Below are 142781 nucleotides of genomic sequence, written 5' to 3'. Positions count from 1 at the left end.
AATGCCCCTGCTCGCCACACTTATGGCAATAGAATTCCGGACACTCCCGCAGGACGTGGCCCGGCTGAATGCAAAGTCTACACACCTTAACCTGTCTGTCATGTATTACCCGAAAAAACTCTGTTCCTGAGACAGTCTCAAACTTAGCCGAATATGGCAGTGATTGTACCTGTTTGTTGAATTTTACTCTCATGAAGCGAGTCCCGTCAGCAATTGTAGTCCCTGGCCACATCCTACGCTTTATGGGAGAGGTGGCCGAGACTCCCCAGCCTTTGAGTTTCTCCAAGATGTCCTCATCTGTGACGTAGGCTGGCAGATTTAGAAAAGACACCACCAGCTCGTTGTTGCTCAGCTCCTTTGCAAAGACGTTGACATCCCCGATTTTCAGACCCTCCAGCAGTCGTTTCTTCCCTTCCGGATGGTTCATGGTCATCTCATATTTTCCTTCCCCCGTCGCTCTGCATGCCATCAGCCCACCGCACAGAAGTCTCACCGTTCTCATCAGTTCAGACGTGGAGACCTTGTCGCTGCCCTGTAGCTCCACACAGACGGTCAGTTCCTTCTCGTATTTCTTTCCCACCATTTCATTGCTCACTTGATTAATGTCCTTGCTGTTGACCAGTTTACCATGGCCATTCTTCTGTATGTTTGTCACTTTTACACTTGCTGTATCCGCCATTTTGTCTATCCGCTTTAGCTTTTAAAGTTCACAAAACTCAGGGAGAAAAACGATTTATGTTCCCCCAAACAGTGAAGCACTGCTGGGGGACACACCGCAAACAAAAAAAGGAGAAAAACAAAAGAAAAATCTCCACAGAAACTTACATCAAAGAAAAAGCACACAGTCAAACAAACAAAATCCTCCTCTGCCACGCCCTTCAAAAGAGACCAGTCCACTTTCTCACACACTGTAGGGGTGTTCAGGGTGGTATGGCCGTAAGCGAAGAACCAACCCACAAAAAGGCTCTTTATATGGAGAGGGACAAGAAGCCAACACTAAGAATGTATCTTTTGCTCCTACTCTTTTCTTACTCTTTACTCTGACAAGAAGGATATCTAGACAGTCTTCCCAGTCCACCCATCTTCTGTTGAGCTTCAATTGGCAGACATTTTTCCGTCGATTATAACCATTCCAGGCCCAGAAGCAGCGCCAAACCATGATTCCCCCTCCACCATACTTGACAGTTGGGATGAGGTTTTGATGTTGGTGTGCTGTGACTGTAAGCTTTTCCTCTTCTCTTTATAAAAATCAGAGGGGGCTGCTGCCTCTTCACTGAAGCAGCTTGTCCCTGGACTTTGAATTAAAAATTATTATTGTATAATAATAATTATAATATCATTCAATATAATCAATAAAAAGGGCGGCAGCCCGTGGGGACTTGTTTTGGGATTTGGAGGGTCACCATATCTAGTACAACATGGGCCATTGCCAAAGCTGCCCCTGAGCAACGTAACTGACATGACCTGAACCCGTAACTGCTCCCTATCCGCTAGGATGTTTTAAATGCAGAGAACAAAAACTTTCCCCTTGGGCATCAATAAAGTATATGAAAAAAAATGTAATAATTTATGTGCTTACATAATGAAAATCAGTAATAATGCTCCAATAATAGGCTTAATTGAGAATCAGCATCACAGAGAACCTGACATGGTCACCTCACATCTCCATGCTGGTGAAGAAAGCTCAGAAAAAAAAAAAAAATTCTTGAGGAAGCTTAAGAAGGCCAAATTCCCTTACCTAGTTCTTGTCAGCGTTTACAGAGGAGCAATAGAAAGCATCCTGACTGGGAAAGTCGCAAGCTGGCATGGGATGTGCACGGCCCAGGACCGGAGGGCTCTGCAGCAGGGGATTCAAACTGCTCAGAAGATCATTGGTACCCATCTCCTGAACATCAGTGATATCAGTGAGGTGAGGTGCCTGCAGAGCCCAAAGGATACTAAAGGACAGTACGTCTGTGAAGATTCTCAGTCATCCAGGTCATAGTTATCCAACGAAGGTTAAAGTCAAGGGCAACTGGACTTGGTTGAAGAGACTGGAAGACGTTTCGTCCCTCATCCAAAGGACTTCTTCAGTTCTGACTGACTGGCAGGGAAACTCAGCTATTTAACCTCAGTGGGGTCGTTTGCCAGGATCGTCGATACTGCTGGTTCGTTAGTGTTCCTTGTTGCTGTGACGACAGTCGTTACAGTCGTTAAGACTACCTGTGGCCAAGACTGAACGACCATCGTTGGTATCTTCACCTGAGGCCAATAGGTTACGTTTGTTGAGTTTCCTGGGAAGTGATGAAAGGACAGCATTGTAAGTGGGGGATAAGTGGTGGCGTAGACCCCCTCCCCTGTTCAATGACGGCTTCTCGACTAAAGGACGGTACCCAGCCAGCCACAGCCTGTTCACCCTGCTGCCTTCTGGGAAGATATATAGAAGTTTCAGCTGCCGCACCACCAGACTGCAGAGCAGCTTTTCCCCCCAAGCAATCAGACTCTTAAACTCTAGTTCATCCTCAGCACTGCTCCAGTGATGGCAGTTTATTTCTGTTTACCATTTTTTATAATTGCTTCTATTGTAATATATATTGTCTGCTATGTAGCAGAAGGGAGTTACAAAGTCAATTTTACTCTATAACCTGTTATATTGTGACAAAATAAATCTTCCTACATGAAAAAGCTTACAGCACCTGGTATTCCCAGGCGGTCTCCCATCCAAGTACTAACCAGGCCCGACCCTGCTTAGCTTCCGAGATCGGACGAGATCGGGCGTGTTTTTTTTTTTTATCTTTTATTATGAAAATATCATTTTTCAAAGCATCTTTACATTATTTACAACATATTAGTCAAAAACACTGAAAAAAAAACACTGAAAAAAGGATTGTGTAAGACAAAAAGATTTTCAAACAAATTGGGACTTGACTCTAAAACAACAAAACATACTTAGGGACCAAACACCAAAGAGCGGACAAAAATTTTGTCTGACTTACCCTTACTCTGAGGCAAAATTGTTCACAATAACAGGAACCCGAGTAAGTTAAAGTGCAAAGCTTAGACACACCACGAGAATCTATCTTAATGTAATAGTCACTTAATCTACCAAACATTAAAAATGAGTAAGCACCTCTGTATGCATCATTATTATCAAAACACCCCAAAACCATTGGTGCTCATGATGATAAATTCCCACATCATTCAAATTGCACAAAACACCCTTCTTTCCTCCTTACCCTTAGAAGGCAAAGGCTAATGTCTTCCCATTCACTTCATGCAGCAAGGTTGTATGAAACAGCTCTTGAAGAGTTCATTATCTGCGGCATACAGCAGCCTCAAGTGTGCCTTTAAGATGTTCGCAAAAAGTCTTTCAGTACTTATGTCCTTGTTCTCATAGAGAGCAAAATTCCTCCTCATCCAGGCTGCATTCCTTGCAAAAGCCAGGACCGTGTTAATTAATAGATTGTTTCTCTTTTGAGCCTTCCCCTGAAGTCCAAACAGATAAGTCCAGTCCCATTGGGCCTCTGTGAGTTCATCCAGGCCACAGTGGTCAGTGAGGAGAGTCTTGACCCTTTCCCTGTGTGCAGTGAGGGATGTGCACCTAAGAAGCAGGTGCTCAATATCCTCATCTTCTAATCTACATACCGCACATTGTCTCTGATACACATTCTTGTGGATTTGATGCAGGACAATGCCAGTGAAAATCCTTCTGTGCCTTATTCTGAAATCCAAATGAAAAATGTTTGATGTCATATAGGAAATGTTTATGTTTTTCCAGATGGTGCTGATTTCATAATGGGAAAAATCCCTTTCCAGACTCTTTCTGAGGCTGGTCTCTTCACAATTTTGGAAATAGCGAGCATATACCAGATCTTTGTCTTAACAGTTACAGTGTTCATGGTCCTGTCTCCGAGGCACAGGAGGAAACTCAAGGCATTGTCCTGCTTCTTACAGTTACTCTTTTGGAGCAGGCCCCTCCACTCAGGCAGGAGACTCTGCTCAAACCTGTCACCCAGTGTTGCAATTTGTTGTTTTCTATATTTGACCTTGAGGAATCTCATTCTCTCCAACACTTTCTCAAGGTCAAAGTTCCCTTTACTATCTACAACCTGACCCACCCTTGTCAGACCAGCAGCCACCAAGTGTCTGCTGACCAGACACTTCCCATGATGAGTAAAGCAGGGGTTTGAAAGGAAAGGTAACTGCAACACATGCTCTTTCTCACTGCACTCTGGCTTAAGGTGGGGCAGAAACTTGCCCCATGCCTCTAGCACCTCACGGTAGAATCCCGGCAAGGCACCATGGGTTTTCCCGGGGAAGAAGGTACACAGGTTGTATGCGTCCTTTTCCCCATACTCTGCCAGACAACCAGCCAGTGAGTCTTCCCATGGGTGCTGCCTGGTCGAATCCAAGAACTTGCTAATCAGTTTTACCCTCAGTGCATCTTTTTTGGCACTTATGTCAATTAGTCCTAATCCCCCCTCCCTTTTATTTGCAATTAACACCCTGTGAGCGATCAGATTTCCCTTGCCCCTCCAGAGAAATGAGGAGATGGCCTTGTTTAGCGCATTCAGTGCCCAACTCGGCAGCTCACAGCTTCCCAAAACATGATTAATTTTTGACAGTATCAGAGCATTAGTTACAATAACCTTACCCCTCAGATTAAGCCCCCTCCCTCTCCACAGATTTAACACTCCATTCACTTTTTTTAACACTTTCACCCATGTTCTGTCCCTGGCTTGCCCTTCATTTTTACCAATAAACACACCCAATATTTCTCTAGAATCTTCTGTTTCAGTAAATCCCCATTTATTTACCCCCCCGTGTTCCGCCCACAAAACATTATCTCTGATTTGCTTTTGTTTATTTTGGCTCCAGAGGCAGTTTCATAGGTTTTTAAATGCTGCAGTACTTTATCTATGCTGTCCTCGCTGGTAACCATAATGTTTATGTCATCTGCATATTGCATTATTCTGATCTCTGTACCCATTGATGTAAAAACTCCTTTGATGTTCTTGTCCTGCTGTATCTTTAAAGCCAGGGGCTCTACTACCAAACTGTACAGTAGAGAGGAGAGCGGGCACCCCTGTCTCACCGACCTTCTGAGTTGGAAGTCTTTGGTGAGGAGCCCATTGCACTTTACACAGCTGTATGCATTTTTATACAGAAGTCTGATCCACCGAATAATCTTTGGTCCAAAACCAAATTTCTCAAGCGTCATCCAGAGAAAAGGATGCTCAACTTTGTCAAAAGCTTTCTCTAAGTCAACTCCCAGCAATATGCCCCCCTGTGCTGACATAATTCTGACTGTGTCCCTGATGGTCCCTATAGTATCTGCAATGTCTCTTCCCGGTATACTATAGGCTTGAGTGGGTCCTACGATCGAGCCAATCACTGTTTTAATTCTATTTGCTAGGATTTTGGTTAAAATTTTGTAGTCCGTATTGAGTAAACTGATTGGTCTGTAATTTTCAAGTTTGTCCTTATCACCCTTGTTTTTGAATACCAAAGTTATTATACCTTTTGTGAGTGACTTTGGAGTTAACTGGCTAAGTTCAATGCTATTATACAATTTAAACAACAGGGGGGCAAGTTGATCTTTAAAAGCAAGATAAAATTCAGCTGAGAGGCCATCTTCTCCTGGGCTTTTGTTTTTATTTAAGCTACTGATCGCCATCTCCACTTCTTCTATTGAGATAGGGCCATCGCACCATTCTCTATCTTCAGGTACCAGTTGTTTTTCTACACATCTTAATATATCCTGGGAATGTTGTTCATTACATGTATCATTTGTAAATAATTTTTCATAGAATGTATGCACTATATCTAGGATACCTTCTTGCTCAGTGGTTACCTCACCTGCATTGTTTTTAAGTTGTGCAAAGACTGCTTTATTTTGTTTTTTCTTTTCTAGTCCAAGGAAGAAAGCAGTACACTTCTCCCCCTCCAAAACATTTTTAACTCTGCTTCTGATGGCAGCACCTCTACATCTTTTTTGTTCAATGTCATCGAGTTTTGCTTTATACATCTCATACTTTTCACAATTTCTCTTTGGGTGTTGATCCAATAAAAACAATTCTTTTGAAAGGAGATCTCTTAAAGATCTCTCTTCCGTGTCTTCCACCCACCTCTTTCTTTTACTATAGTTAATGCAGGACCTTTTAACTCGTTTCTTTATGCCATCCCATCTTTCAATATGATTTTCTTCTACATCTAATTCTTCAGTTATATTACATAACAATTTCTTAATCTTCTCCCTAAACGAAGAGTCTTCCAAGAGGCTGGTGTTGAAGCACCAGGTGCCCCCACCTTTAGCTCCTCTGGCATATCCCAATTGCCAGCATAAATATGCATGGTCACTCCACTTGTTGAACACATACCGTAGATTATTCATAGTTTTAACTGCACCAGAGGAGGCCAAACAGAGATCAACTCTGGACTGTCTCATGACTCCCATTACTACCTGCCTTCTGGAGAATGCCCTCTCTGCAGGATTTAACACTCTCCATACTTCCACTAGGTTGTGTTCATCTATTAAATTCCTTAATGCTGTTCTACTACAATCATTTTTAAATGTATTGTTTATAGAAACATCGCATTTTGTCAATGCCACATTGAAATCACCCGTAATCATCACATTTTTACAAACCCATCTCTTTAAGCTGATAAACAATAGTTTTCTATCACCCTCACTGTTTGCTGCATATACATTTATAATTCTGTACTCCTCACTATTTGTAGAGAAGTCTATAATTAGAACTCTACCTTGATCATCTTTATATTTCATTTATATTTGCAACAGTATTCTCTTTAAAAAGGATGGCCACCCCACAAGATTTATCTGAGCCAAAGTTTGAATAAATCGGACCATCCCAGCATTTGGTTGCATAATGAAGACTGTCTTGATCCCACCAAGTTTCCTGTAGACATAAAATATCTACCTTTAAAGTTGTTAAGACGGAATCTATTTTGGCTTTAGTGCGGAGACCATTGACATTAAGAGATGTCACGTGCAGCATGAGCAGAGTAAAGGTTAGTGTGATTTGGACTGTCATTTATTGCTTACTATTTTTTCCTTGTTTCTTTTATTTCTTATTCTACTTTTCCTTTCATTGTGCCTTTTCCTTACATTGGTAAATTGGGTAACCTCCATTTCTGAGCTGGTGCCCGAATCATCATCATCTATTCCAGGGAATATGAAAACTGTGCGCTGCTGATTTGAGGGTTTTAGCTGAGAGGAGTCAGACTGAGAAGGCTCCAGCTGAGAGGAGTCAGACTGAGAAGGCTCCGGCTGAGCGCACGGTAACCCGGAGGATTGTGCCTCATCTGGTGTACTTGCATCTTCTGGGATGACCACAGGACTTACATTGTTTTCCAGAGCAGACTCTTTTACAAACACAGCCTGTCCACTCTCTCTTTCTGGACTCACTGCGTGTCTATCCAGAGTTACACCCTCCCAACTGGACTCCAGCTGTGGGATCACTTTGCCTTTGCCAACCAGAGCTTCCCCTGCAGCGGGCTGACTTTCAGCCTCTGCACCCGGGTCTGCCCACTTGTTCTGATGAGCCACATCTTCCACCTCTGATGCACTCATTTCACCCTCTCCTCTCTCAGCTCTCATCACAGTACAGGGAAGAGATTCGTGCCCCAGCTCAGAAAGAACACCACCCTCCTCATCACTCTGATTACAGATGCACTCTGTCATTAAATTGTGGCATAAAGAGCACTTTTGTGCAGTCCTACCGTGACACTCTCTGGCATAATGCCCCTGCTCGCCACACTTATGGCAATAGAATTCCGGACACTCCCGCAGGACGTGGCCCGGCTGAATGCAAAGTCTACACACCTTAACCTGTCTGTCATGTATTACCCGAAAAAACTCTGTTCCTGAGACAGTCTCAAACTTAGCCGAATATGGCAGTGATTGTACCTGTTTGTTGAATTTTACTCTCATGAAGCGAGTCCCGTCAGCAATTGTAGTCCCTGGCCACATCCTACGCTTTATGGGAGAGGTGGCCGAGACTCCCCAGCCTTTGAGTTTCTCCAAGATGTCCTCATCTGTGACGTAGGCTGGCAGATTTAGAAAAGACACCACCAGCTCGTTGTTGCTCAGCTCCTTTGCAAAGACGTTGACATCCCCGATTTTCAGACCCTCCAGCAGTCGTTTCTTCCCTTCCGGATGGTTCATGGTCATCTCATATTTTCCTTCCCCCGTCGCTCTGCATGCCATCAGCCCACCGCACAGAAGTCTCACCGTTCTCATCAGTTCAGACGTGGAGACCTTGTCGCTGCCCTGTAGCTCCACACAGACGGTCAGTTCCTTCTCGTATTTCTTTCCCACCATTTCATTGCTCACTTGATTAATGTCCTTGCTGTTGACCAGTTTACCATGGCCATTCTTCTGTATGTTTGTCACTTTTACACTTGCTGTATCCGCCATTTTGTCTATCCGCTTTAGCTTTTAAAGTTCACAAAACTCAGGGAGAAAAACGATTTATGTTCCCCCAAACAGTGAAGCACTGCTGGGGGACACACCGCAAACAAAAAAAGGAGAAAAACAAAAGAAAAATCTCCACAGAAACTTACATCAAAGAAAAAGCACACAGTCAAACAAACAAAATCCTCCTCTGCCACGCCCTTCAAAAGAGACCAGTCCACTTTCTCACACACTGTAGGGGTGTTCAGGGTGGTATGGCCGTAAGCGAAGAACCAACCCACAAAAAGGCTCTTTATATGGAGAGGGACAAGAAGCCAACACTAAGAATGTATCTTTTGCTCCTACTCTTTTCTTACTCTTTACTCTGACAAGAAGGATATCTAGACAGTCTTCCCAGTCCACCCATCTTCTGTTGAGCTTCAATTGGCAGACATTTTTCCGTCGATTATAACCATTCCAGGCCCAGAAGCAGCGCCAAACCATGATTCCCCCTCCACCATACTTGACAGTTGGGATGAGGTTTTGATGTTGGTGTGCTGTGACTGTAAGCTTTTCCTCTTCTCTTTATAAAAATCAGAGGGGGCTGCTGCCTCTTCACTGAAGCAGCTTGTCCCTGGACTTTGAATTAAAAATTATTATTGTATAATAATAATTATAATATCATTCAATATAATCAATAAAAAGGGCGGCAGCCCGTGGGGACTTGTTTTGGGATTTGGAGGGTCACCATATCTAGTACAACATGGGCCATTGCCAAAGCTGCCCCTGAGCAACGTAACTGACATGACCTGAACCCGTAACTGCTCCCTATCCGCTAGGATGTTTTAAATGCAGAGAACAAAAACTTTCCCCTTGGGCATCAATAAAGTATATGAAAAAAAATGTAATAATTTATGTGCTTACATAATGAAAATCAGTAATAATGATCCAATAATAGGCTTAATTGAGAATCAGCATCACAGAGAACCTGACATGGTCACCTCACATCTCCATGCTGGTGAAGAAAGCTCAGAAAAAAAAAAAAAAATTCTTGAGGAAGCTTAAGAAGGCCAAATTCCCTTACCTAGTTCTTGTCAGCGTTTACAGAGGAGCAATAGAAAGCATCCTGACTGGGAAAGTCGCAAGCTGGCATGGGATGTGCACGGCCCAGGACCGGAGGGCTCTGCAGCAGGGGATTCAAACTGCTCAGAAGATCATTGGTACCCATCTCCTGAACATCAGTGATATCAGTGAGGTGAGGTGCCTGCAGAGCCCAAAGGATACTAAAGGACAGTACGTCTGTGAAGATTCTCAGTCATCCAGGTCATAGTTATCCAACGAAGGTTAAAGTCAAGGGCAACTGGACTTGGTTGAAGAGACTGGAAGACGTTTCGTCCCTCATCCAAAGGACTTCTTCAGTTCTGACTGACTGGCAGGGAAACTCAGCTATTTAACCTCAGTGGGGTCGTTTGCCAGGATCGTCGATACTGCTGGTTCGTTAGTGTTCCTTGTTGCTGTGACGACAGTCGTTACAGTCGTTAAGACTACCTGTGGCCAAGACTGAACGACCATCGTTGGTATCTTCACCTGAGGCCAATAGGTTACGTTTGTTGAGTTTCCTGGGAAGTGATGAAAGGACAGCATTGTAAGTGGGGGATAAGTGGTGGCGTAGACCCCCTCCCCTGTTCAATGACGGCTTCTCGACTAAAGGACGGTACCCAGCCAGCCACAGCCTGTTCACCCTGCTGCCTTCTGGGAAGATATATAGAAGTTTCAGCTGCCGCACCACCAGACTGCAGAGCAGCTTTTCCCCCCAAGCAATCAGACTCTTAAACTCTAGTTCATCCTCAGCACTGCTCCAGTGATGGCAGTTTATTTCTGTTTACCATTTTTTATAATTGCTTCTATTGTAATATATATGTCTGCTATGTAGCAGAAGGGAGTTACAAAGTCAATTTTACTCTATAACCTGTTATATTGTGACAAAATAAATCTTCCTACATGAAAAAGCTTACAGCACCTGGTATTCCCAGGCGGTCTCCCATCCAAGTACTAACCAGGCCCGACCCTGCTTAGCTTCCGAGATCGGACGAGATCGGGCGTGTTCAGGGTGGTATGGCCGTAAGCGAAGAACCAACCCACAAAAAGGCTCTTTATATGGAGAGGGACAAGAAGCCAACACTAAGAATGTATCTTTTGCTCCTACTCTTTTCTTACTCTTTACTCTGACAAGAAGGATATCTAGACAGTCTTCCCAGTCCACCCATCTTCTGTTGAGCTTCAATTGGCAGACATTTTTCCGTCGATTATAACCATTCCAGGCCCAGAAGCAGCGCCAAACCATGATTCCCCCTCCACCATACTTGACAGTTGGGATGAGGTTTTGATGTTGGTGTGCTGTGACTGTAAGCTTTTCCTCTTCTCTTTATAAAAATCAGAGGGGGCTGCTGCCTCTTCACTGAAGCAGCTTGTCCCTGGACTTTGAATTAAAAATTATTATTGTATAATAATAATTATAATATCATTCAATATAATCAATAAAAAGGGCGGCAGCCCGTGGGGACTTGTTTTGGGATTTGGAGGGTCACCATATCTAGTACAACATGGGCCATTGCCAAAGCTGCCCCTGAGCAACGTAACTGACATGACCTGAACCCGTAACTGCTCCCTATCCGCTAGGATGTTTTAAATGCAGAGAACAAAAACTTTCCCCTTGGGCATCAATAAAGTATATGAAAAAAAATGTAATAATTTATGTGCTTACATAATGAAAATCAGTAATAATGATCCAATAATAGGCTTAATTGAGAATCAGCATCACAGAGAACCTGACATGGTCACCTCACATCTCCATGCTGGTGAAGAAAGCTCAGAAAAAAAAAAAAAATTCTTGAGGAAGCTTAAGAAGGCCAAATTCCCTTACCTAGTTCTTGTCAGCGTTTACAGAGGAGCAATAGAAAGCATCCTGACTGGGAAAGTCGCAAGCTGGCATGGGATGTGCACGGCCCAGGACCGGAGGGCTCTGCAGCAGGGGATTCAAACTGCTCAGAAGATCATTGGTACCCATCTCCTGAACATCAGTGATATCAGTGAGGTGAGGTGCCTGCAGAGCCCAAAGGATACTAAAGGACAGTACGTCTGTGAAGATTCTCAGTCATCCAGGTCATAGTTATCCAACGAAGGTTAAAGTCAAGGGCAACTGGACTTGGTTGAAGAGACTGGAAGACGTTTCGTCCCTCATCCAAAGGACTTCTTCAGTTCTGACTGACTGGCAGGGAAACTCAGCTATTTAACCTCAGTGGGGTCGTTTGCCAGGATCGTCGATACTGCTGGTTCGTTAGTGTTCCTTGTTGCTGTGACGACAGTCGTTACAGTCGTTAAGACTACCTGTGGCCAAGACTGAACGACCATCGTTGGTATCTTCACCTGAGGCCAATAGGTTACGTTTGTTGAGTTTCCTGGGAAGTGATGAAAGGACAGCATTGTAAGTGGGGGATAAGTGGTGGCGTAGACCCCCTCCCCTGTTCAATGACGGCTTCTCGACTAAAGGACGGTACCCAGCCAGCCACAGCCTGTTCACCCTGCTGCCTTCTGGGAAGATATATAGAAGTTTCAGCTGCCGCACCACCAGACTGCAGAGCAGCTTTTCCCCCCAAGCAATCAGACTCTTAAACTCTAGTTCATCCTCAGCACTGCTCCAGTGATGGCAGTTTATTTCTGTTTACCATTTTTTATAATTGCTTCTATTGTAATATATATTGTCTGCTATGTAGCAGAAGGGAGTTACAAAGTCAATTTTACTCTATAACCTGTTATATTGTGACAAAATAAATCTTCCTACATGAAAAAGCTTACAGCACCTGGTATTCCCAGGCGGTCTCCCATCCAAGTACTAACCAGGCCCGACCCTGCTTAGCTTCCGAGATCGGACGAGATCGGGCGTGTTTTTTTTTTTTATCTTTTATTATGAAAATATCATTTTTCAAAGCATCTTTACATTATTTACAACATATTAGTCAAAAACACTGAAAAAAAAACACTGAAAAAAGGATTGTGTAAGACAAAAAGATTTTCAAACAAATTGGGACTTGACTCTAAAACAACAAAACATACTTAGGGACCAAACACCAAAGAGCGGACAAAAATTTTGTCTGACTTACCCTTACTCTGAGGCAAAATTGTTCACAATAACAGGAACCCGAGTAAGTTAAAGTGCAAAGCTTAGACACACCACGAGAATCTATCTTAATGTAATAGTCACTTAATCTACCAAACATTAAAAATGAGTAAGCACCTCTGTATGCATCATTATTATCAAAACACCCCAAAACCATTGGTGCTCATGATGATAAATTCCCACATCATTCAAATTGCACAAAACACCCTTCTTTCCTCCTTACCCTTAGAAGGCAAAGGCTAATGTCTTCCCATTCACTTCATGCAGCAAGGTTGTATGTGTCATGAAACAGCTCTTGAAGAGTTCATTATCTGCGGCATACAGCAGCCTCAAGTGTGCCTTTAAGATGTTCGCAAAAAGTCTTTCAGTACTTATGTCCTTGTTCTCATAGAGAGCAAAATTCCTCCTCATCCAGGCTGCATTCCTTGCAAAAGCCAGGACCGTGTTAATTAATAGATTGTTTCTCTTTTGAGCCTTCCCCTGAAGTCCAGTCCCATTGGGCCTCTGTGAGTTCATCCAGGCCACAGTGGTCAGTGAGGAGAGTCTTGACCCTTTCCCTGTGTGCAGTGAGGGATGTGCACCTAAGAAGCAGGTGCTCAATATCCTCATCTTCTAATCTACATACCGCACATTGTCTCTGATACACATTCTTGTGGATTTGATGCAGGACAATGCCAGTGAAAATCCTTCTGTGCCTTATTCTGAAATCCAAATGAAAAATGTTTGATGTCATATAGGAAATGTTTATGTTTTTCCAGATGGTGCTGATTTCATAAGTGGGAAAAATCCCTTTCCAGACTCTTTCTGAGGCTGGTCTCTTCACAATTTTGGAAATAGCGAGCATATACCAGATCTTTGTCTTAACAGTTACAGTGTTCATGGTCCTGTCTCCGAGGCACAGGAGGAAACTCAAGGCATTGTCCTGCTTCTTACAGTTACTCTTTTGGAGCAGGCCCCTCCACTCAGGCAGGAGACTCTGCTCAAACCTGTCACCCAGTGTTGCAATTTGTTGTTTTCTATATTTGACCTTGAGGAATCTCATTCTCTCCAACACTTTCTCAAGGTCAAAGTTCCCTTTACTATCTACAACCTGACCCACCCTTGTCAGACCAGCAGCCACCAAGTGTCTGCTGACCAGACACTTCCCATGATGAGTAAAGCAGGGGTTTGAAAGGAAAGGTAACTGCAACACATGCTCTTTCTCACTGCACTCTGGCTTAAGGTGGGGCAGAAACTTGCCCCATGCCTCTAGCACCTCACGGTAGAATCCCGGCAAGGCACCATGGGTTTTCCCGGGGAAGAAGGTACACAGGTTGTATGCGTCCTTTTCCCCATACTCTGCCAGACAACCAGCCAGTGAGTCTTCCCATGGGTGCTGCCTGGTCGAATCCAAGAACTTGCTAATCAGTTTTACCCTCAGTGCATCTTTTTTGGCACTTATGTCAATTAGTCCTAATCCCCCCTCCCTTTTATTTGCAATTAACACCCTGTGAGCGATCAGATTTCCCTTGCCCCTCCAGAGAAATGAGGAGATGGCCTTGTTTAGCGCATTCAGTGCCCAACTCGGCAGCTCACAGCTTCCCAAAACATGATTAATTTTTGACAGTATCAGAGCATTAGTTACAATAACCTTACCCCTCAGATTAAGCCCCCTCCCTCTCCACAGATTTAACACTCCATTCACTTTTTTTAACACTTTCACCCATGTTCTGTCCCTGGCTTGCCCTTCATTTTTACCAATAAACACACCCAATATTTCTCTAGAATCTTCTGTTTCAGTAAATCCCCATTTATTTACCCCCCCGTGTTCCGCCCACAAAACATTATCTCTGATTTGCTTTTGTTTATTTTGGCTCCAGAGGCAGTTTCATAGGTTTTTAAATGCTGCAGTACTTTATCTATGCTGTCCTCGCTGGTAACCATAATGTTTATGTCATCTGCATATTGCATTATTCTGATCTCTGTACCCATTGATGTAAAAACTCCTTTGATGTTCTTGTCCTGCTGTATCTTTAAAGCCAGGGGCTCTACTACCAAACTGTACAGTAGAGAGGAGAGCGGGCACCCCTGTCTCACCGACCTTCTGAGTTGGAAGTCTTTGGTGAGGAGCCCATTGCACTTTACACAGCTGTATGCATTTTTATACAGAAGTCTGATCCACCGAATAATCTTTGGTCCAAAACCAAATTTCTCAAGCGTCATCCAGAGAAAAGGATGCTCAACTTTGTCAAAAGCTTTCTCTAAGTCAACTCCCAGCAATATGCCCCCCTGTGCTGACATAATTCTGACTGTGTCCCTGATGGTCCCTATAGTATCTGCAATGTCTCTTCCCGGTATACTATAGGCTTGAGTGGGTCCTACGATCGAGCCAATCACTGTTTTAATTCTATTTGCTAGGATTTTGGTTAAAATTTTGTAGTCCGTATTGAGTAAACTGATTGGTCTGTAATTTTCAAGTTTGTCCTTATCACCCTTGTTTTTGAATACCAAAGTTATTATACCTTTTGTGAGTGACTTTGGAGTTAACTGGCTAAGTTCAATGCTATTATACAATTTAAACAACAGGGGGGCAAGTTGATCTTTAAAAGCAAGATAAAATTCAGCTGAGAGGCCATCTTCTCCTGGGCTTTTGTTTTTATTTAAGCTACTGATCGCCATCTCCACTTCTTCTATTGAGATAGGGCCATCGCACCATTCTCTATCTTCAGGTACCAGTTGTTTTTCTACACATCTTAATATATCCTGGGAATGTTGTTCATTACATGTATCATTTGTAAATAATTTTTCATAGAATGTATGCACTATATCTAGGATACCTTCTTGCTCAGTGGTTACCTCACCTGCATTGTTTTTAAGTTGTGCAAAGACTGCTTTATTTTGTTTTTTCTTTTCTAGTCCAAGGAAGAAAGCAGTACACTTCTCCCCCTCCAAAACATTTTTAACTCTGCTTCTGATGGCAGCACCTCTACATCTTTTTTGTTCAATGTCATCGAGTTTTGCTTTATACATCTCATACTTTTCACAATTTCTCTTTGGGTGTTGATCCAATAAAAACAATTCTTTTGAAAGGAGATCTCTTAAAGATCTCTCTTCCGTGTCTTCCACCCACCTCTTTCTTTTACTATAGTTAATGCAGGACCTTTTAACTCGTTTCTTTATGCCATCCCATCTTTCAATATGATTTTCTTCTACATCTAATTCTTCAGTTATATTACATAACAATTTCTTAATCTTCTCCCTAAACGAAGAGTCTTCCAAGAGGCTGGTGTTGAAGCACCAGGTGCCCCCACCTTTAGCTCCTCTGGCATATCCCAATTGCCAGCATAAATATGCATGGTCACTCCACTTGTTGAACACATACCGTAGATTATTCATAGTTTTAACTGCACCAGAGGAGGCCAAACAGAGATCAACTCTGGACTGTCTCATGACTCCCATTACTACCTGCCTTCTGGAGAATGCCCTCTCTGCAGGATTTAACACTCTCCATACTTCCACTAGGTTGTGTTCATCTATTAAATTCCTTAATGCTGTTCTACTACAATCATTTTTAAATGTATTGTTTATAGAAACATCGCATTTTGTCAATGCCACATTGAAATCACCCGTAATCATCACATTTTTACAAACCCATCTCTTTAAGCTGATAAACAATAGTTTTCTATCACCCTCACTGTTTGCTGCATATACATTTATAATTCTGTACTCCTCACTATTTGTAGAGAAGTCTATAATTAGAACTCTACCTTGATCATCTTTATATATTCATTTATATTTGCAACAGTATTCTCTTTAAAAAGGATGGCCACCCCACAAGATTTATCTGAGCCAAAGTTTGAATAAATCGGACCATCCCAGCATTTGGTTGCATAATGAAGACTGTCTTGATCCCACCAAGTTTCCTGTAGACATAAAATATCTACCTTTAAAGTTGTTAAGACGGAATCTATTTTGGCTTTAGTGCGGAGACCATTGACATTAAGAGATGTCACGTGCAGCATGAGCAGAGTAAAGGTTAGTGTGATTTGGACTGTCATTTATTGCTTACTATTTTTTCCTTGTTTCTTTTATTTCTTATTCTACTTTTCCTTTCATTGTGCCTTTTCCTTACATTGGTAAATTGGGTAACCTCCATTTCTGAGCTGGTGCCCGAATCATCATCATCTATTCCAGGGAATATGAAAACTGTGCGCTGCTGATTTGAGGGTTTTAGCTGAGAGGAGTCAGACTGAGAAGGCTCCAGCTGAGAGGAGTCAGACTGAGAAGGCTCCGGCTGAGCGCACGGTAACCCGGAGGATTGTGCCTCATCTGGTGTACTTGCATCTTCTGGGATGACCACAGGACTTACATTGTTTTCCAGAGCAGACTCTTTTACAAACACAGCCTGTCCACTCTCTCTTTCTGGACTCACTGCGTGTCTATCCAGAGTTACACCCTCCCAACTGGACTCCAGCTGTGGGATCACTTTGCCTTTGCCAACCAGAGCTTCCCCTGCAGCGGGCTGACTTTCAGCCTCTGCACCCGGGTCTGCCCACTTGTTCTGATGAGCCACATCTTCCACCTCTGATGCACTCATTTCACCCTCTCCTCTCTCAGCTCTCATCACAGTACAGGGAAGAGATTCGTGCCCCAGCTCAGAAAGAACACCACCCTCCTCATCACTCTGATTACAGATGCACTCTGTCATTAAATTGTGGCATAAAGAGCACTTTTGTGCAGTCCTACCGTGACACTCTCTGGCATAATGCCCCTGCTCGCCACACTTATGGCAATAGAATTCCGGACACTCCCGCAGGACGTGGCCCGGCTGAATGCAAAGTCTACACACCTTAACCTGTCTGTCATGTATTACCCGAAAAAACTCTGTTCCTGAGACAGTCTCAAACTTAGCCGAATATGGCAGTGATTGTACCTGTTTGTTGAATTTTACTCTCATGAAGCGAGTCCCGTCAGCAATTGTAGTCCCTGGCCACATCCTACGCTTTATGGGAGAGGTGGCCGAGACTCCCCAGCCTTTGAGTTTCTCCAAGATGTCCTCATCTGTGACGTAGGCTGGCAGATTTAGAAAAGACACCACCAGCTCGTTGTTGCTCAGCTCCTTTGCAAAGACGTTGACATCCCCGATTTTCAGACCCTCCAGCAGTCGTTTCTTCCCTTCCGGATGGTTCATGGTCATCTCATATTTTCCTTCCCCCGTCGCTCTGCATGCCATCAGCCCACCGCACAGAAGTCTCACCGTTCTCATCAGTTCAGACGTGGAGACCTTGTCGCTGCCCTGTAGCTCCACACAGACGGTCAGTTCCTTCTCGTATTTCTTTCCCACCATTTCATTGCTCACTTGATTAATGTCCTTGCTGTTGACCAGTTTACCATGGCCATTCTTCTGTATGTTTGTCACTTTTACACTTGCTGTATCCGCCATTTTGTCTATCCGCTTTAGCTTTTAAAGTTCACAAAACTCAGGGAGAAAAAGATTTATGTTCCCCCAAACAGTGAAGCACTGCTGGGGGACACACCGCAAACAAAAAAAGGAGAAAAACAAAAGAAAAATCTCCACAGAAACTTACATCAAAGAAAAACACACAGTCAAACAAACAAAATCCTCCTCTGCCACGCCCTTCAAAAGAGACCAGTCCACTTTCTCACACACTGTAGGGGTGTTCAGGGTGGTATGGCCGTAAGCGAAGAACCAACCCACAAAAAGGCTCTTTATATGGAGAGGGACAAGAAGCCAACACTAAGAATGTATCTTTTGCTCCTACTCTTTTCTTACTCTTTACTCTGACAAGAAGGATATCTAGACAGTCTTCCCAGTCCACCCATCTTCTGTTGAGCTTCAATTGGCAGACATTTTTCCGTCGATTATAACCATTCCAGGCCCAGAAGCAGCGCCAAACCATGATTCCCCCTCCACCATACTTGACAGTTGGGATGAGGTTTTGATGTTGGTGTGCTGTGACTGTAAGCTTTTCCTCTTCTCTTTATAAAAATCAGAGGGGGCTGCTGCCTCTTCACTGAAGCAGCTTGTCCCTGGACTTTGAATTAAAAATTATTATTGTATAATAATAATTATAATATCATTCAATATAATCAATAAAAAGGGCGGCAGCCCGTGGGGACTTGTTTTGGGATTTGGAGGGTCACCATATCTAGTACAACATGGGCCATTGCCAAAGCTGCCCCTGAGCAACTAACTGACATGACCTGAACCCGTAACTGCTCCCTATCCGCTAGGATGTTTTAAATGCAGAGAACAAAAACTTTCCCCTTGGGCATCAATAAAGTATATGAAAAAAAATGTAATAATTTATGTGCTTACATAATGAAAATCAGTAATAATGCTCCAATAATAGGCTTAATTGAGAATCAGCATCACAGAGAACCTGACATGGTCACCTCACATCTCCATGCTGGTGAAGAAAGCTCAGAAAAAAAAAAAAAAATTCTTGAGGAAGCTTAAGAAGGCCAAATTCCCTTACCTAGTTCTTGTCAGCGTTTACAGAGGAGCAATAGAAAGCATCCTGACTGGGAAAGTCGCAAGCTGGCATGGGATGTGCACGGCCCAGGACCGGAGGGCTCTGCAGCAGGGGATTCAAACTGCTCAGAAGATCATTGGTACCCATCTCCTGAACATCAGTGATATCAGTGAGGTGAGGTGCCTGCAGAGCCCAAAGGATACTAAAGGACAGTACGTCTGTGAAGATTCTCAGTCATCCAGGTCATAGTTATCCAACGAAGGTTAAAGTCAAGGGCAACTGGACTTGGTTGAAGAGACTGGAAGACGTTTCGTCCCTCATCCAAAGGACTTCTTCAGTTCTGACTGACTGGCAGGGAAACTCAGCTATTTAACCTCAGTGGGGTCGTTTGCCAGGATCGTCGATACTGCTGGTTCGTTAGTGTTCCTTGTTGCTGTGACGACAGTCGTTACAGTCGTTAAGACTACCTGTGGCCAAGACTGAACGACCATCGTTGGTATCTTCACCTGAGGCCAATAGGTTACGTTTGTTGAGTTTCCTGGGAAGTGATGAAAGGACAGCATTGTAAGTGGGGGATAAGTGGTGGCATAGACCCCCTCCCCTGTTCAATGACGGCTTCTCGACTAAAGGACGGTACCCAGCCAGCCACAGCCTGTTCACCCTGCTGCCTTCTGGGAAGATATATAGAAGTTTCAGCTGCCGCACCACCAGACTGCAGAGCAGCTTTTCCCCCCAAGCAATCAGACTCTTAAACTCTAGTTCATCCTCAGCACTGCTCCAGTGATGGCAGTTTATTTCTGTTTACCATTTTTTATAATTGCTTCTATTGTAATATATATTGTCTGCTATGTAGCAGAAGGGAGTTACAAAGTCAATTTTACTCTATAACCTGTTATATTGTGACAAAATAAATCTTCCTACATGAAAAAGCTTACAGCACCTGGTATTCCCAGGCGGTCTCCCATCCAAGTACTAACCAGGCCCGACCCTGCTTAGCTTCCGAGATCGGACGTGTTCAGGGTGGTATGGCCGTAAGCGAAGAACCAACCCACAAAAAGGCTCTTTATATGGAGAGGGACAAGAAGCCAACACTAAGAATGTATCTTTTGCTCCTACTCTTTTCTTACTCTTTACTCTGACAAGAAGGATATCTAGACAGTCTTCCCAGTCCACCCATCTTCTGTTGAGCTTCAATTGGCAGACATTTTTCCGTCGATTATAACCATTCCAGGCCCAGAAGCAGCGCCAAACCATGATTCCCCCTCCACCATACTTGACAGTTGGGATGAGGTTTTGATGTTGGTGTGCTGTGACTGTAAGCTTTTCCTCTTCTCTTTATAAAAATCAGAGGGGGCTGCTGCCTCTTCACTGAAGCAGCTTGTCCCTGGACTTTGAATTAAAAATTATTATTGTATAATAATAATTATAATATCATTCAATATAATCAATAAAAAGGGCGGCAGCCCGTGGGGACTTGTTTTGGGATTTGGAGGGTCACCATATCTAGTACAACATGGGCCATTGCCAAAGCTGCCCCTGAGCAACGTAACTGACATGACCTGAACCCGTAACTGCTCCTATCCGCTAGGATGTTTTAAATGCAGAGAACAAAAACTTTCCCCTTGGGCATCAATAAAGTATATGAAAAAAATGTAATAATTTATGTGCTTACATAATGAAAATCAGTAATAATGATCCAATAATAGGCTTAATTGAGAATCAGCATCACAGAGAACCTGACATGGTCACCTCACATCTCCATGCTGGTGAAGAAAGCTCAGAAAAAAAAAAAAATTCTTGAGGAAGCTTAAGAAGGCCAAATTCCCTTACCTAGTTCTTGTCAGCGTTTACAGAGGAGCAATAGAAAGCATCCTGACTGGGAAAGTCGCAAGCTGGCATGGGATGTGCACGGCCCAGGACCGGAGGGCTCTGCAGCAGGGGATTCAAACTGCTCAGAAGATCATTGGTACCCATCTCCTGAACATCAGTGATATCAGTGAGGTGAGGTGCCTGCAGAGCCCAAAGGATACTAAAGGACAGTACGTCTGTGAAGATTCTCAGTCATCCAGGTCATAGTTATCCAACGAAGGTTAAAGTCAAGGGCAACTGGACTTGGTTGAAGAGACTGGAAGACGTTTCGTCCCTCATCCAAAGGACTTCTTCAGTTCTGACTGACTGGCAGGGAAACTCAGCTATTTAACCTCAGTGGGGTCGTTTGCCAGGATCGTCGATACTGCTGGTTCGTTAGTGTTCCTTGTTGCTGTGACGACAGTCGTTACAGTCGTTAAGACTACCTGTGGCCAAGACTGAACGACCATCGTTGGTATCTTCACCTGAGGCCAATAGGTTACGTTTGTTGAGTTTCCTGGGAAGTGATGAAAGGACAGCATTGTAAGTGGGGGATAAGTGGTGGCGTAGACCCCCTCCCCTGTTCAATGACGGCTTCTCGACTAAAGGACGTACCCAGCCAGCCACAGCCTGTTCACCCTGCTGCCTTCTGGGAAGATATATAGAAGTTTCAGCTGCCGCACCACCAGACTGCAGAGCAGCTTTTCCCCCCAAGCAATCAGACTCTTAAACTCTAGTTCATCCTCAGCACTGCTCCAGTGATGGCAGTTTATTTCTGTTTACCATTTTTTATAATTGCTTCTATTGTAATATATATTGTCTGCTATGTAGCAGAAGGGAGTTACAAAGTCAATTTTACTCTATAACCTGTTATATTGTGACAAAATAAATCTTCCTACATGAAAAAGCTTACAGCACCTGGTATTCCCAGGCGGTCTCCCATCCAAGTACTAACCAGGCCCGACCCTGCTTAGCTTCCGAGATCGGACGTGTTCAGGGTGGTATGGCCGTAAGCGAAGAACCAACCCACAAAAAGGCTCTTTATATGGAGAGGGACAAGAAGCCAACACTAAGAATGTATCTTTTGCTCCTACTCTTTTCTTACTCTTTACTCTGACAAGAAGGATATCTAGACAGTCTTCCCAGTCCACCCATCTTCTGTTGAGCTTCAATTGGCAGACATTTTTCCGTCGATTATAACCATTCCAGGCCCAGAAGCAGCGCCAAACCATGATTCCCCCTCCACCATACTTGACAGTTGGGATGAGGTTTTGATGTTGGTGTGCTGTGACTGTAAGCTTTTCCTCTTCTCTTTATAAAAATCAGAGGGGGCTGCTGCCTCTTCACTGAAGCAGCTTGTCCCTGGACTTTGAATTAAAAATTATTATTGTATAATAATAATTATAATATCATTCAATATAATCAATAAAAAGGGCGGCAGCCCGTGGGGACTTGTTTTGGGATTTGGAGGGTCACCATATCTAGTACAACATGGGCCATTGCCAAAGCTGCCCCTGAGCAACGTAACTGACATGACCTGAACCCGTAACTGCTCCCTATCCGCTAGGATGTTTTAAATGCAGAGAACAAAAACTTTCCCCTTGGGCATCAATAAAGTATATGAAAAAAAATGTAATAATTTATGTGCTTACATAATGAAAATCAGTAATAATGATCCAATAATAGGCTTAATTGAGAATCAGCATCACAGAGAACCTGACATGGTCACCTCACATCTCCATGCTGGTGAAGAAAGCTCAGAAAAAAAAATAAAATTCTTGAGGAAGCTTAAGAAGGCCAAATTCCCTTACCTAGTTCTTGTCAGCGTTTACAGAGGAGCAATAGAAAGCATCCTGACTGGGAAAGTCGCAAGCTGGCATGGGATGTGCACGGCCCAGGACCGGAGGGCTCTGCAGCAGGGGATTCAAACTGCTCAGAAGATCATTGGTACCCATCTCCTGAACATCAGTGATATCAGTGAGGTGAGGTGCCTGCAGAGCCCAAAGGATACTAAAGGACAGTACGTCTGTGAAGATTCTCAGTCATCCAGGTCATAGTTATCCAACGAAGGTTAAAGTCAAGGGCAACTGGACTTGGTTGAAGAGACTGGAAGACGTTTCGTCCCTCATCCAAAGGACTTCTTCAGTTCTGACTGACTGGCAGGGAAACTCAGCTATTTAACCTCAGTGGGGTCGTTTGCCAGGATCGTCGATACTGCTGGTTCGTTAGTGTTCCTTGTTGCTGTGACGACAGTCGTTACAGTCGTTAAGACTACCTGTGGCCAAGACTGAACGACCATCGTTGGTATCTTCACCTGAGGCCAATAGGTTACGTTTGTTGAGTTTCCTGGGAAGTGATGAAAGGACAGCATTGTAAGTGGGGGATAAGTGGTGGCGTAGACCCCCTCCCCTGTTCAATGACGGCTTCTCGACTAAAGGACGGTACCCAGCCAGCCACAGCCTGTTCACCCTGCTGCCTTCTGGGAAGATATATAGAAGTTTCAGCTGCCGCACCACCAGACTGCAGAGCAGCTTTTCCCCCCAAGCAATCAGACTCTTAAACTCTAGTTCATCCTCAGCACTGCTCCAGTGATGGCAGTTTATTTCTGTTTACCATTTTTTATAATTGCTTCTATTGTAATATATTTGTCTGCTATGTAGCAGAAGGGAGTTACAAAGTCAATTTTACTCTATAACCTGTTATATTGTGACAAAATAAATCTTCCTACATGAAAAAGCTTACAGCACCTGGTATTCCCAGGCGGTCTCCCATCCAAGTACTAACCAGGCCCGACCCTGCTTAGCTTCCGAGATCGGACGAGATCGGGCGTGTTTTTTTTTTTTTTTTATCTTTTATTATCAAAATATCATTTTCAAAGCATCTTTACATTATTTACAACATATTAGTCAAAAACACTGAAAAAAAAACACTGAAAAAAGGATTGTGTAAGACAAAAAGATTTTCAAAAAATTGGGACTTGACTCTAAAACAACAAAACATACTTAGGGACCAAACACCAAAGAGCGGACAAAATTTTGTCTGACTTACCCTTACTCTTAGGCAAAATTGTTCACAATAACAGGAACCCAGTAGTTAAAGTGCAAAGCTTAGACACACCCAGAGAATCTATCTTAATGTAATAGTCACTTAATCTACCAAACATTAAAAATGAGTAAGCACCTCTGTATGCATCATATTATCAAAGCACCCCAAAACCATTGGTGCTCATGATGATAAATTCCACATCATTCAAATTGCACAAAACACCCTTCTTTCCTCCTTACCCTTAGAAGGCAAAGGCTAATGTCTTCCATTCACTTCATGCAGCAAGGTTGTATGTGTCATGAAACAGCTCTTGAAGAGTTCATTATCTGCGGCATACAGCAGCCTCAAGTGTGCCTTTAAGATGTTCGCAAAAAGTCTTTCAGTACTTATGTCCTTGTTCTCATAGAGAGCAAAATTCCTCCTCATCCAGGCTGCATTCCTTGCAAAAGCCAGGACCGTGTTATTAATAAATTGTTTCTCTTTTGAGCCTTCCCCTGAAGTCCAAACAGATAAGTCCAGTCCCATTGGGCCTCTGTAGTTCATCCAGGCCACAGTGGTCAGTGAGGAGAGTCTTGACCCTTTCCCTGTGTGCAGTGAGGGATGTGCACCTAAGAAGCAGGTGCTCAATATCCTCATCTTCTAATCTACACACGCACATTGTCTCTGATACACTTCTTGTGGATTTGATGCAGGACAATGCCAGTGAAAATCCTTCTGTGCCTTATTCTGAAATCCAAATGAAAAATGTTTGATGTCATATAGGAAATGTTTATTTTTTCCAGATGGTGCTGATTTCATAGTGGGAAAAATCCCTTTCCAGACTCTTCTGAGGCTGGTCTCTTCACAATTTTGGAAATAGCGAGCATATACCAGATCTTTGTCTTAACAGTTACAGTGTTCATGGTCCTGTCTCCGAGGCACAGGAGGAAACTCAAGGCATTGTCCTGCTTCTTACAGTTACTCTTTTGGAGCAGGCCCTCCACTCAGGCAGGAGACTCTGCTCAAACCTGTCACCCAGTGTTGCAATTTGTTGTTTTCTATATTTGACCTTGAGGAATCTCATTCTCTCCAACACTTTCTCAAGGTCAAAGTTCCCTTTACTATCTACAACCTGACCCACCCTTGTCAGACCAGCAGCCACCAAGTGTCTGCTGACCAGACACTTCCCATGATGAGTAAAGCAGGGGTTTGAAAGGAAAGGTAACTGCAACACATGCTCTTTCTCACTGCACTCTGGCTTAAGGTGGGGCAGAAACTTGCCCCATGCCTCTAGCACCTCACGGTAGAATCCCGGCAAGGCACCATGGGTTTTCCCGGGGAAGAAGGTACACAGGTTGTATGCGTCCTTTTCCCCATACTCTGCCAGACAACCAGCCAGTGAGTCTTCCCATGGGTGCTGCCTGGTCGAATCCAAGAACTTGCTAATCAGTTTTACCCTCAGTGCATCTTTTTTGGCACTTATGTCAATTAGTCCTAATCCCCCCTCCCTTTTATTTGCAATTAACACCCTGTGAGCGATCAGATTTCCCTTGCCCCTCCAGAGAAATGAGGAGATGGCCTTGTTTAGCGCATTCAGTGCCCAACTCGGCAGCTCACAGCTTCCCAAAACATGATTAATTTTTGACAGTATCAGAGCATTAGTTACAATAACCTTATCTCTCAGATTAAGCCCCCTCCCTCTCCACAGATTTAACACTCCATCCACTTTTTTTAACACTTTCTCCCATGTTCTGTCCCTGGCTTGCCCTTCATTTTTACCAATAAACACACCCAATATTTCTCTAGAATCTTCTGTTTCAGTAAATCCCCATTTATTTACCCCCCGTGTTCCGCCCACAAAACATTATCTCTGATTTGCTTTGTTTATTTTGGCTCCAGAGGCAGTTTCATAGGTTTTTAAATGCTGCAGTACTTTATCTATGCTGTCCTCGCTGGTAACCATAATGTTTATGTCATCTGCATATTGCATTATTTGATCTCTGTACCCATTGATGTAAAAACTCCTTTGATGTTCTTGTCTGCTGTATCTTTAAAGCCAGGGGCTCTACTACCAAACTGTACAGTAAGAGGAGAGCGGGCACCCCTGTCTCACCGACCTTCTGAGTTGGAAGTCTTTGGTGAGGAGCCCATTGCACTTTACACAGCTGTATGCATTTTTATACAGAAGTCTGATCCACCGAATAATCTTTGGTCCAAAACCAAATTTCTCAAGCGTCATCCAGAGAAAAGGATGCTCACTTTGTCAAAAGCTTTCTCTAAGTCAACTCCCAGCAATATGCCCCCCTGTGCTGACATAATTCTGACTGTGTCCCTGATGGTCCCTATAGTATCTGCAATGTCTCTTCCCGGTATACTATAGGCTTGAGTGGGTCCTACGATCGAGCCAATCACTGTTTTAATTCTATTTGCTAGATTTTGGTTAAAATTTTGTAGTCCGTATTGAGTAAACTGATTGGTCTGTAATTTTCAAGTTTGTCCTTATCACCCTTGTTTTTGAATACCAAAGTTATTATACCTTTTGTGAGTGACTTTGGAGTTAACTGGCTAAGTTCAATGCTATTATACAATTTAAACAACAGGGGGGCAAGTTGATCTTTAAAAGCAAGATAAAATTCAGCTGAGAGGCCATCTTCTCCTGGGCTTTTGTTTTTATTTAAGCTACCGATCGCCATCTCCACTTCTCCTATTGAGATAGGGCCATCGCACCATTCTCTATCTTCAGGTACCAGTTGTTTTTCTACACATCTTAATATGTCTCGGGAATGTTGTTCATTACAACATCATTTGTAAATAATTTTTCATAAAATGTATGCACTATATCTAGGATGCCTTCTTGCTCAGTAGTTACCTCACCTGCATTGTTTTTAAGTTGTTCAAAGACTGCTTTATTTTGTTTTTTCTTTTCTAGTCCAAGGAAGAAGGCAGTACACTTCTCCCCCTCCAAAATATTTTTAACTCTGCTTCTGATGGCAGCACCTCTACATCTTTTTTGTTCAATGTCATCGAGTTTTGCTTTATACATCTCATACTTTTCACAATTTCTCTTTGGGTGTTGATCCAATAAAAACAATTCTTTTGAAAGGAGATCTCTTAAAGATCTCTCTTCCGTGTCTTCCACCCACCTCTTCTTTACTATAGTTAATGCAGGACCTTTTAACTCGTTTCTTTATGCCATCCCATCTTTCAATATGATTTCTTCTACATCTAATTCTTCAGTTATATTACATAACAATTCTTAATCTTCTCCCTAAACGAAGAGTCTTCCAAGAGGCTGGTGTTGAAGCACCAGGTGCCCCCACCTTTAGCTCCTCTGGCATATCCCAATTGCCAGCATAAATATGCATGGTCACTCCACTTGTTGAACACATACCGTAGATTATTCATAGTTTTAACTGCACCAGAGGAGGCCAAACAGAGATCAACTCTGGACTGTCTCATGACTCCCATTACTACCTGCCTTCTGGAGAATGCCCTCTCTGCAGGATTTAACACTCTCCATACTTCCACTAGGTTGTGTCATCTATTAAATTCCTTAATGCTGCTCTACTACAATCATTTTTAAATGTGTTGTTTATAGACATCGCATTTTGTCAATGCCACATTGAAATCACCCGTAATCATCACATTTTTACAAACCCATCTCTTTAAGCTGATAAAAATGTTTTCTATCACCCTCACTGTTTGCTGCATATACATTTATAATTCTGTACTCCTCACTATTTGTAGAGAAGTCTATAATTAGAACTCTACCTTGATCATCTTTATATATTTCATTTATATTTGCAACAGTATTTTCTTTAAAAAGGATGGCCACCCCACAAGATTTATCTGAGCCAAAATTTGAATAAATCGGACCATCCCAGCATTTGGTTGCATAATAAAGACTGTCTTGATCCCACCAAGTTTCCAGTAGACAATATCTACCTTTAAAGTTGTTAAGACGGAATCTATTTTGGCTTTAGTGCGGAGACCATTGACATTAAGAGATGTCACGTGCAGCATGAGCAGAGTAAAGATTAGTGTGATTTGGACTGTCATTTATTGCTTACTATTTTTTTCTTTGTTTCTTTTATTTCTTATTCTACTTTTCCTTTCATTGTGCCTTTTCCTTACATTGGTAATTTGGGTAACCTCCATTTCTGAGCTGGTGCCCGAATCATCATCATCTATTCCAGGGAATATGAAAACTGTGCGCTGCTGATTTGAGGGTTTTAGCTGAGAGGAGTCAGACTGAGAAGGCTCCAGCTGAGAGGAGTCAGACTGAGAAGGCTCCGGCTGAGCGCACGGTAACCCGGAGGATTGTGCCTCATCTGGTGTACTTGCATCTTCTGGGATGACCACAGGACTTACATTGTTTTCCAGAGCAGACTCTTTTACAAACACAGCCTGTCCACTCTCTCTTTCTGGGCTCACTGCGTGTCTATCCAGAGTTACACCCTCCCAACTGGACTCCAGCTGTGGGATCACTTTGCCTTTGCCAACCAGAGCTTCCCCTGCAGCGGGCTGACTTTCAGCCTCTGCACCCAGGTCTGCCCACTTATTCTGATGAGCCACCTCTTCCACCTCTGATGCACTCATTTCACCCTCTCCTCTCTCAGCTCCCATCACAGTACAGGGAAGAGATACGTGCCCCAGCTCAGAAAGAACACCACCCTCCTCATCACTCTGATTACAGATGCACTCTGTCATTAAATTGTGGCATAAAGAGCACTTTTGTGCAGTCTTACCGTGACACTCTCTGGCGTAATGCCCCTGCTCGCCGCACTTATGGCAATAGAATTCCGGACACTCCCGCAGGATGTGGCCCGGCTGAATGCAAAGTCTACACACCTTAACCTGTCTGTCATGTATTACCCGAAAAAACTCTGTTCCTGAGACAGTCTCAAACTTAGCCGAATATGGCAGTGATTGTACCTGTTTGTTGAATTTTACTCTCATGAAGCGAGTCCCATCAGCAATCGTAGTCCCTGGCCACATCCTACGCTTTATGGGAGAGGTGGCCGAGACTCCCCAGCCTTTGAGTTTCTCCAAGATGTCCTCATCCGTGACGTAGGCTGGCAGATTTAGAAAAGACACCACCAGCTCGTTGTTGCTCAGCTCCTTTGCAAAGACGTTGACATCCCCGATTTTCAGACCCTCCAGCAGTCGTTTCTTCCCTTCCGGATGGTTCATGGTCATCTCATATTTTCCTTCCCCCGTCGCTCTGCATGCCATCAGCCCACCGCACAGAAGTCTCACCGTTCTCATCAGTTCAGACGTGGAGACCTTGTCGCTGCCCTGTAGCTCCACACAGACGGTCAGTTCCTTCTCATATTTCTTTCCACCATTTCGTTGTTCACTTGATTAATGTCCTTGCTGTTGACCAGTTTACCATGGCCATTCTTCTGTATGTTTGTCACTTTTACACTTGCTGTATCCGCCATTTTGTCTATCCGCCTTAGCTTTTAAAGTTCACAAAACTCAGGAAGAAAAACAATTTATGTTCCCCCAAACAGTGAAGCACTGCTGGGGGACACACCGCAAACCAAAAAAGGAGAAAACAAAAGAAAAATCTCCACAGAAACTTACATCAAAGAAAAAGCACACAGTCAAACAAACAAAGTCCTCCTCTGCCACGCCCTTCAAAAGAGACCAGTCCACTTTCTCACACACTGTAGGGGTGTTCAGGGTGGTATGGCCGTAAGCGAAGAACCAATCCACAAAAAGGCTCTTTATATGGAGAGGGACAAGAAGCCAACACTAAGAATGTATCTTTTGCTCCTACTCTTTTCTTACTCTTTACTCTGACAAGAAGGATATCTAGACAGTCTTCCCAGTCCACCCATCTTCTGTTGAGCTTCAATTGGCAGACATTTTTCCGTCGATTATAACCATTCCAGGCCCAGAAGCAGCGCCAAACCATGATTCCCCCTCCACCATACTTGACAGTTGGGATGAGGTTTTGATGTTGGTGTGCTGTGACTGTAAGCTTTTCCTCTTCTCTTTATAAAAATCAGAGGGGGCTGCTGCCTCTTCACTGAAGCAGCTTGTCCCTGGACTTTGAATTAAAAATTATTATTGTATAATAATAATTATAATATCATTCAATATAATCAATAAAAAGGGCGGCAGCCCGTGGGGACTTGTTTTGGGATTTGGAGGGTCACCATATCTAGTACAACATGGGCCATTGCCAAAGCTGCCCCTGAGCAACTTAACTGACATGACCTGAACCCGTAACTGCTCCCTATCCGCTAGGATGTTTTAAATGCAGAGAACAAAAACTTTCCCCTTGGGCATCAATAAAGTATATGAAAAAAAATGTAATAATTTATGTGCTTACATAATGAAAATCAGTAATAATGCTCCAATAATAGGCTTAATTGAGAATCAGCATCACAGAGAACCTGACATGGTCACCTCACATCTCCATGCTGGTGAAGAAAGCTCAGAAAAAAAAAAAAAAAATTCTTGAGGAAGCTTAAGAAGGCCAAATTCCCTTACCTAGTTCTTGTCAGCGTTTACAGAGGAGCAATAGAAAGCATCCTGACTGGGAAAGTCGCAAGCTGGCATGGGATGTGCACGGCCCAGGACCGGAGGGCTCTGCAGCAGGGGATTCAAACTGCTCAGAAGATCATTGGTACCCATCTCCTGAACATCAGTGATATCAGTGAGGTGAGGTGCCTGCAGAGCCCAAAGGATACTAAAGGACAGTACGTCTGTGAAGATTCTCAGTCATCCAGGTCATAGTTATCCAACGAAGGTTAAAGTCAAGGGCAACTGGACTTGGTTGAAGAGACTGGAAGACGTTTCGTCCCTCATCCAAAGGACTTCTTCAGTTCTGACTGACTGGCAGGGAAACTCAGCTATTTAACCTCAGTGGGGTCGTTTGCCAGGATCGTCGATACTGCTGGTTCGTTAGTGTTCCTTGTTGCTGTGACGACAGTCGTTACAGTCGTTAAGACTACCTGTGGCCAAGACTGAACGACCATCGTTGGTATCTTCACCTGAGGCCAATAGGTTACGTTTGTTGAGTTTCCTGGGAAGTGATGAAAGGACAGCATTGTAAGTGGGGGATAAGTGGTGGCGTAGACCCCCTCCCCTGTTCAATGACGGCTTCTCGACTAAAGGACGGTACCCAGCCAGCCACAGCCTGTTCACCCTGCTGCCTTCTGGGAAGATATATAGAAGTTTCAGCTGCCGCACCACCAGACTGCAGAGCAGCTTTTCCCCCCAAGCAATCAGACTCTTAAACTCTAGTTCATCCTCAGCACTGCTCCAGTGATGGCAGTTTATTTCTGTTTACCATTTTTTATAATTGCTTCTATTGTAATATATATTGTCTGCTATGTAGCAGAAGGGAGTTACAAAGTCAATTTTACTCTATAACCTGTTATATTGTGACAAAATAAATCTTCCTACATGAAAAAGCTTACAGCACCTGGTATTCCCAGGCGGTCTCCCATCCAAGTACTAACCAGGCCCGACCCTGCTTAGCTTCCGAGATCGGACGAGATCGGGCGTGTTCAGGGTGGTATGGCCGTAAGCGAAGAACCAATCCACAAAAAGGCTCTTTATATGGAGAGGGACAAGAAGCCAACACTAAGAATGTATCTTTTGCTCCTACTCTTTTCTTACTCTTTACTCTGACAAGAAGGATATCTAGACAGTCTTCCCAGTCCACCCATCTTCTGTTGAGCTTCAATTGGCAGACATTTTTCCGTCGATTATAACCATTCCAGGCCCAGAAGCAGCGCCAAACCATGATTCCCCCTCCACCATACTTGACAGTTGGGATGAGGTTTTGATGTTGGTGTGCTGTGACTTCCATTCTTGTTCAGTGTTTGACGTCTCGTAGTCATCAACAGACATTAGCATGTTCCAGAGATTTGTCTTCAGCTGACACTAGGTTTTTTCTAACCTCATTGAGCATTCTGCACTTTTGCAGGACAGCTATTCCATTGCAGGGCTGTAACCATGGTTTAGAAATGAGTGAGGTCCAGATTTTTTGTTTAACAGAGCTTATTTACGGTAATTCAAATTATACCTAAACCCAACCAAAGTTATAGGCTACACTACAGTCATACAAACTAATGCAGACTTGCAGACTACATAATGGGCACTATTGTTACTATACAGCAACATAAAATACACCAGGTTAGTGCTGAATTCAGAGGATGCTCTGGTCAATATTACAGCCAGTTATTGCGCACACGTTTTCATATGCTTCATCAAGTATGAACACTGAAGGGGAAACAGTGTTTCAAGTTGAAATGAGGGTTGCGCCGGTATAATCAGCTGCGCCCGCATGGTCCTAAAGCCTTCATTTAAGTTGATTGTATGTTATCAATGTTTTTTTTCGAATTCTTTTATTGATATGCTTTAGCCTACATATAATTAAGGAGGTCCAAATATGCTCCTATTGAGAGTAGCAACAGTGCTGAACATTCTCCATTTATAGACAATTTGTCTTGGGCTGATGAACATCAAGGCTTTTAGAGATACTTTTGTAATCCTTTCCAGCTTCATCCATGTCAACAATTGTTAATCTTAGGTCTTCTGAGAGCTCTTTTGGTTGAGGCATGGTTCACATCAGGCAATGCTTCATGAGAATAGCAAAATTAAAATTTAAAACAGCTCTAACCAACACCTCCAATCTTGTCTCATTGATTGGACTCCAGGTTGGCTGACTCCTGACTCCAATTATCTTTTGTTAAGTCATTAGCCTAGACGTTCACATACTTTTTCCACCCTGCACTGTGAATGTTTACAAAGTGTGTTCAATAAAAACAAAAAAATAAAATTGTTTGTGCAGTATTAACTTAAGCAGACCGTTTGTCTATTGTTGTGACTTAGATGAAGATCAGATCACATTTTATGTCCAATATATGCAGAAATCCAGGTAATTCCAAAGGTTTAACATACTTTTTCCTGCGACTGTGTAATAAACTGGTGGCCAGGTTACATCCACAGTGTATCCAAAAGATATTGCATTGGCACTCTTCAGTATTTTGTGTTAAAGGAGTCTATAAAAGTCAGCCTCAATACATAAAGATTTTCTGAGGCATGAAGTATGGAGGCACCCAGCACTGCACGAAAAAAGCTGCATTGATGGGTTACACTGTTAACAGGGACTGATGATGTGGCAGATTGTTTTTAGCGGGTCAGCAGCACAGAAAGAATCCATTTGAATGGCTTGAAAACAGCTTTAAATAAAGACTCAAAAGTTTATTATAGCAGCAATAACAAATATAAAATCTCAAACTGATCTGTTCTCAGATCAGAACTAGGCTGAACTTTTGCTGCAACTTAACATGTTGTCATCAACAATGCGCTGTGGTGACCAATCATGCGAGTGCAGATTCATGGTGGATTACTTTGTAATGTCAACACTGTATTCCTACAATTTACCTTGTGATTGAGACGACAGAAGATAAAATAGTTGTAAAATCCTGTGTGAGTGTATTATAAACATCTATACAGTGTTTTGATGCTAAATCTTCAAACTCATGGATCTGTTAATCAAACTGGACTTCCTGGATAGATTTCCTGTCTCACTGGTATCACACACCCACACCAACGCAGGGCTGTTTTCAGGCTGGCACCTGCACAGCTCTGTAGTGTACCTGGGACCTACCACATCTCACTCCCTGCAGGCAGGGATAGGCTCTAGCCCCTGTGACCCCACACAGAATAACAGGAAGTAGAATTGAAGAAATTCTATACATGTTAATATATTTCTTAAGCATTTATATGAAATATCTCCACTCCCTGCAGGATGAAACAAGTAAAAATGGCCAAGTAAATTCTTTCTGAGTGAACATTCAGCTTCACTTCTGTTTCATCAGCTTTGCCTCCTCCCTCTAATCGCCTTCATCACCATCATCCAGCAGGAACTCGCCGATCTCCTCTCTCATCTGAGACCTACAAAACACAACACAGGTCCAAATACAGCGATACTGTGATATTTGTTTAAGCTTTGCGCATATACTGCATGTGCAACTACCCTGAAATAATAAATGACTCAATAGTGAAATCCCCACACATTTTTTACAGTCTTACCATTCACTCTTTTTCCCCTCATTGACTTTTCCAATTATTAAAGGGCTGTACTGGTGAAGCTGTATGATTCAGCTCAATTATATTTGCCAGACGATAGCTAGTTCATTTTGGCATTTGAGGACAATCAGAAAAAACTAACGGTATTGATTTGGTTGTTCCAATACAATAGTTGGTTTGGCACAGAGTCTAAGTATTCACACTGGGATGACATGACCAGAAAAGGTCTGAAAATGCATTACAATGCGAACAGCACTACTTTATGCTTTCCAACTGATCAGCAGTTATGATGTTTATAAATGTGCCAAATATTCTCCTCACCTCCTCTGCCGCCTCTGAGCCTCTGAGAGGATGTACTGCGGGAGACGTTCCAATGACGACTGGAAGGATAACAGATGAAGACAAAAGGGACAGGCCATGAGGACAGAGGAGGAAAATCAGTAGTACAGTAGGAGTAAAACAGAGAAGACAGGGGCAGGGAAACACCTTCATGTATGTTCTTACTTTACCAGTTACACACATTTTATGCAATTTTTTAAAATACAAAATCTCCATTTTAAAAGGTCATGATTTATTCAGATTTTGGATTAAGTAGTTAACATCAAGCACGAGGTTTAGATTGTTTTTGGAAATCATGAAACCTGCTCAGTATGTCCCTGTGTGTTCACGCACCATGTCTTTGATGGTCAGCTGACAGCTGTAACACAGCAGGCTCTTCAGATCAGCCGTCTCTGGTCCCCTGCAACATAAAACACAGAACGCTGGACTTGGAAGATGATGACAGCCTGCGGGTCTGAACCTGCTAAATGAATGCTAATGAGCACAACTGAACCCTCAGTGGCCCATGGTGTGAAAAAAACATGGCTGTTTTAATGAAAACACCTGACATAAATATACACTACTTGTTAACCGTTTTCCCATCTAGCTACATCAGTTGGTAAACTGTAAAAGTCAGTAAATGTTGTATATTTCCTAATGTTTTCACATTTTTCTGAATAACTTTTGTGCAGAGATGACTTTCATGAATTATTTACCATAACCAGCTACCTAATAACATTGCTGACATCAATTTGCATAGGGAACAGGTTTTACTATATAATAGTATGTATTATTTTAATTTAATACAGGCAAATATACTTTATGTTGCCTTTCAGCTGATAGTTTACCATTTACAACATGTGCTTCCAAGGATGCTGCTATTGTTGTGTGATGTCAAACAGCTGCTTCTCGTGAAGTTGAAGGAGGTTGGAAATTTAACATGCTAACATGTTATGCATGCAGAGAGGAATACTGTTTCATTCTCCAGAGATGGAAATTGTATTGACAAAGACAGAAAAGTTTGAGTCCTGTTTAGAATGATGTGTTTGGAATCATCACTTTGCATGTTAAGTGTCAGTGTGAGTCCCTGATCAGATGAGAAAAAGAGATTAATCAAATTAAGAGGAATAAAATATGGAACACTTACTTGGCAGAAGAACAGCAGCCTCTACCCCCTGCTGCTGTCCCACAATCCTCTCCTCCACCAGAGGGACAGCACTGCCCAGTGGGAGCAGTGGATTCTGACTCCACTGGAGCTTTAACAGAACCACAAGAAACAGATTTTATTAACACCCCGGAACAATCTGCTCTACTAAACACAGAGAAAAGTGCTGTGGCACATCATGTACCAACTTTTTAACTGTGCCATTATAAACACAGCACAGAAATACAACACAAGTATCTACGTCCAATTCATTACCTAACTGATGAGTTAAGCTTAAAAGCTTTAATGCTCTATATCCTGTTGGAAAAGGACTCCAAATGAACACGCGGAAGTTAAAATGACAATACCATAGAGAAACAACCACTACAAGAAATACTGAAGGCATCAGTGGAGATTGGAGAATGTATTCACTGACTGAGAGTATGCTGTACCTGGGTTTTGTCCTGGGACATCAGCACTGGTAGCTCCTGGAGATTTAGTCTGGGAAAGCTGCTCTGAGATCAGTGTGGCCTTGAAGGCTGATGCATTCTCTGAAAGAAAAAAGAAAAAGCAGGAGATGTGGGGTAAAGAATGCTTCTATCTGTTCCAGCCGCCTAGAAGGTGATCACTGCAAAGAGCGTCCACTAGAAATGTGCAGAGGTTTGAAGGGGAAGAAATCAGATTTGTTTCTCCGTATTACTTTTACTTTTCTGATCTGAAAATATGGCATTCAGTACCATTACTCAGAGATCTTTGGTGTCTGCAGATCTTTGATTCTGTTAAGTGACAAGTGTTAAGGTCTTTTGGGAGGATTTGGGAGGTGAACTGTGCTGGGAGGTGGCGTGAGTACTCAGTAGGTCTGATAACATGAAACATATTTTTTACAATAAAAAAAGAAAGAAGCTACTCAACTCCTAGTTCAGAAGGCTTGCATGTCCACGTGCTTCCTCTAAAGGTAGTTCCAGTCTATGAGCTAGCCGTTCAGACAACACTCACCAACAGCAGTATCCAGGGCGCACATGCAGAGCAGACATCTGTCACAGTGGTCGGCTGTGGTGGAGCTCTTACATGCTGTCTGCAGCTTCTCACTGGTCCTACAGGACACACAGTAAGCTTTTAAATGAGCTTAGTGTCGCGTTTCCAAAACTGTTCTGTGTGTAGAAAACGCTCGAGTGGTTGTGCCTTGCTAATAATTAGAAAAAGCAGGCTGTGGGACGCGTACTTGTTCCAAAATGTCCAGCATTCATTATCCAATGATCGTGCGTCAAACCCCTCACACGCAGTACTTTCTGCACAGTGTACGTTTGTGGTGTGATTCCCACTGACCTGTAGATGGTGCTGACGGTCGAGGGGAAGTCTGCCTGCAGTTTAGTGACAAAGCTCTCCGTCAGACGCTGGATACTGGCCTTGTCTGTTGTCTATGGGACAGACACAAACAAACTGAACGCTCTGGGGAGGTACATGTGGTGACAAGTAGGCTCGTTCATGCAGTAACAGGGACATACTGTGTCTGTAGGATTATGGATAATGCATGTCATATTCTTCTGCACAGAGATATTATAAAAATCTCTGAACACTGGGAAAGAGACAAGTTGTTAAGGAGATTCTTCTCAGATCAGTCTATAAAAACTACTGTCCCCTCACGCTGCGACTCTCTCTCCACTGCTGTCGGTTGATCTCACCTTGGTGTCCAGGCTTGGTATGAAAACAGACGGAACGCTGAACATCCGGTTGTAGAAAGCTATTTCTTTAGCCGAGTAGTCCCTCATTGGCCTCACTAGTATTATGTCACCATACCTGGAGTCTGAGAACCCCTGTTAGCACAAACACACAAAATATGTTTAAGTCAGATTTGCTCCACAGAGAGTCTTCCATCACAACTTTATCATCATCTGATGCCCTATAAAAGAAAAAAGAAAGGGAAACAGAGCGTTCTGGAGGTCTAGGCTGGATGTGGCGTGTCTCTCTTCCCACCCAGCTTTACAGTAAATGCAATGTTGTTCCCTCTCCCTCTGTTCATCATCTCTACGCACCGTGTCCTGAGCCAGCTGTGCGCCTCTGCCCAGTGATATGCTGGTGAGCAGTTTAACAGCCAGTCTGGTGCAGTTGTCTCCCAGCATCAGTTTACTGTAGCCTTCAGTACGAGCAGTGTGCACCAGCAGATGCTGCCTTTGAGGAGAACACACAGTGTGGTCAGGGCGAGCAGGTCTAAAGATACAGACTGTACTTTCTCAACATGATTTTTTTATCATCAGCATAATCCTCAGTGGTAAAGCAAAACGGAGGAGAGAGAGAGGTGCATTATCCCAGAAAAACATCTCTGATTAAACCTGAAACTAAATACTACACCGTGAAAACAGATGGGAGTCAGGTTCTGTCTGACCTTAACGTGTTCAGCAGGTCTTCTCTGGCCGTCAGTGTCTTAGCAGAGCCAATCAGCTGCTGCAGTAAATGTGTGTGGGACTCCTGAACGTCAGGCAGTGGCGTTTCCTCCTTTTCCTGCGGGGTCACACTGCTGCTGCTGTCGATCTGAATGAAGTGATCCACAGCTGCTTTGTAGGCGCTGGCTGGTCGCGCTGAAGGTGATGGGGCCGCCACCACAACTGAACTGGGAAGATCCAGAACCTGAGAGGACATTGGGGGCCACATTCAATAATAAATGTGTGGCAGTCTTTCTGTTAATGTGGCAGCATTCCATTCAGACTGTGAAGTGTGACAAGTTCAGCCTCAGCAGACTGCCAAACCAAACAAGTGCACGTTTGAAAGGGGCTGAGGTTTAGCGGACCCCGCTTGCGTGCGCACTGACCTGTTCCAGAGGCACGATGTGGAAGGGGAAGCCAGTAGCTTTGAGCACAGCCTGCAGCTCAGCCACCACCCTCCGTCTCTCCTCCACAGACTGACCTACAGCACCACCCTCTGGGAACGAAGACACACGCCATCAGTGTAAAATGTTTTGGGCCAGAATCATTTCTGAAATGACAAAATTCCTCGGAGATATACGAAAATGACCAAGTAAAAGAGTCATACTCTTTATTTACCATCAATGTAGACAATGCCAGGTACGAATCTCAACTTCTTGTGAGCATTCTGACTCAAACCCTGTGAGGACGAAAAGCTGTTCAGTTGCAGTGATAATCTTAGAACAAAGGAAATATATTGTATTACATATATAATATTGATTATATTGTATCTACATCATACAAAATCTCCATAGATTAGGAACAGAAAGTGGCATTAAGTAGCATTTCATCGTGTATTAAATCCTTGTGTCTGCACTGGAAATACAGTGGCAGTAACAGAACCTGGTCATCTGTTGACCAGTTATCTGAAAAACCCCACACAGCACCCAACAACAAAATGCATCAGGAAAGAGGCACCAGTGGCTTGTTGCCCATCTTGCTGACAGACAGCAAGCAGGGTCAAACTAACAGCCTTACATTTATGGAGCCTGCTTCTCAGTAAGCATAGCACATACTGTACATGTTAGCATGGACACAGTTTTTATTCAACAAGAAGCATGTGCACTGTGCAGTGAAATAATGCAGCACCAGAGCCAACAATACACCAGAGACAAGCAGGTGATTGTGGTTTCTATGATCCCCTAAGCTTTCATGGTGACTACATAGAGACAGGTGGACTGAGAGACAAACAGGTAAACCTCTTGGACTTGACTGAGCATTGAGCACGAAGAAGGACCTCCAGATACAGCCAGCAGCACCTACAACCAGAGAAGACACCCACAGATATGGAGCTTTTTCTTTTGTACTTTATGCAAATGATTCCTAGTGTATAACAAATCCAGAAAATGAAGTGCAGTAAAGTGAACTGCATCACGTTGTATCAGAGGAGAAGTTATTATTTAGAGAGAAAATGAAGCACACAACTTACCTTCTCTCCAGGGAAAATTATCCTGTTTTTGCCCAGCATGGCTCGGAACTTATGAATGAAGTATTCCTTGAAACAGCCCCTGACACACACACACAGACACACACACACACACACACACACACGTTAGCTGGACAAAGTCAGGAAACTCTCTTCTAGGAACACCTCCAGCTCGATCACCACAGCAAGAGAACCTTGAATTCTAACAAGTTTCAATGAGTTTAAAATATTGCAACCCCCCCCCCACACACACACACACATTTTCACAGCCCCTTCTATTGTGGACACTGGTTGTCAAGTTAAATACAGACAACAGCAAAGTATATTTCAACTGTAAATTCTCAAATACTTTATTTACCTCAACTACAGAGTACCAGGTTTTTAATAGAGACGGGCCAGTATTCCTAATTTATATAATGATATTTTAGTTATTAGCCAGTTTTACTTTGCTGTACTCCATGTAGCTACCGTCAGTGAAACTCAACACTTCCTGCACAGATGCTTCACACTGAAAGCCTTCCAGTAGCTCAAGATGCATACTTCCTCTCTTTAACAGCAGGGCCTTGAATGTGAAACCCCTGCAGGGATACTTCACTTAATTAGCAGTAGCTCACACAATCGAGAAAAGCAGTGGGTGACAGGACTCTGCTGTTGACGGATTATTGCTGTGGAACTGAACATTGTACAGAATGTATGTGGTCCATTATAGCGCAGGTGTAATTTGCCCAGCTTTCATTAGTTCCAGAAGTGAGGTCATTCAGCTGCATTATTCTCTACAGTGTAACTATATATATTTAATAGTAGCCAGTAATGGTTTTAGATCAGTGCTGCTGTCATTTAGGAGAAACGTGTTAACATTTAGAAAAGCTGACCAGGCTGCTGCAGATGTATCTGCAGACACTGCTTATTTATTGGCCTCGTGAGTGCAGGCATCGGCTGATGCTGATGATATCAATATGCCAGATATTAGCCCGATTAATCTACCTTGCAGTCTACAAAACTTATTGTGTTCAATCACTACAAATAAAGTATAAGTCTGTGGTAGATCGGTATCTAACAGGTGTGCAGTGGACACCAGTAGAACAGTGCTGCATGTCTTACCTGCAGTATGCATCTCCTGCTCTGATGACCACGGCTGCAGTCGCCTCTTTGCATTTGACACATTTCTTGGAAACACTAGTAAATGGAGGAAGAAAATACATCTTAAACCCCTGTGCATGGTTTTATGACACATATATAGTTGGGAGAACAAGTATTTGATACACCGCTGATTTTGCAGGTTTTCCTACTTACAAAGCATGTAGAGGTCTGTAATGTTTATCATAGGTACACTTCAACTGTGAGAGACAGAATCTAAAAGAAAAATCCAGAAAATCACATTGTATGATTTTTCAATAACCTGCTAAATCAGCAGTGTATCAAATACTTGTTCTCCCCACTGTATGCTGTCAGCTCTACGAGAAAGCCACAATAGCTACACTGCAGTGTGGAGTAATGGAGAGGGTCTACGTTCCATCTTTCATGCTTTTAAATGCATTTTTGAATTCCACAAGCCTTTTTAGTGAGGAGCATGTTGCATTTTCCATTATTTGTTCAATCTGTCTTAAACAGAAAGTGACTCCCAAGTTCAGTCATAGCCAGATTAACCTGAAGTGGGCAGCGGGGTCAGGATTTGCTGGGGCCCCTATTGAACCCCCACTGGCACCCTCTGTACATTCTGTATGTAACCTGTTGCATCAAAGTTCCCAATAAATCCAGAGCACACGGCATCCAGCTTCAATCTGCGCCCAGAGGCAAAGCAGTACTGCTCTGCTGAAATGATGACTCGACAGTTAGCACACATCTTCATGTCCGTTCTTTAATCCAGCGAACACCACACCATGTAAAACCCAGCTGATAAATAAAACCGGCGGTCTCGAGACGCACGCTCATGTGATCACCTACCCGGGCACCTCCGCGCGCTCCAGCTGCTCGTGGTAGTCTTCCTCCACCTGGCACATTGGGGAGATGTCTGATCGCTGTTTGTAGTTTAGCAGAAAACGGGTCTGAATAAGAGCTCTCAGCAAGATTTGTTTCTGACGACTGCAGGTCCCGCTCGCTCACCTGAAGCAGCGTTCTGCTCTGTGTGAGCCTGCACTGCCGTTAAATATTCACTTTACAAACTTCACTTCAGAAACAGACATGTCCAGGACAGCGCCGTGCGTCTCGTCCAAACATGGGTCTAATCCCGGCGCTTACTGATGACGTAAAGAATCATAATAAAGCTGCTTTGCCGCCACCAGCTGGCATGGAGTCAACATCCAAGCCTCTAAATAATAGGGAGGCTACTAAATAACATGATGACAATTAAAAGATTATTATGTTGTTATAATAATAATATCCTGTCAACCAAATAATCTGATTTCTTCTTCTTCTTCTTCTTCTTCTTCTTCTTCTTCCTTTGATTTGATTGGAGGTTGGCAGCCAGCATTTAGGAGCATTACCGCCACCTACCGGACTGGAGTGTGGAACAGATTATGTGCAGACTAACATAAAAACCAAATAAACAAATAGAACAAAAAACAAACAAACGAAAAAATTAAATAAATAAAAATTGAAAAGCTATATCCTTTCCATTAATCCCGTTTCTTTCAGATATTTAATGAGATGCTTTGATATTCCCCATGCTTTATCCCCAAGGAGGTTCTCGACAGTGAACCTAAGATCAGCTTTCTCTATAACTGCTGCTATTTTCCTCCTCGCCTCTACATAGCCTCTACACTCAACCAGCACATGTTGAATGGTCTCTATACTATTACATTTTACACAGTGTCCAGTTGGGTGTTTACCTATTTTATAAAGTGAATGGTTAAGCCCTGTGTGTCCTATTCTTAGACGGGTAATAGACGGGTCTCTGTCTTCCGGCACCCACCCAGTTTTCTTCCCAGACCAACATGATTCTGTATACTGTAAAGATGTCTTCCAGTTTCATTTAGTTCCCAGTATTCTTGCCATATTTTTTGCATTTTCTCTTTAATGATTGTTTTAGCTTCAGATTTACTTAGCGGAACTTGTATATCAACTGACTTTGATTTAAGTGCTTGTTTTGCCAGAATATCAGCATCTTCATTTCCTTCTACCCCTACATGGGCAGGAACCCAAACAAAGCAGACAGTCCAGCCCTTATGATATAATCTACATAGAGAGCTATGAATACTAAATACCAGATCCAGCCTACAGGACTTAACAGATTTAATACTGGTGAGCACTGCCCATCTATCTGATGCAATGACCACCTTGCTTTCCTTATTTTCTTTTATCCACTGTAATGCCATCAAAATGGCCATAAGCTCAACTGTATATACTGATAGATGATCTGTTCTCTTTTTAATGCCTATTTTGTATGCTGGGATGTATATGGCAGCTCCTGTCCGTCCCGTCTCTGGATCTTTAGAGCCATCAGTAAAGACCATGCGGTTATCTCTATAGTGCTGCTCTATGTAACTTTCTGCTATTCTTCCCGCGTGTGCTTGCTTGGATTTCTTTTTGATTATTTGCTGTATATGCAGGTTTACAAAAAACCACGGAGGAAGATCTGGATATGGGACTACTGGGATATATTTTATACTGCACAGGCCAAGGCTTTCTGCTTTCGCATTTCCCACCCATCCAAAACTGAAACAGCTGCTCTTTTTGTGTTCCCAACATTCTTCTAGGATGCGTTTAGCGGGTGAGAGCTACAGTGTCCCTGAAGATTAGTCCAGTATGTTAGCATAATTCTTGTTCTTCTTATTCTAGTGGCTGTTCCCCCATTTCTACTTGCATGGCAGCCACTGGAGAGGTCTTAAATGCTCTACTGCATGTCCTTAATGCTTGTGCCTGTTTCACATCTAGTTTTTTAAGATGGCATTCTGCTGCTGAGATATATGCTATACATCCATAATCTAGTGTAGATCTCATCAAGGTCTGGAATATTTTAAGCAATGATGTTGTAGTGGCCACCCCAGTCCCTTCCTGACAGACATCTTAAAAGGTTATTGATTTTGTTTGCATTTGTCTTTGACCTTATCAGTGCGCTGTTTCCAGGTCAAATTTCATCAAACAACACTCCCAACAGTCTGATAACTTTTACTTGTTCAAGGGTTTGATCATATAATTTTAAGGACACTTCTTTATGTCTCCTGGAAAAACATATCACTTGTGTATTTGCACCCGACACCTTAAAACCCCAGTTATTTGCCCACTGTGCCACCTCCACAATTGCTGCCTGTAATTTTTTCTGAATAAATTTCAAATTCCGTCCTCTTACCCATAGGGCCCCATCGTCTGTATACAAGGTATACATACAATACTTCTTTCCACTTTTTCAAAAAAATATCATTGATCATGATGTTAAATAGTACTGGACTACACACACTGCCTTGTGGAGTACCATTTTCAACTTTAGTCTTGAGTCTTGAATATTCTGTGCCCACCCTGACCTCTATTGCCCTGCCAAATAAAAAGTCCAACACCCAGTTGTACAGTCTACCACCTATACCTAATTTATTTAATTTGATAAGTAACCCTTCCTTCCATAACATATCATATGCTTTTTCAATATCAAAAAAGACAGCTACCACAATCTCCACATTTGTCTGAGCTTTTTTGATTTCAGATTCCAAACATAAAATAGAGTCCATTGTATTTCTCCATTTTCCGAAACCCACTTTGGTATGGTGAGTACAGATCTCAGCTTTCTAGAAAGAATGTTAATCTGTCTGTTATCATATGTTCCATGGTTTTCCCCAAATGTGATGTGAGTGCTATTGGTCTATAACTTGAGGGGTCTGATGGATCTTTCCCAGGTTTTACTATTGGTACTATGATTGATTGTTTCCATGCTATTGGTATTTTGCCTGTTTCCCAAATCTGGTTAAATAATCTTAAAACTACAGGAAGTGCACTATCTTCCAAGTGAGCTAACATGCTATAACAGATGTTGTCCTTCCCTGGAGATGATTGTCTTGTCTTTGAGATAGCCCTCCTTATCTCAAATAAGCTAAATGGTACATCTAAATCATCAGTTGTTGTGCTCTTCTGTATATTGACACCTGGGTTCATGGCAAGAGTGTTATCTCTGCACTTTCTGGCTTCGACTAATAAATGATCTTAACTGTGTACTTTAATGTTTCTGCCAACATTTCTACCTTCTCCACATTACTGATTGCTGTTTTATTGCCACTAAGACTGGTATTATATAACTCCTTCTGATTCCACTCATTTTTCTAGCCATTCCCCATATATCAGCCAGTGATGTCTCTCTTCCAATCTTATTGCAGTAATCCCTCCAGTATGCACGTTTTGTTGCTCTTATAGTCTTCTGGACTATGGCCTGTGATCTTTTGTAATTAATTAATGTCGCTAGTGAATGATGTTTTTTAACTGCCTAAATGCCTTGTTTCTTCTTTTAATAGCTTTGCTACAATTTACATCCCACCATGGTACGTTCTTTTTCACTGTGCTCCCTGTACTTCTTGGTATCGTTTCCTCTGCTGCATTTATAATGAATCCCACCAACTTTTTATTACATTGGTCCCCATCTGATAAATCTTCTCTGATTAAACTCTCACACTTATTTTTACATAATTTTTGAAATGTGTCCCAATCTGCTCCATCTAGTTTCCACCTTTTTATTCTTGAGTTTTCCTCATGATGTATCTCTACTCCGATCTTAACTGTTATAGGGTAGTGATCATTAGCTCCTGATGATGTATTTAACACCTCCCATGTGGAAATGCCTGCTACTCCCTGCGATACTAATGTTAAGTCACTTGCACTTTCTGTATTTTGAACACTGTTATATCGGGTGCCACTTCCATCATTCATGCAAACTAATCCCTTATCCACAATTAATTCCTCTATGATTAATCCATTAGTATCTGTCTTTTTACTTCCCCACAGTGAACTATGTGCATTAAAATCACCGCACCAGACCACTTTATCCCGTGTTTGCCCACCCACAGTATTCAATGTGTCTATATTTAATCTATTGCAAGGGTTATAATAATTAATTATTGTTAGTTCATCTCTTCCTGTCCAGCTTTTGACTACTATTGCTTCATGCTCTTTTCCTACACTCATCAAACCACCTTTTCCATTCACCCTATCATTCCTAATTGCTGTGTAACCCTGAATTACAAAGTCCCATTGTGGTTTTAGCCATGTTTCCTGTATGCATATAATATTGGGTTTATCTTGGAGGTTTGAGATAAAATGCTTAAATTCCTGTCCATTAGCTATTAGACTTCTTGCATTCCATTGCAGTATAGTTAGGATCATGAAGATCCACCACCCCATGACAGTGCTTGTGAGCTTGGTGTTCCTCCACTTAAGTTGTTCCTCAACCTCCTCCCACACTAACCCCTTGATTGTCTTGATTTACCACTTCAACCATAAACAAAACAAACTCATTTTTCCCCACAATCATAGTGTCTTCCTTGATTTTGTCACATCCCTCACATGTTCTTGACTTTTGACATTCTGCACTAGCTTGTTTATTGTTTGGTCTGTCTGGTTGCCAACCTACTCTCTTGGTTGCTTCAGCGTATGTTATCCCTTCTGATGTTTTAAGTCTCTGTATTTCTACAGCTCTCTTACTAGCCTCACATCCCCTGTAGGCCGAGCTGTGTTCTCCTCCACAGTTACAGCATTTTAGCTTAGCTCCATTTACGCATTTCCCATACTCATTTTCACCACCGCATCTTCCACACCTTTGTTTGCCCTTACATACAGCTGCTACATGTCCATATTTTTGACACTTAAAGCACCTCAGAGGTGGGGGAACATAATGTTTGACATCGTAGCACATATAACCTATATTTACCTTAGATGGTAGACTTTCCTCATCAAAAACAATCATAACAGACAAGCTGTCACATCTTTCACCATTACGTGTTGTTTTCAAGCGTTTTGCCTCGGCTACCCGTGCTCCTTCCACATTTTCCTTGACTTGTTCTACTGACATATTTGTGGGTATTCCCGAAATGACCCCTCGAACCTTCTTTGTATTATTGTTGATCAATGATCCTTGCACTCCCTTACCTTCAATTTTGTTAAGCCGAACAGCCTTCCCTTGCTGATCAGTGTCCCTGCAAAAAACCATCAGTGCTCCATTTCTCATTACTCGTGCACTTTTCACATTGCCAACCAACTTGAATTATCTGACGTAACATTTATACATTTATCTCCTGAACCTCTCTGCAAACTTTTAAATCTTAAATTAACAGATCCTTCTCACTGCATGACACTGAATCAGTGCATTTTATTCATTCATTTAAAGTCTGTTATTTACAATCCCTGCTCCTTGTATTATGGTTTTCTATTTTATGATGCCTAGTGTCCAATCTTAAGATGTTTGACGTTTTGTCACCCATCTCTACAAAGTGCAGTATTGTACGTAGAGGAACAAAAATGGTCTCTTCCCCCTGGTCTCTTTATCCACACTGCTTTTACTTCGATCTATACTGAGTCTTCATTTCTGTCTCTCTGACTGTCTTTGCATAAAGGAGTATATTTTCATACAATCACAGGTTCATACAGCCTACGCATTCATTGACACAGTTGTAGGTTGCTGTAATCATTCTTCATGTCCATATACATGACGCGCTACTACAAAATCCACAGTCCTCATTCTGTGCAAAAAAATGCATCCTTAGATTAGCAGAAGCTAACATGAGGCCAGGACATAGCCAGGAGATTGATGTTGAAAACTGACACTTCCCCTGCTGCCCTGCAGGATTTGATACTCATCCTACCAGTTTCTGGATCCATATATATGTTCAGGATTGTTCAGAAATATTATATTAAGACAGGATTGATAGTGGAGAGTTTAGTGTCTTAGCCTTGAAGCATTTGAGAAATCTGGCTCAGAGATTTAGCAAGAATTATAATGACAGGCAGTGTTAGTGCCTCTCCTCCCAGCACATTCTATTGCCCTGCACAGACACATTGTAAGTCACATATGCACAGAAAGTTCAGTTTCCTCATCACAGAGAGTCCTCAGCCGGTGGAAACAGCTAAATAATGTCTTCTGTTTATCAGGGGCTTTCCAAAATCTGAAAATGTCATAGTGATGTCATCAAGGTTACCTTGGCTCCACATGGAAACAACAGATTTATATAAACTGGGGGCGTAGAGTTTCAGAGATGTGAGCATTTACCAGAGGTTATCAAGTTCCCTGCATTGTGGGAAATGTAAGATGCACTGTATTGATAGCCTGACCCATACCGGACTAAAGCTCGAATATCTTGGTTTTTGCTGAACTGATTTTGTACCTTTTCACCTTCTTTTTTTCAGTCCCCCAACTTTATGGAGGTGCAGTAGGCCTACTGCGCCTCCATAAAGTAAATGACTGCTTTAACAGAAAATGGGAAATAGGCAAGTTCAGGTTCAAACATTATTGTCCCTCAAGGGGAAATTTGATTTACAGTAGAGGGCTAAAAAAGACTAAATAAAAACAGAAAACAAACTAACATTGATAGAGACATGGGCATTAATCCCAACCGTTACAGCGTACAGCATGTTTGTTAAAAAGTACTGAAAGAATTGAAATGGTAGCATCGCCATCATAAAGTGCTTCTGAGCAGTGCAGTCAGCAGCTCAGGCTCAGTGCAGATTTAATGCCCTTGGGACAAGCTCTTCCTCAGCTTTAGAATTAAAAACACTCGCTGGTTGGCTTGAAGTTTTCATTAAAACTTAAAGTGTGATTAGTGATTGTGACCAGGTAGGAATGTTCCACTGCATCCACAGACGGGTTGTTAACAGGGGTAATGTTACTGGCCCCTCGTTTTGGCACGTTCATTTCCTAATTAGTAGTCACCATGTCCTGCAGTAAAGTGACCTGGAAAGTAAGCTTCCTCAAATGTAGCATTATTTTCTGTGATAAGTCCAACCAAGGACAGTGCTTTCACAAAACGTGTCTGTCAGTGATGTTTGCCAAAGAACGCACTGTTAGATAATCTGGTAGACATGCACATGTAGCCTACCCTACAAAAAAAGAGAAACCACGGAAGACAAATATAGAAGGCAGGGGTCATGAAATAATCGACTGAAATATTTATTATATGGTTAGCCTATATGTAGGCCTATAAAGTTGCCATTTTTACACGTTGACTCTTATGAATGACTAATGTCAAGTTATTCCCTCTAGTACTAGTAGGCTATTACATGACAAAGCAATGTGACTAAATGTTTTGCATCAGTTTCAGTCACCAATAAATCGTGATAATAAACAATGCGAGGCTGTTTTTATTCAGGCCCGGTGATTCTCCGCCTCCGAAGTGGCCTCTGGGATTGCAGTTCTGAAGAAAAGTCCAGTGCTGTCAGTGAGTCAGCAGCAGGACTTCAGGCTCCATCAGGCAAAGCGCGTGGAGGGCTGTTGTTGGAGCTTCTCGTGCTGCTCGCGAGCGCTCACTGGCCCGTTTCCAGAAGCGCTAATGTGACAACCAAGTGGATGTAGCGTGAGACGCGCTCCGCGGGTTTATAGATTTGTGTTTTTATTCAGGTCACCCTCGGAGCAGCGCGCCGACACCCGCCAACGAGCCCGGAGCCCAATGTTTACTTCTCCGGCGTGTCTCCTCCAGCCAGGGGAAAGGAATGTTTTGGTCGGTTGTACATTATTTTATGATACGTAGCTAAATTGAAACGCCACCATGTTTGTGTCGGCATACACTGAAGTTGCTGTACGGATAATGCACTAGCTAACAGCAGCTGGACAGCGAGCTGTTGTCGACAACTGCACATCCTCTCCGGCTGCATGATGGCGATGTTCCGGAGCTTTGTCTCGGCGAGCGCTCAGCTCCGCCAGCAGCAGCCGCAGCAGCAGCAGCCCGGCAGCGGCTCAGGCTCGCTGGCAGCCCCGGCGGAGGGCATCGAGAGCCAGTTCTCCTGTCCCATCTGCCTGGAGGTCTACCACAAACCCGTCAGCATCGCCAGCTGCGCTCACACGTAAAGCAGCTACTTCTTGTTTTGATGTGTGTTGTTGTGTTTATTGAAGCAGGCAGCTTCGTTTGTCTTTGTGCGCGTGTGTGTAAGTTAACAGCTAACCCTGTCTGCAGCCTCAGCAGGTACTGATCCACCTGAGACTAGATCCTAAACAGCAGGAGATGGTGGATGGGGTTATTTAGCATTATTTTCTAATAATGAATTCAAACCACATAGTTGTTTTTGTTGTTTTGTGCTACAAATGAAAATAATTCTTTGCCAAACCAGCTTTAAATGAGATGCATCTGTGTTTTGGGATTTTTCCAGCAACATAATAGGTTTACAAACAGAGGCCAGGATGTTGTTTGATAGGGCTGAACAATTAATCGAAATCTTCTGCAAATCGCAATATGACCTACTACAATTTTCCAATTGAAAAATGTGTGTCAGAATACCTTTTAAATTAAATATTTTCATGCTGCAGAGATATCCTGGCATACACACCATATTCTACAAACATCTCCCTGCAAACATCACACTATAACCATTTAATGTTTTTCAATGAAATGATAATAATAATGTAAAAAAGATCATTCCCTCCAGTATCGGAAAATCATATCGCAATTGCAATATCAGTCAAAATAATCACAATTTTTTCAAAATAGTTCAGCCCTATTGTTGGATCGTAATGTCATCAAGTTACTGTGATTTACAGTATACACAAGACAGGTTGATGGGTGCTGACAGACGGCTCTGTGAAATGTCCTGTTCTGTACATATCTTGCTCACGATTCGTTGATATGCAAATGAAATGGATTCACACCAACAGTGTTCATTTGTGTCCCTTATCAGTACCTACCTCAACAATGCAGTATAAGTCGAGCTATACATTTACACAGATGGGTTTAGATTTACACATCACCTGGCATGTGAGGTGTCCCATTTACTTGTTCCTGCTTCCTCTGGGCATTATCTTTCAGCACTGTTCACTCTCCACACATGCACCATCCACTGCAGCTTTTCTGAACTGATTTGATCTTGTGTGATAAGACTGTGGCAGTGGTGAGTCTCACTATTTCACAGGTTTGCAACACACTGACAGGGCTGGAAAAGAAATGTCAGTCCGTTTTATTATGCTTGTATTTTTAAAAGTAAGGCATAATAAAATACATGTATGTCTTATTTTATCGACATTAAGTCCAAATGCAGAGTTTTGTAATGAAACAAAAATTTCACCATACTCAGATGTGGATAGTTAAGTGTAATATACAAGTATGGCATTTATTATCAAGTTATTTAATTAATCAGCAGAAAACACAACCAACTCAAAATAGGCAGTTGTGTCATGTTCTGGGGATGAGCACAGCTGAAGTGTATTTGTTTGCATGTGCTTTATCACACCTTTAGTCAAACAGATGTGGTAGGGTGCAGGAGTACCGTTGCCACCTAACTCTGCAGAGACCGGGCCTTGATTCCCTGCAGTGGTGTCTCAGGAGTGGTAGTGTGTCCCAGTGAACACTAGTGGGAAGCTCCTCACTGAGAGGTGACCTCATGTGACACAGAGAAGGCACCTGGCTGTCTGCAGCACTCCACAGGCCTCCTCAGTTGACTGCAGCACATGGGGGAGAAAACCAGGCCAAAATCCTGCAAAAAATGAAATTAAGCAAGCTGTCAGTCATCACACTGACTAAAAAGTTTGTCACTCTGCATGTTGTATGAAAGGTTATGGCAGACATTGGGATAAAACACCAACAGAAAGCTAGACGCTTGTACGTGTTTGAGAGCTCCACTTTGTATTTTGCTTTGTTTTCATAATGATTTACACCTGAATGAGCGGTTGCTGTGGGGTAAAGAGGAATTTTAAAACCAAGGTGATCCATCACATGCGTCTTACATTATATGTAATTAGAGAGGCGTTAGCCAGAGATGTGCATTTCTAATCTATCTCAGTCTGGAGCTGAAAAGAACAACAAAGAGCAGCCCAGACCTCAGGTCGCCTCAGTTCTATTTCTAGTCCGAGGAAGAATGCAGCTATTTTTACTCCTCTGCTGCTGATGAGGATGGATGAAACACTGACACTAATGCTTGCTTCTCACTGGCCCGTGCACACACATACAGCTGTACAGGGAAACTGCTGGCGTCTCCAGTTGAAGCTTTCATCTGCCGTATACTTGTTGAATGAGTGAATCTGCCTTGAACAGATCATTTTCCCTCAGAATGAGTCATGGCCCGAGCGTTCCTTGCAGAGACAGGTTCTGTGTGTCTTAGTGTACGTCCATCACTTCTTCAATGTGAAGCAAATTTGGATAAATTGAGCAACAACAGGGCAGTGTTCTTTCGGATTTCTTCGATTGAAGAATTCTGAATATGGTGGTAATTGTAATTTCACACAAGTGGATGGTGTCTTCTTTATAGAAGAGGGTTATGCATAGGTTTGCAACTTTGTATTTTGTTTAATGTAGTTATAAATTCAGTGTCTTGGGAAAAAGCCTTTTGAAGACTGGTTTATTTTGACTTTCCATAGACTAACTGATTTATGCAGAATAATAAACAATAAATTATTTGATTATAGAAATAATTTTTAGTTTCTTCTCTATTATTATTGAAATATCCAGGAGTCTCAAGTTTCTGTCTTGTGGAACAACAGTCTTATTATGCAAATGCAACTTCCATACTACCATAGTGATGGATCCTGCAGCCCACCTAGCTCTCTGTGATGTACTTTTGTTGTGCATCAGTGGAACTGTGGGGCAGAGGTGACCTAAAGGTTAGAGTGGTGCTCCCTGCAGCAGCAGGACACGTGGGGCAGGAAAGACAGGAAGCAGTGCCGGCCTCTCCTTTGTTACCATCACTGCAGTTCCCGTGAGCAAGAATGTAACCTTTTGCTGTTGTCTGCTGTTCCAGGTTCTGCGCAGAGTGTCTGCAGCCATGTCTTCAGGTGACCTCGCCCCTCTGCCCTCTCTGTCGCGTGCCCTTTGACCCCAAGAAAGTGGAGCGCTCCTCCAGCGTGGAGAAGCAGCTGGCTTCTTACAAAGCACCCTGCAGGGGCTGTAGCAAGAAGGTAGATACTGACCCTTCATTCCCCATGGCAAAACAGTCACAGGTGCAACTCTCCATTGATAAAAAGCATTTATTTATTTACTGCTACTGTGAAAACCTTTCAGGTGCAAGACATTTTAGAAAAGAAATGAACAACAATAAATATAATAAGAAATTTTCAACATATAATATAATTACTAACAAAACCAAAACACATATCATTGATTGACATAAATAACCTGATATCATGATTGTGATGTAAACTGTTGGCGATGTGGATGTAAGGACAGAACAGCTGAGCAGTCTGAGTCCTCTGTGAAGATGTGAAGCAAGTGACACTGATAAAGCTGATGAAGTCACGCCTTGCAGGGGAGCCGCTATTCTTGGATAATTGTTATTGATATACAGTCCTAATAGTGTGCACATGTCTGTTCTCAGGTGGCTCTGGTAAAGATGAGGTCTCACATTGCCTCCTGTTGTAAAGTACAGGAGCAGATAGCCAACTGTCCCAAGTTTGTCCCTGTGGTACCCACCTCCCAACCTATACCAAGGTACGCACTCTCTGACCTGACCAACCCTCTATGAAATACAGAAGCTAGTGTGGAAGCAGGGCTGTCTCTCTGTAACTCTCTATAGCTCCAGCAGACTGCAGACATTCCATTCCATATATAGTCTGACTCACCTTGTGAAATAAACTCCTAGGCAAATCAGAAAATATGTGATAAGTTGTACATGTACACAAAGTGAACATTGTGAGTCATTAGAGGCCAGCACCTATAAAATGCCAAGACCAGTTAGCAGGATTGAATTAGCTGCTATCAGTAATTCAGCTGTTGATGATGGATGGATGGAGGTAATTCATGTCTTCAGTTTGTGTATGTGTGTCCTCCCATATGTAGCAATATTCCAAACCGGTCAACATTTGTGTGTCCGTTCTGTGGGGCCAGAAACCTGGACCAGCAGGAACTGGTGAAGCACTGTATGGACAACCACCGCAATGACCCTAATAAAGTGGTAAGAGACGACTATGTCAGACGCTAGATGACATTATCTAGACCAACTCAGGTGATCCTACATCATAGGAAGTGCTTCCAGTCAGTGCATGAACATTTTAGGACTTCTGGGAACCATTTGAGGTTCTTAGGAAGGTGTTTGTTTTGGGCATGTTCACCTTTATTGGACAGTTGACAGTGAAGAGGATGACAGGAAACAGGGGGAGAACGAGGGGGCATGATACAAAACAAAGATCCCCGGCTGGAATTGAACTGGTGACCTTGCTGTCGGGATGCGCTGTAACATTTAGCAACAAGGCACTGCAGTTATCAGGAACTTTAATATATAATCTAAAGTTATTGTTATTTAAACAACAGTTAGCCTAGATCATCTGGAAAAAGGTGAAGAGGTTTGAGGTGCTGAGCAGACTGCTTTCTCCTGTCTGCTCTCTAACAAATGCATACATGACCAAACATGTACTTTTAAATGTGACGAGGAAAAAGGACAGAGAGCAGAAAAATGACTTATTTCACAAGTCAGTTCAGTGTGTTGACTGATAACTACCCTGATCTTCTTACTCACTGCACACTTTAACCCCCTCATTCTGTGGCTGCAGTTCAGTTCTCTCGAGCCAGTGACGGTGTGAAGTAAAGTGCATGTGAACTAAAGCAGCAGCGTGCTTTACAGATACTACTTATACTTTGCAGGCCCAGATTTTTATAGATCCATGTGGAGCATGGACCAAATGAGCTGTGTTTGCATCTGCAGGTGTGTCCGGTGTGTTCAGCCATGCCGTGGGGAGACCCCAGCTATAAGAGCTCCAACTTCCTCCAGCATCTCCTCCACAGACACAAGTTCTCTTATGACACCTTTGTTGTAAGTCCAGTGCTGTCACAGTTTTTTTTGTCCTTTCAAACATTATTTGTATCTTCTACTGAAAGGAAATGAAATTTTAACAATGCTAAAAGAAAACATATTCTCTCACTTCTTCTACACATCGTTAGATTCTCCGCAATTCAATCGTTGGGTTCATTTAACGGAAACAATGAGCACCAAAGTCTAATTCACCCAGCTTTACCAGCCGAATGTGTACGTTCCTGGATTAATTATATTCATAAAAATGAGTCTAAGTGGTGAATACTGTCATGTGAAGTCCATCACTCACTGTCTGCTAACTTCTGCTACACTTTTCTCTGCATCCTGCACCTGTTGTTGCGTATGCTCGTTTTCATTACCTGCTGCCTTCAAAATAAATGATATGATTTGTAATCGATATGTTATTTGATATAATACTTTTTATATAAGTAATATTCATACTGGTTGATATAAACAGTAGTAGCCTATTTCACATCTTTGCTGAGCAAGAGTCTTGTGTGAAAGGAATTAAAGGTGTACAAGCAGCAAATTTACACTGTTATACAAACTGCACACTCACTACTTTACGTTGTAGCAAAGTGTCATTGCTTCAGTGTTGTCACATGAAAAGATAGAATAAGATATTTACAAAAATATGAGGGCTGTACTCATTTTTGTGAGATACTGTATGTTGCTTATTTCTTATTTCTTAAACTTATTTTAAATGAGTTTATTAAAATCATCCCACAGTGGCCAGGTAGTATTTAAGCAGGAGGCTAATCTTGGCTCAGGGGCCCCTGGTTTGATCTGCATTTCACAGACTATAGTAAAAAATGCTCACATTGTCCACGGTGTTTAGTACATATAGTCACATAAAATGACTTTTATCTTGCACATATACAGTAAATACTAACTTCCCGTGGATCAGCCTCCTTAAATAATGGATGGCCTATATACTGTATGCGTTGTTTTAGATTAGGTTTGCATTGTGCGGTTGTAGTCACTTGCAGTTTTTGTTCTTTTGTTGTGTTTTGTCAGGACTACAGCATTGATGAAGAGGCAGCACTGCAGGCAGCTCTGGCACTGTCACTGGCTGAAAACTGACAACAGTCACACCACCACCACCACCATCATCTCACCGTTAGCACCAGCTCCACAATTACTACTCTGCTGCTGTTCCTCCAGGGCTCAGACGGTATCATCCAGCCCACTGGCTCCCGCGGTGACATCACAGAGATCCGCATCACAGAGAAGTCGAGCAGCTTAAGATTTGGTCATAACCCTGTTTCCTTTTCATGCCAAGGATTTGTTTCTGGTGTAGCAGTCTGGCCAGATTGCTAGACTAAAGTATTTCGGATGTATCTTCATTCACTGCTTCATTTGGATTTGGTGGTTTAGATGCAAAAGATCATGTGGCTTTGGAATGGATCCATTGACCACATCAAGATAACCAAACAAAAGCCATCACACATTGACTTTAAATATCCCAACCTACAGCTTGGAAACAGTCCATCCACTCAGTTTCAGTTCACCTGACAGTGGTCTCTGACCACTAGTCTCTTACTAGGAAGTCCTGACTGCTGGAACTTACTGTGAGTAACTTTGGTGATGGTCACATGCTCCAGTTACTTCTACAACTCTAGTCTGCAGTGATCAAGTTTGATGAGTTAACATAAAGTAGCTTGCCCACAAGAGCTAATTAGGACACAGTGTGCAAAGGTAAACAGAAAATATTCATCTCCACAAATGGATGCAACTGCTCCAGAGCTGGTATGTTGTATTTTGCTCTTACCAGACAACACAAAGTTCTGTAGTCAGTAAAGCAGCACTGGCGGGCTTGTTGACAAACACAACAGAAGAGTTTCTCCTGTTGCTGAACTCTCTGTAGGAAATGAAAGGCTTTCAGAAGAGTCGTTGACTGAGCTGCTCGTTGTGTGGCTGCATCGTAACACCTACAGTGGTTCTGGCCATGACATCTTCTAATGGTCATGGTGAATGGGTTAAAAGTAAGCCCCTCCCCCCAATGGCGCCAGAACATCATGCACGGAGAGGCTAAAATGTAACCAAATGAGGCTGAATGCTCTCCAATATCTGACCTTATTGTTTCACTGTGGTGACCTGGTGGAAACCCCCAAAACATTTGTTCTGGCCCACACTGCCACACTGGATGTGTCAATCCTGATGTGCATGTGTTATGAATATTCTGCCTGCACAGACAACTGGCAGACATTCTGCATTATTTAGAGAGACTCTGGACAGTTGTCCCTGTAATATTATTTTGAGAAAAATACCATAAATACGGTGTTGAGTAGCTACAACAGAACGTATATTACTATGTGATCAATGTGGATAAAGTCATGAGGTATAAATACAACACTGACATCATAGGAGTAATTTGAATGATTAAAATCTAAAATAAGCTCACTGTTAAGTCATTAAACCGTACCACATATGATGTAAGAATCAATAGGAGGAAATGATACAGGGCTTTAAAATCCTATGAGTTTATATTTTATTGATTTCATCTTATTAAAATTTTTTTTGGCTATAAACATAAAAATTTAAGTGGTTAATAAACCACTTAATAAACTTAACACATTTTTGAGATGATGGACTGAAATGATTCTCCTCAGATTTGTGTCAGCAGCTGGGGGTAAATATCAGTTTGTCTGGAGGCTGATGGATTTAGTGGTGAACTGGAATGTTACAGATTAAAAACCTTAGTTTTTTTATTGAGTGCCACCTTTTCAGCCCCATTACCAGTTTTGCACATTCTACTGCACCACACCACTGTGGAACTAAAGGCCTCTGTCTTTGACTTAACGCTTCCACGTGCTGGAGTATAAATTTTGTCTTCTGCCCACGTCCGTGAGGGTTTGCGCCGACAGACATAGACATCTGTGTATGCAGACACCCCATGTAGTTTAAATAGACACTTTATTCTGCCCTAGATTCTTACAAGGGCTGTCTATAACCCTAACTCAAACATACTGCCCTGGTTCTTTGCCCGAAGGCTCACGCACAAACTATAGACACAAAAGCTTAAAATCAGTATGGAGTGTCGTGGAAGCTTCACCTTGGCACAGACGGGACAGGGCAGGCACTGAGATATGATGGTCAGTCTTGATGTCAGATGCTAACAGCAGGTTGTCGGACTTGGCAATATAAAATGTACATTAAAGGAAACAGCATTCTCAGAATAATCAGGTTTTCTATAAATAACTCATCACTGTTGTGAAAGATGAATTCAACCGACATCGGATACAAATGCCAGAAGCTCAGCTGTAGCTTATCCATTACTGTCCATCCCAGCTTCACTGAAGACGACAGAAGAGACCTAAAGAGACGACAGACTTCAGAGCTTCATGGGCAGCTTGGACAGATCAAACTGCACCAGTGAAGAAAGGATCATTTGTCGGAGCAGCTCAGAATGCCATCATGAACTCCACAGGATGTTAACATTTACAACAACAGACATCAGAACCCCATTCACTATCACCCCTAAAAGCAAAGTTGGCCAGTTCCTGTTTTTATTCATGTGAATATTTGCACTTTTCACCATTTATTTTTAACCAGATTGATCTGTCAGTATTAGTTTGGAAAACATCAGATAGGACGGAAGTGCTGGATCGAGGTCTAACCTCCATTTTACTGTTATCTCCTTCTTAAGCTCTTACTACAAGGAATATTTTTATGATCCATCTGCAAGATAGATGAATATAAAAAGTATATTTTTGGAAAATATTTCTGTTTCAAACCTCTGGACTAATATGAAAAATGGGCGTGCAACCTTTTTGGGACACTGTAGTTGAATTGCTGTTAACACACATCCACACACACACACACACACAACACACTTACCTAGGACTAGATGGGACAGGTGTAATGCACATGTTTTTTTATAGTTTAACCAATAGATGGCAGTCCTTCCCCAGACACACTGAGCCATACTGAAACCAACACACACATAGAAATCATGCTTTCTGTGGAGGCAGGTTGTGGAAATAGAACCAGTAACCTGGGTAATGCATTGCACTTTAATTCATTCAGTTTTTTTAATAATAGTTGAAATCCAATTTGTCTAATATGTTTAATGATTTTGCAGTTACATTTCATTGCAGAATGAGTGTTTTATTAAAAAAAAGTTGACCTTGTAAATTGTAAAAAGGTGTCTTAGGTTAGACGTTATTTAATAGAAAATGTGCCATTTGTTTTGTTCATGTGACAGAGCATTCAAATATTTGTACTTAATTTAAATGGGCAGCACGAGCCATTTTTCTCTTCCAATTATGTTTTGGTGGTCATAATCATTTGAATTGAATGCTCTTTATGCAGCACCAGAACTGACATGCACCCACAGTAAAAACAGGTCACTTGTAAATGACTAATTCTACAGAGGGTTGAGGCCATGTGCAGAAAAACATCCTGTGTTTGTGTCATTGTGGGATGAATGGTAAATGTGGGAGCGAGTATCACATCAGCTGATGCTTTAAGGCAGCTTTTTCGAGTGCAGAGTTGGTCGTGTGAGGGTTAAAACACCTTTCATCGACAATTAGATTCTTTAAAACTGGGTTTAGTTATCTTGAACAACAGACTTTGGCTGATGTGAGTGTCCATGTTTGTTTGTGAACGTTATGTCTGCAACTGGTTCTTATGGGTTCAAAATTTGGTCTGAATTCAAAGATGAAAGTAGGATTAAAGGTGTGCTCAGACTGGACATGGGGCTGATGTTGTTCTTTGCATTAATTGGCTGCTGGAGTGTCTTCTATTTTGCCCCAAACAGGTGACAACCGAGCTAGCAAAGCAAATCAGTGTCCTGTGTTTGTGTGACAGTTGAGCCTCTGTCTGATGTCAAAATGCACCAGAATTCCATTCTTTGTTATTTTCTACCACACTGCTATTCATTTTTCTTTTCTCTGCACATTCATGGATTAAAGTCATGGCGATAAGCCCAAATCTTTCGCTCATGTTTTGAATCCACACAGATGTTTTTTCAGCTTAATCTGCGCTGCCAGGGCAAATCTGTGCTCTCACATCTTTGCATTGACTTAAAAAGCAGCTGTAAACTTGGCTTCAGGTCCAGTCTGAATACACCTTTAGAAGGATTTTGTCTTTAATTTCAGGATTCAGATGTTTTTGAAACTCCTAATTGAGAATTTTCTTCTTCAAACGTATGACGGTGCGTATGAACAGTGAAAAGATTAATCTCTAAAGTCATGTCATTATTCCACTTAATAAAATAAAATGCATATCTTGCTTAAAATATAAAAAAAGGTTTTCACATAAATTAAAGCCATTTACATTTTTGAGTAGGTTTCAACGCCCTTGCCTCACACAAACACAACTATTTTTTCTGTTTGTAGTTTTTTATATTTATATTAGCGCTCTTTATAAATGTTTGTTACCTTCTTACCTCTGTAGCAGACTTCTTTTTTGTTGTTTGTGTACTACTATTTATCTGCTTCTTTCTGAACTCTTCAGTTGAACACATTTCCCAAAGAAATGTAAATAATCTGTGTTTAATCCTTGTTTTTGCGTTGTTGCATTTAATATTTTGTGAAACTGTTACTTGTCACTGATCAGCCGTACAGATTATAGTAGCTCAACAGTCACATACACAGAGAAATATGAAGGTCAACAGCAAAGTGTGTTGGACTGAAGAATACTGTAGAGGCTTTGTACATAGATAACAAAGACTTTCTTAACCACCATTGATGCAAACATGGAGATGCATGAAAACGGTCTGGCTTGTAAGGGTTAAAGGATTGGTTCAGATTTTTTTTAAGACTATCTAAAAACAATTGTCACATGTTATATGTACGTTGAAAGAGTTAGCAGTTGCTACAGTATAATGATTCCTCCTCTTCATGCTTGCCTATAGCAATTCACTACACAGCAAACATAGATAGATGGATAGATAACTTTATTGTCTGTTCCAAAGCAGTGATAGAAATTCTCCTTCAACAAGGCTCATTAAAACACACAAAACAGCAGCTATACTGTGTCTATTTTATGTCATGCAAGCTAATGTGAGGCTCTAGGGGTGTGCATTCACTTAATCAAGTGAGTATAAAGAGCCAAAGAAAACCAGAACTTCTGGGTTCTGAAAGAAAGCATCATTCAGAATACCACTGACATTTCTAACTACGCTTATAACTAATAATCCTGTCTTGGAACAGTGCCTTTCTCACCAGTATGGCTTGTTCGTATGAAGAGGACTGTAGTTAAAAGAAAATTTATTTATCATTTATTAAGTATTTTTAGCTGCCTCTAACAAACACCATTTTCTATGAGCCCTAGACATTCGGGGGCTAAATATTACGTCTTAGAAAAGGCAAGTCCCTGGGCAAGTTGAGGTGTAATAACACTAGGCAGACAGGACTGAATGCTGTATATGTTTTTAGACAGCAAAAGTAGAAATAGAACATTGAGAGGAAACACAAAAGGGAATTTTTTACTAAAAACACTTTGGAAGGTCTGTGCATATTGTCCGCATTTCTTACAGCGTAGCTACAAAGGGCATGCTACATGGCTAGTGTGGAGCGGAGGGACGATAACAGGGACTATGGCTCTTTCAAAGTACATATAATGTGAGTATTGTACGTATGATAGGCAGGAAAAATCCTAACATCCTTTAAATATAATGATATACATGCTGCTAGTTAGCTATCTAATTAGCCAGTAGGCTCATTTAGCACCAGCATGCTAATGCTGCTTTCTACTTGCACAGCAGGTACTGTTTAGCCTGCTAATTACATTAACAAAACCACTGCTCATTACTCAAAGACCTCCAACTTCACTAGTAGAACCTTAGCCAACTGGCTAATAGGTTGTCAGGGACTGTGAGTTTATTGTAAGATGGCCCGATAAAGCCTACTTTTGAGCTGAAGTGATATTCAGTAGGTTATTTTAACCTTTGGTATTTAGATCCCTGATGAAACCTGAACGGTCTCAGCTGGTCTTTGACAGCCATATCTTGCCCTACCAGCTGCTTTAAAGGGGCACTCCACAGATTTTTACACAGAAAGGTCAGTTTACTAGTTAGTCCAACTCAGTCTGAAAACAATTCTGTCTTCTCTGGCTCTGGAGGAGCATTGTCCAGTCTTAGAAAATATAACCCTGATGATGCCATAGTGATGTAATCAGGGTGACATCAGCTGGGACATTTCCAATTTGTTTTTACAAAGATTACCAGACAAGAAGGATCTGAGAAAGAGATGACCAACCAGCAAAACACTCCATAACGACACTTAACACCAGTTGAATTTCACTGAGGGAGTGTTTGTGTGGAAAGAGATGTTTTCAGATAAATGTGTAAAGTGCAGACATGTAAATTCAGTCAGCCTTCGGTATGATTTAATATGCATTCTTTATAAACATGGTAATAATAACAAGTGTTTGCAGTGACACTGCTGCTGGCAATGAGGATGATCATTGTAATGATGTCTGGGTTTTGGTGCTGTTGCACTGCTTGGGGTTTTATCAAAGCACTATTAGGATGTTTTGTAGCAAATTTTGTCCTTTTCCCATTAAATAAAACGCAAAACACTGAATATATACTTAAACAGTATGCCTGAGTCACTGTGTCAAGTGGTTTTGTCAAAATTGTGGTTGTGGAGTAAATGTGTGAGAAGAATTAAGCCAACAGGAAACTGTTGAACAGATAAGATAAGGTTATAAAACTGAAAACAGCATTTTCAAAGTAAGGGACGGGGAGCAAGATAATGAACCAATCATTCATTTTTAGAATATTTTTTATATTATCCATTATTAATAATTTAGTATTATTGTACTGTACAAGACTTTCCTGTGTCATAATGATTCTGTAAACTGATAACATGTCAATTAATTTGTGTTTTAAGCTTGTTCAGCTTCCTCCATGTGGTCAAAACAAAATCAGATAATGCAGCTTTGATGAGTTTGTTTCATTCCCATATGCATGGAGACATGCCATTAGAGGGGACGTGAGAAAATATGTCTTTCGTAATTTGGGTGACCCAACCCTTTAATAGATGAGTTAAAAATATATGCACAGAAATTACTGCAAAGACACACACATATACACTCTTTCAGTCACGGTGGAAAAAGAGGTGGAGTCTAATGCTTGGTTTGGCATAGATGGAAATGTTAGCGCCTCCCTGAGCTGCTTTTCCACAGCGAGTGCACAGACGTTTCCAGGTCCAACACTCCTGTCTGTCTCTACACCACCACAACACCCCCACCCTTCCCTCTCCAGAAAAAAAGAACACCCTTCTTTTCTCAGTTCACCTATACCAACATTACCTCATACACTCATGATGCACAAAGGTCCGGTTCCTGAATCAAACCAATGTGAGGATGATAAATTGTTTTCGATTTCTAGTTGATCTAATTTGCGTTCACAAAGGCAAAACAAACAATCAATTCTAAACAAAAGCCATGTGATGTGAAAGCCAGCTGATACAACATTCATTATAACCATGAGTGACTTGAAACTTGGACTCTTTTTCAGAGACTTGACTTGCCCTCTCGCTCAGAGACTTGACTTGGACTCTTGCTGAGAGACTTGAGACTTGACTTGGACTCCTACTCAGAGACTTGAGACTTGACTTGGACTCTAGCTCAGTGACTTGAGACTTGACTTGGACTCTTGCTGAGAGACTTGAGACTTGACTTGGACTCCTACTCAGAGACTTGAGACTTGACTTGGACTCTAGCTCAGTGACTTGAGACTTGACTTGGACTCTTGCTCAGAGACTTGACTTGGACTGTTGCTCAGAGACTTGAGACTTGACTTGGACTGTTGCTCAGAGACTTGACTTGGACTGTTGCTCAGAGACTTGACTTGCCCTCTCACTCAGAGACTTGACTTGGACTGTTGCTCAGAGACTTGACTTGCCCTCTCACTCAGAGACTTGACTTGGACTGTTGCTCAGAGACTTGAGACTTGACTTGGACTGTTGCTCAGAGACTTGAGACTTGACTTGGACTGTTGCTCAGAGACTTGAGACTTGACTTGGACTCTTGCTCAGAGACTTGACTTGCCCTCTCGCTCAGAGACTTGACTTGGACTGTTGCTCAGAGACTTGACTTGGACTGTTGCTCAGAGACTTGAGACTTGACTTGGACTCTTGCTCAGAGACTTGACTTGCCCTCTCGCTCAGAGACTTGACTTGGACTGTTGCTCAGAGACTTGACTTGGACTGTTGCTCAGAGACTTGACTTGCCCTCTCGCTCAGAGACTTGACTTGGACTGTTGCTCAGAGACTTGAGACTTGACTTGGACTGTTGCTCAGAGACTTGACTTGCCCTCTCACTCAGAGACTTGACTTGGACTGTTGCTCAGAGACTTGACTTGCCCTCTCGCTCAGAGACTTGACTTGGACTGTTGCTCAGAGACTTGAGACTTGACTTGGACTGTTGCTCAGAGACTTGACTTGCCCTCTCACTCAGAGACTTGACTTGGACTCTTGCTCAGAGACTTGAGACTTGACTTGGACAGTTGCTCAGAGACTTGACTTGGACTCATGCTCAGAGACTTGAGACTTGACTTGGACTCCTGCTCAGAGACTTGACTTGCCCTCTCGCTCAGAGACTTGACTTGGACTCATGCTCAGAGACTTGAGACTTGACTTGGACTCCTGCTCAGAGACTTGACTTGCCCTCTCGCTCAGAGACTTGACTTGGACTCTCGCTCAGAGACTTGACTTGCCCTCTCGCTCAGAGACTTGACTTGGACTCTAGCTCATAGACTTGAGACTTGACTTGGACTCTTGCTCAGAGACTTGACTTGGACTCCTGCTCAGAGACTTGAGACTTGACTTGGACTCTTGCTCAGAGACTTGAGACTTGAACTTGCACTCTTGCTCAGAGACTTGACTTGGACTCTAGCTCAGTGACTTGAGACTTGACTTGGACTCTAGCTCAAAGACTTGTGAGCATCTCTGGGCGGAAATGGCGTTCGATTATTTTCCGAAATACTTACAGAACCGTACTTTAATGTACTGTTGACTCCGTTTTTTAACTTTGACATGACACTGCTCAACAGATCACTGGAATCCATTCTCTGCCATTTTATCGCTGACTATTTTATACACACCACTACACGGCGGAGAGAGGTTGTTTGGCCCGCACAAGAGTTCGAGTTTCATTTCAAATGAATCCCAAGATTGCAATATCAGGACCACACACGAGTGCACATTCAGGTTGTACACATTCAGATATACTGAATAATCACTTGGTTAGGTAAGCATGGGAGCATTATTTGAAATAGTGCCACCTGGATTACATTTTTAATCAACAGAACGAGGTAAATTTTCAATGAACGTATCTGAAACGTTGCAAAATGTCCACAATGAGCCGAACTGCACTGACATCTTGATTCCTACAATATCTGCTTGCAGCAACAGTGGCATGTCTGGACTGTTTCTGACCTATGCAGGGGTGGTGACATCAAGTCCCCATGGAATTACAACTTCCGGGTCCCTCATGTGATGCGCACTGGCCACAAAATACTTTTTTATAGACATACATTGTAAAAGAACTTGTACACACCCTATTCTACATGTGGCAAATGTCTTGGTAACAAGCATAACCCAGTGTCATTTGCAGGGCATCAGAGTCTTTATGGAAATACACACATGCACTGTGGAAAATACCAACATAATCTGCCATTGTGTCTATTACTACCCCCACCTATCACGCATGCACACACACATATTTTTTACTGTATCTGCTGGCCTAATACTGTAGCCTAATAATAGGCCTCATGCCTTGACAGCAGCTAAATCCGGCAGCGCTGTCTTGTATTACTGACTCAGAGTAAGATGGAGAGCTGCCCTCGTGCCTAATATAACAGCTTTCCATGTATTTATAGGCCTGCAGGGAGTCAGAATAGCATCTGTGTGTATTGAAACTGAACGTGGCTGACTGGTTGGGAATATTTAGACCTTGTTCCACAGACAGTTACTATTCATAGCATTCCATTACATCACAACAGAGCCATTCTGGTGGACAAACAACAGGTGCTCAGACTTATACTACAGGTGTAGGGCAGGGCAAGTTTGTGCAGCATTGTGACAGCAAGTCAAGTGTCTTTGCTGCTGGTGGAAACACTTAGATCATCTTTTTATTTAACTGTACATTCCATCAGCAATTGGCTTTTAGAAACAAAATGTCATTAGGCCTGTGACTAGCTGTGGACGTGATACCCTGCCCAATCTTTTCTTTATTTGTTCATTATTTTTCTGTGATGGTTTTGGTGACAAGTAACAATAACAACATTGATGTTGGTCCTAACCTGTGTACTTTTGTTTGTTTATTTATGTATTTATGTATACCATATGTATACCGATCTAGGCAGACGGCTGCCCACCCTAAGTCTAGGTTTTGCTCGAGGTTTCTACCTGCTAAAAGGAATTTTTTCCTAGCCACTGTCAATATGCTTGCTAATGGTGGGAATTGTTGGGTCTCTGTAAACAGGAATGGGCAAAGATACATCAAAATATATATATATTTTAAAAAGATACCGAGTACCCTAAGTGTATCAAAATAAACTACAAAATGTAGCAACCAGCCATGTATCGAAATAAACAAAATTTTTGTTTAAAATTTCAAAAATACTCTTTCAAGGTGCCAGGAAATCACTTTACAAACGTTTTATCTATTGGCCTATGTGATCTCTCTCTTCACCAGTACACTGACTAAGCTGATTAAGTGACCAATGTTTGAGAACAACAGTTTTTCTAAAGACTCATAATTGTATCCTAATTTACAGAAGTTAGTTGATGTTTTGTAATGAAGGGCCTGCTTTGCATCATCTGAGCTGCAACAAACACCAGTGGTGAATTGGTTAACAACCTGCTATTTAATGGCATTGCAGCACAATATTGTTATTGGCAATAAGGTGTGCAATATAACAAGTTACACCATCCAGTGGCATTGTAAATGCTATTTTTGTGCAAACCGACAAAAACTTAACAATAGCTGAAAGCAACAAGCTATAGCTTAGTATGAGAGCTGCTATTATTTCAAATAGTTAGCAAGAACATGACATAAATTGGTAAACAATTTATCCTAAATAATGCCAATAAATGCTACTAAAATTAACACCAAATGAACCATAAGAATTGTAGCAATTTATGCTAAAACTGGAAACCTACACGTTTATCACCATGACCATCTGGTCTGGGCAAATTACTGAGTAGGCACCAATCAGGTGCAGCATTTTTATGATGTCATCACAAGTAATTAATAATGGCCATCCCTGTCCGTAAATAATACTACACAGAGTACAGTCTAGACCTGGTCTATGAAAAGTGCAATGAGATAACTTATGATATATATTAATGCTATAAAAATAAGATTTAATTAATTGAACTGAATATCTATATATATTGTACATTTATACTGAATGGCTTGACATTTTTAATAATTGTTGTATTTACTACCTCTCCGGGAACCATCACCTTATCGTGGTGGAGAGGTTTGTGTGCCCCAGTGAGCCTGGAGGCTGTGTTGTCTGGAGCCTAGTGCTCCTGGTAGGGTCTCCCAAGGGAAAGTGGTTCCAGGTGAGGGGCCAGACTGAGAATGGTTCATAAAGATGCCTGATGAAAATACGAGGAACAGGAGGAGAGACCCTGCCCGGAGGAAGCCCGGGGCCCCCGGTCTGGAGCCAGGCCCAGAGGGAGGGCTTGAGTCCAGCTGGGTACAGCCTGAAAAAGCAACGTGGCACCCCCATCTCCATCCTTTGGACCCATCATCCATAGGAAGATCCACAGGAGTCGGCTGTGCTGCCACATGGGTGGCGGTGAAGGTCAGGGGCCTCAACGGACCAGACCTGGGCAGCAGAGGCCCAGGTCCATCATCCATAGGAAGATCAACAGGAGTCGGCTGTGCTGCCACATGGGTGGCGGTGAAGGTCAGGGGCCTCAAAGGACCAGACCTGGGCAGCAGAGGCTGGCTCTGGGGACGTCGAACGTCACCTCTCTGTGGGGGAAGGAGCCGGAACTTGTGTGGTCGATGGAGCGCTACCAGTTAGATCTGGTGGGGCTGACCTCCACGCACAGTCTCGGTTCTGGAACCGTACTCCTTCATAGGGGATGGACCCTATTCTTCTCCGGAGTTGCTCAAGGTGTGAGGCGTTGGGCGGGTGTGGGGATACTCACAAGCCCCCGGCTGAGTGCCGCTACGTTGGAATTTACTCGGTGAACGAGTTGGTCGCCTCTCTATGCCTTCGGGTAGTGGGGGGGGAAACTCAGACCGTTGTTTGTGCATATGCACCAAACAGCAGTTCAGAGTATTCTACCTTCTTGGAGACCATGAATGTAGTTCTGTATGGGGCTCCAGTAGGGGACTCCATAGTTCTGCTGGGAGAGTTCAATACGCATGTGGGCAATGATGGAAATACCTGGAAAGGCGTGATCAGGAGGAACGGCCCCACTGAGCAACTTTTCTGCGATCCCTGTGTAGGTTGGGGACATTGAACATGAGTGGGCAATGTTCAAAGCTTCCATTCCAGCATCCGCAGTGGGAAGCTGTGGTCGCAAGGTCTTAGGTGCCTCAAGGGGCGGTAACCCTTGAACACCGTGGTGGACACCGGTGGTCAGGGAAGCTGTCCAACTGAAGGAGGCTTTCCGAGATTTGTTGTCTCGGAGGACTCCGGAGGTGGTTGCAAGGTACCGACAGGCCCGAAGAGCTGCAGCCTCTGCTGTGGCAGATGCAAAGCAGCGGGTGTGGGAGAAGTGGAAGGAACACTTTGAGGAACTCCTAAATCCGACTGACACGCCCTCTCTAGTGGTGGCAGAGCTGGAGGCTGATGGGGGTTTCTGGTCAATTTCCCTGGTGGAAGTTACTAAAGTAGTCAAACAACTCCACAGTGGCAAAGCCCCAGGGATTGATGAGATCCGCCCAGAAATGCTAAAAGCTTTGGGTGTGGAGGGGCTGTCTTGGATGACACGTCTCTTTAACATTGCATGGGAGTCAGGTACAGTGCCCAAGGAGTGGCAGACTGGGGTGGTGTTTCCCCTGTTCAAAAAGAGAGAGAGTGTGTGCCAATTACAGGGGTATCACACTTCTCAGCCTCCCTGGTAAAGTCTATACCAAGGTGCTGGAACGGAGAGAATTCGGCCGATAGTTGAACCTCAAATCAAAGGAAACCTGACTGGAACCTGGAAAGGAGTGCCAACTCCAGGTAGGGAATGAGTCCTTACCCCAAGTGAAGGAGTTCCAGTACTTCGGGGTCTTGTTCACGAGTGAGGGGAGATTGGAGCAGGAGATTGGCCGGAGAATTGGAGCAGCGGGGGCAGTGTTGCACTCGCTTTACCGCACCGTTATGACGAAAAGAGAGCTGAGCCGTAAGGCAAAGCTCTCGATCTACCGGTCAATTTTCGTTCCTACCCTCACCTATTTCGTTCCTAACTTTACCTATGGTTATGAAGGCTGGGTCATGACCGAAAGAACGAGCTTGTGGGTACAAGCGGCCGAAATGAGTTTCCTCAAGCAAGTGGCTGGTGTCTCCCTTTGAGATAGGGTGAGAAGCTCGGCCATCCGCGAGGAGCTCAGAGTTGAATCGCTGCTCATTTGCGTTGAAAGTAGCCAGTTGAGGTGGTTTGGGCCTCCTGGACGCCTCCCTAGGGAGGTGTTCCAGGCACGTCCAGCTGGGAGGAGGCCTTGGGGAAGACCCAGGACTAGGTGGAGAGATTATATCTCCACACTGGCCTGGGAACGCCTCGGGATCCCCCAGTCAGAGCTGGTTAATGTGGCTCGGGAAAGAGAAGTTTGGGGTCCCCTGTTGGAGCTGCTGCCCCCACGACCCGACCCCGGATAAGTGGATGAAGAGGGATGGATGGATGGATGGATTTACTACTTAAGCAATGTGTTTCATTTGAGTAGGATATTCATTTCTTGACCTTGGAAGAAGCAGTATGACAAAATAACCGACCACATCAGATGTGCCTCCTCCCCGTTCATCATGTGACTGAGCCATCTCCATGACAACTGAGCAAACTCCACAGGGATGCTCGGATTTTATTGGCTGTGAGATCCATCGGGGACAATCTAGTGAGATTTTGTCACAATATATTTGATGTTGATACTGGATCAAATGACTGTAAACGAGTCAACACACTACTAGCTATTAAAGGGGTACTGAACATGAAGGTTTTAGGAGATGTATATAGAATATTTCACTTCCATGAAGTTGGGGGACTCATGAGAAAAAGAATTGTTAAACTCAAAGCCGCAGAGGCTTAGGCTCACCGTTTGCTGCAATGACTTTATGGGTCAAGACTCTGGATCTTACATTTCCCACAAAGCAACCAACAGCATATTTTCTTTAGATCCTCCTCTCCTGGAGACCAAGGCCAAGCTGAGCTAACCCTGATGACAGTATGACATCACTGGCTTCCACAAGGTATTCTATAAAGCTCACAGGATTCATTAGTAGCCCTACCAAATGACTTATTGATAGTCATGAAAAACCACTTGAGTCCATCTTTAGTTTATATTGGTATATTATAGTCTCACAGGCCCACCTTACCTGTATGCATTGAAGTGGCAGACTGCGTTCCCATCATCTTTATTTAAAATATATTAGATTACCATTTAATTTTTTTTAAGTTCTAAATAACTACATACAACTTTCATATCCACCCTGTCAACAGCTGCCACAGAAATCAGATAGTGGAATAACTTTTAATGAGGTTCTAAACTGACCTTTTGTAAGGATAGGAGTCTTTGTTTGACCACTTGTGGTGCTGCAAAGCAGTGTTCATGCTCTACAGGCTCACAACACATCGCACACACATGCATGAGCGAGCAAAAAAGTTGAGCAGGTGTTTTATATGAAATGCATTCTAAATGTCTCTCATTAAAGAGACACAAAATGAACTGTGGTTAGAATGAATGTGAAATTGTATTTGTTTACACCAAAATGAAGTTTGGATTTATCACCTCTGGTGTAAAAATGCCTTTCTGTCTGTGACCTTACTAACACCAACATTATCTGTCTGTTATTACACACTGAAACAAGTAAAGAAAAGGTCAGGATTTTTTTAATCAATTGAACAAGCATTTTCAATACAAAAATATACAATTTAACATTGCAGTGTTTTAACAGCTAACTTGAAGTTTTTTCAGTACTTCAACCAGACACCTTAGGATTATTTCAAACAAAATGCAGTTTTGTTTAACTATATAAAGTATATCATAATCTTGATGTGATTCAATACTAACTTAATGTAACTGAATACTGAGTCTGGTACTTGCTACTCCAGCTGATGAGACAGAAGCCTGACGCGTTCTGAATACCTGTAGCACGTCTACCGCTGGAATTTGGCATTAAATCACTTTTTTTGTAAAATACACTGTATCTCTGGACAACACTCTATAATGACTGAGACAGTGTAGTGGGCCCTTGGCCTAACTGAAAGTACTAGTGCTAGTCAGTCAGCCAACGTCACTGTTACCAGGAAAAAGGAGCAAAACATCAACATACCCGTGTGGCTGTTCCATTTCTACTGACTCACTGGAAACCTAGCCTAATAAAAAAATCGTTTGTTTGTCATATACACTTAGGTAACTAAGGATGTGGTCTCTGATGGGACATTAGAGATAATAGAAAATGATGTCTTCGGAAAAAAAAAACAACGCTGTCATCAAAGTGTCATCACATAACGCAGCTTTTTTACTCAGCTCAGGCATGTGGTTTCATGAGCCACACACAGTTATGCAAAGATCCTAGCGGGTCTTTTGACACTGTCCCAAAAACACTGTTGTTCAGACTCTACAAAAGGGTATTCTGGAGCAGGTTGACGTCCGCAGGCAGTCAGGACAGCGGGCAGCCTGCTTCTTGGTGCTTGGCCAACAGCGAGATCCTGGAGAAGGTCTTGAAGCAGCTTGCACACTGGTACTTTTTCACCTCAGAGTGGGTTTGGACGTGAGCTCGCAAGTTGGATCGGTCTGCAAAAGCTCGACTGCAGTGGAGGCACGAGAACGGTTTCTCTCCTGCGGAAAGGACCATAGAGATTCATGTCAGTCATAGTGACAGGGGGTTGTAGTAATCCACAGAACCACAACCATATTCCAGCCTCTGGAGCAACCGTAGCGCTGGAGTAGCTACAGCAACTAGGATTATAGTAGAGCCTGGGGCGGAAACAAAAAAGAAATCTCCAAGAAAAGTTTCTCTGTCTCCATATAAAAAAGAAATGAAGAAAATTGCCCTGTTTGTCTCAGACTACTCCAGACCCGCCCTCCCTGTCCCTTCCCTTCATACATTCACAGTCCCCCGCATCCCTCCCTCCATCCCCTCATCCCTTCCTATTCACTCTGGTACACATCTCTCTCATTTCTCATTCGGTACTGTCTGGGGGGCCCGCTATAAGCGGGCGAAAACACTTCCAAGAAGGGACCCCCACACTGGGTCTCCTCCGCCCTGTCTTCTGTCCACCTTCCCAGACCTGCCTATCAGACGACATCTTTCTTCCACCATCACCCTTCCGCTTCCACATGGATTAATGCGTCCTCTATCATATATACATTCCAAGTTTTCCGTAAACCTCTAAATTCCATATTGTTGTGGCGTGGTCCTTGCTTGTAAAATTACGGCGAAAAAGACAGCGATCGACAGCGAGGACAAACACGGATAACCATTGGAGGAGCTTTTCCTTGTTGGAGAACGCTGAGGGCAGACATGATGTTGGGATACTGCTCTTGGACAGGTTGGTATTTGTAATTTATATTATTTTTATACTATACTATTTCTGACTGCATAAGCACAAGTTAACAGAAGGGGAGAAAGCTTTCCAATACTCCACTGATTTGGTATCGCACTACCATAAAGTTAGGGGGTTCAAAACAGACAGATTGTTTTAAATGTCACAAATGAAAGCAGCAGAGATATCCAGACTTTTAGTCTTGCGCATGATTCAAAAACCCTCGGTCCTACATTCCTCATAATGCAACCAATTACATCTCCTCGTTAGACCCTCCCTTAGTCGTATAGACCACAGACTGTATATAAAAAGGTACACACCGCTTTCAAGTGTCACGCCTGTGTTTGGTAACACAGCTATCTGTAATAAAAAGTCTACAAGCCCCTGATGACGTCACTATGGCATCATCAGGGTTGTTTCCTCCAGACTTGCCTCACCTCCCCCAGAGCCAAAGAAGATAGAAAACAAGTGTTTTCACAGACTGAGTAGTAATCACCGTGACCACAAAACTGACATTCATGTGTCAAATTGGTGGAGCGCTCCTTTAAGAAATAGACATCCTTAAATGTGTGAGTGTTTCACTGACCTGTGTGTGTTCTTATATGTCCCTGGAGCAGCCAGGGTCTGGAGAATGCCTTGCCGCAGAGTTTGCACACACAGGGCAGTGTGTGTGTCCTGATGTGCATCTTGAGCGCTCCCAGGCTGACGTACTCCTTCTCACAGTACTTACAGCTGAAGTCCTTCTTACTGCTCCACTCACACTGGAGCTGCTTGCGTTTGGCCAGGCCCGAGAAGCTCAAGAGGTCCTTACGACAGTCCAAACACTCCAAGCTCTCCTGGCTGCTGCTGCCAGGAGTCATGGCTGGAAAGAGAGCCAGGAGAGGGAGGGAAGAAGGGAGGAGGCTCTCTCTCCTCCTGTGGTCTCCTGCGGCACGCTGGATTTCCAGGTTCACTTTGGTACAGGATTCAGCTGGTTTGTAGGCCTCTACAGGGATGCTACTGTACGCCTCTGAAGAGTGGCCTGAAAAGGAGAGAGGTGAGGTGTTTGGAGAAGATGGAAGATGCAGTCGGTCTTCTCTGTGAGAAAGAGGACAGGAGGAGGAGGAGGGAGACTGGCCTTTCTGCTCTAGCCATGGGCTCTGGGCTGGACAATGATGGTGAGGGAGGATCTCACTGTATAGAAGAGAGTCTTCATGGGTGCAACAGGGGGCCTCTGTGGAATATACACACACATTTGGCTTATTACAGTTGTGAGATAACTACTTTAAAGTAGTCGGTGGAGGTTATGGGTTGCTTTGATCATTCCTCCTCTGTATACTAGCCATGAAGAGAACTCTTTGTAGAGCAACTACACTTAAAATATTTTGGCCACTTTTTTGAATATACAGTATGTCTAAACATGGATTCAATATTTTAAATAATACTTTAAAGCAGCTAATGTACTTTCATGTACACAAAGTGTCATTTATGAGGTGAATGTATCATTAATAAGCTACGTCTAAATATATTTCCATCACCACCAAATAATTTGCCAAATAATAGCCATTTAAAAAAATATTTTCTGTTAATTACTTAATCACATGCATGTTAAAGCACAAGTGTTTTAACGCTAATACATGTTAAAGCGACATTTTTAACATTACAGCTTCAAAATCATTTTGATGGTGCACTGAATTGCAATAGGGTGAATGGCGTCTTTGTAGCAATGGCATCCTGGGCAGGGAATCTATTGCAAGAACTGAGAAGACGCAGACAAGTGTTGTTGGAGGAACCAAGGAAGAGAAAAAGAGAGAGTCAAGAGTAAATTTACAAGAGAATAAATATCAGACTGGCTTTTATTCTTTGGCGTGAGCTCAAAGAGCTGAAAGGATGCAGGACAGATGCTGAGCTGGCCTTCTTGCTGTTGGACTAGTCATTAAAAACCTATTAGCTGGCTTGTTGTGTCTTGTGTTGTTGTGCTCTTATGTCGGTTATTGGCTAGCTATGTTGGCTAGCTATGTTGGCTAGCTATGTTGGCTAGCTTTCCACCAAAGTTTCAAGCAACTTATGCTGCTGTTGCTGGAGAGCGGGAAACATACCCGGGCTCAGCAGCCTCTGTGGACATAACGTTAGCTAATACTAGGCGAAAAGACTGAAGAGGACGTTGATGGAGGAAACTAAGAAGAGAAAAAGAGAGTGACCAAGAAAGAGGCTGCTGGACGTTGGCTTTGAGAAATAAAAGACTGAAAGACTGCCGCTGGGCTGCCCTTCATTCTGTTGGGCTAGTCAGTAATAGTCTAGTCTTGTGTTGTCACACTTTCTTGACTGGCTGTTTTAGCAAAGTTGTCGACAGCGGTGAATTAAACTCTTGATGCTAATATCTCAAACGCAAAACAAGACTTATGCAAGCCAGTGACAAAACTTTAGGTATCTATATGCCCACCCCGAGTTCTTTTCCAAACCTTACCATGACTGTTGCTTATTTAGTCATTAATATTTAATGTTAAGGAGAAACCTTCAGGGCATTTAACTTCCAATCCTAGTCTTCATTTAAAAGATCCAAAACTCAAACTATTTTTGATAAAGATTGGAGTTTAAGAACACACACACACACACACACACACACACACACACACACACAATATATTAATACTGTGATACAATGTTTTAAAATATGCAGGACATGCATCAGGTTTGTACAACTTGTTTTACTGTTTATTTTCCTATAATTTCAGTCTTATTACCAGCTCTTATTCTTTGGCCCTATTCTGATGGTAATGGAAGTTCATCAATACAGTGGGACGGGGAGGGGGAAGGCTTGAGCTCGCTTTAAGGGCTGTATTGGAACAAATACAAAGGTTGAAGGAGGGATTTGTCAGGAGGAGCCTGGAAGGCCGCTATATAGGCTCTTGAGGCTGCTTAATGGGGCCCTTCTGGTCTCTCAAGGACCTGGGGACAATGCTGTAACGCTCTGGGTAAGGATTTTGCACCTGCTAAATACAATACTGCATTTTTTGTTTGTGGCCAGACAAATGTGACATTTCTCTTTAAGCAGCCTTATTTTCCTTAAATCGTTTTGCAAACAGCCAAAGACAAAAGCAGACCATATCAACTCTGAAAGTTGTGCGAGTTTAAAACATGTAGTTGAATAAATATAGGCCTTCTCCAAAGTCTAATAACTTCTAACCTGAAACAGTTCGGTCAAAAAGCTTTTAAATCTCTACTAAAATATATTCTCTAATGACCGTCTGCTATTGAACATCTCGGAAGTGAGAGTACTTACATGTTAAGTCAAAGTCCTGCATTCTTTGTTTCAAGATGTTACTCCTGCATGTTCAATGTGTATTTACATGCACATAGCACATGTAGCACAACAGCATGTATCAATTTCTGTTAGTTTATGTGAGTGTTTGAATATTTTAGACTATTTGATTTTTTCCAATTTTGGAACAACAGTCAAAAAAGAAAAGTAAATAGTCTATACCTCAAAACTGCACTTCCAGGATCACTGGAGTAGCGTTACCTTCCTCCTCTGACCGTTACGGTTACTCTTTATCAAATAAAAGAGTCCAGCTGAGGCCAGCAGAGAGTCTTACCCTCAGGCTGGGAGTTCAGTCTTCCATAGTTGGGTTTCTTGGTGCAGGGATGTTTCTTTACCAGGAAAGACCGCGGCATGTTGTCGCCCTCTGCCCGGGAGGTGCTGGTGAGTGACGTGGGTCTACGGCCGCCGCTTCACGGAAGCAGCTGTCGTCCGTGCTGCCGGCTGAGCCTCTGTCCGCCTGTGGCCTCGCGCATTCTGCCGCGGACTGGCGACGGTCAAGTGCGAGCCAAGGGTCGCGCGGGGAAATTTCCATACACGCCAGTGTCGAGCCAATTATAATGAAAGGACAAGCGCAGGGGGCGGGCTCCGTGTGTCACTCAGCATACCCCAACAAAACAGGTGTATGAATGGTGGTGGTCGCTCACTGCAGAGGCACGGAAACACTTCAAACTGCTGCGCACTGCTCGAGCTTCAGGCGCCCACCCCTTGTCTTTACAATACATGAAAACGCGTTGACAGAATATACACACAGCAGCAGCAGCTGATAAGCCTGGTACATACCCAAAGCCTTAACAGGCCCACATCAGGGCCACAGATGAATGAGTATCTAAGAGACATGAGCACCCTAGGATTGCAGTTTGCACTTTTTAAGGGTTAATGTGGGACTAATGGATTTATGTGCAATGTAAAACTCAACAGTCAATCACCAAAGATTATTTAGCATTTCTGCCTTTTATATGAATGAGAGCAGTGTATTTGATCATACGCCCCTGTTTTTTGATCTGCTCCTGTTTGAATCGGCTGTTAATGCAAATCCAACCCATGTTAACCTGTTGTCTAATTCCACCTGCTGGCACAGTACTCACCACTCAGTTGTTTTAAGTTTGTCTTCTTAACAAAACATGCTGGGGGTATGTTTAGGTTTATAGATGGTAGCTGAACACTGAATGAAAATTCACTAACTCTGATCAGCTGTGAGTGGTGGTGAGTGACTGTGCAGGGAAAATTGACATTATACTGAGTGTGACAATGTTGAGGTACTTGAGAAATTCTACTTTAACTTACTTTATACTTAACTCCATTTCATACAGGGATATATTGTACATTTTACTGCAATGCTTTTATTTGACAGTTATAGTTACAAGTTACATGTTCAAACACACACACACACACACACACACACACACACACACACACACACACACACACACACACACTTATAAAGCTTAGCTTATAAGATACATTGTTAAAGATTACAATGAAGAGGTTCCCAGCTCTTTTGGCTTGTGAGCCTTTACAAACGTTGTCTAGTTGTGGCCCCTTGTCATGTTTCGGATGTCTATGAGCTGTACACAGTTCCACGAAAGACATATCCTCCCTCTAAACCTCTCACATGGTTTTCACTTAAAAAACTGAATGAGGGTCTTTCAGAAAAAAAGCAAAGGCCAAAAATGGATATAAATGTGTAACAGATTACTCCCCATTCATCATTACACAACCTCTCCCACTTATCTTGTGACAATGTGTAGGGGCCCAACCCATAGGTTGGTAACCACTGGACTAAACTAGCTAAGTGTATATAAAGTAGTTAAAACTAGCTCCACCTCTACCTACAACTAAAATGCTGCTCTAACATTGATGCATCAGTATTAACAATAATGCATCAGTCACAGAGGACAATTTTCTGTAGAATGAGTACTTTTCATTTTCACTGACAATACCTCTGTACTTTTATATAAATTACTTAAATACTGTATTACCGTAGGTTGAAGGTTTGGTGAGATCTAAAAAACAAATGGCGCCATAGAAAGGAAGAGACTTGCCTGTGAACGTCAACTGTTTTTGTTAGTCCGGAGAACACGTTTCATTCAGCTAGTTTGTGTCTCCTTGATCTATTGTAGTGAGGAGTTTCCTCCCTGGGAGTGTGTGCTGGTACAGCAAGGTTCTCCAAATCCACCCGACCATCCAAAGACTGCAACTTGTACAAAATGTTGCTGCTGGACCTCTAACACCTTCTCAGAGAACCAATCCTTGCTGCCCTCCACTGGTAACCTGTGAGTTTTAAAACTGATATTAAGATGTCACTGCTTTTTAAAGGCTTGAATGCAAAACCTCTCTGTGAACATCCAGTTCAGATTTGGTGACAGTCTTTATTTCTAGAGCTACGTGTGATAAGGCAGACGCTGTGGCTTTTCAAGAAGTCTACATCTTTGGTTTTGTGGAGGATCATTAACCAAATAAACAAATTTTACCATAAAATATTTTTCTACAACTATTCATTTAAAAAACTAGGAATATTAAAGTTATGAAAAAAGCATGATTGTGCTTTGTTCTACCTTAAGTAATGTTATCTTAAAAAACTGAAGTTTGTTTTTTTTGTTTCGTTATTTGTACTTTGTTTTTGGAAGGTACCATCTAAATAAAATTATTAGTATTATTAGAATTTTATTATTGTGCAACAGGCTCTTTTATCATATAATCTTAGAATGTCCTGGTCATAGATTATAAATACATTTTAAATTAGGTAAGCTACAGATATGCTGCCTTCCTGTAGTGGAAGGTGGAGTTACTAATGTCAGTGTGCTCTATAATGTATTGTTGTTTTTTACTGCAGCTCAATGGACACACGTTAAATGATGCTTAACTGCAGAATATATGTATTTAGTCTTTACCCCAAAGATTCTGGCATCTACAGGGATCAGAGTTATGTTGTAGTTTGTTTCCTATTAAATATAGAACTACTGGTACGTAGGCCATCCTCTAGCCTGAGATTTTGTATTTCATGGCAATAAGGAGAACTTGTTCAAATACTGTATATTAGACCCAAAGTTTTATTTATAAATAATGTTTGGAACTGTTAGTTGAGATTGCTTTATACTGTCAAGAAATACAAAGAAATGTTATATGTCCAGTTCACTACTGCACGCTTGATCATCTGCCTGTTTTGTGTTTGGTTTGAAAAAAAAGCCTCCCAGGTCACAAATGAGAGCCACTGCTGTCGAGAACGCAGGGCGGATCTCAACATGCACGCCACTTGTTTCTCTCCCAGCCTGGTCTGGGCATGGCGTTCACCTTGTACTTGGCCGGCTGAAGGACCACACCAAACTTGCCCTCCAGACTGGGCAGAGGGTGGCCTAGTGGGACAGAGAGGGTGAAGCGCTGTAGGATCCACGACAGGAAGAGGAAGAGCTCCATCTTGGCCAAGGCCTCGCCGAGACACACCCTGATCCCGGCGCCGAACGGCAGGTAGCTGGGCGACGGGATGATCGGACCTGTGCCTTCACTGTTCAAGAACCGACCTGCAGAGGGAGAACACGGGAATCAGAATCAGCTCACACAAGCAAAACCACAAGCCTCACATTCAGGGTTTCACGGGGGGAAACCCAACACTGGTGCTAATGGCTCACTAGCTGATGCTAGCTTGTGTTTGGTCCACATGTAAAAAAAAAAAAAACAAGTTCAATTTTCCATTCCAGAATCATGCAGCAGTTTTATCTTAAAGCATCAATTCATCAAGTAGAAACTTAGTTTTCTACTAACTGGAATCTAGCTATTCATTTGGTTTTATCGGTCCAGCATCTGGGATATCTGTCTTCACCTCAATACAACAACTTTCCAGAAACAATGCGCGTTATCTTGAACAGTCAGGACTTTCTTTTCTGGAAAGACAAATTGCTGCTAAACGTTCTGAGCACCCTTCTCATCTCTAGACACTTTTCTCTGAGTTTCATAATTTTACTGCATTTAGACCATTAATCTTAGTATAACAGTATTGGTGATGGCTAATGAAAAGTTCATGTTCCCATTCTACAACTTATGTTCTCAGTAACAGAGGCCAGATGTGGCTTATTGCTTTGTATCATCATTATCTAGTTTTTTACCGAGCTCAGTAAAACATTTACTTCAGTTATCTGCACGAGGCCACAGCTGGCCTTGTCCCTAGCCAGCATGAGAAGAAGCCCTATTGGCTCCATCAATGACACTCCAGGCTAAAATATGGCACATTTGCAGAAGCTTCCTCTCACCAGGGTCAAAGAGCTCAGGGTTTTTCCATTCCTTCTTATCATGGTGCAGAGACCACAGGTTGATGATGACTCGAGTACCTTTCCTCACGGTGAAGTCCCCGATGCTACAGAGAAGCAGAGAGACAGAACAGCGATGTGACGTTTTCATTTTCTGTGCATGAAACAAATAACTTTGTAAAGATTAAATCATGAGCAAAATCCTCTGGAATCCGTCCAGTTTGTCAGTATAACAAAACTGCCGCTGTATTAATTGATCAGTTGCATCCTGTCAGAGGTGAATGAATGGCCCTAAATGAGTGTCAAGAAGTTGAGTGTACCTGGTGTCGCTGAGGGCCACATGGGGGATGAGCAGAGGGGCCACGGGGCGGATCCGTAACACCTCCCTGATGGTGGCCTCGAGGTAGGGCAGACTGCCTCTGTCACTGAGCTGGGGAGACCGGTCCCCCCCCACCTTAATGTCCAGCTCCTCCTGGATACGCCTCTGCACCTGAACACAGACACAGTCAGAAATATGCATCTTCTGCACCAAGGGGTCAAGACAGAGGGGTATGACATGCAACAGATGTTCACCTAATGTTGTGGGATGCACCTTAATAATTCAGCTCTCAGGACGCACTATGAATATCTCAATTTGTATACACAAAGTGAGCCTTCCCCACAGATGTGTTTCCCTTATAAGTTAGTTTGGAGCAGTTTTGTGCGGTTGTTGTTTTTGTACAGTAGATTTTGGGTTCTTTTGATTTTATCAGTGAGACATTGAGGGCATTTCTCACTGTAGATGACGACTAGTCTTTTGCAGTACAGATATATCGCCACAGACATTGTGAGGATCTGTGTCATCATCCACAGGTTTCTGTGGGGAAGTCCGGATTATCGTACGTCGTGATTTTCATCAGTCACTTGGGCCTGAAAATCCAAGTGAGGCACTTGGGTTCTTTCTTTAAGCTTTATTGTCTCTTAAAGGAAACAATGACTTTAAAAAAACATAACCAAGACTCACTAAGAGAAGTGACATCAACTGCTGAGCCACAACTTCTGTTCTGGAAATAAAATTACTCTTCACTTCAACAGAGTCAGAGTAGCATCTAGTGGACCCCAGAGGAACTGCAGCTGTAGGCATTTGATTGATGATTGGCTTCTCTACACAAAGCCTGCCACAAAGCCAAACTCTAACTGAATTCAGACAGATTATCAATCAAAATGTCTGGATGGCCAAACAAACGCATCCCATCACCCAGAGACAGTGTATGAAACTTTTGATTGGCCATTTGGACGCTGCTGCTCCAGCCTTACCTGTGGATTGTGGATGAGGTAGGTGACGGCCCACTTGAGCACGGTGGTGGTGGTTTCCACGCCGGCCCCAAAGATGTCACCTACAGTCATGAGGAGGTGGTCGTCACTGAGGCCCACAGACTCTGCGCTGATCTCTGCAGTGTTGTTGTTCTCAGCACTGCGCTTGGCTCTCAGCAGAGCGTCCAGCAGGTCTCTCTGCACATGGTCACTGTAGTCTGCCTGGGGGGGTCGATTTCAAAGAACAGTACAAGCAAATTCATAGGATACAGTTTACTGTGGCTCATGGCGTTTTCATTCATGTCAGGATCACAATCATAATCATTTCAAGCAAACACGTAGGAATTAGTATGTTGAGACGGATTGGTTGACAGGGTTGCTGATCATGATGGCCAATATTGTCCATATATATAATATCACATATTTCCTATCCAGTGTTTTTCTGCTTAAAATTTGGATAGAGCTCCAGGATTGGAGCTGGACCGTCCTTCTGTCTGATTGCTTGTTAGCATATTGTCTTAACTGTTTTTTAAGTGATTTGTACAAAACGTTGTGCAGCAAAGAACGGATGGTAACACTTTATTTACAGGTCTCAAATCTTAATAATTTTCTAGTATGTTTCCTGGACCACTGTGTTATTTAGTACGAACTGTAAGTCAAGCAAAGTTCTGATATAGCATCCACTCAATGATCTGAGTTTTTAAGAAAGGAACCAGGTCATGATATACAAAAGCAGTAACGTGGCTGGGTGGACACCCTTAAAAAAAGTGTTAAAACTGTAATCACAAACAGACCTCTCTAAACTAAAGTAAATATTGCTTTCTTATTGGAAACCTCACCCATATTTGTTGAATTGTGTGCTTGTCTGCACAGAAGTTGCATGTCAGCTAACTTGGTGTAGACTGACGTTGCCAAAGTTTTGGTAATTAAACTAGTGCAGCTATTCATTTAGGTAAAAGAAGCTTGCATTACCAATTCATTGGAATTAATTGAAAGTTCGCCATTTAAACAGTGTCTCAATTTTCCCTATAACTGCTGACGTAAAATATTATAGTTACAGCAGCTGTAGTATATACCGCCCTTAAATCTCAACCAGCATTAATCATTAACCATCAAATCTTTACCTCATTATAGACAGCACAGGGCATACTGTTAGTAAGAGGCCAACCTTACCTTGTGTTTATCATATTCCTTCTGTAGAAGTTTGTCTCGGATTGCAACACACTGCTTTAGAAGACACAGGTCTGCATTAGGAAAAATCTGTGACAAAGAAATAGAGATGTGATTTATATAGTTGTTTATACTGGGACAAAGCAAATGCCAATACTAATGTGTAGTGTTCATTACACTAATAAAACACACTGATGTTTAAAAACACCCAAGATACACTTTTAATGGTGTTCCTGTATATCTCCTGTATGTTCCTATGTCCTATTTCTTCCATATTCCAATTCTGCTCTATGTTTTGTCTTCAGAGCGTTGGTGTTGTCTACCTGTAACCAGGGGAAGATGTCCACCAGGCTGTCCTTTGCCACAGTGTCTACGATGCCCTGGCTGTAGCGAAGCATGGCCTCAAACTCTGGGTCTCCTCTGCGGTATGAGGAGTTGAAGCAGAGCGAACAGATGACATTGGTGACGGCCCGAGTCAGCTCAGGAGACAGATCCAGGGCCAGTCCAGCAACTGCTGCCTCAGACAGGACGGAGCAGAGAGACTGGGCCTCTGCACAGACTGAGCAGGACACAGGCAACAGACCATCTCCGCTTAGTGACATGTTTACAATGCTTACTCTCTGGAGAGCTCTCGACATGTTCCTTCATCACCACGAACACACACACTGGAGTTTATTTAGACTCAGTCCCACATACACTGTCCTGCTGCCCCAAATACTCACTAGAACATCACATGTGGATTCACACTCCACCACACACTTCACCTTGAGCAAACTGAGCAATTTACATTTTAGTTGCCTAATTTTCCTGCAGCCACCCTCCAATGCTATCAACCATGGATAAAGACGTATTCAGATATTTTTCTTTAATAAAAGTAACAATAGAAAAAGTATTTGCAGCAACATGTTCTTAAGTAAAAGTACTAATTATACAGAGTGACACTTGTCAGTGTGATTATTATTACTGCATTTGGTATATTTTATGTTGCAACTGGATAAAGTAGTAAAACTACTTTATATACTCTTGGGTAGTTTAATGTACTGTAAAACAATGCATCATATTTTAAAAAACTGATCATTTAGTTAACATGTAAAACCTTGATCTTAAAAGTAACCTCTAACTATAGCTGTCAAATAAATGTAGTAAAGTAAAAAGTACTTTTATTCCACTGAAATGTGGCAGAGTAGACGCATAAAGTAATAGAACGTACATTTACTCAAGTAAAGTATATGTCAAACTTTACTTGAGTAAATGTACTTAGTTACTTTCCACCACTGGCTATCAAAATGGATCTGAGATGGTGCAGGGACTTTCATCTTTAACATGTTCTTCACCCACTGAAACACTCACTGGCATGTGAGCATTGATGTACTAACAAATGGAAACTCTATCCATAATCCTAATCATACAGCGTCATGCCATCCAACCCAAATATTCAAGACAAACAGAAACGATTCTTCGATTAATCTGTTGGTAGATGGAGTGAATGCTTTGGTTTCCTTAGACATCTATGACATCAAACAGAGTGTTACTGGGACAGAAGAAGCAGTGTGATTCAATTCAGACAACTTTATTGATCCATGCACACAATTTGAATATGTCGCCTTGGGCTTTGTGAGGGACTGTAATGGGCATTTTCCCTTATTACTGACTGATCGACCAAATTAATTCATTGAGAAAATAATTGTCAGATGGCTCGATAATGATCTGATCTGCTCCTTCTGGAGGAATCTCACTGTGTCTGCCTCACAGACTCACTTTCACGTTGCATTCTTCCTTGCTTTTACACTTTCATACTAGATGATTAGTAACAGATAGACAGAAAGATAAAGCATCTTCCTCAGTGATCTCAGCTTATTAAAGGGATTTGTTACATTAAATTATAATTAAAGGGCAGTCAAATTCACTGTATTTATTTCTCTTTATTTATTTCTTGTTTAGATTATTCTAAAAGGCATGTGTAGAATACTTTACATAGTGGTGAACTAATGCAGTATGTGCAAATTTAAAATGCAGATGACAGCGTCAAATGTTAAAGAGTTACATTAAAATCGACTGCAGTCACTTGTCACTGGGACTTGTGGTAGAAAGTAATTCAAATATAAACTGTTTGCAGTGAGTATGTGGACTGCTAGAGATTCAGAGGAAATGATCTGTATTTTTTTAATGCGGTATGAACTAAATTCCATACACCTCTATTGTATTGGTTTGGAGGCAGACATCTAAGAGACATATATCTTACAACCTGTACCATAAGTCAGAAGTGTCAGGGCTGCAACCTGAAAAGTGTATACAGTTTATAACCCTCGTGTTAAGTGAGAGGAATCGTAGAGGGGAGCTGTACTCACTGATCTTCTCTATAGAGGCAGAGCCCTCTCCAAACATGCACAGAGCTCCGTGGACTATTTTCCTGTGGAATCTCCAGGTAGCGCTGTAGTCTCCAAATGCAATGTCTTTCCCATCTCTGGTCAGAACATCTGTGGTTACCTTCATCACACATAGGACAGGGATGGAAAAGGAAAAAAAACATCAATGACTACAGCTGCTGCTGAGAAGAAGACAACGAAAATGAGGCATACCCACAGTTCTGGGTCTTCCTGCAAATATCTTTCCCTTCTTCAGCAGGACTTCTTTGGCATGTGTGTGCTGGTTGACAATGATGACACAGTGGGAGCCCATCATCAGAGAGTACGTCTGTCCGTATTTCTCCTGCAGTTCTTTAAAAAGCACATGGGGAGGGTGCGGGCTTCGCAGACTCAGCAGACTGCCGATCAGAGGCAGCGCTGGGAGACGGGGGAGCTCCTGGGGGTGACGTGCAGACATCCTGAGCTTCAACTGCAGCGCTAACAGAGCCAGCAGCACGGCAAAAAGCACACACAGACAGAGAAACCAAGCCATATCTGTAGCAGAGGGCCCTGACGGAGGGGTTTGGTTCAGCGCAGGCCAAGCATCACAGAGAGGAGCTCTGCAGGGTGGCCCTGAGCAGCTGCAGGGCCACGCTTTTATGCAGCTCCTTCAATGCCAAATCCTTGACTGGAATATTTAAGGCTGGTCCAATCTCAACAAGATAAGATGACACTTGATTCATTGAATCCTTGCAGAAACCATGACGAAGCACAGATACTGTGGTGGAAAATAACTAAATAATAAACATCTCTGTATTGAAGTACAGTTTTGAGGTATTATTTGTACTTTCCTTGAGTATAAAACATATGATTAGTCTATAAAACATGATAATCTTCCCCACAGTATATAAAACTCCACCCAGAACAGCTGCTTAGAATACAGCACTACAACATGATATACAATAATGCTGGATGAGTGCTTTAGTTTTGTTTAGCTGATAATACCTTTGTACTTTTAATTAAAGCACAGTGTCCAGTAAAATGTTGAATTCAGGACTTTTACTTGGAGTGGAGTTTTTGTTACACAGTGGTATTTCTACTAGTAAGTAAAGAATACATCTTTCACCACTGTTCTACTGCTTTCATATACTCTCTCTATATTTACTATACACTCTATAGTAGCACAACATAATTTGCAAAACAGTATTTTAAAATAGTGTGCATAATTTGTATAGGGGTTAAACTGCAACAGAAATTCAAAACATTTTATGTGAATGAATGAGTGAATTTCGGTTTATATTATAATGTACAAAGAATGACAATTTGTGTGAATATTCAATTTACAAAAATCTTATACAGGGCTGAAGCCTAATCCTAAAGCCTGTCCTAATGTGAGTCTAAAAGGAAATAATAAGCCTGTAAAACAGAATTGGATGGCATTGATGTCATTTACAAACTACTAATTAAGTAACTTTATTTATATAGTACCTTTCAAGAGCAGAGGCAAGTGCAGGTGCAAGTACAGACTTAAAACACCATAAAATAAGAAGATTTAATCCTGGACCGAGGACCAACCAGCAAGGCCTGCTGGTGATGTGGGGCTGCAGCAGATCTCTCATGTAAGCAGGTGCCTGAGCCTGCAGAGCTCTGGGGCCGATCCAAACTCTGACAGTTGGTTTATAGGAATATGTGGGATAATGTAAAACAAAGGAAGGTCGATTTCACTGTATTTATTTGGAAGGTGATGAATTCTGAAGTGAGACTTAGTCAGTGATTTGTCAGTCTAGTGGACGCGCAGCTGTCTATTTTGACCCTGTTCGGGCGCCATCGCCAGCAATAACAGAAAATGGCTGCAGAGTCCCAGCCGCGGTTTGGCCAGTCTGTCAAAGGGTTACTGTCCGATAAAGTGGGCTCCTGCAGCGGGGACGTGATCGCACTGACCCGCCAGGTGCTGAAGGGATCCCGCAGTCAGGAGGTAAAACGCGAGCAGAGATTTAGTTAAAAAATGACGAGTCGTCGCTAACAGCTTCACTCAGACACGACCAGCAGCTAACTGTTAGCACGTCATTTTCATTTTGAAATCTGAGCGTCAGCTTTTATTTTATCTCTTGATACTGCCAATGCAAGCTAACAGGCTAGCAGGATTCAGTTCTGTACCTTTAACGTGAAGGCGTTAAACGCTTGATTAACATCTGCTTAATATTTCTAATGATGGACTGTGCAGTGAAACTAACATTAGAGCTAAGAAGATGTTTTGTTAATTGATTTTCAAGCCCCAAAAAAGCAAAGTTCACTCCTTCCATCCACTGAGTTGTCAGAATTGACTGCTTTTCTTTGTCTGGTGTGATATTAAGCTCAATATCTGGAACTTTAGAACTTTCTTGTCGTACAAAAGCACTTTGAAGGCGTGTATTTTTGTTTCTTTTGACTGTTTTCAGACCAAATGATCACATGACTAATAATACTACTTAACTGACTAATGACTACAAATTACTGGCAGATGAACTTGTAATGAAAACCATCAGCTGCAGCCCTAAACGCCACAGTGTTGCTAATGTCTCTTCTAGCTTCTGGGTCAAGCAGCAAGAAACATGGTGATGCAGGAGGACGCCATCCTGCACTCTGAGGACGTAAGTATCCAAATATACAGTCTGTGAAGACACACCCCTGATCATATGCATGTAGAGGTAAAATAGTTAAAACGCTATTCTGTGCCGAGGAAACGGTTTGACAAGATTATATCTTTATCATCTGTCTTTCAGAGTCTGAGGAAAATGTCCATAATCACCACACATCTACAATACCAGTGAGTATCAGTCTACTGTAAGGGTAGCAAACATGTGAAACTCATTCATTTATATTCAGCCTGGAAGTGAATACTGAAAGAGTCTGTCTGTCTGTCTGTCTGTCACTCAGGCAGGAGGCCATCCAGAAGAAGTAAGTCTAAACACTACACCCTGTTTGTGCTTCAGTAGAACCCGCTGACATCACGGTCTCAGCAGTGAGCCATAACACAATCTGATGACGTGCACTGACTCTCAGTGTTTGCTCGTTTCCCTCCTCCAGTGTGGAGCACTCCAAAAACCTGCAGGACCAGCTGAGACACTTGCTGAAGTGAGGGAGCAGAAGAGCCCCCCCCAGGAGGATCCTGTGGTAACCAACTGTGTCAATAGGGTGCAGCGTTTGGCCACATCGGATAATCAAGCACATAAGGCCTCGCTGGCCGGTACAGTTGGGACTGTCATTTCACGTTTTGGAAGTGATGTGCTGCTGTGTGTCAAACACAAACACAGTGCCTGTGCTGAAGAATTGCTAAGCAAAGCAAGGACCGTAGAATATTTCTTCTTGAGCAATGTAAAATGTTTTGATCAATTGCATTACATGAACCTTGTCTGTGTCGTTTTGGCTCCTCATAATACCACCATGTGAATCAAATCAAGCAGCACGTTGTAATGAGTGCTAGATCCCTGTGGAACCAAAGCCTTGATGGTACAGATGCTGACATGTGTAAGTGCAATGTTAGAATGTGTATTCTAACTTTATTTCCTTGGTATGACCACCACACAAATCCTTGGGGCCCTGCACATGAAATAGGTTATCCTTTAACATTATTGGATTACCCTCTGCATTCAATGAATATGTTTATCTATATAGATATGTATATAAATTACCACCTATACACTCCATGCATTGAAAAGAGTGGTTTGGGATTTCATTGTGTGTATCGTCATATTTGCCATCTAGGATTTGAGAAGACGGTAATTAAACAACTCCTGAATAAGATGAAAAATGATTAATTGGGAAAAGTTTAGCAGTGCAGAAATGTATCTGCTCACGATGTGTAAAAAAAGAACATGCATTAACATGCACACTTTCCATTTGGTAACTGCTTTAATTTTAACAGCTGTGACTTGAAACAAAGATATGTAAGCTGTATGCCACCAAAAAATAAAATGAGGCCCTACCCACAGAGCAGCAAGAGCTCTGTTTGAAACATATCCTTTTATTAATTAATTACAATTGAAGGGTGAGAATTTAACTGTTGTAGTGGTAGACTCCACAGTCTTACAGCTGCCAGTGAACAGGAAACTAAGAGTTGTGCAAACTATATTAAAAGAACAGTCCTCTATAAACTGAGAAATTGTAACAGAGAGCCTGCATCATCAGCTCAGACTCATGATAAGGAGCGAAGGGACAAACCTATCAGCAGCCTGAAGGCTAAACAGCTGCTTGGCCCTGACAGCGTCCCTGAGGCCCAAGCTGCACGTGTTCCCCGCCAGTATATTGAGAGTTTTGCTGCTAACTGGCCTTCAATAACAAGCCAGCAGGTGTAGATCATTATAGAATCATAGGCATGGATATTAAACTACTTAAGGATGCTGAGAGAAACAGTGGAAGCAGCAGCAGTAAAAAACTTATTCGATTCGAGATGTTTGGCAGTGTTTTTTTACCATGGTCTAATTTACTACCATACGATGAGCCTGAACATTATGAGCACCGACAGGTGAAGTGAATAACACTGATTATCTTGTTAGCGTGGCACCTGTCAGTGGGTGGGAGATATCAGGCAGCAGGTGAACATTCTGTCTTCATAGTTGATGTGTTAGAAGCAGGAAAAAATGGGCCAGTTTATGAATTTGAGTGACTTTGACAAGGGCCAAATTGTGATAGTTAGACAACTGGGTCAGAGCACCTCTAAAGCTGTGTCTCTTTATGGGGTGTTCCTGGTCTGCAGTGGTGGTCCAAGGAAGGAAAAGCGAGAAGCAGCGAGAGGGTCATGGCGGCCAAGGCACACTGATGCATGTGGTGAGCGAAGGCTGGCCCGCGTGGTCCGGTCCAACAGAGCAGCTACTGTAGAATCAGAATCAGCTTATTGCCAGGTATGTGTACACATGGATTGTACATTGCTCACGATGTATTTACTAATACAAAATCAAAAAAAATAACAATAAAAAATCAGACAGACTTCAGTGTAAACAACACAAATATACACACTGAACAAAAACAACAGGGGAGGAGTTTGTTATAACACAGATGAACTGCTAGCTTTACTAACTTTAACTTTTTTACTATAACTTTACTCTGCTTTCCAACTCTGACTGACTTGTGTTTCCACTGTCTGTTAGTGGCAAAAATATTCTTTTTGTGGACATAATTTTGATGGGCGCATTTGCCCTGAAGGAATACACTGCAGCCTGCAGCTCTATCCAGACTCCAAATTGTCATTTCAACACCAAAATATGTGAAAATGGGGTCCAGTTTTTTTTCATTTATTTTTTAAATGACCCTTAAAAGCTGGTATGTAAACGTGTGTGTGTGTGTGTGTATCTACACTGTCGCTTTATTCTTGTCCACTGGTCTCTCTTGAAAAGCAGATCTTGATCTCTGTGAAACGACCTGTTTACGCAAAGGATTAACTAACTAATAAAGTATTTGCCTTCAGTCAATATCTCAGGCACAGAGCTGACCCTGTCCCGCAGGCCATTTTCAGTTCCTTACTTAAACCTTGAGTCTAAATGTTCTTCCTCTGTGACAGCACGTCGTCTTATCAGAGCCCTGAGGTCTGCGAGGATGCAGGTCCAGGGACAGTAGCTCATCACATTTTCTGCCTCTCGGGAATCTTTTCACCTCAGTACATCGAGACTAAACACTGTGATTCTGGTTATAGTAAGTATTTCTAAAACATGCAAGTAGTCTCTTATTTATGCAGAATCCACAGGCATGAGCAAACTGTGAAACAGCTTTTTCGTGTTTCAGTCCATACATCTGCTGATGCTTGAGACAACATTTCATTTAAATCTCCAAATGAAAACTCATCTACAGAGAGGTGAGGTACGAAAACCCACCATAAAGTGTGTCAGTAAGGTGCAGTCCCACCTCGAGCCTCCACAAAAGCTCCAGTGCTCCTTGTCAGTGTGTGGAACTGTGCTGGGGGGATAAAGAGCATGTATCCTTAATTTGGTGTTTTGATGATGTCTGTGTGCTGTCAACACGTCACTCCAAAATCTCTCATACTCATCAAACCATCCCCTGTCCTGTGTAAAAGCATCTGCATCAGGATTTCTGCACACATTCTGGTTTTGCCTTTTATTTGTCACTTGCTGTTTTCCACTGAACAAATAGTCCCAATTGAAACTGTCCACCGTGATTATCCGGAGCTGTGAAGGCACCGAGACCCATTACTGTTGAGTTTTGTTTAGAGACCTATCTTAAATCCTGGACAAAAAGTTTAGTTTTTACAAGCATTTGGCTCCCTCTGCTGGGAGTTTGTTGTTAATGACTGTACCATCAACATATTCCATGTTTCATGTGTGTGCACGCGGTTCTGTGTGGCACGTGTGGGAAAAACTGCTATAAAGTTAGGATGCAAGGACGAGTGTTAAGAGATTATATTATCAACAATCAAAATGCAAAGTGAGTGACCGATGAAAACTCTTAAATCGATATCTGATGTCACCACCCTTTGCCTTTTAAAACTGGATCAGTTCTTCTGAATATGTGGCTCTTCAGCTGAATTGCTCTTCTCGATCTATCTTTCTAAATATCTACAGGCCCCCTAAATACTGTGCAACCTTTTTGATGACTTGCTGACCTACTGTCTATAATCTGTATGGACCTTGACTAACAAATCCTCAGGACAGAGGGACTAAAGAACTGTGTTGTGTTCTTGATAATTATGGACTGACTCAACGTGACGGAGCCCACGCACAGGCACACTTTGGACTTAGTCATCTCCAAGGGTCTGAACATTTCCAAGGTTGTGGTGACTGATGTTGCTCTCTCTGATCATTCCTGTGTTTTCTTTGAGAGTGCTATCTGCACACAAATGTTCAGAGGTAATCATAAGACGGCATATCACTGAAAATAAATAATATTTATTGAGGCTTTCTCCTCCACCCGCCCTCTCGTGGGTCTCAGCCAATGACCTTGTAGATAACTTCAATTCTAAAATGACAAATGTTATTGATGCCATTGCACCAGCCAAGGTGAAGGTGGTCTCTGGTAAGAGAAGATCTCCATGGAGAAATGCCACGCTGATAAGAATAGAAAAAGAGTGTCGAAAAGCTGAACGCAGGTGGCGGAAAACAAATCTCCAGGTTCATTATGACATCTATAAAGAGAGACTTCGCACTGATAACTTGAGAAAAGCAAGGCGGTCCTTGCATTTCCTGCCATCATCACCAAAAACACTAATAATGCACGCGCCCTGTTTGCTGCTGTCGACAGGCTAACCAACCCTCCTGTGGCTGTAGCCTCTGAACTTCTGTCCACCAGGGCCTGCAATGAATTTGCCTCCTTCTTCACAGACAAAACAATTAGAAAAGCAATCAGTGCCTCCATGTCAGGTACAGGATATGTCCTGTCCCTGTGTCCACTTAAAAACAATTCGTATAGCATGACACAATTTGATTCTTTCAACCATAAAAGCCTGGAGGACATAATACAACATCTGAAATCTTCCTGCTGCTCCTGCAAAAACGTTTCCAACTGCTTGGCCTCAGATCTTCTACAAAGGTCTCTTATCTCAGGTTTCTTCCCACAGGCCCTGAAAACTGCAGTCATCAAGCCACTCTTAAAAAAGAATAATCTAGACACGTCAGTAATAAACAATTATAGGCCCCTATAAAATCTCCTATTTTTAAGTATCACTGAAATAGCTCTCTTTACAGCTGAACAAAGTCTTATCACTAAGCAGCTGTTACGGGCTGGTGATGGTACAGTGCATAAGACACATGCCTTTGGTGTGAGAGTCCAGGGATCGAGGCGTGCAACCTCTGACATTTAGCAATTACAAGTCGCTTTGGAAAAAAGCATCAGCTAAAATGAATGTAATTGATTTTGAGTTTCAGCCCTGGATCTCAGTGCTGCATTAAACACTGGATATTACTAGAAAACTGTGTGGGACTTCCTGGCAGAGTACTAAACTGGTTTGAATCCTACTTAAAAAACAGGGACTACATTGTGTGTGTAGGTAATCACACATCTGAGCTGACAAAAATGACTTGCGGAGTTCCCCAAGGCTCCATTCTGGGGCCTCTTCTGCTCAACATCTATTCCATGATTTCACTCGCTCAGATTATGAAAAACAATAAAATGTTACCATAACTATGTAGACAACACACAAATTTACATAACCCTATCAACAATGACTATAATTCCATACAAGTACTGAGTAAGTGAGACTCAACCACTATAACGATGCCTTTAAAAGGTCTCCCTGAAAAGTCCATCAGACAGCTGCAGCTGATTCAGAATGCAGCTGCTCGAGTCCTCGCTAAGACCAATCACTCCAGTTCTGAGGTCTACACTGGCTTCCTAATTTTAAAATAATGCTGTTGGTTTATGAATATACCTTTCTTATCTTCACAACACTATGAACCATCCGTTCTTTTAAATCAAGTCTGAAGACTTTTTACCGCTGCCTTTCAATAATTCAAATGAATTTTGATTAATATCTTTCACTGCACTGTAACTTTTACTGTCCTGTTTATCTTGTTTATGTTCTGTTTAACTTAAAAAAAAAAAAAAAAAAAGCACTTACATATCTTATTTCCCTATGTTGTTTTTCTGTTTTATGGTGATTTTTGAAAGCACTACATTACTTACTTTACAGCTTATTTCCCACACCTGCCTAAAACCTCTGCACAGTCCTGTAAAATGGCAGAATATTAGAATTTTATTTTCATAAGAGTAAACTGACAAAAAAATAAATCAAAACTCTGAAATATCAGATCAGAAAATTTATTACAAACATTCCAAACAAAGGCAACATTTCAAATAAAAACAGCAAAAAATACAACATGCATCAACTGTTGCTGGTAAAAATAAACATTCATTTGGTTCACTGTACACTTGAGTACGACTGATCGTCAAAGCCTAAGCTAGCTATCGCTGTCATTAAAACAGGCATGCACAACAGTTCTGAAATGATTTGAATATGAAATTGAAAATGTTTCATCATTGGTACTACTTGCACACTCTGAAACCTCTGGGCCTCTGTTTCAACAGCATCAGAGTGACAAATTCGACTTATTGCTCCCATACTCGAATAACAGGATAAATATCCCAAGGTGCAACAGGGCTGAAAAAGGTCAAACTGTCCATTTGAGCACAGATCTCAATGACAGGTCATTTAATCAAGCTTTGACCCACAACGAGGACAGTAAAAACAGGTCTCTTCTGTCCAAACAGGATGAGGCAGCTTCAACAAATTTAATGAGTAACTTTGTGTGAGGCTATAAACACACAAACGGTACAATTGCATTCATTGAAATCTAAGGGTCCATACTGTGTGTGATCAGTTCATCAGATCGAACTTTTCTGGCAAACAGGTCCTCCTGTTTTCAAATCAAGGCAGTAACGTAAAAACGTGATAATGTTAAAAGGAAAACAACCGTATCAGCACTAAAAATAAACTAAAATACTTATTGCATCCTCTTCATGTTGACAGTATCTGTGGTGACAGTGCACACAGAAACAGGCCCACAGTGCTCAGCGGCACCACTGTCCATATCTCACATTACAGTAACAGCAGGTTTACAGACAGAACTGGTGATAGTTCTGATCATGTTTAAACTACAGTCAGGGAACAGCAGCAGGGTCACTATGGAAGACCACTACCACCAGGTGCAATACACACTGGAAGCTTTCCAAATGACAAAGCAAAACACTCATGGTAAGACTAAATTATAGTACAGTATACTTGGATAGTAGGCAAAACAAAATGTTCACTTGGCTGGTGATGAAACATTTAACTTCTCACTAAATTTACACATAAAAATGATACGAAAATACGTCAGTCTGGCAAACTGATTCAAAATTATAAACAGAAATCAAGTTTTTAGATTAAAAAAAAAAAATGATATAGTCCAAAATGTCACAATTATTTTGTTTTTCCTGGCAGGAATGGGCTTTCATACCTTTCACGTCATTCCTCAGATGAAAACTATTTAACTTAAATGTACTTCAAACAGTAAGTCTGATTCACACTCACTGGATCAACTCAAAGTGAGATGAATACGGCAGTAACCGTTTCACAGTGCCTTGTGAACCTTGTGCAAGGTTAAATATCTACAGTCATTTTAAAAACACATAATGCAGCCAGCCTGTACAACACTGAGGAGCTCAGGCTGAGGTGTTGTTTTGATTCTGTGGGGTATGGGACAGTCGGTCTGATTTTACAACACAGTGAGGAGAGTTACTGGGTAAAACAAGTAGGCAACGTTTCTTTACGCTGGTATCATGAACTGTTAGCATATAGTGTAAGCCATTTCCTGTTGACTTCATCTCACCACAGCAGGCATTACACACTCTGCTTATCAGGAAATATTCATCTAGAGGGAAATGTTTTATGACTGAGTCTAGTTTCAACAGCTGTGTTCAATACACCAACTACAGTAAATAAATCCAGGAGGAATCCACACTCAGATGTTCCTACATTTCCCAGAGTTCCTTTCGGTGATGCAGCTGTAGTTGCAGGAACATCCATCTCACAGCAATAAGACATTTACTGTGGATGTTTTAAATAACTCAAATGTATAAAACAGCTTGAATTCTAGCGGTGCCGAAATACCTCAAAATATCACAGCTCTACATTTGACCAGTATTCTTTGGAAGTGTGAAAAAAAAGACACCTCACAAAACATTATGGTCCCAAAAATGCAAAGTATGTGACACATGTGGCTGCCTCCAGTTTTAAGATAGATTGTTCCTTTATGCAAAGTTAAAGTCAACCCCTTCACCTCAGAGTTCTGCACATGATAAAGGGAGAGGCATGGTGCAGGAGAACGAAGCATGGCAGTGAACCGTTCACAGTACACATGAGTAAATTCACACTGGCTCCTGATAAGCTGAATGATCCCCATCCAAAAGCAGAAAATTCCTCCTCAAACAAACCCAGCGGAGCCACGAGGATCTAACAATGAACACATGCTCTACCTGAGTATGGAAGTTCTTCTCTTTCACTTTGGAGACACGTCTTCACTTTCTTGTCATTTTCAATTTCAAAATCCCACTGCCTGAATCATAGACTACAAACATAAATCTGAACATGCTGGATAATTCTCTCTAATTCTCTCTCTTCGTAGCAAGACCACCTGGATCGACAGTCAATATCATGTAAACGACCAGGTCCAGGTCCTACTAAATGAAAAAAGAAAATAAAAAAAATGGATCTGACAACCAGGCAGCAGTTACAGCCCGGTAGTTATAAATCAAAGAAAAGCTCCAAGACTCATCTACAGACTTCTCTACTCCTCCTCCTCCTCCTCCTCCTCCTCCTCGTCATCATCTTCATCATGGCAGTGGGTGATCTCCTGTGGAGCCTGAGGGAAGAAGTGGGGGGGCTGGATCTCGCTGATGGATCGTGTCAGCTGGTGCCGTTTGCACTCCATCTCCTTGAGGTCGAGCTCGTGGCGGTTTCGTGTGGCCAGGGGTGACTCTGTGTCGATGACGCTGACGTGGGTATGCTCCACCGTCGACTCGTGAGGCATCTGAGAGTTTTTAACGTAATGCCATCAATCAAAAATATACGAGGTGCAGATGACCGACACAAACATTAAGGCTGTGTAAACTTTACCCTGAGTGAGAGCGATGAGCGAACCTTACCAGCACGTGTGCAGCTCTGAACAGATAGCTGAAGGGGTAGTAGAGCAGGTTGATGAAGGAGGCGGCGTACAGGTCAGCGTAGCGCATCACTTGGGAGGCAAACAGTGTCTGTCGGGATCCACTGCGAAACAGACTTCCCATCATGCCGTAGCACATGTCCATGTCATGGGTCACTTTCTGGAAAGGACACAGAGACATGCAGGACAACATTTAATTTACTGACATGTTACTGACTTTATTCTTAAAGATTTTGACAGAAATGTCTTTTTGCTGCAGACCTCTATGCAAGGAACGTCTTATTAACAGGGAGTGGCGCTATGGGCATGCAACTGCCCTTACAGGGATTATTTGTATGTAGACTGAACTGTAGTCACAGTTTTAGTGTCAAATGGACTAGGGCTGGGCAATAAAACAATAATGATAATTATCGCAATATAATTGTCCTCAATAACAATATAACACATGTTCAATATATCCCCAATAACTGTTTGATTGAATTTGTTTGAATCATGAACAAATTAGCACTTTATTTTTCTATTAAGATCTTAATTATGTTGAAGAAAAGGGACTGAAAAAATATTTACTGATCATATTTGTTGAAAAAAAGATTTTATCACAATTGTTTTGAATGTTCCACCTCAGATTTGTGAAGTGATCCACTGTTTAACCACACAGTTAACCATCTGGTTTCTTCAACTTTCAAGTTTATAGGCAGATTTTTGCTCCTGAGTGAAAGAAATAATGACTTGATATTTATCAAGACAATTATCGATATTGAAGGGTTTGAAATGTTTTTATCGTGATAACATTTTGGCCATATCGCCCAGCCCTAAAATGGACCATATGCCGTTTCAGAAACCCCTGGGTGTGTGTGTCTACTGTGCTGCAAGCAATGGCTCCAAAATGAACCCACAAAAAATGATAGAAATGATTAAAATATTAATTTGAATTAATCTATTTTGCCAGCAGAACCAAGAACTTTTACAAGATATTCAGTATGTCAGTATTTTGGTCATGTTCTCAGTCTCAATCGGAGCTTAACCAGGTCATGTGACATGCCTTAGTAACAACAAATACTACTGGGACACTACAGAAAATTAGAGATGAATATTTATTATCCAGGAATTCACTTCAGCTACACTGCAAAAGGGCCCTGAACTATACATGAAAACAGTTGTTATATTTGATTTGATGTCTTGCTGTTTATTACCCGTGGAAATCAACATACAAGGTGTTCAACAGTAGTAGTAATATCAGCAACTTCAAGGTTTACACTCTTCAAAACCTCATACTGCTTGACTTCTCTGTTTAGTGCAGCTCTTTTTGAAGTGAAATACAGGACGTGTGTGACAGAGGAAGGTGTACCTTAATCCGTCTCTGCAGTGAGCTGATGTCGGGTCTCTCATTGCTGCTGCTGTCCAGGTGCCTGAGGACAAAACACAGTGTCAGATCTGTGAAACTGAAGCTAAAAGATTTTTTTTCAGGTTGTGATGTGTGCATTTGTTAAACTCTTTTGCATGTGCTCAAATTGCTTGGAAGCACGCACTAATCTCTGGCACTTGTTCATGAATGAGGTAAAGGCAGGCAGACTGGGATGGAATCAGCAGTAATGCGGGGGTTGTGGTGGAGAGAGCGCTGAGCTGGAAGGCAAAGCTTTCGATCTACAGGCTTTGGATAGTGACCAAAAGAATGAGATTGTGTCTGGGCTCCCGCTTAGAGACAGGGTAAGAAGCCCAGACATCAGGAAGGAGCTCGGAGTAGAGACAGTAAAAGTGTTGTAGTCGGTCACCCAGTCAGGACAATGTTATTGCCACCGCACTTGGATGGATTATTCAAATGAGGAAGTGCAAAGAAAGTAGTTGGTATTTTGGTGGAAACTGGGTCTTAAACGTTGAGAACAGATGTCTCACAACTACAAGTCACTCTGGTAATTTGGCAATTCTGTCAGTAAGAGGAAATACTTAATACGTGAAGCAAATTTAATCTCCAGACATTATTTCTACCCACACCTCTCAGCAGGGACACAACAAACAGGAGCTGGACAACACAGGCAACCCCACTGCACTGGGTGACTAAAATCAAATCAACTTTCAGAGCAGCAGAGAAAAGATTTTTCAGTGTTGACCCAGTGAGTGTCAGGAACCAACTGCTGTAAATTCTTCCTGTACCAGCATTTATTTCAACACACAACAAACAGCTACCTTAACAATGAGGAACTCACTTGTAAAGCTCTGCGAGGAAGCACTCCAGAGACTGAAGCTCCTCAAATATGGCTGAAAAACAACATCTGGCATTAGTACATCACATTTATAATGGTTTGTTAACACCTTGTGGAGTGTAGAAGCCCAGTCACATTTTCTGTCAAAAGAAAAGAGTATTTTTTTTCTTAACCCTCTATTAAAACCTATTTATTAACTATACTACTATTAGCTGGACTTCTAATTAAGCCAGATCAGCTCTGAGGTTTTGTTCCAGATGAACAACACTTGGAAACAGTGGAGTTCTGAAGCTGCTTGTTTGTATGAGTGTGTATGCATCCAGTCTCACAGCTCTTGTCAGTCCAGACATGCAACTCTTGGGCCAGCTCAGGTATCACCAGGAAAGTCCTCCAGCCCTGACGCTTCTTGGATTTGAGAATGTCACCGAAAATGTGGTCTCCGATGTAGACGATGTCCTTTCCTTTCGCACCAAGCAGGTCACACACGATGTCCGAAGAACCTGGGAGTACAAATATGGCATTTTTCATATCATCCCGTCCTATCAAAACCTATGAAATGTGATCCATGATTGCTTTCTATGATGTCGCAATTATAGCTGAGACTCAACCTCTACCAGGTTTCTGTTGCATTTGCTATTCTAAACAACAGGGGCCTCATTTATAAACGCTGTGTACGCACAAAAGACAGCGTACGCCACTTTCTAAGCAAACTTTGTTTTTATCTTTTTTAAACTAACTTGACTTCCCCACGGTAACCATGGCCGCTGATTGACACATAAACTGGAGAATCGAGAAACTGCAACTGCAAAAGGATACCATTGTGTAAAATAAACTGAATTTTTACCTTATAATATATTCTGAGTTAATTTGCAAAAAGATAAAAGCCATTTTAAATAAAACAGCCATTTGATTGATATTCCCTGAAGTGCGCACTAAAAGAACCAGGATTTATGATAAGCCCTAACGGAGATATCTGTTCTCGCAAAAGAATGCCTCAAGTATGTTTAATCAGATATTACATTTAATTTGATCTGAAATGAATACTTGCATGCTGTGACACTGATTCTCATAAATAAGGTAAACAAAAGAACAAACTACATTTAAACTGATTTATGTCGTCTTTGAGGCCTCAGTCGAGCAGATGAGTGCATAGTTTCACATGTTATCACGTTTGTTGCCCTTTATTAAGCAGATTTTTGAATGTACAGCTCATGTCACATAACACAAGTTATATTTCTTGGCAACCTTGCTAAATGAGTCTCTTTGCATTTGTAGGACTGAATCTACGCCGATGCCGGAGGGATGAGACTCCGGAGGTGCAGTGGAGAGGCTTTAAAAACCTGATATCACCCAGAGCTGCTTCTCGTCTTTTTTAAATTGGCCAGAACATCTCATAATGAAAAATGAGCCCTTGTCAGTTGGGGTAACATCGAGCTGGTTTAAGTAAGTACACCTGTATACTGCACCGCACTGGCTGGAGACCGACCAAACCCTACTGAAGGTGCATTTCATTTTGTCACCTGTCACTGGCGTCATAAACCCTTTCTCCCCTCTAGATGCTATAAGTTCTGGGGAAACTTGCAATATGTCAGAGAGTGAGGAAGGTGAATAAAACTTTAACTTGTCTGTGATTTCTCCCTGGGTCACGTCAGATTTTCTTTGCAATGGTGGCTGTTTAACAGTGAAGACAATTCCCATGATCCCATGCTACTTCACAATGTCAAACTACGCATTTTGTTAACGTTATGATGTGAGAGACTCCTAGCCGTAGAAATGACATACTGTGCATTTAAAACCATGTGATGTAATGAATCAGTTAAACAAGGTAAAGTCACAATCTGGTACATTACTGTGCAGTGAGAGATGAGCAGATATCACTTCAAGACATGCCTAGATGGTGGTTTGTGTGAATATTTCATCTTGTGTGAAGAAGGTTTCTCATTTACCTCCAGAGTAAACAATACCATGCTGGAGAGGTCCAGTGTACGTGCCGATCTTCAGCCGACCTGTGGCCTGAATGAAACCAAGACTGAGTCACACACTAATACAATATTATATTTATTTATCTGTACACAGCAAAAACTCTTTCTAAAATTATATTTTAAATAAGTGCGTATGGTATTTTGTCCGTGCTAGTACACACTCACAGTGTCGACCTGCCGCAGCACAGTTCCCTCTCCAAAGAACATGGGCTTACGGGCGTCCACCAGAATCAGGTCAAAGTAGGACTGCCAGGGCCGGTGGGGTGTACCCGGCTGCAAAAAACCCCCCAAAACACACAGCACGTCATTTATGATGTCAATAGTAAAAGTAAATTCTGGTTGTACAGTATTCGTGTCTCATAAATAAGATCTGGCTGTGGCCTGTAGCACCTCAGCCAGTGAGTTCTAAAAACTTTATTATTAACACATTATACCAATACACTGCAAAACAAATATATAAATATATATAAATAACAATACAGGGATCCATCCAAAAATGAAATTAAATTTGTTCTCGTTTCCACAAGCTAAATGTTAAAGGGATCTGGAATAGTATGATGAAAAGATATAATGCCATTATTAAACATCATGCTGTCACGAAGGTCTGGAAACATTAATAAACTTAACCAATCTTCATTGGTACAAATCTTCGCAGAGGCGTTATGAAATGAGGATCATGCCTGCTGGCTGTATGGGGGTGCTCGACGTCTGATTTTAAGTTAATATACTGTTTATTAGGATATGAATTAGGGCTGAAACGATTCACTGATTAATAAAATCCATCGACAAATTCTTTGCATCGATGCTTCGTTTAATCCATGTAACTATACAGCACAGTGTTTCAAAGGGACATTTATTACTGTCGCACAGCGTGATTATGATGGAGCTGTTTGCAGCACGACGGCAGCTGAACAAAAAGGTGTTCTGCCAGCGGACCACAGACAAGGTAACAGTAACAGCAACTTTAGCATTTAGCTGAAATCATGATTGATTGTTGAGTTGAAGTAAGCTGCAGTCCTCAGCTGAAAATGTGCACGTGTGTTTGTTGTTCTCCTTTGTGGGCCGTGAGTTGTAACCTCACAGTCAGGAGTTAACTGGGTGTCGAGGAGCTGCACCTTTTAACTCCCCTCCAGCTCTCTCTGTAGCTCAGACAATCTCTGCTACCTGCGTGTGCTAATCCATCCTTTACCCAGATTCTTTGTCTTTATTATCGCCATCTTTATAACAAACAGCTGTTTCCTGTGCAGGATCGCTCATTTCCCGTTTCACATTTCACGTGTTTTCTTGATAAAAGTGGTTTGGAGACCAGCATCGGGTGACAGAGCCGCTGTCAGCTCCTGTAGTGTGTGTGCGTCCCTGTCACCGCCACCAAGTAAAAGTACTTCTTAAACGACGCATTGATGAATAGTTGAAATCTATCAAAGCTTTGAATACTAAAATCATCGTTAGCTGAAGTCCTAGTATGAATATCAACATATAATGCTGTAAATAAACATGTGAAAAAAAGAAGGTTTTAATAAATGTTAATAAATAATTAAGTGCGGGAATAAATCCAAAACTGTAACTAACCCTTAAGGTAGGGGGCAGCAGTGCGCATGTGTAGGCGTAGCATGTGATGGAGCACCACCCGTGCCGGTGTTGTACTGAATTGTGTTTGAAGCTCGCAGGACGTTTGAATCATTTATCACCACTGATGACCCACACAAAGAATATTAAATCTTTTTTAAACAGTACTTGGAATAGACCCGAGAAGTGCATGCAATTGTTGGCGGGCATGCCCAACTCGGCACACGATTCGACTATCAGTGGCCATCCTTGACAAATCTGGCTCAGCTATGTAAATCAGGGACAGCCTTACCATGTTGTCATAGTAAGCAGCATGGATGTACAGTAAGAGAATTTGAGTTCTAATAATACATCCACAGTAAGCAGAGACTAATGAAGAATCATCTTTGTGTTTTTGGCAGATTGCAATATAAAATGCGTTCTTCTTTTCTAATGAACTTTGACCTAGATCCAATGGTGACATCATGGTCCTCCATTGGCCCTTTGTGGGTTCAGGGTTTAACTGGAGGCTCATATTGCCCCCCTCAAGTCCATCCCATTCATGATAACTGAGAACTCATTTCTCATTTTTCTCTTTGGACACCATCATTAGTAAGCACAGTAGTTCAGTTTAAATCTACTGAGACCTGAAAATACAAATGTTATCAAATCATAAGTGTTACCTTTGGGCCGTGAGGAAAGTCAAACAGGTAGGTCATAATTTTCTGTAAGAAGACAGGAGAGTTTAGCATCCTGGTCCATAACATAGAATAAGGATCATTAACATCACCTGGCAATATGACAAAGCTCTATAGAGCCAGGACAGCAACTTTACAATTTGGCATTAAAAACAAAACCTGAACTGAAAAAGGTAACATTGACACGGAAAATTTGGCGGGCCATGGAGAGCGTGAGTTACATATAATCTGCATACTAATGAGAGAACGTCACCCTTCCGGACCCAGCTGTTCTTTTGTCCGCGCTGAAGCCTACGTGACCGCTAGCTAATGTTATGCTTTATGTGAACAGTGACAGAAATTTGAAACTGAAAACCAGCGACACTAAAACATTTTAATGCCTGTGTTTTAGTTTTCAGTGCCAGATTTCACTGTCCTGGCTCCATCAAGTGCCACCATTCATACAACTGTGAAAATCAATCTGTAAATTCCAAGTAAAAACATAAAGCAGGAGGTTCTGGTTGGCTTTAAGCATTCATTACTACAGACAGACGACTGTAAACTTTCTTCTCACCTCTGTGTATTTGTAATCACTGTTGGTGGCCAGAAATACTTTTGCTACTTCATTCATGCGACTGAGGAGGAGAGGAAGCTTCGGCTAGGCGGAAGAAAAACAGAACAAACATCAACAACATAGAAAAACTGAACAGCAAAAAAATGAGACTGAGCTAAAAAGTGTTGTTTTGTAACCCCAACTTTAAAGTCCAGGTTGGTAGATAGTTGGTGTGTATGTATAAACAGGTGTACTTACATCCTTCACCACATACTTCTCCAGGTTTTCAACCGTTTTCTCTTTTAAGGACCCCTGTGAAAAATAAACTGGACTGAGGGCTGTGGATGAGCGGACTGCAGAAGACGGCATACAGCGGCATGGAAACAGGTTTAATGTGATAAAGGAAAATGTTCTACCTTGAAATGAACCCAGTCCACGCCGTCTCGGACGTCCTGGAACATGCTCTTGTAGGACATGAAAAGGTCGCCATCTTTGAAGCCAGTCTCACAGCTACAGAAACAATCATGTTAACATTGGTGTGCTGCACAACACGGATTTCTGAGGCTCAAAAATGACAATGACTCAGTGTTCCCCCCCAGAAACGTGTTGTTGTCCAGACAGAAAAGATTCTGAAAGAGCAATTAGACTAGGGCTGCAAAGTACTGGAAAAAACTAAAATTGCAAAAACTAAATGAAGTTATGTTTGAAAAAAAGCCAATAAAAAGCTCTTCTCTAGGGTTCCAAGATTGACCAAAAGCTAAATTGTTCCAAGATTGCATTTCGGGCCCTTTGGCTCTCCACATGGATCATTTACCTGAATGCAACAAAACTTAGCTCAAAGGTGATTGGTGAATAGTAATAGCCCCATCCACACTACTGCGTTTTCATTTTAAAATGGAGACCGTTTTTCAAACAACCAAAATGGGCGGACTCATTGTCAGGTGGTGGTAGGTGCTTTGGTTGTTTGATAAACTGATCAAGTGCACCAAAGAACACTGGGAACTGATCATACTCCTTAAATCAGAATGAAGTGATACTATAATTCCACTGAAATTCTGATTATTGTCGTTAAACAGGCTCTTTTCCAGATTGTCACTTTACATTCCAACCAGCTTCACTTCCCTCAGACAGCCAGTGTACTGTATGTAACAGTGAGTATGCAGTACCTTGTATATCTGGAGCAGTTACTGAAGAAATCAACCAGGCAAGCAAAGAGGTAAGTTTCTGAAGAAGAAATAAGACCAGAATCAGTGAGACGGACGACAGACCTGAATACAAACATGACAAATCAAAAATGTAAAGAAAACTGTGTGAAGCCCAGTGAGTTTGCTGCCTGACTTTCAATGGTCCAGTTGTGGGGATGACCAGACTGTCCAAACTCACAGGTAGTCATGTGATCTCTGTGCTGAGGGTTTATAGTTGTGTTGGTCATGTGAGGATTAAAATATCGTTAATTGAAAGAAATGACAGTGTATCCTTTAAATTTGGGTTTCCTTTTAAAACACATACTGTATATGCCAGCAACCCAGCAACTGGTACAAGCTTATGGACAGCACTATGGATGGACAAGTCCCGGAGCGCTGGAGGATAGATTGACTGACTCACTAAATGGCTCTATTAATGTGGTGTTCCTCACACCGTGAATAAGGAACTACATCTTGTTGTTTTTGAATTGAGATATATTTGATGAACTGTGTTTCTGTGAAATCTTTTTTCTGAGAAAGAAAATAAAGTAAAAGTGTATTTTCCAAAGATGACTTAATATTCTGTCTATGCCTATGATTGTTGAAGGCTGAACCGTGCCCTGTAGTGATGTGTGGGTCCCATGTTTCAGGCGGGTTCGGGTGAGCTTACTAGAAAATATCACAGGTTCGGGTGGGTGGGTCAAAAAGTGACAGAGAAAGTTATTAAGTTCCAGGAACACTGTGTGCTATAGTCCACCTTCTCTTCCTCTTCATGCCAGCTGGAGTGGTACAGGCACATCCAGTGAGCACGCTCAGCTGCTCTATCTTTTTCTACATAAAGTATAGACCCACACATGCAGGCTACTATTTTGGTAGATTCACTATTAAGATGTGAAGTATGCATTGTGTGTTAGTGTAGGTGTGTAAGGTATTTAGATAAAATAATTTATTTTAATCACTTTGGTCTCCGTTAAAACATGGGTCATTTTATTTTTTATTTAAATCTATTATTTTATAGACTAGATGATGCACTAATTATTGGTATCAGTGCATTATTGATGGTAAAAATGGCTAAACATGCTCAGCTAATTCTTAAATCATCTTAAATGGATGATTATATTGGGTTTCAGCACTGTAGACTAGCGGTTTTTATTCGTTTTCTTACCAGGCAGGTTGAAGAGTGTGTTGAGGATGTAGAAGCGGTCTGTGTCTCCACGCTGAATAAATTTGTTGGGGTACATCTCTCTGATGTCAGGTCTGCAGTATACATAGTACACACACAGTCGGTTGTTTGCGTTACATTACATTTCTGCAGTGGTGTGTGTTTTGTGCAACATGAGATACTAACAAGTATCAACAACTAAACAGTAAGTTTACATTCAGTCTCAACAAGTATTGGATGGATTGCCATTAAATGTGCTATACACATTAAAGTTCCCCTCAAGATGAATTGTAAAGGCTCTGGTGATCCTGTTTTTCATCTACAGGTGCTAGTCATATAATTAGAATATCATCAAAAAGTTGATTTATTTCAGTAATTCCATTCAAAAAGTGAAACTTGGATATTATATTCATTCATTAAACACAGACTGACATATTTCAAATGTTTATTTCATTTAATTGTGATGATTAAAACTGAAACTAATGAAAATCCCAAATTCAGTATCTCAGAAAATTAGAATATTACTTAAGACCAATATAAAAAAAAGGATTTTTAGAAATGTTGGCCAACTGAAAAGTATGAACATGAAAAGTATGAGCATGTACAGCACTCAATACTTAGTTGGGGCTCCTTTTGCCTGAATTACTGCAGCAATGCTGCGTGGCATGGAGTCCATCAGTCTGTGGCACTGCTCAGGTGTTATGAGAGCCCAGGTTGCTCTGATAGTGGCCTTCAGCTCTTCTGCGTTGTTGGGTCTGGCGTATCGCATCTTCCTCTTCACAATACCCCATAGATTTTCTATAGGGTTAAGGTCAGGCCAGTTTGCTGGCTAATTAAGAACAGGGATACCATGGTCCTTAAACCAGGTACTGGTAGCTTTGGCACTGTGCGCAGGTGCCAAGTCCTGTTGGAAAATGAAATCTGCATCTCCATAAAGTTGGTCAGCAGCAGGAAGCATGAAGTGCTCTAAAACTTCCTGGTAGACGGCTGCGTTGACCTTGGACCTCAGAAAACACAGTGGACCAACACCAGCAGATGACATGGCACCCCAAACCATCACTGACTGTGGAAACTTTATACTGGACTTCAAGCAACGTGGATTCTGTGCCTCTCCTCTCTTCCTCCAGACTCTGGGACCTTGATTTCCAAAGGAAATGCAAAATTTACTTTCATCAGAGAACATAACTTTGGACCACTCAGCAGCAGTCCAGTCCTTTTTGTCTTTAGCCCAGGCGAGACGCTTCTGACGCTGTGTCTTGTTCAAGAGTGGCTTGACACAAGGAATGCGACAGCTGAAACCCATGTCTTGCATACGTCTGTGCGTGGTGGTTCTTGAAGCACTGACTCCAGCTGCAGTCCACTCTTTGTGAATCTCCCCCACATTTTTGAATGGGTTTTGTTTCACAATCCTCTCCAGGGTGCAGTTATCCCTATTGCTTGTACACTTTCTTCTACCACATCTTTTCCTTCCCTTCGCCTCTCTATTAATGTGCTTGGACACAGAGCTCTGTGAACAGCCAGCCTCTTTAGCAATGACCTTTTGTGTCTTGCCCTCCTTGTGCAAGGTGTCAATGGTCGTCTTTTGGACAGCTGTCAAGTCAGCAGTCTTCCCCATGATTGTGTAGCCTACAGAACTAGACTGCGAGACCATTTAAAGGCCTTTGCAGGTGTTTTGAGTTAATTAGCTGATTAGAGTGTGGCACCAGGTGTCTTCAATACTGAACCTTTTCACAATATTCTAATTTTCTGAGATACTGATTTTGGAGTTTTCATTAGTTGTCAGTTATAATCATCAAAATTAAAAGGAATGAACACTTGAAATATATCAGTCTGTGTGGAATGAATGTATACATTATACAAGTTTCACTTTTTTAATGGACTTACTGAAATAAATCAACTTTTTGATGATATTCTAATTATATTTCCAGCACCTGTAGCTCCACTGTCAATTTTGATTCTGTGTCCAAACCTTCTTTATGACCAAACACCTGCAAAACGAATAACTATCCCATCAGCCTTAGCTGTACTTTGTGTTTATTGCTTTTAGCTAATGTTAGCATGCTAAACTAAGATGGTGAACATGGTATAAATGTTACACCTGTTTAACATCAGCATGTAAAGCACTGTCATTGTGAGCATGTTAGCATGTTGACGTTAGCATTTAGCTCAAAATACAGCCGCTAGCACGCTGTCTTGTTTATGATTCATTTAAATGATGGTGTTGTACGTGGGATGGAGGGCGGCTCTAACAATGCGGACAACTGATGTTACAGATGTGGTGGATTGTGTTGACAGCTCAGTGGGAGCAGTGTAGGTGGACCTCACCCCCTCAAGAAGTTGAATCCGTGCACACACACCAGAATGTTCCCATAAGCATCCACTTTGAGCAGGTTGCCATACATTGTGTCAAACACCAGACCTCTGATAACAGTGGAGACGGAGTGAGGACAGAAAAATCAGTGAGAAAGCACACTTGAGTTAGAGAATTTGTTGCAGTGGTATTCAAATATCAAGTCAGCATTCAAATAGATTTAAAGAACACAGGGTTTTGTGAACCTGGTGGGGAAGGAGGGGTCGTAGACAAAGTTTAGCAGCTCTTGTGGATATCCGATGGACACCAGACGCTCCACTGTCAAGTCGAAGCCCAGCGACTCATACTCAGGGGACTTATACACTAGACAGACGGACAGGAAGATAGGCTTGCACAGATCACCCTGATGAAGGCAGTGCACCAAGAAACACTGATCCACCGCTATACAGAGTTTACCTGAAATAATATTACCTGCAGCAATGTCTTCCATACACAGCACTTCCTAGGGCAACTACCCAAACACACCCACCCCTAAAACAATCTTAATTATTCATAACTTTCAGGTCTGCTTGGAAATGCAACTGTAAAAGCAGATCCTTTAATTGCACATTAAAATTGCAAAAACTGGTTCTGTAATCATCTGTTAGCTCATGGATGCAGCTGTCCACAAGCACGTGACCACTGAAAACTAGTTCTTGGTTTATGAGACGTAAAATCTTTGATTTACAGATGATGGATATTGGCAAATCCTAGTATCAGCTGTTAAAAACCCAGCACGGCTCTAAACCTCGTTCACACCCTGGGGCCCCCTCCTCCTATCACGGTGTGTGGAATTACTGTCTTGACTGCCCGCAGGCCAGGAATATCCCCACTCACAGCTGGGTGGCAGTGGCTTGGGTTACAGTGTCCAAATTTGATTATGATGCAGAAAACAGTGGCTGTTGGTCAAACTGGCAAGTGCCATGCCACTGTCATCGTCTTTTAAAACAACTGTGTGAAAAAACTGAAAGTTTTAGAAAATGTCGCCACATCAGGTATTTCTGCTTTAATTCACAAATATCCAGTAGCCAACGTGTGATCAGTAAGTGAGGACTCGTGCGCGACAAAAAAGAATCAAGCAGGACGGGAAAGGTGGGATATGGAGTGTGTCCTAATTCACTCACTGCCATTTCAGATCCCACTTTATGCATCAGTGAGACAGCCAGTGCCAGGACATTCAGATGTCTACGTGCAGATGGTGTAGGCTCTAGCCACTACAGTTTGACCTCTGTCTTTTTTTAAGGCTGATGCCGCAAGGCTCAAACTGCACTTACCTGCCAGAGTGTAATCCATATCAAAACCAAAACACTTGATCTTCTCCATGGCCAAGCTTCGGTTGACAAACACTCTGGAAGGGGAGGACAATGTATGGTTAATCAATGCATGGCAGCTGGCAGTTCAAATTAAATGCTGCACATCTTAGACTTCTTACAACACTCTTCTAATTCACAGTGTAGAGATGAGGAGGAACAACTACAGAGCAGCACTGACTGAGCAACACTTCCTGGAGGTCAGGTGGTGATGCATTGCAGGCTGTGTTTGAGGGAACTGCCATGAGTCATTTAAATAAAACTTAACAAGCACAACAGACATGCAGTCCTACTGGTTATTTACACAGTGACCAGTGCATCTGAGATAAAAACCTCTTAGCCTTGCCCACAGCCTGCCGTTTCCCCTCAAATGGTGAGCTTATCTGATTTCTTGCGATTACATGTTGACCGATGCTATTTGAACACGTTTCAAGAATTGTCCCAAGAAATTTCTCTGAAAATTTCAACAAGCCATCTATTACACAAAATCAGGATGCTGCATGTCTGACCTCAACATTAGGTTCTCATTTGTGCTACACCGAGACAGGAACGGTATCACTGTAGCTTTCTGTGTAGCCCCACATTCATTGCTGTGTCTGTGTTTTTACACCAGCAGTAGTCGTTCTCATTCTATACATCCGCATCAAAATAAGACCAGACACACAGTGTAAAGTCTACAAAATGATTTCATTCAAATTAGGAAATACACACACAGCTGCCAGTTTATTAGGTACAGCTAGCAACAAACAACAAATGTCATCTAAATACCACAGTCAAGATATCCTTCAGTGATTCTGACCTTCGCTACAGGACAATTGAATTAGATTGCATTAGTTTTCGCAAGGTGGACATGATAAACTACAAAGACAGAATTAAAGCAAACAACAATCATCATAGTTGTTGACAAGGGGTGCAACTAAAGACCCAATCTGCAGATTCATTGCTTAATCAATTGTCAGAGGTTACAATGATATAAAACAGCCTCACAATGGAGAAGAATGTTTGGCCTGGCTTATTAAAATAGCTGACAGTTAGTTGTCTGCTGATCGACTGATCTAAAAATCAATTAACTGTTTCAGTTCTAGACAAAGTCCAGTTCTGATAACAGGCCTCCTGACCGTGACTATCATTGTATAGATTGTAAGCCTTTCAGACAACCTGCAATAACAACAGGCAGCACTCCCTGTACGTGCGTTTTCCAGTCCCTGTTTTAATCTTCATCTGTCCATTTCATGAAGTGCTGCCCAGCAGTGACTCACATCAACAGCTCACAGAAAAAACAGACTTGTACACAAATGTTTGCTGAATGGCACATTCTTGCTTCTCTGCAGAAATACAGACCGTACAATGCAAACACATCATCTGTGACTCCGCTCAGACTGCACACTGGCCTTGGGTTTCTATTCAGATGGTGTGAGAGATGATATCAGGTTGACTGTCACGGATGAGGATTAAAGGAAAGATGCGGGAACGGGAGAAATGCAAAAGAAGGAGCTCACACTGAGAAATCACAATGACCACCACCTGCCGTCTCCACACCGAGAAACCCAACTCACAATCAGTGTCAGTATGGATGGAGTTCCATGAGCACTGGATGGAGAATCAGTTCACATCATGGACATCAAAACTGTGATTTAGTCAGTAGTTGCAGTTTGTTTCAACAATAAAAGGACGGCATACCTCATTGCAGGATGGTTTTGAGCCAGATCCCTTGGAAAGCTTTGTAATAAAGAATACATGTAGTATTACCACTGAACTCATGGCTGCTGGTTTTACCTCTGATATCATGCTACATGGCTCAGGTCTTTGTCAGTGAATAACCTACATTCTATGGAAACTGAGGACCCCGTTACCAAATTTCCAAGAACCATGGATTTGATAAGACACATTTTCATTCTGCTCATCGGTTCCAAACTTTCTGTATATTTCAGTGGCGCTCCAGACTGAACTGCAGCGAGCATTTTACAGTCTATAAAAGTGTTACTTATCTGCCAGGACCTGCCACGCCGATCTAACGTCACGTCATTTCTGACACAGTACTTCAACAAAGCGTGCAACACAGAAACTATTATAAAGCCCTAGTCTACATATTTTTCTTAGATATGCTTCCCCAGAGCTGCCCCTCTAGTACAGAGACTCCTTTCGCTTTAGCCATGAAGGGGATGATGAGCGAGGAGGAAAGGATGAATTTCACTGAGCAGTGCCAATCCCATTTCTGGGGAAGGGTTTAGAATCAAAACTGAGATTTGATAAGAACCGGTTTTGAGAAGTAGAATAGCAAGCAGAATGCATAAAATTAATAATAAAAACAATATCCAAACCATACCCAACATCTATCTCCAGTACCTGCCATCTATATTATATTGTCTCACACATTCAAAAGTCAACATTGACCCATGAGACATTACAGCGCACTTTTCAATAGATTTCATGGGACCAGGGCTCCATTCTTTGTGTGCAATGTAACTAAGCCAGGCTAATATGATATCACACTTCTCATTCAGCTTCCCAGGTTCTTTGAAGTGAAACTGAGGATTGGTCAAATCCTGAAAAAGGGGAACTGTGGGAAAAAAAAGGGAACACAAGGAAGAAGCTACTGCGCTCTGTACATTTGAATTCAAGCTGAAGTTGCTTTTAAACTTCTGCTGGGAAACAGCACTCAACAAAACTGTCTCCACTCAAAGTCCACTTATTCGCTTGTTCTGTTCTTCAAGTGTCAAGCTCTATGTGGGCAAGTGGTCCTAAAAGTGCTCGTAAATATGTCTAACATCTACAGTTCCAAGTTCCAAGTGAAGATTACGCCAAGAAGATTAGGAATTTGACCAGACATTTGATCAGCCACAACTACTTGACTTTCATAGCCGGTGCTATGGACACAGTGCGGTTGGTACAAAATAGTATTGAAGTTCCATGCCCAATACTCCTAGTACTAATATGCTCAACATACTTTTCTCAGAAGACGCTCAACCAAATAGCAGCTTAAAGATAAACATGTTTTAAAAAGGAAATCGATAATTGTAATTACTTCAAACTAATTCTCTTTTATTTGACAATAATAATTTGTACTTCTTTGTAGCCTTCAGTCAGGCACTGAGTCCTAGTTCTGTTTCCTGTTGCAATGGTGTAAATCCTTCCTGTTCTAGCGCACAGCTGCCTGCAGAGCAGAGAGCCTAAAAATAGAAGCTGCATTTTGTCACGTCAAGCCCGTTATTCCAAGCAGGCTATTAAAACCTATTATTATTAAAATTACAAAACACAAAAGAGTGCCGAGTATTTCTACCTTGAAGTCATATTGATCGTATGCATTATAGACGGTGTATCATATCATATATTACTCCTTTATCCCGCTCTTGAAGATGTGTCACTGTTTCCTACCAACTCTTTGCTATTTTAAAGAGAATACCTAGCTTTAGGTTCGACTAAATCCAAGGAGAAAAGAAAGCTTTCAGTCTAAAACCAAACAGGACTTTTGTGATCAATGTCACAAGGTAGAGTGTGGGAGCAGCACGTGGAAGGTAGATTACCTGTGTTGACTGTGCCTAATTGATCCACAAGTGTCAATGATGCGTGGTGTTTGCCCCCAAAATCAGTTCTTGCAGTTTAGCAAATTTTCATTTTCTTTTCTTGTGACAGTCATATTGACTGTTCTGGCCATTTTGGGATATTTATGCATTTCATGTGTGTCCATAAAGGTTTTTACTATGCACTGAAGTGCATATTAGTGATATTTTTACAAGTTAATGTATCGTGTCCTGATGTTTATTATTACCTATCCTAACATTTTGATCCATTCATTCTTAGATTTTATACTGATTATTGAAATTATATGCAAATAATGTTACAATGGCCAATCTATAGAATTCTGGTAAGCCCCCCCCCCAAGCAGAGGGCAGTCCACACTGCTTTCTAGCCTGGTGTTAAGTTACTCTTTAAGGACGGCTGGGAAGGACGGCTTATGGATATTAAAACTGTTGGGAGAATTAGTTTGGGGTAGAGGTATTTTTCACATATCCAGGAGTCAGGAAATGTTAGTTGTGCATTTTATCTTGCATATTTTGTAACTTTTTATAGTAAAAATTTAAATGGTATTCAACTAAACTTGTACGTTGTTACCAAGCGTTGCAAGTTAGGAAACCCATGAGAAGAACGCTGCTCTGTTGTTGCCTGAAAGGAAAGCAGCAGCCATGTCTAAAAATGGGTTCATGGCAGGGGTAAACTTTTAGAAGCTGATAGATTTGATTAATTTTGAGGGTTTGTTTGTTTGTTTATATAAAATCCAGGTTAATGTCAGATGTCAACAGCCAGCCAACAGTTAGTTACTCATTTATCCATGAACAAAGCCTGAGTCCATGTCTCTAAAACTCAACGCATTTCTGTACACAAATAAACATCTGCATTTAAAAGCTGCTGAAATGTGTGAACATGTTTTTAATCACAGGTCAGCAGCATTTACCGATGCTGTGCAAATGCCCAACAGTGAACAAACAAACACACACCCGACTAACAGGTCTGGTCCCTGTGGAGGACTCCAGCGGCGCTTTCTGCTGCGGTGTGACAGACACGTACCTGTGGTGAGCTTCACGTCGGTACTTCTTCATGGCCACGCCGTCCATGTTGGCTGGTAGGTCGGCATAGTTCTGCAGACGGTCGCTCCATGAAGTCGTCATCTCGAACCGTTAAAAGTGTCGCTGGTGAGAAAAGGGCACCCTGTTATTAAAGCCACAACACACACTCACACAGACAGCGGGTGCCACTCTGTTATTTACTCTTTGTTTATGAGGCTTCTTGGGTAAATACAGCTACAGCATTTACAGCCAGCAGAAATTAATGTAAAACTACGCTTTGGTGAGAATAACGTTACTTATTAACGTTAGACTTTAAAGCGAAGTTACTAATGAACTCAGACGGGTTAACAATGCTCTTCGTCTCAGCTGGGCCATATCAAACTCAGGCCAGATTTGCAAACAGACTTTGACACAAGGCCAACAAGAAAAGAATCGTCGAGTCTAAAGCTAAAGTTAGCTCTGTGGACTGGAAAGGTAACAGTAACTGCTCCATCATCTGGCTAGGCGACCTCTCTCAGACAGCCCGGATGTTAACTTAACCAGCTAACTTAACGGCTAAGTTAACATCCCAGAGATGTTGATATTGTTACCGTGTGGTTTCCAACACTGGACATTACAGGATTAAAGTGATGCACCCTGATAAACTGTCTGAGAACAACGCGCTGACAGGCAGCTATATATTTGAGTTAAAACACGCTTTACAGCACTCGTAAAAAAATAAAATAAATAACACTGACACTTGAAAAAGACACAACACCACTCACCGTCTTTAAGTGTCCCCTTCTTCTGCTTCTTCTTCTTCTTCTTCTTCTTTGGTTTTACACTAGTTAGCACCCTTAACGTGACATTACTGCCTCCTCCTGGATATATTCTCCCTCAGTGTTTTACAATTAGTCCTGCAGCTCAACCACACAGGCACTGTTCAGCTCCTAACGTTACTCTGCCTCTGTTCTGTATCTTATAGCTCTGCTGTCTCTTTGTCATAACACTGATCTGACGACGTGCTGGATGTTTCCCATAATGAAAAGGGTACTGTTTAGGTTGCTGTGTCTCAGTTTGCTTATTTTTACGTGTTCTTTCCTGTTAGGTCCCCTGCTTCTTACCATGGTCTCAATATTTTGGGGTTGAGACTAGATGTCCTCCTTTTGCTGTGTCATGCATGCCAATGCTGTTGCCAGTGTATTTTTCCTCCACAGTGGGTTTCTCCTCTAATTTTGAAAGTCTAATATCAATTTCCACAATTCCTTTTTTGATCGCTTCTTCATTTCCTGAGATACCTGAATGTGCTGGGACCCACATGAGTGTGATATTTCTCCCTTGCTTGTGAGTGCTGATACAGACATTTGGTTGATCTCACCTGTTCAGCCCACTTTAATGCCATCAGCAGAGCAAACAGCTCATCAGTCTATACATTCAAATAATTTGATGTTCTTTTGGCAATTTCCACCTGGTAACTGAGAACCATAACCGCAGACCCTGTTGCATCTGTTTGTGGAAACTTTGATCCATCAGTAAAAATCTATAGTCTATTCTAATCCCTGTAACGATTCAGTAATTAAATGCTTAAAAGATATAATCAAATATTTACAAAAATACGAGGGGTGTACTCACTTTTGTGAGATACTGTATCTAGGAACATGTCTGACTAACAATGGGTCCATGAGGAAATGAATAAAAGAGATCTCTTGACAGAAGATTTGACACAAATACTGAGTGTTAAACCTATTCCACTCTGCCAGTGATTCAGGTTGAGAACCTGTCCGAATGTGGTGGTGGACTGTGCTGAGCACCTATACCCAAGTCACAATCTGGTTGAAGCAGTTGGCTGTGATGTTCCAGGTAAAGCAAAAAAAACTACAAATCAATAGAATGCAAATCCAGGCCTAGATGGGTATAGGACAAAAAAACAACAAAGGAAAAGCAGAGGCTGTCCACACACACAGTTTCAAAGCTCCTTTTATTTAGTTTTTATTAGTGCAACGTTTCGACCTGCAGGGTCTTCATCAGGAAAGCCACAAATGTAGTGTATAGTAATGATATATCATTTTCAAAAATTACATTTGTATTAAATCATCATATTTCATCATTTTAAGTCTCACAGAAAAAAGACAATGTGGCCATGTGTTCTCCATAACTTTTAATAACCATATTTATACAAAATGGACAGAAAAATATTTAATAAAGAGCATACAAATCTACATATAGTGAAGCACCTGGTGCTGCACACCACAATTCAATGCTACATATGTGGAAAAGTTCTCGACTGACTCAACTGGAGAAAGTTCCCCCAGTGCAGTGTAAGGTTTGGGTTTTATTGTCAGCCTCCCAACAGCCAGACATGTCTACACGGAGTGTATAAAGGGCTGCACCACGGTCACTCATTCCCTGTGTATACACACACTTATGGATTACATCCAACACAAACCTGTAGTGTGTCCTAGAAGAATAAACACACGGATGGTAAGATTTTAAGATGTGTGTAGGTGTGTGCAGAACCTTTTGGCAAACTACAAGGAACACAAATTCTGCATAATATGGCATTAATTAAATGACAAAGAATGTATCATTGAGTACACTGAAGGGTTACTCAGATATCAACTCTTAGACAAAGAGACTCCACAGCTTTAATTAAGTTCACCTAAATATTCTCTACTCAAAGGCTACACATTATGGCACTATGGTATCAGAAAAGAATGCCTCATGTAACATCAGTGTGACAGGTGACTGAAGACTCAAGCAAGGTCTAATGATCATCAACAGGGCGCTGAAAACTCATCATTTACTAAAGAACTGGAGCAGTGTACAAACATGCTCGTGGTTTTTAAAGACTTTATAAAGAACATTTCAGCACAATAGGAGTTTTCTTGCAACATTCTGCATGTACTCGTTTTCCCTCACTAGAAATGTAGGCACATTTACTGTCTTCATACTTTGTTTTTCAAAAATGTTGATTGGCTCGTCAGTTCACACCTGTCCTGGTTGACGATACCAAAAGGCTGTTAAGAACAAAGCCGGTGCTCTGGAAGGGCAGGAAGCCCTGTAGTGTCACACTTGACTAACTGGTGCTTTTTCTAAAATTTGGAAAACAACCCTCCACAGAGATGACACCGCCTTTGTTGTTCCGACATCTTTTTCAATTAGCTCTTGTCAAAATTCAGTAAGTTCCCTATTTCACCTGTTTCACTGTTTTTCTAGATGGATATATCAACCCTGATATGAGTTATTCTCAGAATAGAAGGGGAATGCCTTACTGCAATAGGGTTAAACAGTGTAATCTGCTTTATTGCACAGACTGCTTCCAGCTAGCTGCTGGAAGGCTTTGGCTTTGGTTTGCACTCCGAGTGATCCTGTAGTTTGTCACTCAGACAAAGTGACAGCCCTGTAAGTTCACACCCAGTGCATTTCTTGAATTGACTTGATTTTAAATACTTTTGATCAGAGCAAGCATGTTTAAATGGTCAGAATCAATATGATAATAACTTCCAATCATAAGACAATTGTCCTTAAAGGTTACAAAATGCATCTTTGCAATGGCTCTGTCATCAGCTCAGCTGCAGTTCAGAGTTTTCTACAAAGCCCTACATGGACAACTACAACCTGAGATATTAAAGAGATAGCTACCACTAGCTCAGCAGGCTGATTTAAGCTCATTACTGATGCAGTTTATCAATATCAGCATATAAGAACGAACCAAGAACAAATGACGTTGTTTAGAAACAGTGTCTCTATTTGGGGTTGGTATCTAAATTCAGTTGGATCAATTCTGATTCTGAATCCGATTCTATTTATCAAATCCGGTTCATATCGAATTTGGGTTCTGATTCCAACCCCTTTGCCACAAATCTTGTCACCGCTCTGTGACATTAATTTCACTTCACTATAAAAGGTGAATGCCAGCTCACCTGTGTTTTGTACCTGAGTGTGAGACGTTGCTACCAGCTGTATCTGGGGGTGTCATTGTCGCTGGGAGAGCGTGACACATTGAACATGCTGCGTTCCTTCAGATTCATGGCAATCACCCTCCAGCCAGCTGCCACCACTGCATAGATAACTCATTTCAACTTCATTGAGCAACCATTTCTCGCCCATGCAGCGCGACGGGAACGCGAGCGACAGGAAGAAATACAAAGGCACACCACGTCTCTCGCGTCCAGTTAGGGCTTTCCAACAGTGCAATCAAACTCGCTCGTGTCATATTCAGTTAGGACACGGTGTAAGTAAACATGAAAAAACACAAATATCAGTGCTGCCTCATGACAGGAGAAATTTTCAAAGCAGACAGCTCATCAACATGAGTAGCAACTGTCTAAATTTTAACTTGAAAATGACGAGGCGAGGAATTTGGCTAAAAACATACTTTCTCTTCATAATAGTAGCTTTCAATTTTTGTACATTGTTGAAGTATTTAGTCATACCTTTCATTTGTCTCCAGGCCTGTCACACACAGTTACACATGTACAAACAGACCAAAACCCTGAGCTCCAAAGGTATAAAATTGCATTTGCCGCAGTTTTTTTTCCAGGACTGCAGATATTAAGACATTATTCTGGATTACCTACGAGACTTTGCCTCTGTATCCACTCTGTTGTCCATCTGTGTTTTCATGAATGACTGCATCACTAATATGACTGTGATCAAAGGTCTGGGGAACACAGGGCTCACATGGCTCCTCCATTTGCTCCGCTCCCGCTTCCTCTTCTTCTCTTTCTAAAAAGCCGTGTTGATCCCACAGCTCCTGGCAATCACACACTTCAATCCCAGAATCTCCTGTGAAGCGCCGGTACCTGCCCGGCGTTGAGTCCTTGTTGGGGTTGTAAGCGCTTTCAAGGTGGGTCTGCATGACCTCTGGAGTAGCATGGAGCGCTGCATCAACATCACTAGGGACGGAAACAGCCGAGTTGGGGCATGGAGATTCCTCAGGGGGGTCTGTGGGGGGAGGTGCTGACTGAAGAGGGGTGTAGGGGGGAGGAGGCGTGACTGGGCGGTCAGCTACTTCATCGTAGGCCGGTAGCAGATAGGTGGGTAAGAATCCTGGAGAATAACACAATACAGAGTATGTCAGTCATTCCCAGTCAGGCACACTGATCTCTTTTAGCTCATTGTTTTGGTTTTCCAGCAAGCAAACTCATCAACCTGGTGAAGGAGCTGGTGAACATAGTGGAGCATTTGGCAGCTAAAGAGGGAGATATTTTCTTCAGGACTTGGTGGAGACCAACACGACTCCAAATTAATGATGATGTTGCTCTGTGTCTGCTAGATGTGTACAAGCAACTGTTAGCTAACATATCTGCTATCTAACATAACATATCTTAAGGGGCTACATGTAGTATTTCAATGAAATCACTTTACTTCACTCAAATCAAATTTTTGCTGCCTTTTTGTCAATAGGCTCTAACTTCACTCAGAAATGAAGCACACGCCTGTTTTCTCTGTTGCGTGGAACAGCTACCGAGTCAGGATGTAGCCCTGTGCGTGCTAACGAGTCTCTTTGAGACTACAGCGACAACAACGCAGCTAACTAAATGCAGTCCACTAACACCATAAAACGGCCAGCTCAACAGCACAACATAGACTCGTACATAAACTCCACGTAAGGATAAAAACAACAATAATGGTTTATGTGATGAAGCCTGTCAGGCCAAAGAGAATCAGATGATGTCGAGTGAAAACAGTCAACATAAAAAGTCATGTGGTGGTAAACTATCCTGTGTACCACCGGTGTTATGACAAAGTGTTGATTTAGCCTGGAAGAAAGCATGTAACGGTAAAAAGCAAATGCGGAGCGATTCACCCCCATTCTGCTGAAGTGACAAACTGGTCCTTCAGCACATAAAGAACAACATCACAGCCAGCCTGGACCCTGGAAAATGAACGAATAAATAGGGAAAAACCAAAACAGCAAGATAAAGCATCAGAATCGAGACTTGGAAGCAGCTTTATACAAGTGTGTTTTGAGGAGTGATTTAAAATGTGGCAGCAATCAGCACGCCTGATCTCCCCGAGCAGGGGGCTCTTACAGCAAATGCACCTTTTTTAGCCATGACTTTGGAGCACAGTTTTGCCTGAGGACCTCAGACAGCATGTTTGGTCATTAGAGGAGAGCAGCTCTGACATATTAAGCGATGCCAAACCAAACAGGGCCTTAAAGGTTCTGTATACGAGATCATTCTGAACATTAATTTAGCAGCAAACAACTAGTTGCCCTGTAAAGATATAGTGGAGTCCTAAACAGAGAGTAACGTCACACTCCTTCTGTGTGTCTTGTCGTCTGAGTTTCTCTGTGCTTTGTTTTGGTAGCCAGTCTGGCTTACGTGTACATGTTAGTGTATGTGAGTCCCTCGCTGTGAAGCCACTGGCTTTGAGGAGAGCAATACAACGGCTGTTTATTTCTCATCTAACATCATTAATTAAGGATTTATTTCTACTAAACCAGAGTTGTCATTGTTGGAACAGTGGAAAAGGATCCTTTCCATAATGTTGTCATGTTGGGCTGTTAGTGACGTAAGCTACTTTGACGGGTGCATTTATCCTGAAGGATAACGTTGCTGCCTTTTCACATCTAACTAATTAAGGGTTTATTTCGACCAAACCAGACTTTGTGATTGTTGAAACAGTGAAAAATGCACATACACATAATGAAATGAAAATCTGAATAAATAGAAAATTGTCTGCGTGTGTGGGTCACATTCTATTTGTAGATTGTTTTGCATGTGTTTTCAGAGTATTGACACAAATTTGTGGATCATGATGTGTTTGTGGATTTTGAATCTTCTGTATTTGTAGATCTTTGTGTGTTTACAAAGTGTATTATATATTTCTGACTTGTAGTCTGTGTATTTACAATGATATTGATATCATTCATGGATTTACTCCCATACTGGATCAGCGTCAATCTTAATAGTGCACATTCTACTGGTTCTATGAGTTCCACTTGTCAGCAGCTCAGTGGATGGCAGTTCAGATTGACAATGTGTTGCTCAGACAGCTAGAATCTTTTACTTCCCTTTCTATTTACAAACATTTATGATGTGCAGATGTGTCTGAGAGATGGAGACTAACTGTGTGAATTGTGCAGAGGCGGCAGAATGTCAGACAGGTACATGTTGGGATTCCTTACTGAGATAGAGTGGTAGGTGAAAGTTGTTGTGAGCCTCTCTGTAGGCGATGAGGTTGATCTCGTTCTGCCGGCGCTGCTGCTGGAATCGCTGCTTGGAGCGCCAGTGGTGACAAATACAGCCGCATGTCAGGATAATGATCAGAGTCCACACCAACCAGAACCCTGCAGGGAGCCCATAGTACATGTATCAAAACACACTTAATATATATGCTGAAAAAAATGGGGCAAAGTATTTTTAATGTCACTGTCAAATTTTGAGTTTCTGTACTGGCAAATAAAATTATATTTTCTGATGAGTATGAACACTTTTTAAAATTTTAAATATGTTTCATTGACAAAATAAGCCAAACTTCACATTAAATATCAGCGAAAAACACTAAAAGGCAGCCAAGCAGGAGCACAAACAGTGCAAAAAGTGCAGATGGTGAGTGAGAGATTAGACACCACTCGCCTAACTGGTACCACTCCTGACCTTTATCAAACACCAACCCTTTCACACAAAGATCCTGCAATACTGCCGTCAAGAAGAGCAGTAAAGTAGAGCCGTCAATATGCAGACTTTGCCTTTTTACACTTTACCACACACTGCCAGCATATTGCTGCCCCAGTGTGTGGTGCTAGACCGCACGCAGGCTTTCTGGAAGCAGACACAACGGCGTTGGCGTATTACCACTACAGGTATAGTAGGCCTTTCCCCTCAATGTAGGTGAAGCTGATTGTCATTGCAACACTTGTACAGCAGTTGGGTAAAAACACAGACTGTATTAAAGAAGTTAACGTAGTCATCGTGACGTCACCCGCTGGTTTGTGGACAGCCTCGAGTTTGGCAGTTTGGCCGCCACAATATTGATTTTTTGCAATCTGCGGCACCGGACGTGACCATATTTGGATGAGACTGTGGAGCCAACGGCCGTGTGTGGAGCTGGCTAGCTTGCTTAACAAGGTGCGTCTGTAATTCACATTAACTGTCATTTTAACAGCGCTGATAACTTTGTCTAGCGAACAAGAGGTTTAAAACTAAATGTACTCACCAGAGAAAGTCAACAGCCAACTCCTAATAAGCTTTTTCAACGGCGCTGGTTAAATTTACACAGTGCTATGGGTACGAGTCACTCAAGCCTGATTGACAGGTTGCCATGGTTGACTTATCAATCACAAGAGAGTTCCGCCCAAAAGTATACTCTGCTTTATAAATGGTCTATTTTCCTCTAAATTGGGCCATAATTTACTAAATGAACCTCCTGCTGTATTAAAGAAGCAACTGAGACCATAAACTCAATATGAAAGTGTTACATCAGTGAGAAGAAGGGTCATTTTGCCATTATTTCTAATTGAACCAGACCACAGGACGCCCCTTGCCGGCCCTTCGATAGAATACAGGTTTAGGGCTTTCCGCATTCTCCTCCCTTTTCAGACCCAGAGGTTCCCGCTTGGGTAAAAACATGCAGGCGTTTTCCTTTGGTCTTAGGCCGCAGCCTTTATTCACTGCTTGCATTCACCATCACTCTGCCTCTCTCGCTCGCTCAACCACACACCTGTGTCCTTTGGGGCAAGCAGCAAACTCCGGGGCTGAAAAATGAAGCTACATCGTGCTTGTTGCACGTTGGTCAGTGCAACAAGCTGTTGAAACTCTAAATACTGGAAGTGTAATTAATTATCATATATGTTGTAGATGAAGAGGAACCATTCAAACAATAAAGAATAGATGTGAATAAAGAAGAGGTGGGTTACTCACACCACAGTTCATAGTAGTAGCTGCAGCACTGTGTCTCTCCACAGCAGTGACCCGACTCACAGATGTAGCTCTGGTTGTTTACTCCCTGGCACACCAACTTGGCCTGTAAAAACACAAACATACAATCCCGGGCTCTTCTTATTCCTCTATTAGGTGCCTCTTCATCTCCTTGCTACTCCCTCCTTGTGCCTGTGACCCAGAAATCGATCTCAGCACACCAATGCAGCTGGAATATTCAGCCCATGGCGGAAGCAAGACAAATGTGTGCCCTTCTGAACTCTGCCTTATTTATTTATTTTTTCTTTCTCCCACCCCTATTGGCTACTGGGGTTCTTGCCTGCCTGTTGCTGGGGTAGGTGTGGCACAGTCGTGGCATCCGACTCTCACTAACACCTACATTCTTTAACAGGCTTATGCGCGCACACATGTACACACACACACATACAGACACATTCACCCACACGCACACAGACACACACAGTCTCACACATAGACACAAACAAATTTAGGTTGTCCCTGGTAGAATTATTCCTGATGCCTTTCTTTCAGTTACTTATTTAAATTAATTATTATTCCAGCTCTGTGGCTGTGTTGTGTTGCTTATTTAGTGTGTTTGACTGTTTCTTGTTTTCATTTTTCTCTTAGTTGTCTTACTATGTCAGCTGTTTATTGCTGCTGTTCGGCTGGTTGTCTTTTACTATTATTATTATTGTTTGTTGTTGTTTTTCTCCTCCCCAAGCCCCCCTCTCTGTTCTATTGCAGGTTTCGTTGCTTTCTGCAATTGGTGTTTCCCACAGCTTTTTCCTGTTGTCCCCACCTTCCATCCCCCTTCTCTTGCAGGTCTTGTCTTTCTCTGTGCTGTCTGTTTGTGCCCCCCCATCCCCGTGTCTGCCCCCCTGTCCGGCCCGGTGACAAATCAATACATAATTAAATAAATAATAAAACAGACAAAGGAGTATATTAATACTCTCTTGTTAAAGGAAAATCTGTCTGGCACAATATGGTATCCAGGTCATTATACTCTATACCAGGCTGCTGGGCAAAAAAACACTGCCCTTCATTGTTTGTGTAGCGCCTTATAAGGCACAGTTCTAACCGCATTCCTGAATGACATTTAACTTACTGATGTTTTTATTGTTGAATGTGGTGTGTGGATGGGCAGGCTGGGTCATAACAATAAACACTGTGAATAAGGGATGAGGGTGTGGGTGAAATTATGGCTGGACGATTTGGCCTAAAATCATAATCACAATTAATTGAACATTTTACCTCGATTATGATTAATGAACAATTATTTTGTTTTAGGTTGTTGTTTGGTTTTTTTGTGGGTTTTTTTGCCCTCATAGTTCACTAACAAGGTTTTTATTGTAAATATGCTCAACTGTTAAAGCTGGGTTCACTTTTTTAAATTAACAGATGTAAAAAAAATAGATTATCTAAATGTTCATTGAGGTAATGTTGACATGCACATACCAGAGATATGGTTCCCCAAATTTGGCGCATCGCCGCTGCTGAATTATGACCACTGTTACTAAGATTTCACACAATTATTAATATCACTAACGTCAATCATTTTCACGTGCACACTGTGCGAGCACGGTAACACTCAACGCTTTGCTACCTTCCTTTTCTCAACCATCAAAGGACATCTACGTGACATGTGCTGACAAGAGGAGCGGAGGTAATGTTTGTTTTTTTTAAGAACAGTGCAATGTGTGTGGATTGTGAAGATTGTCAATTGTTGATTGTACATTTTTATTTTGTCATTGTAAATCTTATTATTCATGTATGTTTTTTATGTATCTTAACTTAACATCAGCCTGCCCAGGGAATACGGGTGAAAATTAGCTCTTGAGCTAAAACCCGGTACAATGCATCTTCCCCTTTGAGGTTAATGTTTATTGTACGTTGTCCCTGTTTCTCTAAATAAATAAATGAAAAAAAAAAGATCTGATCTGTAGCCTTTATGTATTGGTGCTGACTGTTGATCTGCTCATCTGACAGAGATCATAGTGGCAGGCTGTAATGCCTGGAGTACACTAAAAGATTTTTTAGTTCCACTTTAAAACATGGCATATCACAGAATACCTACAGATTTTTTCTATTTTAATCTTCAGAACGCAGACACGAGACGATTCAGTCAAGATGCAGAACAAAACACTTTGTGTTTATACTGAATAATTTCAGAGTGCCGTTTTTAGGGACTTGGGATCTCACAGAAACTTGCTGATCAAGCTTCAGACAAAGCAAACATGGAGGCGGACTGTCGTCGGCAGGTAGTAGCACTTCTGTGTGCTGTGTTTTGCACAGAAACTGTGGATGAACTGATGAGCTATGCCTGTCACAATAACGTCATTATCAACTAATCGTACGATTTATGGACATGACCTCGATCACATTTGCTGACCTCGATATCGCCCATTGTGTTTACTACGGGTGTGCATCTTCACGGGTCTCACGATTCGATTACGATTATCAGGTCAATGATATCTCGATGCATCACCTCTAGGGGTGGGAATCTCCAGGCACCTCATTACGATTATGAGGCTACGATGTGACGAACAGGATAAAGATGTATTTTTCTCACTGTGTGACTAGTTGCTACTTTCAAAGCAACGTATTTGTAACAATCCAAGTAAGTAGGTAGTAATGAAATGCAGCTATTTAATGTTACTTCATATAAATGTAGCTAACGTTACATAGCATTATTACAGCGTTATTACTTTCCGAGTTCAGCCTTTTTCGTTCAATCAACATTACGTTATCAATTAGCCACGAGATAATCCATTTTTGACATTTGTGAATTGATTTTGAATCGTCCGAGTCTGCATCGCGATGCATCTAAAAATCAATTATTTTCCACACACCTAGTGTTTACATGTGTGTTTGTTATCGTGCTGCTTCTGTCCTCTCGTCTGCTCTCTGTTTCGGAGGCCACACAGAGAGCAGACAGCGACAGGTGAAGACAACGTGTTACTCGAGGTCATTAGGTGTATTAATTGCTTCTTTTCCCCCCCCCGAACACTGTATAACTCCAGCCAGAAAGTTTGTAAGATTAGGCTGAGTCCAAATGGACTTTGTTTCCAAGCCACATTCCACAGCTCAGGTGTGGAAACATTCTGGCTTTAAGCCGAATGAGAGAAGAGAGCCAATTAATGTCAACGAGCCAGTCTGTCAACTTTGTTTGAAAACAGTGGCAACAAATAGTGGCAATGTTTCCATACAATGGACCCCTGTGTTTTTGTTAATAGAGCCTGAGAGTCACTATTAGTTATGTTTTGGTGGTGAGGTTTTATTTTTTTTTGTTTAATTTATTTGGGATATTATTTTTTTTTGGACATTTCAATTAAAATGTCTTATTGTTGTTTTATTCTTCAGAATAAAAAAAGTCTGTTGCTCTTTGAAAGGGTGTACTTGCATTATTATGCTATTATATTATCATTAAGTGGCATAAAATGGTCCTAAAATAACAATAATATTGTTTATCATAATTATTTATGGGACAATATATCATCCAACAGAAGTAGATACCGTGAGATACCTACACTGGGCTCATGGCTGAGAAGATGGTTTATACATTTTATAGCATGAGCGGAAGTTCACAACATGTTGTTTCGGCTTGGGAACGCCCCGGCAATTGTTGAGAGAGGCGAATCGGACCCCAAATCAGCCCAGTGATCCTCTAGTGCGCAGCCAGAATAACAGAGCAATGAACAGATGATGACAGACGTCATATTTAATTGACGTCGCTTTAAAATGAAATCCTGAGGCCAAGGCATCTTGGGTGGGAGAGACTAAGACGAGAGGCGAGGAGTTGCAGACTGAGAAATGAGAAAGGCCTTCTGTCACACACATAGTGCTGGGCTTAAAAAGGCTAACCCCAACATGATCCTGCATCACATTTTACTACATTTACCTTTACTATAAGCTGTTAAATATCAAGGACAAGGTATATATAAAATGTAGTCTCTCCTACGGGATTATTAACTGGTTTACTAAATAGTAGTTTACTAATTTTCTGTGGATCAACTAATCAATTAACTCTTCAGCTCTAAACTAATGTCTTTGTTTTCCATATTGTTACTTCTCTTGCTGAAGAAAACAAACTTGACTTAAGCGGTCAAGAAACAGTCTGGATCCAAATGAGCAGAGCCTCTGGAATCAGATATCACAGTGACCTTGCGGGAACTACGGAACACAGCCAGCAGCTACTGTTGGTGTGCTGACACGTTAAACTGCCATTTCTATCTGCAGCAGCTCGAATACTCTACAAGCAATGACACACTTTGTTAGATCCCTGTCTTTTTCACATGTAATACAGCTAACCAGTCAGTGTGATCAGATTCCAGTGTGTCACTTTTCCAGATTTGCAGCTAGTGCTTACAGACCTACTTGTCCCATTTCACAACCAGAACCATCAGCATGGGTTTGACCCAACTAATGCTACCACCACAAGGAATAAATCCTGGTATTTACTGTTTTTTTACACTATAACCTGTGACCTGATTAAGAATGCCAGCTATATTGCCAGTACACACGTATTCACCAGGGTCACATACTGTATTTACAGATGTCAGATAGATATCTATCTTTTCTTTTTAATACATTTGCAACCAAATATATTTAGCTATGGTCACAAATTCTGATACTGTGACAGCAGATGCAGTAGGTCTGTTTATATTGCCCTGAACAGCTCACGTGCCAAGACTTCTTTAACGCTTTAGCCTTTATTCCATAGTCCAAATACGAAAGAAATATCACCAGTGACTACAGTTGTCACTAACATTTCATTAAAATGTATATCTCATATATCTGGTATATTCACCGCTGGCCTCTGGGCGAAATTTTTTTATTTTTTTAAACTTTATTAACCACAATCAGATGAACAAGCAGTGAATATAAACAACATCACAAGAAAATTATATACACTAATAGACAAGGCAATACAGAAAATATAAAGACTAAGGAGACAGGGACAAATAAAACACAAGTATAGACCAGTAAAACATAAACAACAAGAAAAACACAATGAATAAAAAATAAATTAAAGAAAATACAAAAAACATAGTGTATTAGGGACATATAAAGTAATTTAGAGCTTATATATTAATAGTTTTTTCATTAAGTAATTTGCTAATTATTAGTGAATATTATTGTGATAAAGTGTTTTTGTTTGTGTCTTTTTTGTTTGATAATAATTTAGAGACTGAATCAAAGAGGAATTGTAATTCAATCCAGAACAGATGGAAAGACAGATGTTTTGAGCCTTATTGATGTGAAATTTACCAACAAGACATGATAGTTTTATAGAGTTATTAATGGGTTGTGAGTCAGTTTTACAATTTAGAAACAGGACCTTGTCTTCTATATGGGTATTAATGTGTTAATGCGCTGAAAAATTAATAAAGCAACTTCTATCCAGAATTAAAGAAAGGATGACTAACAGATTCAACTTCTAGTTTACAGAAAGAACATAAAGGCGAAAAATCTGTTTTAATCTTGTTTAACCATTTATTACAGGGATAGTATGTAAAATTTTCATATGGACTTATTTCATTTTATTTGGAATGAGGAATTTATTAGAGTCTGAGCAGATATCCTCTGCCAAGGGTTCCGGGAAGTTTAACTTTCATAGGAACTGATTTGGGAAAGTCACTTTTAGACATACGATTAAAAAGATCATTCAAAGGACCTCATATTAATCCTCATATTCACAAAATTTGCCTCTACCATTAAGCATGTCTAGAATAAATGTCACACCCTTATCGATCCACTCTTTTATGTAGCCGGACTTGTTTCTAAATAACACACGTTGGTTGTTGCATAATATGCATGAATGTGGAAAGCTATTGTGTTTAAAAGCTAACGTTATTCTCCATGCTTCAAGAGCTTGTCTATGGACGTTAGAGAGCTTGAAGGGCAGTTTAGTACATTTATAATTACAAGATAATAGAACTTTTAGACCACCACACTTATCAAATAACAAAACAGGAATGTAAAACCATTGACAATTGCCTTTAGACAAACACTGCTTAATCCAATTAATCTTGAAAATCTGGGTAATAGTTTGAAACCTTTGTGCGAAACGCTCCATGTAACTAGCTACTTTAGGTTACGTCTTTGGCTTAACGTGAGTAATAGTTCAGCCATTCATACCGTTCACAGACAGGAGTTACGTTAGGATATCAGTTTATCTTCCGTAACATTTGCTGTTAAACCGAAATTAAAACCTGTACTATTGCCCATCCCTGCTAACGTTAACGTTACCTATGTTAGCCTTGTGTACCTTGGTATTTTAACAGCACTGCTAACTTTAGTTAACGTTAGTGACTGTTGGGGAAAATACGAAAACTGGCCTACGTGGAAGGTTGCTTTCAAAAATCGACCGACAATTCATAGCCTGCTAACGTTAGCTTAACTAACTTCCTAACTGTTAAAGGACTTCGGCTTGTTACCTCTGCGACTGTGGCTGCCGTCGCTGAATTTTCTTGTCCAACGAAGAACTTCAGTGACCCCATAGCCAAAACTGTTACAGACTAATATTTCTTTCCTGCTAAACTGCTCATTAACTGTCGCATTGTTAACAAAAGACCAGACCCGGTAGCTAACCAAAACAAAATAAGCCCACCTAAACTTAACTAAACAGCAACTGTTTCCTCAGATCGCTCTTACGCTCTACCATTGGTCCATTCGTGAACGTTGTTGTTTCTCGGACAGCGATTGGCTCTTTCTGTTGTCATTCTAAAATGGTGCGGATGGCTGTCACCATGTCACCAGCCAGCCCCCGAAAGTGAAGCCAAAACCTCTTGATCGCCCCCTGGTGGCTGGGTGCAGTGTAGGTCAGCGGATGGGTCATACCAAAAAAAAATAAATCCTAAAAGTCTACTCGTCAAATTGGCCTATATGTTTCCCAAAGGTGTTTTCTGTCATCTTACCACGCTGATTTATGTAAGTGTTCATTTTTCTGATAAGTTTGGTTTTAATTTGTTATTTGATGCTACATGTCTGCTGAAACTGTCAGATTTTTTAAATTAAGACGTAAGACTTTAATCTTAAGCTTAAAGCAAACATTAAGCTTTTAATTAAATATTTAAGATTTTTCTTTTTACCACTGCCTTTAACTAGTAGATTGATAACTTACACTGCACTGTAACTTTTACTGTCCTGTTTTTCTTTTCTTTGTTTTTAGCTTTTTACCATTGCTTTTAATTAAATATTTACACGGTGAGAAATGAGTAGGTAACTGAGTGAAAAGATAATGAGAGTGAGATTGAACAGAGTGAACGAATTGGTCTTAAATCTCGCGCCTGAGTGATTTGCAGGAATCTCTGTCCACCTGTAAACGTGCAGGTGGGTCCAGAGTATAAATGGATCAAAGTGGGCTGCGGACAGACATGTCCTGGTTTCTCTGTAGTGTCCAAGGGTTTTGGGAGTTTCAGTGGACCCAAAGATTGCTGTGGACCCGAGTACAGACTAGCTAGAGAGAGTAGATTAAGTGTACTTCTCTGTTTATTCTCTTTTCAGAATAATTGTAACTCAATTATGTGATGCTTGGTGCTCAAATTTTTATGTGAAGATGAAAACCATCATCACCATCTTGTTAGTGCTGTTACTTTCTCCAAGACACAAATTTAACAAATGAACTGTATAGCGCCATATAGTTTCATTTATTTTGCGAAGTTCTGTGTGTGTAGCATGAAGGGACTGAAAACTGTGTACAACCTTGTATATGTCGTATAGCCTAAAAATAAAAAAACAGACCTTGATACCTTGATGATTGCTAAAAGCCGCAGCTCCAACCCACTGACTGTAGCCCAATCTCAATGTCCCCCTAAATCCTAAACCCTGAACCCTTACAGACTTAACTGATGTCACCTGTTAAGCGACTGAGTGCAAGAATAGTCACAGCCAAACATCAAGCAACTGCAACATCACAAGACATAGCAATATTACTGACTAGTCCAACAGAAAGAAGGGCAGCTTGGCGGCTGTCTTGCAGCCTTTTATTTCACAAAGCTCTCACCAACATCTAGTGGCCTCTGGCTTGGTCTCTTTTTCTCTTCCTAGCTCCCTCCGTCAACGTCCTCTTTGGTCTCTTCGCTTCTGCCATTAACTAACGTTATCCACAGAGGCTGCTGAGCTGCTGTTGTCCGCTCACCCGAGAAGCCCCTGACTTGCTATAACTTAAGGGACAAAGCACATTCAGCCTATCAGTATGCCTATAGATAAACCTTATCATATGGTATAGTCTGTCTCCATTCTAATGAGACAAGTAAACGGCATTATGAGTCTGAATGGGTAGTAACTGTATATATGCTTAATGAAATAAATAAAGTACTTATAACATTAAAAAAAATTAATGACCCATATTGCACCAAATATTTCATGGACTAGACATTGCAAGCAAAAAAACTCAAAAAATGAAATTGGCAATGTGAGAATAAGAATTACATTAAACAATTCTTTTTATTCACTTTATTAAAAATTTACCAGTAAGCCTCTTCAAACTTCTTTTGTCAGTTTCACTGTCTGCAAACATTGTGAATCCATCCCCAGGTGGTGTTTCTACTCGGAGTTCATTATACAGTAACAATGCATCTTTGACATTAACTGGCACACTCTGGGATTGTGTGACATAAGGGAAATTTACAGTGGCCATTGTAACTTGTAATTGGTACATAATTACAGCTGGGGGCCAACAGCGCCTCCTGATTGCTGCTACTTTTCCGGTCGGTAACCGTTAATAATAAAGTACAATAAATGCAATGAAAAGGACACAAAGTTGTGAACATTTGTCATAAATACGAGTACTTGTGACCCCGGGAAAAAAACGGGGGATGGCAATGAAAAACGGGAGTTTCCTGTAAAAATCGGGAAGGTTAGCAAGTACTGTCACGCTCTGCCGGTTGGCCATCCTTTGTGTTTACTTTTGAGTTTGGTATCTGCCTTGGTATGTTGAGTTTTGGGTTCTGTCCTGTCTTGTGTCCAGTATCTGTTATATAGTCTGCTTTTCATGTCTAGTCTCTCTGTTTTCCTCTGCTCTCTCTGCCTCGTTAGTCTCATGTCTTTCACCTGTGTTGCTCCCGCCCTGCTCGTTAGTCCCTGTGTATATATACCTGGTGTTTCTGTCTTGTCCTTGTCCGGTCATTGTTCATGTTACCCCCAGTCTGTCGTGTGTGTACTCTCTGCCTGTAACCAGCCTTGCTTGTCTCGTCTCGTCTCGTCTCCCTGTACTTTTGGATTTTGGATTTCTGTTATTCAGCCACTCACCTGTAAGTGTGCTCGCTTTTGTTTGTTTATTAAAACCCCTTGTTGAACTATACCTGCTCCACTCTGTGTCCTGCGTTTGGGTCCTCCAACCTGCCTCCACACCACGATCGTGACAAGTATGAGCTAACTGGAGCTAATCCCTAGGTTTACTTCCGTATGACAGTGTGCTGCGTGTGTCGTTATTCTTCTTTCTCTTTTTCTCTTACTTGCTTCCTCCGACGTCTTCTTCAGTCTCTTCGCAACCTCTGTTGTTTTTTTTATATACTTTTTGCTTTTTCTTATAGCTTACTTGCTTAAGAGTCTTGATTGTGTGATGTGTGCTGTAAAGCATTATGCTGTTGTCACAATAGATTTCCTGCCCAGGATTCCAATGTTACATAATGATGGAGATGTCATTCCCCCGTCACAAGTCAGTGTACCATCAAAATGATTTTGAAGCTGTTATTTTAAGATAAAATATCTATGTAACGTTGCTTCTAATAATGTTGCTAACGCCGATCTCAATAAATTTGGTAAGAAATATCAATGACAGCAATGCTGTGTTTCATCCATAGACTGTATAAAAGAAGCGCACGTAGTCATCGTGACGTCACTCTGGACTGCCTTGAGTTTGGCCGTTTGGCGCCGCCATGTTGATTTTTTGCGGCTGTGACCATATTTGGACAAGATGATGGAGCCAACTGCTCTTTCAACGGTACTGATTAAATTTACACAGTACCGTGGGTACGAGTCACCTTGACCTGATTGACAGATCACCATGGTAACGACTTGTCAATCTCAAGATAGTCGCGCCCTGAAGCATACTTTTCCTCTAAATGGGACCATAATTTACTAAATGAACATCATGTTGCATTGAAGAAGACATGAAATTAGTGATTGAGACCATAAACTTATTAGGAAAGTGTTTACTGAGGTAATAAATCAGGTGACAAATACGGTCATTTTGCCATTATTTCTAAAGGAGCAGGACTTCTTTTTGCAACCAGAGGAGTCTCCCCCTGCTGGTTGTTCGATAGAATGCAGGTTTAAGGGACGCCTCCCTTTTCAGACCCGGAGGTTCCCGCTTGGTTTCATCACTGTACAATAATATAACTGAGCCTAGTTTGCAGCTCAAAACACACCAGTACCTAATCATTTCAATGGAATGCAGTGGGTAGATTGAGAAGGAAACATTGTCATTACAAATATAATCACCACAAACAATAGTTATTTTTTTCAGTTATTCAGATAATCCGGCAATAGCAGGCTTTCAGGAGCCTTGTTCTTTGTTCTAATTTACTATAAGGGGGACAACAGATGAAAACCTCAGCTTTAACAAGGATGCATTCACTGGTCTTCAAATAATCTCCAATCTCTGTTAGCTGTGTTAAATATTGGTAGGCTATCTTCTTGGTTTAGACTACAGGACGTCATTGGTTGCCAAGTCCACATCCTTTCTGGCCTGTATGTCCGTCTGTCAGAAGCCACAGAAAACCCTAGTCTCTGTGAACTGTGATTTGTGAAAACAGACAGAAGCTGTTCAAATGCTTCACAACTTGGCTCATGTGCCATGTCACTTCCTGTTGAGGGACACAGCAGTGACCACTATGGTGATGTGTGTAATGCTAAAATTCCATCCCAGAGAGGAGCTTGAGGATGTGGGAGTCCTGACTAAGGTGGTGGATCCTGTCAGTTGTCTGCTAGGTCTGTGGGTGCACCGGGTTGTTTGGGACACACCAGGTTTAGCTGCTCCCAGGAGCCTCCAGATGTCATTCACAATACAGCCATGACCACAGATGAAAACAAGCTTCCATCTGACTTTTGAGTCCCCAGAATGAATATTCCTGAACTCATTTAAATCTTTGTTATTCAAAAGAAATGTGACAAAGAAACTGTTGTTTTATCTGTCAGAGACTCTAACCTGTCCATGGCAGGGCTGTATTAACCCCCTAGGGAGCCACTGGGAAAAAGTGAGCTGTGGGCCCCTCTTAACCTCCCACATTTCTCTCACTCTCAGTGCATTGTGCATGTATAAGTAAGTCATTTGTGATGAGTTTGTGGTAACTGGTTAAAAATGAGTGTATTTAGGAATATCCAACATGTAAACGTACGATACACTGAAAGAAAAAAGGGCTTTAACATTAGATTACAACTCAGGGCCTCTCTTCAAGGTGGGGCCTGTAATAATGCAGGTGTTACCTTCAGGCCACAATCATTTCAGTTTATAGGCTACTGTTTTTTGTGCATACGTTACAAAGAACTTTTACATTTTCTTTGCAACGTGTTGTATGACCTGATGAAGGCCCAAGCCGAAACACATCGCCCTTATGATACAGTTCTTTATACTGCAAGTGTTGCTGGAGTTTTGACTATTTGAGTTTTGGTAACCCTGTCTGAAACTAGTTACCATGTTGTGAATTTCTTCGTAGTGATATGAAATCGGTCTGCCAATCATGTTAACTTCCCTCCACTCTCTTTTGGCTTGGCGTTCTCCTCTCCTCAGGGCTGGCCCTTTGAACCTTTCAGCCCAGTTTGAGGGAACAAAAGCAAACAAATCACATTGTCCTTTCAGGAATTTTAGCTTGTTCGCTGCCTTTTATGACCTCTTCTTTAGGCACCTCTCTGCCTCTCCTCATTCAGGGTCCCCAAGAAAGTCAATGGTTCCTTATATCCCAGTTTGACAAGTCAGGAGGATACACGCTAATCCCCTTAATCTGGCCTTTCTCCCGCACGCAGCCACAGGGAGAGAGGGACCACAGAGAGTAATCCTGTCGGAGAAACAATAGGATTAAGGGCCCAACCCCATGAGTGACAATCAGGTATCCACTGACTGATCTGCAAAGCAGTAGCCCCGGCCGCTCTCTCTTCAGTGTGACTTTATTTTTGTTTGGCGGGCCCGAGAGGGATGGGGGTGAGGTAAGGGAGGGACGGGTGAGTTGTGACGGGAGGAAGGATATTTCTTTGAGGGGCTGCTGGAGGTCTGACAGGCCTGTGGTCCCCTGAACACCAGGGACCCAGGAATGACTGACAGGTGAGGGGTAAGAGCTGGGAGGGTTTGGTATGGGAGGCTGGGAAATTTGTCTCATGCGGTGTTGGCTCGGGGGTGGCTGAGATACAGTTGATTTCTCCTCATATTTCTCAGTGATGTATTAGGGGATATGAGTGTGTGCATTCTTAATTGGACGAAAGATGTAGGGACACACAGCCTTGCCTGGCTATTCATAGTAGTTTGTTCATATTCCACTTTGTAGGTAGTTGTATAGATAAAGTTTTTTTTTCTTATTTCCCTATAAAGGATAAGGCTGGCATGAATGCATAGGACAGACATGGCAATCAGACAGTCACACATTCACATTGCACATAGTCATTTGATCCACTGTAAAATAAGAAATACTGACAAGCTCAATAAACACCTCACAAATGTATAGTTTCATAAAAGAAGGCCCATTTGGTGCTCTTTCACATCATGTGAAACACCTGAAAATGTAAGAATGCATCAAGTATGAACATCAATTTCACATTTGAACCTGTGATTGCAAGTGGGAACAAAACCATTTCAAACATTAAATATATCTTCACAAGCACATATAAATAATTCAGATGTACTGGTTTATGTGAAAGTATGGATTTCATATGTGCTCTCTTGTAGGGGTTTCTCACCACAACATTAGTGTTATTATTCTAGATTCAATTACCTAAATGGCAAAGAGGCTTGTTGTGGCAACAAATAATAAGATAAAGCAAAGAAAAAACAACCAAGAAATGGAAATGATTTATCTCAAAATGATACGATCCATGCACAAATAAAAACAATTGTATTCTCAAGGTTAAGAGGGTATTCATGTCTACCACTTTCAACAGCCAAGCCTCTATTTTAATAGAGGATGAGCAAGAGAAGTTTCACGTTATGAACACAAGATGGACCCATTTGTACAAATATATCCTCAGCAGGACTCTCACAGGCAGAGAGTCCTCTGAAGCCAGACAGAAGCCCCTCTGCTCAGAGAAAAGACAGACTGCTCATTGGACCACCACTTTGAGAACAACAGTCTGTCCAGAAACAACGCAAACCTCAAGCAGCGAGGTGCTTTTGATATCCAATCCCCTGTCTCTGCCTCGGCTGCAGCCAGGAGCCGGCCCCAGGCCCCAGAGCTGAAGGAAACAAGCCTCACATCCAGTGAAAAGAGAAGCCGTCCGTTCCATTCAGCTCCAGTGAACTTGGCCAAAGAAAACAGCGGTTGATTCTTCACATCTCCTCATGTTACGGTGACGGTCTTGTTAAGTGCTGGGGGTAAATTACAGGTTAGCCATTGTGTGAAAGGGAATGAGTCACAGGATGGTGGATTTCCATGTGTGACAGGTGCCTGCCGTGGTTACTCTGTGTTTGTTTAGGCTAGCTGGAGCATCACTGATACTGTGGAAAATCCCGCTGAAGGCACACCCTCCTAGGCGAACTTGGTTAACCAAATGGTGACCAAGGTAGGATTGAGGGACTCTCAGGGGGCCCTCTATAATGTTTTTAACCTATTTTGCAGAAGAACATAAAGATAAACATGCATTTTTTTTGGTATGCTCATCATTGTTCACCGTCCATAACATGAATTGATTATTTGGATACAAACAAACCGTTTAGGGCTAACCCCCAATAGTGGAATATTCGATGCTTCGATGGGCGGGGCCTGATTCGACTGTCAATCTCACAGTCGAAGCTTCGCAGCGAAACGAGGATCATGCCATTTTGGCGATATGGGGGTGCTCAACTTCTCATTTTACACAGAACTACCAGTTTTCTCCCAATAAGTTAATATACAGCCTATTACAATATACATTTCAATGTGTAATGCTGTAACTAAACATGTAAAAAGAAAAAAACTTTCAATAAATGTTTTTAAAAGTGCGTAAATAAATCCAAAATTGTGTAACCCTAACCCTGGGTCGTCAGTGCGTGTGTGTGTGTGTGTGTGTGTGTGGTGGCGGAAGAGGAACACTTGCTGAAGAGGCTGAGACCTGGCTTCACTGGTGTTGTGCCGAGTTGTCTGCACCTTGATATTTTCTCGTTTTTAAATAGTTGGCTACTTGAAATAGACCTGCGAGGAACCGCCACGTGCATGTAGTTGTCGGCATGCACGCAAAACTCACACAAGACCGGTGAATGACAGGCAAGAGAGAGAGAGAAAGGGGACTTCAAAAAGCCTCAGTTTAGCTGGAAAGTTACAGTGTAAGTTGAATGAATAGCGACTGCAGCTCTGCAGCTTCTCAAGATTAAAGCCGATCTACCGTGTGTTTTCCAAAACAGACATCTGAGTTTTGGCACGGCATTTAAATTAAAATTACAATGATTTTCTCAAAAAGATAAAACAAACAAAAAAATCCCATCATCATCAAGTTACCTTTGACTTTGTAACAAATGGGCAAGAACTCTCTCCACTTTCAATTTGAGGACATTAATGTAGTCAAAACAGGTTGCATGTAACCATAATGCCTGAAATTAAACAGAAACCGTTGAGCATTTGGGCCGCGATTTGTGACTAGTACACAGAAACTACCACAGGTATCCAAGTCACAGCATTAAACGTATCATTTGTAGCCTACAGTATTACCCTGAAAAAATTGAATGTTTGGAACATAAGGATGAATATCAATGTTATAATATGGTAACTACCAATTTGGATTTCCAGGAATATTTATGTGATTTTATGTGAGGTATTAGGATGATAGTAGCCTATAATATTGTAAAACAATCAACCTCTATTACACTACTGGTCAAAAGTTTTAGAACACCCCCGTGTTTCTAGTTTGTATGTAAATATAAATAGTTCAAATCCAGTGATACAAAAGCAAACTGCCAAAGTTAAAAAACGAGACATTTTCAGATCAATCAGATGTCAGATGAAAATGAACAATTAAATGTATTATTTATTCTAGGACAAATCAGCAAGCAGCATCCACTAAAGCACTTGCATTTATAAGTTGAAAACTTTGTGACTGTGACAACGTCAAACAATGATTATGATCAGTTTTTTAGCATACAAAAAACTACAACTCTCATCAAAATTGACCAGCGTGGCAGTGTGGGTACTTGCTTCATTGTAACTAATTTCATCCATAGACTTGAAATTCATAGATTAAGACATTGTATTTATAGTTTCCAACAGTCTAATCTGTGCTGTCTAAAGACTTTTAGACCATTCAGTCCTGTCTGCCCTGCTGTTATTACAGACATGTCTGAGCTAGCTGCAGCCCTTCGACTTGCTAATGGACTTGCCTCTTCTGTCAAGTCGTGATGTTTACCCCACAGTCATCTAGAACTTAAAGGTAAATGTTGTTTGTTAAAGGCTGCTAACAAGGATATAAATAAACAAAAATTTTAAGTTCTAGTCAAAAGGTTTTAGCCGCAAGATTACAAATATCAATGGGATTTTAAACAAGGTTTTCTTACTTTTGGAATAGAAATCTATTGCAGGCGGTGAGTGAGATAGCAGCCCTGCGTTATCTTTGATTTTGTACCGACCTAAGAGACCCTTCTCTTCAGGAGACTTAAGGAACACTACTTGGCACCTTTAGTTGTAAGTGTAAAATAAAGAGGTGAAAGGAAATGAGGTGAGACAGGTCACTGGGAAGGCGTCTTAACCACTAGGTCTACCAGTACACAGCTGGATTTAAATTCTTTCCTGTATCACATTTTACGAACCACACCACTACCATTACTGCTGCTATAACTACTAATGCTATTACTGCAAGCTTTATTAGACAGTAGACAGTAGCTTGGACTCAAACCTGGGGCATTGTTATTCACTGAAGATTCTTTTCCTCAAATTGCTGGCTAAAGAACTAACCACCAATTGTGTTGTTGTGGAGACTGCCCCCATCCTCAGCAGCTATGATTAATTCAACTGTCAGGAGTCCCTTGGGGTCACATCTCCTGCATGGGTGTGCAATGTCTGTACGCACCCTGGCCACTCCTCTTAAGTGGCCCTGGCATATTAGCTAATGGATAGCATATGATCTAATATATGCCATTAATGGCCAGCAGGGAGGGTCACTGCCCAGACTCACGATGGACACTCTGGGACATGTGGGGCTGGGAGAGCATCACACCAGCACAAACTCGCACACAGCCTTATAATAGTTTTACTGTATGTCACTCCTACTTAAACACACATTTTCAACATAAATGCATTAATCACACAACAACTTAAAGGGTAGATCTAGTTTATTACAACTTCAGCCTTATTTTCATAGTTTTGTCCATCATTTCTATTATGATAACACTTTATGCACCAAAGCAATTCTTGAGGTTTGGGAACACAGGAGCCTCGCTGCAAAGAAGTCCAGTGGGTCAGATGACCAGACAGAATGGAAGCAAACCAACAGTTTATCCAGATTATCCACTTTATCTGAAGGTCAAACTGACAGTGAGAGCACCTGAAATGTAAACTGATCTGTTTCCAGATATCAGCTATTAGCTAGCAATGTTATTATCCAGTACAATATTATTATGGACAAACTTAAAATAAAAAAAAAAGCTGTAATAAACACATTATTATTTCCAAACCTTGTGTCCACAAATGCAACACATTTCTATATTATTATATTTTCCGTAGGGCTTGGCAATACATTTTGTACCTAAATGTGTCTGCAGCACTGAGGCTTAAAGCGTAATTCAATTAATTTATTTGTCAGTGTGCACCATAAGAAGTTGAAGAAATATTTGAAGCCTGTTTGACAATTAAACCCCATAGTGATGTCATTATTAGAAGGGGGTAGTGATGCCATGAGCAGGACGGGAATTTCCCCGATGGAGTCTAGACACTGGTGGTGAAGAGTAACGCAGAAGATCTGCTCAGCAGCAAACAGCAGACAGAGTTAGAGACTAGCTGGTGAACATAGCAGAGCCTTAGCAGCTATAGAGCAAGATCTTTGATGGACGCCCATCCGGAGTCTAGGTTCTGCTCAAGGTTTCTACCTGCTAAAAGGGGTTTTTCATTGCCACAGTCACCAAGTGCTTGCTCTTGGTGGGAATTGTTGGCTCTCTGTAACTAATATTACAAAGAGTATGGTCTAGACTTGCTCTAAATGAAAAGTGCAATGAGATACTGCATCTTCTGTTAGGAATTAGCGCTACATAAATAAAATTATGAAATGAACAGACAAGCTAAAAGAGAATATTGGACTCACATTCATCAAATGACACAAACACCACTCCACACAAATGATTATGTTGTTCTGTAACTGCTAGATGTGGAAATAAGCAACAGTTTACTAACAAGTTCAACATCACTTTAGAATGATTTTAGATTGTATGTCAATGTTGCGTTCCCTACTTGTTTCTGACTCCTTTAACTGGCCACTCACCCTAACACACATATACACACTCCATACCTTACTAGGACTACTAGAACAAAACTCCAGCTGTTCTGTTCCTGGGTGTGAAACACCAGGTGCACTGTATGTGTGGTTTGATAATCCAGATGTGTGATCACGTAGATTTGATCTCTGTCCATCAAACGGATCCTCACATTGTATGTAGTGGATTTGGGGGGTCAAACACTCCAATCCCCTCCGGTGTGTGATCTCAGGTGCAAGGGTCAAATGTATGTAAACCCAAATAGTGTGTTTCCACAGTGATGAGATGGGTTTGTCAAGAGGCTAAGGTGCCTTAATCCCTTCAAAGGCTTCGGCTGAATCCAGGCAGCCACTCCAAAGTGTTGGGGAGAAAAGGCCGAGCTGTGTTTTCTTCGCTGGGATTTATTCCCTGGCTCAACAGACAGTGTGTGCACATGATTTTTATGTGTTGAGCATTTGTGCTCACAACGCCTCAAGCTAATGGATTAGCCCTTTACCGGCAGGCTCTAGCATGCTTCTCATGTTCAACGAAAGAGCTATGTCGGGCTCGCTTTCATTGTTTTGGTTTATCTGCATGAGGTGTTACAGTTTCTCTCTGACCACAATCATCACCATCCCAGAAACTTGTACAAACATTGATACTTGTAATGATGCTAATGGAAGCTACAGTTTCTGAATACTAACAAATGATTTATTGTTTAACTTTGTAAAGATCACAAAGGCTTCAAACTCTAATACAATATATTACAATCATTTATCTTGAATATGAATAGTTAACTAAAGGAACTCTTAATGAGGGCTTGAAGTTATCCAAGCTAGCATGGATGTGACGGTCCGGTTCGATAAAGACAACAACTCTATACTATAGCATTTTAAAATGTTTCTCGAAAATAAACACGACTATTATGAGCACTGACAGGTGAAGTGAACAACACAGATTTTCTCATTGCCATGGCACCTGTCAGTGGGTTGGATAAATTAGGCAGCAAGTGAACCTTTCGTCCTCAAAGTTGATGTGTTTAAAGCAGGAATAAATGCTGCTTCACAGAGTCCAGAGGCCAGGTCACAGTGACTCAGCCTGGAGCAGTGAGCTCTGCTCGGGGGGGGGACTCCATCAGATGTAAGTTAGTCAGAATGTATATGTTTGGAGCAACTTCCACCACTTAGCCTAATACCAAAAGAGAGATGGAGAATCTCCTAAACTGTTCTATGCTAGCACTCGAGTGTCAGGGATTGCAGGTCATCATACAGGCAGTGGATCAAACTCTGACTTCACTCTGACCATCAGTGGAGTTCAGAATGAAGATGCAAGTATGAGATTTTGAGTGACTTTGACAAGGGCAAGAGCATTGCCAAAAACTGCAGCTCTTGCAGGGTGTTCCCGGTATGCAGAGGTCAGTACCTATCAGAAGTGGTGCAAGGAAGGAAAAACAGTGAACCAGCTACTGTGTCATAGCGGCCAAGGCTCATTGATGCGTGCGGGGAGCGATGGCTTGCCCATGTAATCCAACAGATGAGCTACTGAAGGTCAAATTGCTGAAAAAGTGAGAAAGGTGTCAGAACATACAATGAATTGCAGTTTGTTGCATTTAGTGCTGCAAAGCCGTGTCGGGACCATTAGAGTGCCTATGCTGACCTCTCTCTACAGCTGAAAGCTCCTACAGTGTGAGGAATCAGAACTGGATCACGGAGCAATGTAAGACAACACATTCTCACTCCTGACTCGTCACATATGGACCCCTTGGTGTCGCTTTTTAATGCCCTGGGTACTCCTTTGGTGTTGTTTTTTAACGTTTAGGGCTCCGCTGTCAAGTTAGCAATGATATTCAACATCCAGTGAAGTTAGCAACAATAAATATGCAACGTCTGGTTAGACTTTCAAAACAAAATGTTAACATTGTGAAACATCACCATTTTGAAACGACACGTTGTTAAACGTTGCAGTTTGGCTAGAGTTAGCCTCCAAAAGTACTTGGTTAGGGTTAGGAAAAGATCATGGTTTGGGTTAAAATAACTATACGTACGTCAGTTAAGTAACATTACTTGCGTACATTTACATTAAATGTATTCATTTAGCTGACGCTTTCATCCAAAGCAACTTACAATTGTTATATATGTCAGAGGTCGCACGCCTCTGGAGTAACTAGGGGTTAAGTGTGTTGCTCAGGGACACAATGGTGGATGATGTAATTTACGTAGACTAAATAAAAATATTTAATGTTGACATTTTGTTTCACATAGGAAATGAACACCAGTCTCTGGAAAGTCTGATCTCTGGCCCTCCATCCACCCCAACCACCTCCTTACTTGGTCTTTTCTGTTAAATATCATATACTTAATCTCACAAAGGTGATGAACTTTTCATGTGACGACACTGAAGAAATGACACTTTGCTACAATGTAAAGTAGAGAGTGTGCAGCTTGTGTATAATTTGCTGTCCCCTCAAAATAACACATCACACAGCCATTAATGTCTAAACCGCTGGCAACAAAAGAGAGTACACCCCTAAGTGAAAGTGTCCAAATTGTGTGTGACCACCATTATTTTCCAGCACTGCCTTAACTCTCTTGGCCATGGAGTTCACCAGAGCTTCACAGGTTGCCACTGGAGTCCTCTTCCACTCCTCCATGACGACCTCACAGAGCTGGTGGATGTTAGAGACCTTGCGCTCCTCCACCTTCCGTTTGAGGAAGCCCCACAGATGATCAATGGGGTTCAGGTCTGGAGACATGCTCGGCCAGTCCATCACCTTTACCCTCAGCTTCTTTAGTGAGTGGTCGTCTTGGAGGTGTGTTTATCATGTTGGAATACTGCCCTGCGGCCCAGTCTCCGAAGGGAGGGGGTCCTGCTCTGCTTCAGTGTGTCACAGTACATGTTGGCATTCATGCTTCCCTCAATGAACTGTAGTTCCAGTAATCCATGTCCTTAGTCTGCTGGTCTTCAGCAAACTGTTTGCGGGCTTTCTTGTGCATCATCTTTAGAAGA

The 142781-nt window shown here is 41.9% G+C and overlaps 7 protein-coding genes, 2 non-coding genes and 2 pseudogenes across 12 annotated transcripts; 2 read left to right on the top strand and 9 right to left on the bottom strand.

Annotated features, from left to right (window-relative positions):
• Positions 1–10403: 10403 nt before the first annotated feature.
• Positions 10404–10522, bottom strand: LOC119917756. The gene has a single exon (XR_005447327.1). It is a non-coding gene; the product is annotated as a 5S ribosomal RNA (ribosomal RNA).
• Positions 10523–19976: 9454 nt separating this feature from the next.
• LOC119917760 lies at positions 19977–20085 on the bottom strand (annotated as a pseudogene).
• A 1717-nt stretch (positions 20086–21802) lies between these two features.
• LOC119917758 lies at positions 21803–21911 on the bottom strand (annotated as a pseudogene).
• Positions 21912–31349: 9438 nt separating this feature from the next.
• On the bottom strand, positions 31350–31468 carry LOC119917753. The gene has a single exon (XR_005447324.1). It is a non-coding gene; the product is annotated as a 5S ribosomal RNA (ribosomal RNA).
• Positions 31469–33116: 1648 nt separating this feature from the next.
• On the bottom strand, positions 33117–41679 carry ctu2 (cytosolic thiouridylase subunit 2 homolog (S. pombe)). Its single transcript, XM_038737831.1, has 16 exons — positions 41271–41679; positions 40428–40502; positions 39330–39408; positions 39100–39159; positions 38480–38540; positions 38248–38357; positions 37825–38066; positions 37475–37610; positions 37124–37255; positions 36768–36859; positions 36438–36535; positions 35894–35992; positions 35445–35553; positions 34652–34718; positions 34301–34359; positions 33117–33844 (listed from the first exon to the last, which is right to left on the bottom strand). The coding sequence occupies exons 1-16, from the start codon at positions 41324–41326 to the stop codon at positions 33784–33786; spliced, it is 1536 nt and encodes a 511-aa protein (XP_038593759.1). The 5' UTR covers positions 41327–41679; the 3' UTR covers positions 33117–33783.
• A 6791-nt stretch (positions 41680–48470) lies between these two features.
• Positions 48471–61714, top strand: LOC119917300 (E3 ubiquitin-protein ligase RNF166). Its single transcript, XM_038737561.1, has 6 exons — positions 48471–49292; positions 52173–52329; positions 52746–52858; positions 53207–53321; positions 54069–54176; positions 55194–61714. The coding sequence occupies exons 1-6, from the start codon at positions 49102–49104 to the stop codon at positions 55257–55259; spliced, it is 750 nt and encodes a 249-aa protein (XP_038593489.1). The 5' UTR covers positions 48471–49101; the 3' UTR covers positions 55260–61714.
• Positions 61715–70768: 9054 nt separating this feature from the next.
• LOC119917253 (zinc finger protein SNAI2-like) lies at positions 70769–78093 on the bottom strand. 3 transcript variants are annotated; one of them, XM_038737467.1, is made up of 4 exons: positions 75421–78093; positions 72963–73058; positions 72432–72866; positions 70769–71138 (listed from the first exon to the last, which is right to left on the bottom strand). In XM_038737467.1, exons 1-4 carry the CDS (start codon positions 75497–75499, stop codon positions 70960–70962), a joined length of 789 nt encoding a protein of 262 aa, XP_038593395.1. In that variant the 5' UTR covers positions 75500–78093; the 3' UTR covers positions 70769–70959. The 3 variants fall into 3 exon arrangements, with proteins under 3 accessions (XP_038593395.1, XP_038593394.1, XP_038593396.1); XM_038737466.1 differs by having other exon boundaries at positions 72432–73058; XM_038737468.1 differs by lacking the exon at positions 72963–73058.
• An 85-nt stretch (positions 78094–78178) lies between these two features.
• Positions 78179–84800, bottom strand: LOC119917252 (steroid 17-alpha-hydroxylase/17,20 lyase). Its single transcript, XM_038737465.1, has 8 exons — positions 84434–84800; positions 84199–84337; positions 82174–82409; positions 81854–81940; positions 80684–80902; positions 79708–79877; positions 79391–79494; positions 78179–78664 (listed from the first exon to the last, which is right to left on the bottom strand). The coding sequence occupies exons 1-8, from the start codon at positions 84746–84748 to the stop codon at positions 78384–78386; spliced, it is 1551 nt and encodes a 516-aa protein (XP_038593393.1). The 5' UTR covers positions 84749–84800; the 3' UTR covers positions 78179–78383.
• A 1210-nt stretch (positions 84801–86010) lies between these two features.
• Positions 86011–88193, top strand: borcs7 (BLOC-1 related complex subunit 7). The gene is made up of 5 exons (XM_038738001.1): positions 86011–86170; positions 86763–86825; positions 86958–87001; positions 87112–87132; positions 87262–88193. Exons 1-5 carry the CDS (start codon positions 86042–86044, stop codon positions 87311–87313), a joined length of 309 nt encoding a protein of 102 aa, XP_038593929.1. The 5' UTR covers positions 86011–86041; the 3' UTR covers positions 87314–88193.
• Positions 88194–92923: 4730 nt separating this feature from the next.
• On the bottom strand, positions 92924–114262 carry nt5c2a (5'-nucleotidase, cytosolic IIa). Of its 2 annotated transcripts, XM_038737864.1 has the most exons (19): positions 114113–114262; positions 113350–113471; positions 110464–110502; positions 108748–108821; positions 107680–107797; positions 107449–107544; positions 105127–105218; positions 103944–104001; positions 103194–103287; positions 103036–103089; positions 102799–102882; positions 102231–102272; positions 100168–100275; positions 99967–100033; positions 98350–98520; positions 98024–98075; positions 97168–97228; positions 95803–95979; positions 92924–95687 (listed from the first exon to the last, which is right to left on the bottom strand). In XM_038737864.1, exons 2-19 carry the CDS (start codon positions 113448–113450, stop codon positions 95445–95447), a joined length of 1731 nt encoding a protein of 576 aa, XP_038593792.1. In that variant the 5' UTR covers positions 113451–113471; positions 114113–114262; the 3' UTR covers positions 92924–95444. The 2 variants fall into 2 exon arrangements, with proteins under 2 accessions (XP_038593792.1, XP_038593793.1); XM_038737865.1 differs by lacking the exon at positions 110464–110502.
• Positions 114263–115286: 1024 nt separating this feature from the next.
• Positions 115287–128849, bottom strand: wbp1la (WW domain binding protein 1-like a). Its single transcript, XM_038737863.1, has 4 exons — positions 128656–128849; positions 122201–122303; positions 120466–120627; positions 115287–118379 (listed from the first exon to the last, which is right to left on the bottom strand). The coding sequence occupies exons 1-4, from the start codon at positions 128716–128718 to the stop codon at positions 117904–117906; spliced, it is 804 nt and encodes a 267-aa protein (XP_038593791.1). The 5' UTR covers positions 128719–128849; the 3' UTR covers positions 115287–117903.
• Positions 128850–142781: the final 13932 nt, after the last annotated feature.

Source organism: Micropterus salmoides, unplaced genomic scaffold (genome assembly GCF_014851395.1).
Source record: "Micropterus salmoides isolate LMB-PRFRI ecotype aquatic unplaced genomic scaffold, ASM1485139v1 Ms_hic_scaffold_22, whole genome shotgun sequence".
Classification (NCBI taxonomy): Eukaryota; Metazoa; Chordata; class Actinopteri; order Centrarchiformes; family Centrarchidae; genus Micropterus; species Micropterus salmoides.
The sequence above is the reverse complement of the archived record's forward strand: the minus strand, read 5'-3'. Positions and strand labels throughout refer to the sequence as shown.

What these genes read in the sequence shown, in the direction of transcription:
- ctu2 (XM_038737831.1), bottom strand. Translation starts at nt 41,326, where the DNA reads ATGTGCCAGGTGGAGGAAGACTACCACGAGCAGCTGGAGCGCGCGGAG. An exon ending in TGGCATTGTCTACATTGATG is followed by an intron (nt 38,358 to 38,479) that starts GTAAATAAAGAG and finishes CTTCGTTCCCAG; the next exon opens with AGGGTGGTGCTGTAGGTCAG. An exon ending in TGTCCCAGGACAAAACCCAG is followed by an intron (nt 35,554 to 35,893) that starts GTACAGCATACT and finishes GTTCTGTTAAAG; the next exon opens with CTCCAGTGGAGTCAGAATCC.
- LOC119917300 (XM_038737561.1), top strand. Translation starts at nt 49,102, where the DNA reads ATGATGGCGATGTTCCGGAGCTTTGTCTCGGCGAGCGCTCAGCTCCGC. An exon ending in ATCGCCAGCTGCGCTCACAC is followed by an intron (nt 49,293 to 52,172) that starts GTAAAGCAGCTA and finishes CTGCTGTTCCAG; the next exon opens with GTTCTGCGCAGAGTGTCTGC. An exon ending in TCTCTTATGACACCTTTGTT is followed by an intron (nt 54,177 to 55,193) that starts GTAAGTCCAGTG and finishes GTGTTTTGTCAG; the next exon opens with GACTACAGCATTGATGAAGA.
- LOC119917253 (XM_038737466.1), bottom strand. Translation starts at nt 75,499, where the DNA reads ATGCCGCGGTCTTTCCTGGTAAAGAAACATCCCTGCACCAAGAAACCC. An exon ending in ACTGAACTCCCAGCCTGAGG is followed by an intron (nt 73,059 to 75,420) that starts GTAAGACTCTCT and finishes TATATTCCACAG; the next exon opens with AGGCCCCCTGTTGCACCCAT. An exon ending in ACATATAAGAACACACACAG is followed by an intron (nt 71,139 to 72,431) that starts GTCAGTGAAACA and finishes TCCTTTCCGCAG; the next exon opens with GAGAGAAACCGTTCTCGTGC.
- LOC119917252 (XM_038737465.1), bottom strand. Translation starts at nt 84,748, where the DNA reads ATGGCTTGGTTTCTCTGTCTGTGTGTGCTTTTTGCCGTGCTGCTGGCT. An exon ending in TTGCAGGAAGACCCAGAACT is followed by an intron (nt 84,338 to 84,433) that starts GTGGGTATGCCT and finishes TGTGTGATGAAG; the next exon opens with GTAACCACAGATGTTCTGAC. An exon ending in TGCCTCTATAGAGAAGATCA is followed by an intron (nt 82,410 to 84,198) that starts GTGAGTACAGCT and finishes TGTCCTGCTCAG; the next exon opens with TCTGTGCAGAGGCCCAGTCT.
- borcs7 (XM_038738001.1), top strand. Translation starts at nt 86,042, where the DNA reads ATGGCTGCAGAGTCCCAGCCGCGGTTTGGCCAGTCTGTCAAAGGGTTA. An exon ending in AGGGATCCCGCAGTCAGGAG is followed by an intron (nt 86,171 to 86,762) that starts GTAAAACGCGAG and finishes TGTCTCTTCTAG; the next exon opens with CTTCTGGGTCAAGCAGCAAG. An exon ending in CAGGAGGCCATCCAGAAGAA is followed by an intron (nt 87,133 to 87,261) that starts GTAAGTCTAAAC and finishes TCCCTCCTCCAG; the next exon opens with TGTGGAGCACTCCAAAAACC.
- nt5c2a (XM_038737864.1), bottom strand. Translation starts at nt 113,450, where the DNA reads ATGACGACTTCATGGAGCGACCGTCTGCAGAACTATGCCGACCTACCA. An exon ending in CGACGTGAAGCTCACCACAG is followed by an intron (nt 110,503 to 113,349) that starts GTACGTGTCTGT and finishes TTTATTACAAAG; the next exon opens with CTTTCCAAGGGATCTGGCTC. An exon ending in CACTGCAGAGACGGATTAAG is followed by an intron (nt 95,980 to 97,167) that starts GTACACCTTCCT and finishes TGTCCTTTCCAG; the next exon opens with AAAGTGACCCATGACATGGA.
- wbp1la (XM_038737863.1), bottom strand. Translation starts at nt 128,718, where the DNA reads ATGGGGTCACTGAAGTTCTTCGTTGGACAAGAAAATTCAGCGACGGCA. An exon ending in CTACTACTATGAACTGTGGT is followed by an intron (nt 120,628 to 122,200) that starts GTGAGTAACCCA and finishes GGCTCCCTGCAG; the next exon opens with GGTTCTGGTTGGTGTGGACT. An exon ending in TCACCTACCACTCTATCTCA is followed by an intron (nt 118,380 to 120,465) that starts GTAAGGAATCCC and finishes GTTATTCTCCAG; the next exon opens with GATTCTTACCCACCTATCTG.